Genomic DNA, 143,538 nt, shown 5'->3' with positions numbered 1-143,538 from the left:
AGGGACTGTATGAAGTTCCTGCATGTTCCCATTTTTAATGGACTCGAGTGCCTGTAAAGCAGAAGATGTGTTATTTTGGTTTGATTTCCTTTCTTGTCTTACAGTTTAAATCTAGAACATTGAATCATGATATGATGGCTTGAAATGTATTTTTCACAGAATGGTTTGGGTTGGAAAGAACCATAAAGACCACCCAGTCCCACCTCTTGCCATGGGCAGGGGCACCTTCCACTAGACCAGGTTGCTCCAAGCCCCGTCCAACCTGGCCTTGGACACTTCCAGGGATCCAGGGGCAGCCACAGCTTCTCTGGGCAACCTGTGCCAGGGCCTCCCCACCCTCACAGTCAATTTTTTTTTGTAATATCTAATCCAAACCTACTCTCTGTCAGCTTGAAGCCATTCCCCCTTGTTTCACTCCAGTGACAGAACAAGTACCTCTCCAGTGTCTCTCTCCATCTTTCTTCTTGGCTCCCCTCAGGTATTGGAAAGCCACAATTTGGTCACCCCAAAGCCTTCTCTATTCCAGGGTGATTTTTTTTTTAAGTGTTGCATCAAATTCCACGAAACTGGGAAAATTAGAGAGGGATAAGACCCTCATGCTGAGGGCTAAGAAATATTTTGTTTCCCTAAAAATATCTTCCCAGCTATTTAGACCCAAATCCTTCAGGATTCTCATTTGCATACTGTTTCACTATCTGTTCTAAGACATTGATAGTCTCACTCTAACAACCAGGTACTGTAGTGTGGTGGGGGAAAACCATGACAGTAGTTTTGTTATTTTTGTTACTAGTGCTGTTATTAAGGAGTTTCTAGAGTATTAAACAGCTTTCTTCCCAGTGCAGGCCTCACTGGGAGAGGATAAGTCAGACTGACCTGAGGGACCCTTGTTATTTCTAGGTACATAGTGCATGTTCCCTCTTTAGGCTGCCAGCTCAGCATCCTTCATCATCATCCCTTTCCAGTCTTTTTGTTCTGCTTTGAAACATCTGTAATACAAAATCCAGTTCCCATCTGACCCCAAGCACCTCTGGAGTAATATGTAATTCAAGGGGAGTTACAGGCTGTGAAACAGGTCTGCTGCTGCACACTGGAATAGTAACAGTGACACTGGCAATGCAAGGCTGAGATTTTTTAGGTGCTACCTGTAAAACTGGCATGACAAGGTGGTATTTTTCACGACTGGAATTTGATGGCTTGAACATACCAGTGTGATAACACTGTTGTGAAAATTGTGCTTGCTGCAGAGCATTTGTTCAGCTCCCAAACTGGCTGGAACTATGAATAAACCCCTGTGTTTGCCCCTGGTAAACAGCAATTTATGCCCTTTGTCACAGACAACCCAAGCTGCCACAGAGAAAGGCAAAATACTTTTTGTTCCCTCCTTGTGTGGACTAAATTAGGGGGTCTGCTTTGTTCTCTGTCTACTCTTCAAAACAGAGGTGTTGTCCCAGGGGCTGTAACTTCACAAAGTAATCTCATCCTGAGGAAAGTTGTCCTGCACATACCCTGCAAGGCTAAAAGGACTAAAATTGTATCTTAGCCACTGGAGTAATCAGGTAGGACTTTAAACATGTTCCCAAAGATGGATCTTGTCCTGGAACACCATTTGTCAGGAATAATTGTGCTGCCAGCTATGGAAACACTTGTATGCTCTGATCCCATGGTCACTAAGGGTAAATGCAATAAGTTATCTTCTGGAGGAGTCAATTTAGATTTGCTTTACATGTTAGTGTATTTCAGAAGATTATCACATCAATGACAATTCACTTTGCTGCATGGCTTGTTTTGCTTCTGTTGGCTCCAAAAAAGCCATTGGGATACTGTCTCCTTCACCAACTCCTTAAAGGCAATACTGTGTAATTCAAAAACCAAAAATGCATGGGAACCAGCAGTATATGAGTCATCACATGCTCAGGGCTTGTATTCACTGTAGATAAGTGTGTTTGTCCCAAATCTCTCCACCTCCTCAATTTGCAGAACTGGGACAGAAAATCTCATTTGAAAACAAAAACTTGTGATATTTGGTTTTGTTGTTTTACTTGGGTTTATTAGCAAGTTTTAGGTTCAGACCAAGCAGGTCTATCTCATCAAGTTTTAGAGCAAGGATAAGTGTGGAAGAGGCTTATGCACGGGACAAATCTGAGCTCACTGAAATTGGGAAAGTATCACAGCAAAGAGGGATTGTCCTCAGAGGCTTTGGGATGGTGCTCTGGATTTTCAGACCTCCAGGGAAAGTTGGCAGTTCCCCTCCCAAACCTCACAGCCATTTACCAGACCAGTAAACGAGGAGGCAGAAGGGGAACACAAAATGCTGCTCTAGTTGAAAGTATGGAAAGCCAAAAGGGGGACAGGGAGAGAAATCTCCAGTTTGTTTCTATTTCCCTTTCCCTGCTGAAGTCTGTATTTTTTTTGGACAACTCTCAGTGAGTCTTGGCATCCAACATCTATAGCTCCAGGGCATATCTACAAGGCAGGCTGGACCAGGGTCAGGGCAACCAGGACTCCCAGCTCCTTCCCAGCCAGCTGGGAGCTGGGATGAGCAAAGATCCCCAGATCACACTTTTCTCCCAATCTTTCCTCATTCCTAGAAACCAAGAGTATTGCTCCCACCCGAAAGGTGGCCAGCAAAGCAGCATCTCTTTCATTCACCAGCTACTGGGGACTAAGGGAACATATTTACACTTTCAGGATTTCTCTTTTTTGGAAGCTGAAGGGAATGAAATAGCTTTGGGAAAGGGGTTTCTAAATCCAGGATGTCAGTGTTGCAATGAGGAGGATGTGAGTTTTGTTCAGCTCTTCACCTGACTCTGTTTTCCTGTTTGGAAGCCTCAAAGTCTTCTGGTTTTGTTCTTTTCTCTGGACAGGAGCAGATTTTGGTGTCCTTTTTGTGCATTATCTTAGCTCCAGGGGTGTAAAAAAGAGCAGCATTTCTGTAATGTCGGTGATGATTTCTTTAAGTGTTGGTTGTTGTCTGTCTGGACCAGCCACCGGGATGGGAACAATGGCAGGTTCTGTGGTGTGATATTCAACACACAGGCTGTAAAGAAGCTGCTATCTCAGAAGTGGTCAGACACAAAGTCTGCTTTGTGACCTTCCTTCTTCCTCTCCTCTTCACAAATTGGGTAACACAATGAAATTCAACTTGGGCCTTGCACTATATCCATTTCTGATGGGTTTTCCATTTCCAAATTTCCCCTGAAAAAATAACAAAGAGAATGTAGGAGTGTTATGGGATCTGACACAAAGAAAATCTGAAAAACTGCACTCAGATGAAGGACAGAAGAATAGGTAAAAGCAAAACTTTTCTCTATTTGACAGCTGAAAATGCAGAGAATTAAAAAAACCAAACCCCATGTATCAACTGTGAGGCACTGCCAGCATGCCCTTCCCAAAATCCATATGAGTGAGGAGCTGTCCTGGGGAACAGCAAGGCAATGTTTTCAAAGTTTCTTTTTTCTTTCTCCTCTCAGCAAATCCGGGACTCCAACCTGAATGATTGTTGCATGCTAAATAATATTAGCATTTAAATAGCCCAGCATTGTAGTTAACAACTGGGTGAGAGTAATGGGAGGATGGCAGTGCTGGGTTCACACCTCTGGCCACCGCCTCCTGCCCTCAGCTGCCTTGGGAGGGGGCAGCCCTTCTCCCCCTTTGTTTAAGATATTTGCAGGGATAATGAAGCTCTAGCAGCAGCTATAAAAAGCTAAAATCCTAGGCCTGTTTTTTAGGTTGTGCCTACAACTGTGTATAAACCCATGGCTTGCTCAAAATATTACCCTGCTCAAGTAACTCTCAATAAGCTGCTTGAAACGCATTCAAAAATTCTCTTTTTATTTCGTTTAATCAGCTTGACAGACTTTTGCCCATAAGGAGACTGCCCAGAATATGTGTATACTCAGGTGTCCTCATTGTCACAGTTGATATGTTGAAATGTTGCCATGGAGGAAGGCTATTAATGAGAGGAAATTAAATTAGATCACCTCCGTGTGCATTTATCTGCACACAGCACAGCTTCAGTCTCGAGGAGAGGGAGTTCTTGTGGGAAAGCAATTAATAGATGCAGGTGCACAGAAAAAAATGCATTTCTTACAGATCTCTGAAAGATGCAGATGATGTTGGGGTTTGTGTCACTCTTTCACATGCTAATCACCAAATTTCCCAGATACCAGGTGATTTATTTGGCCAAATTTCATAATTAGCCAAATGTATTCTTTTTCCAGAGTTCCTTTCAAAAGGTAACAGAGATGCAGTTGTATGAGGTAGGGGATGTAAATCATTTGCAGCTCGTGTAGAAAGCTGTGAGAGACACCATAGTCTTGTCTGAAGCATCCCACAGGAGAATGTGGGATAAAAAGGAGATGTTCCAATGCCAGAAAATCCTGGAGTCTTGTGCAGCTCAGAGTGATGAGGGGCAATCTATGTAAAATGAATGTGTGTGATTAGCTGGGGGAGAGAAGGCAGCATTTAAAAGAAAATGGATCTTCTGAAGCCAGGACAGGAGGCCATGGGAAGAAGGGCCTTTGTGTCAACAGGAACTTTCTGCCCCAGATCCATGGAGATGGAGATGATGAGATGGATAAAGCCTAAACCAGATCCTCAGTAATGTTAGATTTGTTGGGTTGTTTGGTTTGTTTTTTTTTTCCTTCTGTTACATGTCTAGCAGTGTCTCAGCTCATAATACAGTAGTGGCTGACCCTGTGTGCAGAGTCTGGAGCCACGTCCTGGCCACCAGTAGGTGAGAGCAGTGTGGGACAGTAACTGAGCACGTGGACATGCAGTCGGAATTTTTAGACAATAATCCCTGACAGAGAGATTAAAATGTCAAAGATTGTGGCAGTCTTTTCTTTAATTGCGTATTTTTTGGTTACTGGGCCCTGCTCAGGCTCCAGTTTCAGGTGACCTGAGGCTGGTCAGGTGTAGGGGGGGCTCCCATGGCACTGCCCCGGTGGGCACTGGGATAACCAGCACCACATCCCACCTCCCCAGCTGTGGGAAGAGGGGGCTGTGGGGTGTCCAGACCACAAACCAGATTGGGAACTGGCCCCAGTAAAACTAACGTGGCATTAGTAGGAGTTCTAATGTTTTTTTGCCCTCAGACTGTAATTGTGCCGAGGGCTGGGCTTTCCCTGCCCAGACTTGCTGATGAGGTCTCTGTGTTGCCTCCCGTGGTTTTACTGGAGCTGGGTTTTGTGCCATCTTGAAGGAGTTAAATTTGCCCCTGGAGGGATCCAGAGCCAAGGTAGGTGGGCAGGATCCTCCCCTCCAGTGCAGGATCCCAGCCTGTGGATTTCCCTCCTTTTCATTCAGTTAATGAGGAAGGGAGAGTAATTATCAGCCTTTGGAATCTCTGACCAATCAATTCAGACTCCGTGATAATTATTATTTTGCTTGATGGGGTGACAGATGAAATGTTTTATAACTGTCCTTAGTTTAAAAACTAGAAAATTGAGTTTCAAGGTCACCAGAACTACAGTCAGGTACAACACGAGGTATTATCTATAGGGAGTAAAAATCCACATTATGAACCATTTCTCAGTAGGAAATGGCACAGACTCTTTATTCTGGAAGTAAACTCATTAGATTATGACAAAATTATAATTAATATCAAATACATAAATTACACTATCAATGTTTTATCAATAAACAAATTTACTAGATTTAAATAATTGTGTCACCTTAATGTGATTTTTAAATAGATCTTCTAAGTTTCTTGAGAGATGTACTTAAATTAACTCGGATTAAAAAAAATATACAGTATATTTTCTGAGGTTTTGTCCCAAAGGGGAATGAGTTTATGATAACTTTTCCTTTTTATTCTCTGCTCAGCCACAATCCAGACAAAATCTGAACAATAAATTTTGCTCCTGGGCTGAAATCCTGTATGACAGGTCACAGCCCAGGGCAAAATTTCAGAGATGAGCCACATAAGCCCTGAAAATAGGAGCTGATAATGATAACAATCACTGACAAAACTTTAACCATGCCTGTGCTAGTGTGTGTCACTATAATACAATTTTGTATGTTAAACAACAGATGTCAAACAGAAGAAAGGAAAGAGGCCTTTGCTTTTCTTCTGTTGTGGACCTTGTTCTTCCAAAGCAGCCATTTTTTCAGTTGCCATGACAGTGTTAATAGGAGTTTATCATTTTCCCATGCCTGCTGCATACTAATGAGGGATCAATTCATGAATGTTATCTGTAAGGCTGGGAAGGGTCCAGCACCACAGCCCCTGGTGCTTTCAGTGCTCGGAGAGGCACCTCCAGCCACAGCCCTGGGCCGAGTTTTATAAGGAGCAGAGTTTTGCTGGTCACCTTTAATCCCTGGCTCTGTGGGGATATGCAGCAGACAGAGCTAATGACTGAGTGTAGCCACCAAAAAGCTGGATTCGCTATTTCCTGATTTATCCCAGGGAAAGGCAGCTGTGAAATAGTCACAGAGATAAGGGAGTCTCAGCTGCACAGCCTGGGGAAAGCAGAGATTTCTGTGAATTTGGCTTAACTTTGAGATCTGGAAACTTTTTATTTGGAGTATTTTGTTTTAAGCAGGGAGTGAAAAGGCAAATCACACCTTGTGCAGGAAGCACGAGGGTCTCAAAGGCATTTTGGTGGGGTATTGTTTGTGGTGGGATTGATCCTGCCCCCACCAACCACTTTCCTCAACTCCAGTGTGAAAATAGATGAAGCAACTGAGATTAGGAACTGATTGAAGAGCTGGTGGGGGCATGATTAATGTGATGCTAAACAGTTTTACTCTAAAAGTTAAGGAAAGTTTTGCTTACAGCCCAGTCCAAAATGGAAAAATTCAGCCCCAGATGTAGTGACTTTTCCTCCTAATTAGTTCATCAACTGCACTGGGAAATATGTTTTTGAATTGATGACTGTTGATGTTTATGCCAGGATTTATTGTTGGTATCAAATTGAGATCAAAACAAGATATTATTTGAGCTGTATAAGACTTTCAGAGACATTGTATATCATCACACTGATAATGCCGTGGATTTCTAGATGTAAATTTTTCAGCCATTTTCTTTGTGGGTTTGTGTGTTTGCTTTGCTGCTGTAAAAGCCCGAAGAAAGGAGGGGAAAGAATTTTCCCCTTTTCTCCACATGGATATTTTTTTAAAAAGAAATCTGAAAGCATTTTGGTCTTTATTCTTTTTCTTTTTGAGTGTGTGTGTTATTTGCAGTTGTTCTTTTATCATTATCTTCAGGAAGCAGCATTACCATGCTGCAGATAAGAGGCACATCCAGATGTGCATATCAAAGGATGAACAACTACTTATTAAGAAAAACTTCTTTTACGCCGAGCAAGGTTCAAAGGAACAGTAAAGTCTATGGCATAAGTGACAAAACTGTCTGGCAATTCTGTGCATTGTCAACCTAATGCACAGAACCGGGGGAGAAAACAATTTCAGGCAGAAGAAATGCTTGCGAAATGCCGGTTAGAAAGACAAAAAGACACTCAACTTAAAGGGCAAACGCCCTTCTAGGAGGTGACAACACCACCCACTCCTTTAATTCTTGTGCATTAAAAAAAAATAGGTTAAAGTCGTTAAAATATTATATTTTTTTTCCCCCTGTAACCTATTTTTAACAAAAGGCTCCCAGAGGAAGGCAGGTTAAGGCAGACTCGTGTGTTCCATTCACGTAATGCTTGCAGTGACTGTGTGGCAACATATTCATGTATTACCCATATCTTCATAAAATATTCTGCTCTCTCTTTAAAACTAAGGGCAAAGCATGTTTAGCTGGCTGTGTCACTGCCAGTTCTGTAATCCTGTCATAATTCAGAGTTTGGATCTGGACTTGGAGTGATCTTCAGCAGGGCGAGCCCTTCTCTAGCCATGACCAGTGTCATCAATGCCTGGGGCATTCCCAGCTCTGTCCTGCTCAACAAGGACAGCAGAAACAAGCTGATGCTAAGTGGTTTTACTGGTAAAATGGCTACAAGCACAATTTTTCCCTTTTTTTTGCGCCAGACGGTGCAACCTCCTTTTTTTGGGGATGCCTATCCCAAAACATTAGGGGGACAGGAGGAGATTTAATGCAGTAAATGCTGTTCTTTCTGATTCAGTTGCAGGGTTTGACCACTAATAATGTGCTTTATCTATTACCTGGAGCAAAAGTACCAACTCTGTCTCTGTTGGGTGCTCAGAGTCATGGGTTTAGATCTGCAGAAGGGCGTGAAAATCAGCTTTTTTCCCCTCTATTTCTCTGTACTCTCCTGCTAAAATTTGGGAAGACATCTACAAGGAAGGGCTGTATTTTCTCAGGTGGAATCACTACTTTCTGACAGCCCTCCAGTGTCAGTGAAATAGCTGGACATGAACATCTGAAATTATATGGTCATTTTAGGAGCTGCTGCATGTAAAAGTGCTGCTGAGGTTCAGCAGGTACTCAGGACTCATCCTGCAAGTGATGGGTGAAATTCAGTAGCAAGCAGCAATATTTTTTCCTTGTTCTTTGAAAGGCCTTTTGACAGATTGATTATTCCTAATCAATCTTTTCCTGTGAGTAAATAGAAATAAAATCATATTCAGGTTCACATCCTGGCAACAACACAAAATATGATAGTTTAGCAGCTGCCATAATCATTGCAAGTTTCTGAGGTCTTTTCATTTTTAGCTCTGTTGAAAATATGAGATTGCATAATGCACTACTATGGTTTATATAACAGCCTCACATGGCTTCATGTTATAATTTCACATCAGTTTTACCTCAGAGTTTCTAACAGGTCAAGTAACCTTCTGATTTCATTTAAAGTTTCCATTATTCTCTCCTGAAAAGGAAAATCTAGCTCTTGTTTGGACAGCTTTGGTAACTCCAAAGGAAAAATTGGGCATTATAGTGAATACAAAAGATTCACTTTCCATGCATTAGGCTTTTGAATTGCTTTCTTAATGCAAAGTTGGACAGGAGAGTATAGGCAGGGAAAAAAGATCATTTTGTGTCCATGGTCAGATGTCAATATTGACAAAAATAAATGGAATGTAACAATAGATCCTTGCAAAGATGAAGGTCATATGACTAAAATGTCTAACCAGACACTATGGCTGTATCTTATTGCTGTTTGTGATAAATCACTGGGCTTTTCCCCTCCCTTTCCCCCCAGTTGAAAACATGCATAAAGAGAGTAAATCTGGGATTTCAGCCCATTTTAGGTAATAATACTGAAGGTGAATCAGAACTGAAGCACTTAGACAAAATAAAACTACAATAAAAATAGAATAAAATAAAAAAAGAAAGCAAGAAATAAACTTAAGGAGGTCAGGACTGTTGGTCTCATTGTGGTCTGTGCACATCACTCCCCATTTCGTGTTTTTAAATTTATTTCTTCCAGACTTAGATGATGCAAACTGCTCCCTCCCTCCACCCGGGGCACTGGGCTGAATTCCAGTTTGTAAATTGGGTTAATTAGTGATAGTCTGTAAACTCGTTGTGGCTTAAACTGAGAGTTTTCTTCTCAGATTTTCTTGCCCGAGTCAATCCCTTTACGAAATCAGCCTTTGAGATCCTTCCAGGTTTTTATTTTGCCCAGTTAATATCACTGCTTTAAATGTAAAAAGCAAAGCAATAAGCCGGATGCTGTTCAGCATTCGAGCCTGTTCCCCTAGAGCTTCTTCCCAACGTGAGGCAGCAAAACACAGCCCTGCACAGCCCTGTCAGCTCACATGTCTGTGCCACCTCGTAGTGGCACTGGGGGGAGAGACCAAGGGCTAAACCTCGAGCAAAACCTGCTTTGGTTCGTAGAAATAATGGAAAACTCCACTTGTATTTGAGACCTCTGGCTCGGTGACCCCTGAGAGTTTTGAAGTGTCATCATTTTTAGTCTCTGAGTAGTTTCTCACATCATTGCTGTTCCTACCTCTTACTTTCTTATTATCTGGAGGTCCATAACAGGGGCATTGCTGGTTGTCTGGTAGCTCTTGTGAGACTGAGAAATAAATTCTTCCATGCCCAGTGTTCCCTGTTCAGAAATATGGACAGACACTCACTGTAAACCAATTAAAAAAAAAAAAATCAAAAAACCACTTCAAGTACTTTAATTTGCAGCTGATTTATAGACCTGATGAAAACTGTTTTCTTGACATGAAATATTTTTTTTAAAACAAATGACTCATTTTTTTTTTATTATTATTACCACTACAGTCTGAAAAGTTCCTTATGTCTTGTCTTGCATGTGGAAAAATCGACCCTTAACTTCCCTCCAGAAGACAAAGCAGTGGACAAAGGTTTCCCAACCATGGCATTGTCCTCCCCGAGTGCTGAACAGCCCCACCAAGTTTGTTTCAATTACGCTGCCATTTCCTAACTCAATCCAAAATATTTCTTCAAAAGGCTCATCTGGTTTAGGGTCATGATCATAGGTGGAAGGTCAGTTAGTCATTTGCAGAGACATTCACTTCTCACTCAAATAATCTTTCATAAATCTTAAAGGAATGCAACAGTTTATGCCAGGAGAAGCAGGGGAGGAGCAAGAGAGGGGAAGAGATACTTACACAAAATCCATTTCTTCAAACTCAATCTAAGCATGAGTTTTTCCTCTTTGTACCTGTGAAAAATGAGGTTGTTTCCTCACCTCTGAAGGAAAAGGAGCTGCATTGCTCCTGAGTCCAAGAGGCTTCTGTCCAGCCAGAGTGCAGGATCTGCCAGGAGATTTAGGTCAAGGTGCCCATATTCCCTGCTTATTTATGTTATATGCACATAATAATGCTGGGTTTAGCCACTCTGTGTGCCAGCACAGCTGTTGTGGGGATGTGGAGGAAAAAGACTGGGAAAAATCCACCTGAAATTTCAGCAAAAACAACGTGTCAGGATCACTTTATTTTCTGATTTGCTCAGTTTGGGGTGTGGAGGTTGTGCCTGGCCCAGGCCATGTGAAGGGACCTCTGGATAAAAGCTGAGGGCTCCAAATGGCCCTGGCAGACAGGGAACCAGGTGTCCTGAGAGACCATCTCCACCTGGCTACAAGGGGATGCTCTGAACTGCCATCTCCTGTCCACCTGGATCTCAAAAGGCACCTTGGCAGTGCTGCCAGTGACTGTGCTGGGGGAACTGGCTGCCTGGCCTCATCCCTGGTGGGATAATTTCAACTGCTGACAATTTTAATGCAATGCCAACAGGCTTTTGCAGAGGTTTGGGCAAACTCATTTCTCTGATTCGGAATTTAAATAGTAACAACGTGGAAAATTCTTATTTTAAATGCGGTCGGTCTGGCTCCTAGACTGCAGTAAGTAGCCTGGGGCTTATCTGATCCTGGTCTAAATATGAGCCTGTCCCAGAAAGCCAAAAGTGCTGCCACTGAATGGCAAAAGAGAAGTACATTAAACAGACAGTGAAAAAAACTAATTATCAGATGCAGAGAGTAGAGGAAGAATTCCCGGTGTACTGTTAGTTGTGCTGGAAAATGTACAGAAATTGTCTCAGTGCTTCAATTTTCTTGTGTAAAAAAAGAAAAAAAAAAGATAAGAAAGGTCTAGTTATACTTGTTCCACAGGAGTGTTTTCCCTCACTTAGAACAGTTTGTGAAGCTGTTAGAAAAGATGTCAAGTGGCAATATATCTGCATTGGTTTTGTTTCTTAAAAAAAAAATATTACTGACTTCAAAAATCTATAGATTTATCCAGTGAAAGCAGAACTTTTAGTGCCTCTAATAAAAAATATATGGGCTGATTCTCCCCTCATGATTATTGGTAGAGCACAACAAAAGAGTTCTGAACATGGGTTTGATGATGAGGTGTGAAATGTTTCAGTGATTTGTTTTGTGTTTGTTCCTTTCATTTCTAGATCACTCATGACAAACAGCAATGTATCAGCAGGACGAGACAATTTACCACTGCATGAGCTAAAAGGGGGAAAAAGTTCCATACATTTTATATCCCTTTTGTAGTCACTATAGTGCACTAAAGATGACCGTGGGTCACAATGCTTGTGCTCAGCAGAGTTTATGTGTTAATAACTTCTTCGGATGATCTCACCCTATTTATTTTAGGGTCCTTAAATAAGGATGACTTTTGTCTGGAATTTCTTTCCCAACAACCTCTTTCCTCACGTGATTCAAAAAATTACTTTCTTATTAAAATATAAAACCCCAAACCCCTCAGCTGAAGCTTTTCCCCCTTCTCAGCTGAATGGATTTTTCCTTTGTTTGTACATGACAATTTGGGGGGGGAGAGTTTTGTGCTTAAACTGCTCATGTGACTGTGTCACATGCGTATCAGCTACAAAAGGAGCTTTGGCATGTTATGTATAAATCTCCATTAAGAGAGAAAATAGGAAAGTTTTACGTGACTGGTATCTCATTCACAATAATTAACTCATTAACCATCTCAAACCACTGTACAGTCAGGTCAGAACAACCAGGTGAAAGAAGCACTTTGGTCACGTTGTGGTACCTACAGGGATAGTCAGTATTAGTATTCACAGTCTCTAGTTGTGTTATAAAGTATGATGATATAAAGGAAGTCTTTATAAATTATGAATTTTAACTTTAGAGCATTTTGTCCCGATTTATTCAGGAAAGGAGACCTGTGTGATAACGTGGTGTCTGGCTCTCTCTGTAGACATTTCTCCTCGAGCAACTCTAGAGTTTGTTGCCTGGTCTGACCTGAGTTTGATGGGGAGGCAGAAGTCTCAAAGACTGTGATGCATTTCATGAAAAGAGCTGGATATCAGAGAAGGACATTTGTATTTCCAGACTGCAGGAATGTGTCAGCTGATGTGATCTAGTTCTTAGGGAACCTCTAATTAGGTGCTATCCTACCTCCTCTAACGCCAGCACAGAAAATACCTCAGGCTGTGTCTTCCTGGCTCACACTTTATTTTCCAGTAGAGCCCCAGAGGAGACCCAGAGCTTGGTGGGGAGGTGAGGCCACTGCTGACCTCCCCAAACACCAAAGCCCTTGTCTCCACTTAGTTATCTCACTGTCAAATCCCCACTGCTGGGTCTAAAGCGACACCTTCATGTAGGTGAAGACAAATCCTTGAAGGCCCTGGTTCAGGAAAGCTCTGAAACATGAACAGGTTCAGAGATGTCTAAATCCCAGGATCTCAGGGGTGGTTTTCTTCACACATTAGACCACAATCATGTTTCCAGTGTAAATCATTAATTTAAAAGTTGCCTTCCCCAAACATTCTCTTTTATATCAACAGCCACTCTTACTGTAAGATCTCCCCCAGCAAGCAAATCCCTTACAGTGGACACCACCACAAGGACATGGGGACAACCAAGATATTTTACTATAAGGTGTTTTTTTTTAAATCTGAAACAGACATTGTAGTTTGTTCCCAGCCCTCCATCTGCCAAAGACCCACAATCCCTTTTCATCTCCTACCACATAAAACTCAAAAACAAGCTGCTGACACAGCCTGGATATCTTTATATCATCCGTTAGCATTTTATGTTCATTTTGAGTTAAAACTCTGCTGAAGGCAGGTTCCACTCTCTGAGAGAGTGTCACCACATCCCTGGCAATGCACAGGTAACTTGCTTTTCAGAAACCCAGTGTAACTCTACTGTAGGATGGTGACTACTCAAGCAAGATTCCTGTTTTAATATTGTGGGAACCCTCTGAAATGTCCTGTGCTCAGTGAGGGCTGAAGAAGTGCTCTGGTGACTTAGACGTATCAGGTTTATTCCCTCAGCCAAGCATGTGTTCTCAGAGCAGGGAGAGTGGTGAGAGAGGTCTGAGGGATGTTGCTCTTCAGATGAAGAGAGAAAAGGACTGTCCAGGTGCCCTGATTTGCTTCTCTTCCCTTTTTGGCAGACGCTGGAGCTGAGGGGTTGCTGTCATTAAGCTGTAAAAGCAGGAGTCTGCATGAGAAGGAAATGGGCACATAAAGCCATCCCCTACAAAAGGTGACATCCCTGAGATTATTCTGCCTTTAAGAGGCTTTTTAATTTGTCCATGGGTGAAAGGAAATGTGGCTTTTGTGCAGAGGTTCTGATAAATCTTTTTATGACAAGAGGCACTGGACAAGTTGTGGGGGCAGGTTCTCTGCAGGTGTGAAAAGGGTCTGTGGCCAACTGAGCCACACAGAGCTGTCAGCTGAGGGTATATCTCTGCTGGACAGACAAGCAAAGCATGGCTTAGCCTCCAGATGGTTTTGACAATACATTTTTGGAGTTCTTTTCTTCGGTATCACAGCCTATCTGAGAGATACACTTCTCTTTTCATGACACAGTAATAATGTTGGAGCAAGGTGGAATCAGGAGGTGAAGGTGAAAAATAAGGAGTAGGTGTTATCCCAAGAAATCTCTGTCAGTGTCTGCACAATTTCCACTTGGGATGAGTTTGCTCCAACACTTGGGACCGTAATTCATTGCCAGGGGCATGACGGGGGTGGTTGTGCATCATCCCCAGAGGGAACTGTAATGTTCCCTAAAAACCTGGGGGTCCATGTCCACCCTACTAGTGTTTGAAAGTGGAGTTAAAGCATGTTGCTTTGGGGGGGGAAGGGAATCCAACAGGCCAGTCCAGGCTGTGCATAACCACCCCAGCATTTCCACATGTTGGCAAGCACTAGTAAGCTGTGAATTTGCAAGGTCACTCTGAGTTGTAAATTGATCTAGACCTGCTTCTGCATCTTCTGAATCCCCTGGCTACATTATTTTGGTCCTTCATCTTCATTGAATGGAATCTTTTCCTTTTGGGCTGGTATGAAACTCCTGCTTGCACTTAGTTCCATCAGCAAGCAGCAGCTTGGTTTGGTATTCTGGGCAGTTTATAAAGGAAGTCTCACTGAAATTGCTGTTTAGAGTCGTAACTGAAAGGCACTTCCTTTCATGCCTCACTTTAAATGCAGTTCTGATGGTTGCTAATCATAAATGCAACCTGGTCCCTGCACTTGAAAAAGCTGGGAAAGCACATAAGCGATTCTAGTATTTTCTTCTTCCATGAAAAATGCCCAATGTCCTGTATTTGCATGGTTGTTAATGTGATTTCACTCTGGCCTGCTAAGCTCTTTTCAGTCTACTGTAGGTCTAATTGTACAATTTTTCCACAGACAAACCCCAGCTTTTCCCCTTTCCCTGGCACAGAACCGCTCCTGCTGTGACCCTGCAGCCGGGCTCGGTGTCCCAGTGGGGTGCAGGGGGGGCACTTCCAGCCCCACTTCCTTCTCCAGGCAGGGAGGGGGGGGGTCCCCAGGGCTTCCCCTGCTCCCCCCGGGCAGTGCCTCCCTGGCTTTGCCAGCTTCCAGCCACACCTGCTCAAGGCCACTAAAGCCTTTTATGAGAAAAACGCCTTAATACCTTCCAGTAAAAATCATTGCCGAGGCTCCCACCCCCTGTGCTCCCTTTTCCGTTCCCTCTGCAGCTCCCAACCCAATTCCCTGCTGGCATGAGCAATCTCATCCCTGGGCTTGATACATTTGGTATAAACATTTCCTGAAGCTCATAAACACCTTTGTCATTTATCAGTGCAGTGAGAGATGTTTATTGCCCAAATAGAAAACTCTGATGGGATTAGTGCTCCTGGAGACTGATCCCATGTGGTGACGCTCCTCAAAGAAGGGCTAAATTTGGGGCCAGGTTTTTATTTTGAATATGAGGGGGCCCCCACTTTTAATTACTTATAGTGATGATTGCAGCTTCCAGCATGAACTGGTGAGCACTGTCTGAGCAAAGCTCATTTTACAGCAGTTCTGGTATGGACCAAATTGAAGGAGGTAAAAGGAAAGGGTTGGGGCAGTGGGGGAGGAAGAGGAGATCTATAACTGGCATGTTAATAAAACTCCAGTTTGTCACTTCAGCAGCACACCCTGAGTGTAATAACTAAGCTTCCTTTCTATACCCCCTATGAGTTCCTTTGTATTGACAGATGCCATTTGTTCATTTACGACGTGATAATAAAAACCTTCAGCTTTACTGAATGTTGTTCTTTTCCTCCCCTGACACTGGGGCACCAAATGGTTTGTACTGCACTCAGCAGGCACTTTTCATTAAAGATCATGCCATGAAAATGAACTGTATTTGAAAACCATTTAGTAGCAAAAGTTCTGGGATTGAATAGGCTGCACATAAACCTTCTCTGGTGAGGCAGCAGCTTCCTGGGTGCCTCACACATGGATGCTGGAATAATGGGGGGTCTTTGTGTCCAGGCAGCATTTGAGAGTCCAACTGCTCAGATTCCTGTAGTAGTGATTGTATATTGGTATCAGTTTCCTGCGGATTTTTTTTTTTTTAAATCTTTAGCTGACTTTAAATGCCTCAAAAATCTTTCTTTGGGCTTATCTGTACTTTAAACTTGTGATTTCAAAGGTTTCCAGAGGTTTTCACACACACACAAATTAAGCCTAAAGTGTAAATTTGAATGGTTGAAACCTAACATTTGAATTGAAAATTTGAATGGCTGAAACCTAACATTTGAATTGATAATTAAGCCTTTATTCAGGAATGCTTGTAAACATCAGCTCAAACTATATTTTTGAGTACTAGTCAAAATTCAGGCTGGCAGCACCTGCAAATGTGACTTGATTTGCAAAGTCAGAGAATTCTTCGAATTCCCATCGACCTAATCAAAATACAAATGCACAGCTTAGGGCTTGATTCACCTTTGAAAATTAGGGACATACATTTGTAATTATTTGTCAAAAATATAACACTCTAAAACAAGTAAGAAATTCGCAGCAGATAAGAAAAGCAATGAACATAATTTGTTCAACACATTCTATTAATTCATTTTTATCCTGGGGAATAAATAGTATTTTTCTCTCACTATGGAGAGGAATTAGTTGTAATTTAGTAGCCAGATGCAGGTTTTGCTAGGAGTAGTAAATTTAAGTTTATGAAAACTAGTAATGCATAGAAATAATTTGCATGAATTATTTATAATTATTATTGAAATAATAAAAAATTATTATTGGAGCAAAAATAATTAGCTTCATAATGAAATAATAACAGAAAAACAAAGCACAGCCACACACTTTCTAAATACTATCAGAGTGCTCTCAGTATTCTACCCAAGGCAAAAATCTAGAAACACATCATCACCTTTGGCAATGCTGCAATATGACAGTGTTAGTCTCTTTTTTTATTGTTATTACGATTTTAATCCCTCATATTTCACTGTATTTGGCAAAATATCTGCAAAAAAGTGTTTGCTAACGCCCCCCCAAAAAGGTAATAATAACTCTTATCATCCTTCCCTGATCATCCAGGAGACTTTTATCACCAACATTATCACTTGTTGCCAAACAAGTAGGGAGATGTTAGCCCGGAGGATGGAATAGTTTAATCATGGGGAAACAATTTGCAGTGCACAGATCTCAGCTGGTTCCCTTTCATCTGCTCTCAGTTACTCAGCGACTCCTGAAAATCTGTTTTGTAGCTGTAATAAAATTCATTCTATGGTCTCGCACGCACACACCAAATGGTTTCGCCTAATTCCAAAGTGTTACAATCAGCTGGAACAAAGAGAGAATTCATAAGTTTGGAGGGAGGGTATTTTGGTTTTGTTTTTTTTTTTAATCACATAAATAATATTTGTCTGTAAAAAAAAAAATCAAAGGGTGAGGACCCTTCCTGTTTCATCTCTTATGAAAAAAACACCAGAAAGTGGTCAAGTCAGACAAATTGTTGAAAATATAAATCAACTTCAAATTTAAAGTGGCGTTAAAATTTTAATATTCAAAACTCCAACTGTCATAGTAACACAACATTTTTAAATTCTGTATCTCCATATTAAATATGTAAAATTTTTAATCACTGAAATTTTTAATAGTCACATTCCTAGAACTGCATGAAAAGAAGGAATTTCTGGTATTAGCACAGGTAAAAGCCTTTGTGAAATCTCTTCCCGATCTGAAGTCTGTGGGATTCTCCACAATTATTTGAAGTCTGTATTTTTGTCCTTATGCTCTTGGAGCAAATCCAGTGCCAAGAGATCTTTTGACTTAAAGGGACAAGACATTCTTTTAAAACATTTGGACTTCAGATTGAACTTCTTTGTTTGAAGCACGTGAGTAACTTCCTTGCTCAAGTGCTTTGCTGAATTGGGAATAACCCCAGGATGTCACACTGACTTCAGATGACACAAAACTGCTTTTGTGGCATTAGAAATGAAGTTTCCCTTGGACTTTATTTGTTTGCAGTCCTGTAGTCAGCATATTCAGTTATATTCATTAAATGCAGTGTTGTACTCTATTTCTCTGTCTTCTGGTGTGATACTGAGATAAAAATGTCAAAAAACCATTTTTATTTCATTTTTATTCCCTGTCATGTGTCATTTAAATTTCAATCTGTAATTCCACAGCCTGTGCATGAACTTCAGGCTTGGTATACGGCTTGCAACACATGGAGTTTTACTAAGTACACTGGAAGTGTAGATAGAAGTGCAGAGAACAGGAGGAAATGAAGGATGTGCTCATGGATTCTGTAGCAGGAGGTAGATTTGGGGTTGGTTTCAGTGCTGAATTAAAAGGCTTTTTTTTTATTGTTTTATTTACAGAGAGAATAGATTTGGGTTGTTTATCTTTTCATTTTTTAATGAAAACCTATGAAATCTGGCTGGTTACAATCAGCTTCCAAACTGGATTCAGGAGATTATAGCTGCAGGGTCCGGATTTATCTCTAGATTTACAACATCCATCTGATCATATAATCCATATTACATGTGTTCTCACTTTGACCATTAAAAAGCAACAGTTATATTTATTCAATAGCCCCTTTTCCTTAGTATGCCCACAAACAAGCAATTACTTATTGGCATGTTTTTGCTAGAATACAAATAATTTCAACTTAGTTGGAGCTGTCTATCAACTTCCAATTTGCTACCTGAGCAGGGCTGTTTCTTAAACTTTGATTAGACCAGCAATATCTTTTGTAATATCTCTTAAGAAAGTGCCCTGTGACACTCTTTAAACCCCTGTACATCCGAATATAAGAAGTGGAAATACATGTCTAATGTTTTTTCATATTATCTTATCTCTTCCTCCTGCACAGAAATGATTTTTGCCGGGTGACTGATAAAATCTCTGTCTGAGCACAAAGCTGGGGTTAATTCAAAGTGTTCCTCGCTCTTCTCAGGCTCAGCTGCTCCTCAGCACAACCTGGGCCGTTATTGTGGTCATGCAGCAGCCAAAAAGAGAAAGTGCTCAGTTCGCCCTGAAAAAGGAACTGGTGGAAACCTATCTACAGTAAATCACAGAGAGAGCAGTGCAGGCAGGGCTGGGGCACCGAGGAAAGCAAAGGGAACCTTCCAATTCCGGCGAGCAAAAGCAAAGCAGTTGGGTTGGGTCAGGGTGTCTCTCCAGAGTGGGCCTTTGAGTTACATCAGTCCCTGAGAGAGATTTATTGTTCACTTCTTTACAAAGGGGACATGATTCAAAGATTCAAATGCTCAACTTCCAGCCAGCGAGTGATGGTGTAGAAATTCATCCCAACGTGTGGGGTAAGAGAGAAGTTAAGGGGTCAGGTTGGTGATGGCCAAGGGCTGGTTGGTTTCTAGGAGCATTGTTTTCTGTCAGCTAAAGCACTGTGGTTGTCTGTACCCCCCCATCCCACAGCTCTGGTGCCTTTACTCACTTTACTGGCACTTCTGAAACCCCTCACCTCGACCCTCCCGATGGGTGTGAGGGGTTGGGCAGTTCACAGCTGACACGGGGCAGCTCCAGGCTGTATTGAACTCTCCACTGCATTGAACACAAATGGCTGAACAGGAGGGGATAATCCAGCCACCAGTTTCCAGGAGCTGTTGTTGGAATTCATGGTTTGTTCTGTGTCCATGATTTGCTCACCGTGGCACAGGAGTCAGCACAGGTTCTCTACGGGGCATGAAAGGGGCCCGTGTGGCCTCTTGTGGACTTCTGGCAACATCTTGTCCATCAGATTTAACATCTCCATGTGCTTTACACATCTCACTACACACCACCATCAATGAAAATCCCACAATTTCAGTTGTGCAGAGGGAGTGTGTTGGCCGAGGACACTGACAGCCCATGTTCATGTCCTCCCTCAACCAAACTTCCTGGGCAACCTTGAGCAACCTCCCTGCTCTCTCTTTGCCTCAGTTTCACCCTTTATGCAGGAAAATGTGCAGATGAAAATGTTTCCCAATGGCAGCGTGATGTTGTGACATATCATATTCAGATGCTCTGTAATGGGGACCATATAAATTCCACTGCTACTTTATCTGATCCAGCAGTCATGAGTCTGCCTGTCTGAAAGTTGCTGCTCTCGATAAGAAAACATTCCAGCTCTTGAAATTCCTTTTGGAGAAAAGAGTAAGGAAGGTCTCAGTCATGTTCTGGTGAGCAGGTGCCCGGGCAGTAGCAGATTGATGGTCACTGGCCCAGTGCTGGCACTTTGTGGGGTGAGAGTCTCTGTCCATGTGCATCATGGTCCCTGGAGGAGGGGACAGTCATTTGACAGGCACCTTCTGCCACCTTTCTGCAATGCCAAGGCAGCCCCTGGAGCCCAAACCACTGGTCACCTCTTTTCAACAAACCAGACAGAAGTTACTTTCTCAGGAGTTTGGTTTGTGGTGTTTTTTCTAAAGCAAAATAATGGAAATTAGTTATTCTAATCTCATTTGAAAATTAAATTCCAGTGTGTTTAAATAGGTACAAAAGCTCTTGATTTTACCCACTGCAATACCCTCTGAATATCTTTGTTCTCTGTGGGGTGACAGCTGACTGAACTCTGATACGGTGCTGTATTATTTATCTTGTGGTGTCAAACCAGCCAAAAGCACTCCAGAACACACATTTATTACTCCACATGCAAACAAAAAAAAAAAAAGAGGTTTCCAGGTTACAAATACCAATGGCAACACTGGAAGGGTCTCAACCAGGCAGACGGGGTGACAGTGTCCATGCAAATCCCTGGAGAAATGCCATTAGTGCTCCTTCTGAGAACTCAGACACTGTACACACGAGCTTCTGATCCCATGGCACCAAAGTCAGAAAGACTTGTAGTTTTTGTTCCCAAATTCTCCCCTTTCCCCTCTACCTTTTCATTTCATTTCACTCTGTACAGTCAGTCCTACAGGGTTAATTTAAATAACGTGTTTATTACTCCAGCAGTTCACAAGAACCATGACTTGTCTAGTTCTGTTTATAGAGCATGTAATCATTAGAATAAAATAACAACAAAGATCAAATCACCGTCTGTATTTAAAACTGACCTCAAGTCTTTCCCGTGACAGAAATACTGCTGTGAACACCTTCGAAGACTTGGGCACCTAAACTACAGCCTTTTCCATTTTTAACAATATCCATCGTTATCTTTTGTTATGGTGGGGTTTACTGTGTACTTTTATTTATATTTTGTTGCTATGGTAGTTGCTTCTGGTTCTGAAAGGTGGGGATGTATTGTCAGTCGACCTGAATCAGATTAATTGAGCTCATTCTGATATAAAAATCTCAAATCAATACAGTGTTCACCTTGTAAAATGCACTTTTTTGGTTGTTGTTTAATGCCTCCTGAGATCAGATGCATTAAAATCCACATAGAACTAACTTTTCTTTCTCTTCTCACCCCCACACTTCCCCATATGTGGTTTTGATTTTCCCCCCAGGGTACCTATGGGAGGTCTGGAAAACTCTTGGGAGCTTTCAAAGAATGTTAATATGTATAACACTGCATTTTTAGATTTAAATACTACATGTAAAGATCTTTCTTCTTGAGGATAAACAAGTAAAGCTGCTAGTTAAAAACTGTTTGCAAGAAAAAGTTCTCTCCTTCCATAAAAAAAGCTTAATAACATTTAATTGTGTTTCATAGCATTTGGCACCCATAGTATTAAGCATTTACAGTTCCTTGTAAAATGTCTGGGCAACACTGACTTTTAACTCTCCTGAGTTATTCTCTTTTTTTTTCTCCCCTTGATAACAAATTTCTACCTAATGTTCCACTACAGCATTTGCTATTCAATCCTTGAGCATTTTGTTTGCCTGAGAGTAGAATCTGGTCCGTGGTATCTGAGCTGATCTTAACAAACCTCATCTCTCTGCTTGATACTCACTGTGAGCACCGAGATTGCAATCACAACTGGGGGCAGAGCTTTTTTGCTGTAAGTAATTCTACAGATAACAAGAATAAACATTTATAAGATCAAACTCTCCAGCTCAAGCACAAAGACCCAGCACCTTTGGGTAGATGGCAATTTTGTGGTGACAATCAACATGCATTAAGTTATTGGTTATAGCTGCACTCCCTCATTTTATCCTCACTTGAAAAGTTGGCTACTCAGTGCTTCAGATAAAGACTGTGAAATTTGATCACTGGAACTAAAATGGATGGCTTAGCTGCCTAATCTCCTCCATCCCGTTATCATCAGCTCCCAATCCCCTCCCCACACCATCTTCAAAATTGGGAAACAGCCCCAGACTTATGGGAATATGTGCTGGGTTAAAGTAAACAATTCTCACAGACTGTGTGGCCTCAGCCACAGGTGGACCTAGTGGTGAGTCCCAACCAGGGAACATTAACTTTTGGGAAGATTATGGCACCTTTGTCTGTCAGATCAGCTTGTTAAAGTTGATAACTGATTGTCTTGATAGTAACAGCATCTGAAAACATCTGATAATATATTGCTAACTTGTATAATCTGTCTTTATCCCAGCAAATTGCCTCTGAAGGCTAAATCCTCACAGACAAGGTGTGCATTTACAGGGGGAGTTTAACCTCTGCCAGGAGAATCAGACCTCTCTCCTCACCCACCAGTGCAGCACATGGACAGGGTAAGGAAAGGTGTTCACAGCAGCACTTTGACTGCACTCCTGTGTTGGAGATCAGGCTGGGTTTGGGGCTGTGTTTGGGGTTTGGATGCTTTTTCCCAAAAGGGACTATTTCTCCACAAATGCAAATTAATTACTTTTTTTTTTTTTACAGGATTGATTACTGATCCCTTCCCTGTGGATACAGAGACTCAAGGGGAGGAACAATCCCAGATGTGTTTCCTTTGTGCTGGATTTCTGAACTTCACCAGAGGGGATTCTGTGCCCATAACCTGGTACACTTCATGCTTCTTCCAAAGAAAACTTCCCAGCTTTTCTAAATGCACACAGGATTGCTGCCTTGCCAGGGCATATGTTTGATTAATGGAACTTCCCTTATCAGAATCACTGAGTGAGAAGAAAAAATAATAAGTTTACTACTGACATCACATGTCCCTTTGATATCTATAGACCTTACTGAGTTTCACAAAGGGGAGAACAGTAATCTACATTTTCCTGATAACAGTAGTAAAGTACAACTAAAATCCTGGTTTAATATGAGGTGTTTATTCCATACTGCAGGAGCATATAGGCACTTAAATGATATTCCAGATTTCAGTTGTATTAGGAGCCGAAAATAATTTTAGCAAATAAAAAGTGCTTTCTTTTCCAAATTGCTACAATCTCTAGGTGAGAAAAGATAACAAAGTGGGACAGAAAGCAAATGGATTGGGTTAATAATCTGAACCTCTGGAATTTTCAGCAATATAGATTTATCATTAGGTTTTAACTGGACAACTTATTGGGCATATTGACAATATACCCCCTCTACATTCTCTACTAATTCATTTCCAAAAGATATGAGCTGCTGCTAATTAAGGCAGTTGGGATAAAGGAAATGATGGGCTATTTTAATATATCATTATTATACCTTATTTCTTCTATCTAATTTCAAATCAACTGTCCTCTATCCAAAAAGAGAAGCATTTCAGACCCTGCATTCCCCATCCCCCTTACACAACCAAGGACATATTTAAAACTTAAGGGCAAATGTTCCATAAAACACTGCCCAACCCTTTGCAAATTCCCTGCATAACTCTCGAATGCATCCTCTAACTTTAGTCCACCCCTACTCCAAAGTTGTAATTTGCCCTCCAGTCCTTTTCTTTCTGTGTCTCTCTTTTTTTACAATCTTTGAGATGGCAATTATCTAAAGAGATGCACTTAGAGTTTTGCTTCAATTACAGATCCCTCCTCTCCGGCTCTCTGCTCTGCTGGTTTATGCTAATTTAATTGATGCATGAAGCATCAATTCTTTAATTGTTCCCTCCTTATCTGAGATTTGTCTCATGCTTTTCACCCATGAGTGTGGTGATCCACATCCCACATAGTCCCAAAGGCAGAACTGATGTTTTGTTAAAGAAAATCCCTTGGGGCACAATCACCAAAGCTAAAGAAAAAAAATAGCAGTATTAGTGCTGACCATTAATAGTCTCTTTCTCTCCATAGAGCCGACAAAGCTTCACAAAGAGAAGTAAAAATTATCTCCATTTTCGAGGTAAATGAACTGAGGCAAAGAGCAGAAAGTTACACCTGATAGATCTGGACAAAGATTTGATGTGGAGCAGTAGAGGTTTGGAGGATTTGATGTTTGAGGACACTATGCCCTGTTTTTCCTTAGATGGTGATATAAAAGGGTGATATAGCTGATCTAGTAGGGTTGGTATGACTTTCCTTTCTCCTGCACATCCTTCAGTTCGGTGGACTTTGTCTTCAGTACATTCAGGGGATATTTTGAATGAAATGTTTCACCTTCTGTGAACCTCAACACTTCTGTCTTCAGTTTAACTCTGTCAATGCATCCCATCCCAGAATGCCAAGATATCCCTTTTGTCTTTCCATGAAAACATAGATTTAAGTAACATGCTGGGAGAGAAATATTAGGTTGAGATATCAGATATTAAGGTACCAAATGCTCTGAAACAGTGACTGGAATAAGCAGCAAGAGATCCCCTTCAGAACTTGAAGGAAGCAAAGAGTGCCTGTCTCCATGCCAGCAGTCCTGGCTGAAAAATTATGTTGGGCCTAATGTCTGCAAAGACAAAATTGAATATGACACTTTCTTACTCCTCAGACCCCAAATTTCTGCTGCTGTATATTAAGCATCCCCCTCGTGAAGTTAAAGTAGCTCATAGAAGTGTTAAGTAAAAAGTCAAAACTTACATGGGAACTGTTACACTTTCTCTGTGTGGCCATAATGAGGTTATTTATGGTACATGTAGGAAAGATTAAAGGTTTTCATAATAAAGGAAAGCAAGAGCTCGAGAACGGGGTGCCTCCTAACAGCAGTGACTCTCAAGATGGGATAAATCACCCAAGTAACCATTAAAACTTCAAGAAGATTGCTTGTAAACCTCCAAGCAATGCCAATAAAGCATATTCCTTGCCACAGAACAGTCCATATGGTGGAGCTCAGCAGTTTTTCAAAACTGAGGGCTACTCACCATTTAACCCTCCTGTCTTTTTCCTCCGAGGGCACAGTGCCAGTGAACCACTATGGAATCGATGTGATCTTTAAATGTGGGAGGGACACGGAGAGCAGGCCCAGGAGAAGGGAACTCACCACTCAGAGCATCTCCAGAGATGGGCTGGATTTCTGTGCTTAACAGCTCAGTGCCATTTTTCATTGTGCTGCTTCTTGGGGGTCTCCCATCATAACACAGTCCTAGAGACACATTTTTATGAGCTTCAGGAAGTTAGGAAACTATGCCATGGCCCTTCAAGGTTCTGGGTCATTTGCATTTTAAAAAGTCAAGTCTGCCTGTTCCTTCCACTCTGAAAGGCCAAGCGAAAAGTGTAATAAATAACAGTGTGAGCTTGTGTGTGGCACAGCAACAGTGTGGGACACAGCCAGGGATCCTTCCACGAGCTCTATACCAGAGAAAAAAAAACCAAAACAAAGATATTGTTCCTTTTTTTCTTTCTTCTTTTTTTTTTTTTTTTTTGCCTAGTTGGTTGTTTTGTGTTGGTATTATTTTTCTATTTCAGGAAAACCAAATCTACATTTCCAGACATGACCCTGCTTGCTCAGGCTGTACAAAGGTAAGTCCTGAGGAAAGTGATGCAGGAGTTAATCTGGGCCAGCACTGGCCTTAGAATAATTCCCAGAGATGGATCATGCCTGGGCCAAATTCTACAAGAGGATTTCTCTCATGTTTCATTTCTTTTTCAAGCCTTATTCAAGAGAAGTTACCAGATCTGATCCTTGTGTTAATTCTCAAGCTTGATTTGACAGAGTGGAACAAGTTTATGAAGAGCCTTAATTCTGCAGTCTCCCCGTGGCCATGTTCAGAGAGGTCCTGGGGAAATCCAGGTACACACTCATTTCCCATAACAGCTTGATTCTCACTGGGGGGGGTTCTGCTGTTGTTACACAACAAATCAAAAATATTATAATAAAGATGAAGAAAATCTACCTGTACCTAAATCATTCTTATCTAAGCAAATGTTCAGATTTTTGAAAATATTTTTTTTCCCCAGCTAATGTTATAAGAAAATAGTTCTGGGACAGAGAAGGTGTAAATCTAAATCCCTAATAAATACATTAACTTTGGTCCCTTGTAAAAATCAATGGGAGCAGGACATCAGTACATTCTATTAGTTTTCATGAGTAATTCCAAAGCTGTGCTGGAGGAATTGTCTTATTCAGTTGAAATTAGTGGATATCTTTGTCCAAGAATTTTGGGGCATATATGAACTGGGATTTAAGAACAGGGATGGATCCAAAGCTCCTGTCCATACTAACTAGGCTGTCACAGTCCCCAGTACAATCTCTGGATATCTCAGTGCCTGTTAAACAGGCAACCTGCAGACCTGACTTTAAAGTAATGAGTATTCAAGAACCCCGAATGAAAGAATGAAGGAAAAGTTGAGAGGTTTAGAAAAACACCTCTAAAAATGAAGTGAGAACATCATAGGTTGATCAAACCAGAAAAAGTGTGTGGCAAATATGATGCAAGTCCACAAAAATCACATTTTTATTTATTTCCATTCCCTTGCTCCTCAGAAGTGTGTATGTTGCCAGCACAGTGTCTGTATCTGGCTTTTTTTTTTCAAGTGCCCTCCTGAATGAACCATCCAGAATCATCCAGCAATCCCCCCAGAAATGCCCATGAGATTTGAAGTGCGCCTGGAAATCTTTCAAAGGACCCCAAAGATAACTGCGCTGGGTCTTCTATTGCATTTCCATTTTATGGCATCTTTTTATATTCTGTAGTTGGCTTTTCTGAATAAAAATGAGGCAGCCTCTTAAGAGGCCTTTTTATTATTTGCATTTGGCAAAAAACAGCCTTAATGAGCTGTTAAGAGTCATTCCCCAGCCCTATTGTTGGCGATGCATGGGAGCCTGTAAAGTGCTGAAAAGCCAAAAGACAATTTATGATCCCTGATGCTGTCCCTTCCTGAGACAATTCCACAGAAAGGAAGATATCTGGGGAGTAGGAAGTCCCACTATGTAAATGCCTGAGTAACTTTTACTGGAGTCATAACTGTGGAATTTGCTGTTTTCATTTCAGAACTGTTCCCACTCCACCTTCCCTGTACCAGCAGAGATGTGCCTGTGCTGCCTGTTCCTTCTGATCTGTAGTGCCACAGAATAAGAAGATGACTCAACGAAAACTCCCCATTCATTCATTCCCGGGGTTGAACAAACAGCACCAAATTCCAAGCCGACACTAATCAGCTTATGAAACTCCTATTTTTTTTTATTTTTTTTTTTTTTTCTTAATATCTGGAGGCCGTGGTCCTTTTGTCAGCACTGGTCACATCAGCCTGGTCCACCCAGATTCGGAACTCAAATTTACTGACACCCGGGAACATGGGATAAGAGGGTTATTCAGCACAGTGGGGAAAAAGCCAACCAAAGAGTTTCCCGAGGTTCTGCAGCAGAGGGATGTGAGGTTCTTGGCATTGCTTTCGCTTTGGAAATGGGCAGCAGGCAGTGAATGTCGGAGGTGTTTGTCAGTGACTGACGGTGCCGAGGAGACAATCAAATATTTGTGACAAAGGCAAAGACCTTGGGTGTTATCGTTGACACCCAGACGGCTCAAGAAAAGAGCAAATCTTGCATTCGTTGTATCCTCCCTTACTGTAAATGACAAAATGACATCTTTTACCGGGCTCATGTGTATTGATTGGCTTCAGCCCTTACCAACTTAAATATTGTAAATGGGTGAAGGGTGGGTTTGTCTGACAGTAATTAAGTGATTCTCTGGCTTTCTGAGCACAGAGATGACCCAATGAGGCCTTACACCAGCACAATTGTTTCTATTTTGAGAGCTGTAATCACTTCTACTATTAATAAAAAACAAGGAAGGCATTAATATAATGAAAGATTTAGAAGCCTCTTTTAAGATGTCATTTTTCATACAGGAGATATTCTCTTTTAACCGTATTTTCCATTCTGGACATTTAATCCAAGCACAACTCAGGTGCTTGATGAGCATCCTGTATGGTCACCCAGCACTTGGAATTGAAGTATATTTAAGAGAGTAAAGCCTAGCACTGGTTGACTCATTCTTTCCCTTCCTTTGGTCATCTGAGGGTGTTGGACATATCCAGCAGGGATGGAGGGAGCAGTCTCTAATTTTAGGTACCACTCTGGCACAAATAGACCTGGGCAGTGAGAATCCAGACTATAGTTACACTTGGCTTTTCCTGTGGTTTCAAAAGCACACCATGGGCTTCAGCTGGATTTAGATGTGTCATTTACAAGCTATTTTGTACTAAATAATCAAATGTGCAATTGGATTGTCTTTCTTTTATTGATATATGTAATAGTTACATATGTTATGCTGTAGCAGAATAGTGCCCAAAAATAAAGCAACTCCATCTCACTTAAAATGCCAGGGCAGGTTCTACTTTTCAGTCTCCCAGGAAGCATGAGAAAGCATCTGATCCTGCAGTGATTTTTCCATTGGTCTCTATTTTTTTCAGGCGCAATCAAATTTTTCTGTTTGAGTTTGTTGCTTGAAACCCCCTGAAATATCAGGATCTGACTCTGACCTTGTATCCTGAAACGAGTGGAGTGATTAATTTAGATTTTTCCTTCTTCCATTAACAGCAATATAACTGCTATATAATTTTTTCTTCCATTGGGGAAATATTGCCTTGCTGTTTTGTTCCAGCCCGAGTCCTTTGTCTGGAATGTAATCATCAGCAATTACCCATGTGCTGAGCATTTTGTCACAGTTACTTACTGCTCACAGCCATACACAGTAAACAGTCAGATGTGGGGCTGTGAGAAGTGTGACAATAAAGTGATGCAAACCCACAGCAGCTGGATTCTAGGCTCCTCACTTGGCTCCCGAGTCTTTAAAAATGTTCTTCCCTTCTGTAATTTTATTTGCATAAAAACACAGCACAATAATTTGACGACTGCTCACCCTCACGCTGTGCATAGGAACAAAGCAGCTTAATACTGAACTAAGAAATCAATTATATTTAATTTTTTTTTTCTGAAATCACACATTTTTTCACTTCTTGCCTAGGCTGTGATTTACAAAAGTGACTTACAGTGCAGCTGGGTTATGCAGTAAAATGAGTAACTTGTAGTGGTTAAAAGAAAAGGATTATTCTTCTGTTAACTCAGGGAACAAAGCTTCCCAATAAATGTCGTGTTCTGCCATGCACTGAGCGCTTTTGTCCAGTCATAGCACAACTCATACTGTTCCCAGTGCTCATCCCCTGCAGTATTCTTTAATGCTTAACTCAGTGACCTCACAAAAATAATTGGTGTGAAGAAAATTTACTTAGCCCTCTGCCTTTATTTGCAGACTGAATGGCTTGGAGAATTGTGCATATTGTTTATGGAAATGAAGAGGGAGAAGAGAAAAGAAAACAGAACGTTTCTCCCCAGCTAAAGATGGGCCCATGCACAGAAGAAACACAGGGGCTTAGCATGGTGTCCCTGCCTGCAGGATGGACACTTAATGAAAGATGCTGATCGACCAATACAACTGCAAATCAGTTCAGTGACTGTGAAAATCCAGCCCAGCTGCTGCGATTTCAAACGGTAAATGTTTCCAATGTTATTCTGAAGTTAAAATTTCAGGTTTAACCCTGAGCTTGGACTAGTAATCATCTCCCAGATGGGAGCTGTAATGATTTATGAGCAGCTTTCTGTTGATTTACAAGAGAATGAATAAGGGTGATTTCCACTTCTCTGAAAAAATTTGTATAAAAAGTCCCTGTTTGAAACTTTGGGGGGTTTTTGGTATAACCTGGGTTCCAACCCCATGCTCCTGTTTGCAGCTCTATCTTCAGGGTCCTTAGTGCTGACACGGTCCCACTCCCAAGCCTGGCAGCTCCTTCAGAGGGTGCTGAGGAACAGACACTGCTTATTTGTCTGCCTATATATTTATATGTATATATATGTAAATTCCTCGTGGAAAAAAAACGAACCCCTTAGTTTAAAGCAGGGTGATGGACGTACCAGAACAGTTTTGCTTGATGTGCATGTGATATAACCAGAGCACAAAAGCAGCTTACAAACAGCTTGCAGAGATTAGCTAACAAGAACTAAGCTATTCTTTTCAGAAGGTGTTATTAGCATATTTTTCATCAATACTATACTTAACAGCTACTGCATAGCAGGAAGTGGTATTTAACCTCTTGTTCCAATGTAACGAGATTACTTTGGATGGTTATGTTACATTCCATTCATAAAGGCCCTCCTGTGTCCAGTTAATTAGATTCACTGTTTGGCAGCTTTAACTGGAAGAAAACGCAATGAAATGTATTTGGAATATTGGAATTTTAATCTTGGTTTGTCTTTCTTTAAGGTTGCACTGAGAGGGATACAAAACTTGATGCTGACAGATAAATGGCATCATTAGAATATTCTACCAGGTGCTGGTTAATATGGGGTTTCCATCAGTTAAATCCCTAAAGTTTAAAGGAAAACTAATTCTTGGTAATATGAAGTAGATGAACATCACCTGATGTTTTGAGGCACAAGCAGGTGAAACTATTTTTTCCTTGATTTGGCTATAAAACTCTGAGCTGTAACTCTGCCATAAGCCTTTGGGTTTTCAGTGAATTTAGGCTTGGTTTGGAAAATGGCAGGAGCTTTTGGATCTGAATGTACAGGTGAATCTTATGGGATATTGTATTTCTATTTTGAACCACTCCTATAGTCCTAAGAGTTTGCTTTTTTTCCCCTTTTCCTGAAGAGCTTTTGTGAGTGCAAGATGGGTGCCAGGAGTGTTATTTAAGAGATCCTACTTTAATTAACAAAAAATAATATGAAAGAAAAAATCCAGAACTGCTAGAAAGACTCTGAATGAAAACTCTGAAACACTGGGAATTTACTTGAAAAGTTCCATTTCAACAAATTCATTATTTTTCCACTTTCAAGGATGATCAATTCAGACTCGATTGTAATTTTTCCCTCTCTTTTCTGTAGTTTTGTCTTCCCATTCCCCCCTCCACTGCCACAATAGGAAACGAGAAAATACTGTAAAAAAAAAAAAAAAAGGCAAAACACTTAAAAAAATATATTATTCAAATAACTTCGGAAAAGCAGCTTCAAAGTTCATTTATTTATTTTGCTTTGAAGACATCACGTATTTACTCATGACAGAGTTACAGCCAAATCCCATGGAATCATTTCTGCAAATACAGAACATGGAACACCTGAGCTGGATTTTCTGCATCTCTTGGAGTTACCAGTGGATGTCTGTGGGGAATTCTGCTGTGTGAGGATCTGAGGTGTCTCCAGCACGACTTCCCACGCAGTTCCTCCGGGTGTTTGTGTTCAGGTGATGCCCGTCCCAGCCCCTGCGGTGGGAGCTGTCCAGCAAGGGCTGAGCCCACTGCTCGAGCAGCTTCACCACCAGCAACAGCCAGGGATGCTCTGAAAGCCCCCAAAATGCTGCTTTGCTGGTTTACACTTGGCAAAACCCCAAGGGATTGTTTGTTTTCATCTGCTGTAAATTGTCCAGAGTCACATCAGCGTCCCAGAGCAGGAGTTGATGAGGGAACGGGGCAGGATGAGTTTCCCTCTCTCCACAAGCACAAATGCAGGCGTGGACATCTCTGGTGTTTGTTCTGGCCAAACCTTCTGCAGCCCAAGGTACCCAAGTTTTGGCTGAAGAGTGGTGCCTCTCACACCCCAAGTCCTTGCTGAAAAGGAGGAGTTCACCTGCACAGGCCACCACAGGAATTCTGCTCTGTTTTGCTGTAAAACCCTGTGAAATTCTACCACAGCATTTTAGAGGCTTCACTGCATCACCCCTGTGAAAAGAACATCTGAAGAAGCCTCTCAGTCTACTTCTGCAGGCTTTTCTCAAGCATCTTTCCCCCCCAGAAACTCTCTTGGATTTCAGGACCCCTTCCATCTCACCTCCCACTGGTAAGCATTAAACTCAAGACCAAAACACATCTGCTCCACTTTTTCTGTAAAAAGATAAGGGATAATTATATATGAGGGATCAATTTTTTGTTTGTAATTCAGCAAAATAAAAAGTCATGTACCAAAATTTAAACGCACATGTTCTCCTGGGATTACTTATATGCTTAAAGTTGGGCACATGTTTGTTGAATCAGGACCTAAAATGATACTGCTCATATAAATTGTACTTTAAAGCTCATTCTAGAGCATCATGGTAAAATAAATCTTTATCTTTGCTACTTAGTACTAATGAAAAACAATATTATTGCTACTTTTCCTATATCAATTCACTCAAAGAGGAATGTTGTACAATTGCAGAGAGCAGCTACCCATGCTTCGTGATCAACCTGATAATTAATAGGAATAGAGAAAAAGCCCTGTATTTCTGAGTGCTGATCAGGCAGCAAAGGCACTCCAAACATCTGAAGAAAAAACAGTTTGTTAATTGCTGTCTAGACAGTTTATTGCTGCAATAAGATCAAAACACAGAATACTGAGGTTTGTGGTATGAATCATGCAGACTAAACAATTGTTTTATTGCATTTACAGAGCACTTGATTTATAATGCAGTCAGCTTGGTAATAAAATTCCTCCATTGTATATCCTGAATAATTTCACCTCTTTTCACATCTCTCTGGTTTAATTCTATATCAAGATGTCTTAAAAATGTCTGGATGGAGAGGGGATTACTGTCTTGTGTATATAAAGTTACTTATCTCAGGTCTCTGTTGTATCATCACCAGGCATCCAGCGCTGATCCAACATTCTGCTGAGCCTGGATCAGCTGTTGGTCCTGTGAATACACTGAGGAACAGATTTATTGGGCTGCAGCCTGCAGTGAGTGCACCAGAGGGACAGTAAGGTGACCCACTGCGAGAGGTTTCATCCCCCTTCACGTTCAGCCAAAAGGGATCAATCAGGCAAGTGACATTTGGGTTTTTTTTAAATTTAATTACTCTACAGAACTTATCTTTTTTTTTTTTTTTACTGAGAAGAAAGATTCATCTCTCTGCTCCTGTGGGCATTTCTGAGAGTGAAGGGGAACTTTTCTGGGAACCAAGAAACTTTTGGGATGATGGGAATTCTTCTTTATTAAGCGTTGAGCTGGGTGAAGGGAATAGTTGATGAATCCGAGTCTGTGCAACTTTCCCTGGGAGCGTACAATGATGTTGCCTGTGTCTTTATATGGTATCTTTGTATTGTTTTAATTTCCTAGTTTTGATGAGTTATAATCATCCCAATATCTGTGAAGAGCAAAGAAATAATAGATCAGATTATAGCTCTGGAGCAAAATCAAACCAGAGACCTAAATCTGGAGAATCCTAATTCCATATATTATTGCCATTCTCCTCCCATTGAGTACAGTGGGAATGTAGTCATTGACTTCACTGGGTCATGACTGCATCTACAAATTTTGGGAACTGTTTCTTGATAAATCTGACAGTGCTGGGGTAAAGCAGGATGATATTTCTCACTTTATAAATGTCTGTTTACATAAGATTTTGAAGTAAAAGCTGTTTGGGTAAGTTTAGATGAGTATCTTTGATTCAGTATTGGGGGGAAACAACCCTCTGCAGAGTAATTTCCCAATTAACATCTGTGCTGTCTCTGTAATATCTTAACTTGGATACTGTCACTGTAGTTGTATTTCAAACTAAACTCTTTAAAAGCATTTCTGCCAGGCCTCACTGGTAAAATACGTCTGAAGTGGAGAGGTCTCTTTGCATAAAATCATACTTGGCTTCACCAGTAAAAGTTGATATTCCTGATGGTCAAATGTAATTACTTCTAAAATATCACTAGGTCTGTATCAGGACTGTTCCACCCAAGAAGCTGCTGCATGGACTCTTCATTATCTCCTGGTACAAACTGCACTCCAGAGAAACGACAGAAAACACTCTGGTATAAATTTTTACACCTTCATGGTGTGTGGAAATCAGTCCTGGCTCTCCAAAACCTCCCAGTATCACACTGTGTGCCAGCCTGCCTTGTAACTCCTCTTGCAGCTCTGCAGGAAGACCAGAGTGGCTTCATTCCACCCTGCATTTGGCCCCCCAGCTTCCACCCAGGGCAGAACTGACCTTCCTGAACATCCTCAGCACATGAAGAGTGAAATTTGGAGGGGAGAGATGGTCCCTGAGAAGTGCAGAGGCAGGAGAGCATTGCAGAGGAAGAGCCCTGAAGGAAGGAGCCAGCATGGATAAAGGTTAGATCCTGGGTACCACCCCAGCCAGTGTCTTGTGACTGATCCCACAGGTTTTGTGTTTCTAGAAAGCAGACTCCTCAGTCTCCAGAGTCTCCTCATCTTGGATGAGGAGGCTGTTGAAGGCTGATGCACTTTTGAAAAAAGACCCAGAGGCTCTTGGAGACCCAAACTCGGACTCACGACCCAGTGAAGGAGAGAAAGACATTCAGGTAAACTCTACATCCCCCAGAATACCCCTCCACAGAGCTCTTCTCTTTCTCCTCTAAATGACAGAGACACAAATACAACCAGAGAACAAGAAAGTGCCTTTTGAAATAGCTGGTTTATTCTAAAAAGTACTGATATCCTTAGACAAAAACAAATATTAAAAGCCACCATGACAGGGCAGGGCAAGACAGGCAAACAGGCTTCTGGCAGCATAAATCAATGCCTTGTGAACAGAGAGGTGCTGGAAAGAACACCTGAAATGTAAACAGAATTCAGTAACCCTGCAAGCAACCCAGGAACTGGTTGGTCACTTAGACCTAGAGATTTTCATTAATAAAATCGTAAAGTAAATCTATAACATCGATGTCGATAATGCAGAACCACAGTTTTACAGTTTTGAAAGTCCAGATAAAATTATTGGTTGCTTTCTAACAAAACCAAGAATCTGTTGCTGCCTAAGAGGATTTAACACTAAATTCACTGGTGGAAATAGCAGCAAAATACTCTTTTCAGAGTCCAACTTCTATGCAGGTGTTTTTTAAAGCCAAGTATTTAAAGAGTATAAGAGTATAAAGAATAAGTACTTCTAGAAAGGCGCTTTGGTTTTGTGTGTCAGGACAGTGGCCCACATTGCTCCAGCTACCAGGGCTTTTTGACACAAATTCAGGCAATATTCTCCTCAGGGTGTTCAGTGCTTCATGAGCAGCACGATGTCAGTCACCAGCACGTCAAGCAGAACTGGTGGCACCATCCCTGCATGTGTTGATGGGATGCTCTGGAGTCCACCCTCTGCTGCAGAGGACCTGGGCAGCTCCTGCCACCCCACTGGGAGTGGCCAAAAGGCCCTGACAAGAGCCTATTCTCATGAAGAACTTTAGGAGAAAAATATGAGAATTTGTTTTGCCCACTTTTCAGCCTGATTTTGTCTCACCGATCCCTGATGGCCTCGAGTGTGTTATCGCAGAGAAGGGCTTGACCCACCTGCTTGGAGTGTGGACCCAGGCACAGATGATTTGTCCTCTGGCCCAAAACTGTCCTCAGGACAAAAGAGCCAAGGAACTTATGGTGGGGAAAGGCAGAGTGAGAGAAGGATTATGCCTAGAGAAAGGCACCAAAATGCTGTAGATGCTGTGAACAACCATGTAGGTGCTGAAAGGCATTAGAGACCGAAGCCCCAGGGAGTTACAGCCAGTGTGTGACAGCCAGTGCTGCTCTGGCAAAGCACCTTCTCTCCCATCAGCCCAACACAAGCTGTTCCAAGCACAGATTCAGGGGCAACCAGCCCTTCGTGCTTTCTTTTACATGGCTTTAAATGCTGTGAGAAGTATTTCTGTCGTTTATTGCTGCTCAATAAAGTTTTATCTCGTGCAAGTCATGATTTATTTACTCCATGTTGCAGAACAGACGTGTGTGCTCTCCCACATCAGCACCCCTTTACCAGATTCATAAAATGTGTTAACAATTCATTTAAAATTCATATACAAGCTGAGTACAGTTCCTTCCCAGAGCTGCAGCAAGTAATAGAAAGCAGCACGTGCCCTGACATATGGCAGGCTGTCAACGTGTGCTCTGAAGGTCTCCTCAGCTGTAAGTGCTCCAGTGTGCTTTGGAACTGCTCTCGTGTCCAGCCACTCAAACAGCATCTTTACATTTCCCACTTATCACAGAGCTTCTGCTAATTTTCCTCCTCAGCTACCAGGAAAATACAGATGGTGAGAAGAGTTGGTTGCGAGAATGACTGGTCAAGAGTTTATCTCCAGCCTTTCCGTTTATGAACTGCCTGTTTAACAGGGGCCCTTCACCTGCCCTGAAAAGATGCAGCTTTTTGCTGGTCTATGTGAGTCACACAAGCAGAAAGGTGAGGTGAGAATCAAAATGTGCCCTTCTGGGGAAATCATCTTTGCCAATCCTTTGGAAAGGTACAGCCATTGTGTGGCTTCAGTGACCTTTCACTAACGGCTGTGAAATATCTCTGGTTATTCTCTCTACCCAGTTTTACTGCACAGTATCTGCTCACAGTGTACCTTCTCACAGCCCTGCTATTTTCATTTTCCAGCACCAGAGGACCCTGGCTCTGAACCTGACCCACAAACATCTCACCTCCAGGCTCCTCTCAGCAAGATGCCCCACTTTGAACTTTGGCCAGGCAAAGAAGACTTATGGGAACAGGACCTCAGACTCCATTATCCTCAGGTATCTCCCAATATTTGCATAATTCCTAAGGAGATGTGAGGGGTCTGTGATATCTCTGCAACGTCCTTGTTCCCTTCTATTCCTATTTTAACAGGGTCATGCACTGGGAAAGACAGTCTGATGTTTGTGAATTCCAGAGGAAAAATTATTGACAATTTTGTGCTGACCTAAATAGTTACAATAAGATTTTGGGATGTGGACAGGACCCAAGCGTGTGCTTCAGGCCCTAAGTGTCCTTCAAAAGAGCACCAGCTGGGTGGCTCTGGCAGAGTCCTTGCTGCATTCCTCACAATGTTGCTACACACATTTGTGCAATATTTGGCTTATTTGTGCAACATAATTAATGAAACATGTCTCATTGGCACCAGCATCCTGAGGGACCCAAAAGCAAATGGGGGCCTTTGAAGTCTTAAAGAATCTTAAAAGCAGAAAATATTTACCACAAGTTTATTAAACCAGGCTTTACTGGTAATAAATTAGCAGCCTGTAGACATGCCCTTATCTTGAGGAGCTGACATGAATCCACTAGAAAAATACAGTGACAATTTACAGCGTCCACAGCACCTTTCAAGCTTTCACTCACAAGCTGCTGATGCACTTTGCCACCAAAACCCCCAAGTTTGGTGAGATCTCCCTTCCTGAGTCAGCTCCTCTGCATAAAACAACAATGAGTCAAGGGAGTCCTGTCCATGTGCAATTCTCAGAAATCCATGGAAGTCTTATAACACCATCATGTCATTCCTTTTCCCGTAGCTACTGATCCATGACTGGAAGTATTTTAGAAACACTGACCCAGAGTCTCAGTAATTGAGCTGGGGGTGGCTGATATGTCCTTTCTGCCCCTACACCTGCAGTTTGGGTTATGTGATCTTACGGTGCATTTCAAAACCACAAACCACTGGGGGGGTGTTTACAGATTTGCACATCCCTTACACTGCCCCATTGTATGGTAAATTATACTGGAGCCTCTCCTGAGCTCTTGAACAAAAGCCCATTGTTTGAGGGTGTTATATACCCCACCTGCTCTGCCCAGACTTACACTTGTATCATGAAAGTGTAGGCGAGTTCACATGAGAAATGTTTTCTAGTGTTTCTGTTTGGGTTTTTAATGGCATTTGTGCAGGTGCACAGCTTAAAAAAGGGCTTTTTTTCTCAGTCTACAGAGCTGGTCTAAAATTCAGCTGGAGCAAGAGCCGTTCACAGCAACATTTGACTTTTAACAATGATCTCAAAATTTTGTGTTGCATCGGCAAGTATTGCTCAGTTTTATTTAAAAAGGGTGTCTTTGAGCATCCTCCCATTAAAGAGGTTGTACAGGTGGGGGTCAGTTTGTACAGTTCAGCAAGACCTAAATCAAGTCCAATGCAAATGCACTTAGGGATGTGTGCAGATATTAATAAGTTCATCCTCTCAGTGTAAATGCTGCCTTCAGTTAATAAATGGTTATGTTTTATTGCAGGATCAAGCCTTACGTGTCAGGCAGTAAATTCCTCATCCTCAGGTTCTTGGACATAACCTGATAACTACTCAAAAGGTCCAAAGCCTCTGGACTGAATGTGGCATCTGTGGCATCAGGGCAGAAAGGGCTCAGAGCGTTCTTGCCCCATCACACCTTTCCCAGTCTCCATCCCTTAATTTTGCTGGATCAGCTCCTGGAACTGGGTGACAGACTGATTTCACAACGAGGTGAGCCAGCACAGGAAGGACTGTGGTGCACGGAAGAAGCAAGTGGAGGGAATTCTGCATTATTGGAAACCACAATTGCCTCCAAACTCGCAGTAACACGAATCTGCAGATCAGGTCAGTCATAGCCCCAACATGCAGCTGATGACTGTTCCCATGGGAGAATCACTTCCCAGCAGGGTTGTGCAAGGAGCTGATACTCTGTCTTCCTAAATCCTGGAGGGTTGAAGCTTATTTGTATATCAAACAAGGCCCAGTTGGAGTCTACCATGAAGGATTGTCCCTCTAATATAACTCAGCTGTGCATGTATTTCACTGCAAAGAAAATATAGCTAAGACTTCCACCAGGTTCCCTCATCAGTGGCCACAGCATTAGTGATAAATGTTCATTTGACTTATGTGTGTTAAAAGAGGTGCATTGGGCAGGATTCTGAATAAATGCAAATTTATTCAGAATCATCTGAAATATTTGGAGTTACAGGCACAAGTGGGATCTGAGTCAAGCCACTTGTCCTAGTTTCTGTCATCCAAACACTAGCCCTTTATAAATCATTAATTTCCAGACTGTTTATTATCCAGGGGAAGTAACAAAACAGTAGTATCACATAACACATCCTAAGAATGCCTTGTTCATTTTAAGAGCAAATAAAACTAAATAGCACCAAGTTGTTAGTGATGCAGCCTACAAGACCAACACAAAAAAGGGACCTTAATCAGGCTGAGGCCACAAAATAAACAGGGGAATGGGTGAAAAAAGAAGGGAAAAAAAGAGATTGGACGAGACTGACCACACATAAACATCTTCACATAGATATTCCTTGTTTACTGTCACATGGAAATTGCCTCTGCTCATTACATGGCGGGGCTTTGGGAGTGGGGATGGTTTCCACAGCTGCTGGAGCTGTTCCCCTCAGCTGCCTTTCTCACAGGAATAGTTTAACACCTATTCCCAGGCAGAGAACAGAGCAGAGCCACCGTTTCAAAAAATAATCATCAAAATTAATTACTCCGTCAAGAAAGCAAACTTTTTGTGTTTTGTTAGCACGGCCCCTCCTCTAATGGGTTTGTCATCTGTCCCCCAGGAGCCCCTTGTGACAAGGCAGCGACATTAATTCCCAGCTGAAGGTGAGGAAGAGCAGGAGTGAGTGATGCTTCTCTGTGCTACAACTTCACTGAAGTTCACCTTTCTGAGCAGCTCCAGGGGTGCAGAGCAGATCCTGCTACGGGGAGAGGCTGTCACAGCACACAGACACTGCCCAGGCACAGAGATCCACTCGTGCAGCTTGTTCCAAAATATCCCTGCAGACTTGTAGGTTGGAATATGAGATATAAAAGGTGGAAATTCTAATTTATTTTGTAGCCTATCAATAGGTAGTGTTGACAGCTAAGCAATGCAGTTGTCCTGGCAGGTTTGCTACTACAGCAGAGCCAGAACCTGGGCTGCTTCAGTGAACCTCACCAGCATGAATTTTTATCAATTTAGCTTAAATGCCTTCCACCTTTCCCTAGTAAAAAGTCCTTTGCTGGCCAATATTACAGAGTTTATATTGAGCTGGGTGTTTTGCTGGTCTCACTTGTCACTAAAGTATTGTAATTCTAAAAGTGATGTTAGCAAAACTGTAATCCAGGCCTCACACGTTATTTTGGTCCATATGTTATTTATTTGAATCTCCTCAGGTTCCAAAATACTATGTATTTACATCTGCCCTTTAAAGTTATTGTTAGCTACAAAATATTAGAAACATAGTTTCATCTATAAAATGTATAATTAAATTAATCTTTCCCATATTTTCTTTTACATTGCACAGGAAACATTTTAGTCTGATGAATACCATGGACATATAATTAGTACTTTATACCATAAACTAGATTATAACATAAACTGTCCACCCTGGCTCCAAAAATCCTTCAGATTTTAATTCAATTGCTGCTCTTTATCAGGATGAAAGCATTTGAATTCAATTATCGGTATGATTATTCAGTGTGGATTTATATAGGTTAGATGTGGTGGTAGTTTTAAACAGAAGTTTAGTGGAAGTCTCAAATTAGGCATTTGCATCTATATTTAGGCATCTACTAGATTTCAGATGCTGAACATCTGATTTTTCTAGCTGAGTTTTGCCCAAGTTAGGGTTTAATGGGAATCAAGACTGCATGATGAAAGTAAAGGGAAACTAATTTTGGGGTATTTTTGAATTTTGATGGGAATTGGGCACCTGATATGCTTAGGCTTTTGAAAGCCCTTCTACATGCCTAACTGTACCTTTCAGTGGCTAAATACCTTTCAAAATCTGGCAGGACACTGGATAAGTGTTTACCAGTAAAGCCAATAAAATCTGCTCGTTCTTTTTTGATTTGTCCTTTCTGTTGCCTGAGAAATCTTTGAGATATTTTTGGCACCGAGACATCCCTTGAGGTAGATCTGCCCTTTTTTTTAATTTTAGCTGAAGATAAGTTGGATGTGGTTGCAATTTAAAGACATTTTAAAAATGGGAACCTGGAATTAGCCACGATCATCTATATTTAGGCCTCTCCCAGATTTAAAGCCTGGTCTGGGGCTTGATCTCCTGCGGATCCCAGGGCTCCACAGGGAGCAGGGCCAGGCCATTTATTCTCCTATTACAGAGCCAGCCCTGTGTTTATACCAGCTTGTTTAGCTTACTCTTAATGCACATCCTAAGATGTACCTCTAATACACATCCTAAGACATGTTTATGAAAATTCTTTATAAGCAAAATATTTTACTTCCATTGAGTAAGTTCAGATATAGAACAGCCTCAGAGCTACGGGCTGGTCCAACAATCTTCCTCTCTCCCTGTGCATCTTTTATTTAAAAATTCAGCCTTCAGCCCACCCACATCACCACAGCAAGACCCAATAACTGTAACATGTGGATTCTTGGTCAATTTTGGGCTGGTTTTGCTAACATGTTTGAAGAAGTAATTATTAGTCTACATTGCTTAGAGCTGGTATTTGGACTCGTATTTGGGTTTAATTCTTTAGATGTTTCTTCAGAGCATAGAGTATATCCCTTTATGAAGCACATATTCCCGAGGTGGGATCCTCCACTGCCAGCTAATTGGGAAATCTGTTCCATCCAAGGGACTAAAATCAATGGCAGCATTGAACTGGCTGAGCATCAACACCTTGAACTTAAAAAGATCTTGGACATTTATAGAGCCCACTGACTCCCTTTGTGGGTGCTCAGCACTTCTGAAAACCAGGCAAGAAGCTTTTAAAGATTAAACAATAGCCCAACTTCAGCAGGAAGTAAAATCATTTAAAATTTGCAGAGAGACACATAAAAAGGGGGGACATGACATGCAAGAGATATTTTATTATATTAGACAGTAAATTCACAGGAAATGCTTTCTCAGTGAAGTGATTTACTGAGCTGTGGGATTCATGGCCACTGAGACAAAGAGTTTAAAAGTTTCATGCACAGACTGGATGAGAGATCTTTGTTTAACTGTTATTGCTCATGGCACTCCTGCAAAGGTTGTTTAACCACAGGTTTTGGGGTCTAATCTATCCTCTGATTTTCAAACTGAGACAAAACCTATTGTGGTGGGTGATTATCTTGCTGGTCTTTCACACTATCTTCCCTGAGCATCAATCAAATGATGTCTAGTATCAAAACTAGTTATGGAATGAGATAGGCACCTTCCCCTCCCCCGGTTTAGTCATTTCTGTTGTCCTAAAACCAAGTTTTGGAGTTCAGACACTGCATGGAAGGTACAGTGCAAATGCCCCTCTGAGAGATTCTGCCTCTCCACAGTAAAGGTGATGAACTCTAAAGCACAGCAATAATCAGCTGCCCAGATAAAAGTTTTCTTCCCTGGATGCTGTGATTTGTCCCCAGAGTCTTATCCCACACGGACCTGATCCCACATGCCCTAATCTCACACTCATTAGAATTCAGGTGGGTACTGAACTCAGCCTTCTCCTGCATTATTTATGTTTATTCTTTCCTGGGGAAAAAAAAAAAAAGTATTTTACATGCTTTTTAAACTCATAAACATAATTAATCAAAGGCAATTTGGCAAATCTGTTTTATGGCTGGAGGCCCACTGTGGATCTGCCCACTTAGTTAAACTCAGTCTTGCTGAGGCATCTTTCCACCTCGAGGAATCTGTCACTTGGAGCCCATCAATCACGGGGACGTCCCGTCCTTCCCCAGCCCCAGAATGTTGCACTTTATTCACCCATTCCCTCACTTCCTGCCATCTATGTCCCTCAGCATTTCTTTTCCTTATTTTTAATACCTGTTCCAAGCTGTATCCCCACAATCCATTTACCCGCTGTGATGATCAGACTAAAAGCAGAAAGAGGCTGAAGCTCATATTCCCAGCAGGCTGAAAGCTGATTTCCTGCCTGTTTTATTCATGCATCATTGATAGTGCCAGGAAAACTGAAAATATGCATTGGGTTTGGATGAATAAATTTCACATAAGAGTGAGATAAACACCACATTTTTCCTCATAGGTATTCAGAGGGAAAAAAAGCAACAAAACACACACACCAGATTTTAACTTCAATTACCACAAAAGCTCCAAAATTACCTTAAAGTTGTCAGAGACTGTAATACATAAATAGATATATATGTACACACAGAGGCTATATATAAATACTGGAAATATCAATATGCTGGAAATATATATATATAGGATATATATACTGAAAATGTTCTGTTTACTTTCTGAGGGTTGTGACCTTAGGATGAACCCACACCGAGACCCCCCATTTTCAGGCTTTTCTTTATTATCACATATTTTAAGATTACTTTACAGATCTGCAAAAGAAAGACTTCTCTTACAACCATTTGTTTCTCTAGGAACTTCAGGTCTAAATGAAACCTCAAATATCGTGGGAGTTAGTAACCCAAAACCAAAGAGTTTGTATCAAGAAACTGCTTGATATGAACAGTGAGTGCTCTGAATAGTCGTCATTCATTTTCAGAACTGCCATCAGCTGGCTGTGTAACAGTAGATCCCCAAAATCATGGAAGTTTGCAAAAATATCCCCTCACACTGGTGAATTAAAACATTTTTTCCTCGTTTTTTGTGCACACATGGATGGTTCGTCCTTCATATTCACAGATAAGACATAATTACATGTAAGGTTTGATTTACTTGTAAGGATTGATTGCCAGAGTTCCAGGAGCATTTGGACAACACTGTCAGGTGGGACTGTTGGGGTGTCTTGTGTAGGGCCAGGAGTTGGACTTGATGATCCCTTGTGGGTCCCTTCCAGCTCAGGAAATTTTGTGATTCTATGAAATAAATTAAATTTGAAATTTTCTATGAAATCAAATTAAATTTATTCAAGTTATTCTTGAATAAATATTGAAAGCATGAGGTAGAAGAGAGCTGCTGAACCACCAGTGTTATGGGGCCAGAGCCTCAGCTGTTACCCATCACACCACTGCTGCTGAAAACATCCACCCCTCCCACCAGAGCTCCTGGTGTGCCTGAGGAACAAGCCAAAGGCTTGAAGGATGCATGGGGGAGAAGATGCTGTGCAATAATGGAAGAGCTGGACATCCCACTCCTTAGGATTTATTAAGGCTAAAAAGGTAAATTTATGTATTCCTTTGTCCTTCCCCTCTTGTACTGCAGTAATGTTCCCTGGCTAGGCTGGGAGCTGGTAAATCAGCACCTTCAGGGTGCAAATCCATTGCAGAGCCATGGCAGAAATAGGAGGGGAGGCTGCAACACCCCCTTGGGACACTCAAACCTGGTGTTTGTGCTGTGACATGGTCAAGCCTTGCCTTGTAACATGAAATTTCAAGTCCTTCTTAAGTCTTTATTTGGTGTAGGTGCTCCTGATTAACTCTCTGGAGATGCCTAAATATTGGAAAAGCTGCTTAACCTTCAGGGACGCCCCCAGTGCTTCACTGCAAAGCAGGGGAGCAGAGCCTTTTAAAAAGTTATGCCCATCCTATGCAATCCATGACTTGAGGTAAATCCAGCCTAGCCCAGCAAACTGTATCCTGGGTTACTCAGAGTATTTCTTGCCAGGCTGTTTGTGCATGGCTGCCCCAGGCTATTGCAGCAAAATTCCTTGTGCTGAAGCAACTCCATTCATACAGGCAGGGTCTGGAATAACCCCCAGCGAGGCCACGCTCAGCTCAGAGCTGCAGATGTAAACCCTGAGTGGTCTGAATTCAGTTTGCTTTATGTACCACCCTGTTAATGCTATTAAAACCAGAGAGAAACAAAGCTGGAGGGAGAAATTCCCATGGTTTATATTTACACCATGCATCCAACAGACTTCCCCCCTTCTCCGGAAGAGTTACAGAACGCATTAATTGAGCTTCAGGGTGGCTGATAATTACATAATTGCAGACTAATTTCCCCTTTCCTAGAGGTGAAGTTACACTGGTGGCAAAAAAACCCCTGCACAGTCTTCTCAAAAGCAGAAATGCTCCTGCATACAGGAGACCTGATCCTGCCCTGCCCAGGGTTGGTGGGAGTCTGTTGAAAGAGGGAGATGTGGGTGGTGCAGGTATCGGGGATGGCAGGAGGCTGCAGCCCATGGCTGAGGGGTCCAGCCCCATGGAGAGACTCCCTCCTCACTGGATGGACCTACAAGCACTTTTTGTGGCTGTGGTCTGAGGAAATGAGCCAGCTGAACCAGCAACTTTTTTTTTTACTGGGTTATTTTTCAGCCAGTGCAGCATAAAAGGAACAAAAGAGAGGTGGGAGCACAGGCAGGTTCAGCCATGATGCTGTTTAGTGCTGATACTCAAATGGCATTGAACTAAACTGGGAAGCTTTGGCTCTGTGAACACAAAAACCCCTTCTAAAGACTTGTTGCCACCACTCTTCCTCTGCCCATCTCCGGCTGGAGTCAGGGAGGGCAGCAAACAGGTATTTTGGCTCATCTCAAACTGTAACCTCACCCTGAAAGCAAAGACCAGGTCTCCTAACAGCGAGACACTTGGGCTTTGACATGTTCTGGTTTTAACAGCCCTGAGCACACTGAGTGCCCAGCACAAACAGCAGGGGGGAAGGAGGGTGATGGGCTGCTCCCTGATCATTTTTGGTGGTGATACCATTTCTGAGAGTGGCACTAGGACCCAAAATTCAAGCCCTTCAGCCCTGATTTCACCATTACTCATGAGTTCAGACAACCACTCTCTTACAGCCTGTCTGGGAGAACCAGGACTGGGTGTTTTCTATGGGGTGGGTGAGGCTGTGCCACCTCAGCACCCAGTTCTTTCATTACATCATCTGCAGGTACCACCCTGCACCTTGATCAGGTCTTTCAGCCCTCAGGCAATAATTTTATGCTGTCTTTGACATGGCTCTAGGGATGATAAATACATGTGCATTTCTTAGGATTACCTCAGGTGGTCTCTGAAGGCCCAAGTGCTTCCTAATCTTTTGCTTTTTCCCAAAAAAAATATAAAAAGATTTCTCAGCCATCTTAAAACCTGTAGCTTCAGACTCAAATTGCAACTTGAAAAGGTTTGTAAGAAACAAGTCTGCAAATGTATTTAGTGTATGAAAAATGATTTTCTAAAAAACATACAAGATGTTCTATTTCACCTAATTCTCTGTATTGATTTCTGTGGCATCATCTTCTTCCTTCCCTTTTTCATCTTTTAATGCATTTCTATTTCTTCTGAACACACAAAAAAAACCCCTGTTTCTTTTACAAAACAGAACAAAGAAGTTTTCCTTCCCAATCAGTAATTTCGTTTTCTTTTGTAATTGTAAAAAGAAACTCCTGAAAAATCAATATACTGTTGCGAAGTTGTGCACAACCGGGAATGGAGAAAGCTTAGTAAATAAAGGAAATTGCAATTTTTTCCTCTCTTTGGTCACCCTTTGGTACACTCAAGGTGACTGTCAATCTATTTGGTGCTTTTCCCCCTTGCCCCCCCCCCCCCCCCCCCCGAAAATTTTAAAGCTAATCTCGGAGATGAAAAGAAAAGTTTGCAAAGAATTGTTCTTGGAGCCAAAATTCCTGATGCCCTAAATTACAGCAACCCCCACCCCGAAGTGGCTGGCTCCTTAAAGTAATCTGACTCCTCTCAATTAACCAGCACCGAGATAAAGATTGCTCATGCTAAAGATGTCACATAACACCAGGCTTAGAAATTGGAAAACCTCAGCTAAAGGAAAGATACCTGTTGGGCTGCATCAATAGTTTCAACATATATCAATATTTGGATACGATTTACTCTCTTAATGTGCAAAATCGAGTGAATTTATGCACCTAAACCTGACAAAGAAGGGCTTCTTGTGGAATAACCTCTTTAATTAAAATGTATAAGGGACCATTTACTTGGGGAATCTTTGTGAGAGCTTGGAACTGTGAGGCTTTTTGTAAGGCACAATGTCATCTGCAAAATATACACAGGGAGTTTGGAAGCTCAGATGTGAGCTGCTTGCAGATCCAAGGGGGGCAGAAAAAGATGTTTTGCCAACTTGATTTGCACCTGCAATTAAACAGACACACAGGCCAGGCTAATTTACACTGAAACTTAATTGCAAGCATAAATCTCGTGTATACAAATGACATATAAATAAAACCTCTCCTAGATACCCAGGATCTGCTACACAAAGGAGCCAAGAGTCCCATATCTCCTGTTTTTCGTGGTTATAGGTCTCTCTTTGGGCCACAGAATTACTTTAATGCATTTGTCTTTTTGCCTAAAAATACCTAACGGTGGGATGTCAAAAAAATAAATCAGGATCCAATTTGTCCTGGCACACCTTTAAACAGGGATGTTGTTAACAATTAATCAGCAAAAGAGTGTGAGGAAACACAAGCATGTGGGTTACAATTTATTAACTGTAATCCAGTATCCTGTAAAGGTGCTTTGCTGCTCTTAAGTTTTTGTGGAGGGAGCCAGGACTGAGTGTTACAAGGAATAAGTCAAGGGATTATAGATTTGCTGAGGCCATTTTTTTATCTTCTAAACAGTATTTCAAGTGTGGAAGGCACTTTGAGACTCCAGGGCTGAGCAGTGTCCAACTGCACCAGTGCTTTTTACATGAGTGGCAAGTTCTTGATGAAGTCTAAAGGAGAAAGCCAAGAAAGGGAACACCCAAAAAAAGAACAAAAAACAACCCAAATTGGGTGTTTCCCCTAAAAGTATCTTCACATAACAACTTATTTCCATATAAACTTGAATGTTTGGGGGCTTTTGAGCAGCCTGGAAAATTAGATCAAATGAGGGTAAGATGCAGAATGACCTAAAGTCATTTCATGCCTGGACCAGAATGGAGCACCCTCTCAATACTGTTGATACCTTCATGGAGGCTTACACTGAAATAGGACTGGATGCTCTGAGGGTTGGATTTTAATTTCATTTTGTCACATGGCTGGTCAGTTAAGAGGCAGCATGCTAGATTTTTGTTTCTCTTCCACAAAATATGTTCACTAGTTTTTTCCCACTTGGGTTATGAGCCTGCTGTTATTCTGATAAGCCTGTTTATGGTGTGACCTACTTAAGCAGAGCTCTGATGGCTGGAGGCTCTGGGTAGTGCAAAGACTATAAAGGCCACAAACAGGAAAAGATATCATATGAAAAAAAAGTTTTCAGGCTTTTGTCCTTTACATGCTGCAAGGTGTCAAGCACTGAACCAGCGCCGAGACCATTGTTCAACCAACTGCTCTTTTCAAATGGAAATGCCTGCAAAAGCCATGTCAGCAAAAGGAATTCTTTGCTTAAACTGTGGCTCCTAGCTTACATCCCACAATAAAACCTGAGGCCTATTAGTCCATATTAGGACTTGTTACTAGGTTTTAAAGCTCCTTTCGGGCACAGTTTCAGCCTAATCTGGCTGTATCACTACCAAGGTTACGTTGCCTTTGACTTGCATCAGAAGTCTGGTTAATTGATTTCACTACTGCAACTGGCTGTTACAAAATATGTTTCTGGAGAGACACGGGCCTGGCTACGTCCACACAGGAAACAGGATCAAGGATTTCCAAAGGTCTGTTGATTTTTCAGCTTTCATGCTCTGAAGATATATTTCCTTTGAAGTGTCTCAAATAGGGTAGTATCCAATTATATTTGTAATCCCAATCTAATTCAATCAGGGACTCCAATTATAGCTGATCTGTCTCTTAATCTAGTTAAAGTCTGTAGAGTAGACAGTACCTTAGCTAACATAACTACATTAAAATTTAAGCTGTTGATCCAGGGACAACCAAGTTACAGCCAGAACTAGCTGAAAAGTGGGAGGTTTGCAATGGAAATGGGCTAATCCTCATTTAACGTCCAAAGCCTGTACCAGCTCTTGCAGCCAAATCTCTGGCAAGTTTCTGATTATAAAGGGCCTTAAAAAGTACTTTTATGGTGAGCCAAACACAGCTGTTTTAGCCCTGACTAGTTGTTTTCTTCCTCCCGAACACCTCATCCCAGCTCTCCCCACAGCAGGCTCGGGAGAACTCAGTGCCACTTCCACAAGGGCATCACGTTGAAACTCTTTGGAGCAAGTGGTCTGGCAGCTGCTTGGCATCTTCCCTGCTTATGTGTGGCCTTGGCACAGCTGGCAGACACCCAGCTGTTGCACAAATCCACCCTCACCTGTGCACTCTCCCTGAAAAAGCTTTACCCTAAGAAGTTCCATGAGTGCACAGAGGGAGGTGACCTGAGACACATGGGTGATGCACCGTGGCTGTGGTGCATCATTTACACTGCCAAAAGGAATAATCAGACGGTGTTAAAGAGCTGGTAGGTATAAAAGCAGGCAGACTGTAAAACAGATAGGTATTGGGGAACCTTACAGATGGCCACAGAGTCGTGCTGCTTCAGAGAGACTTTAGAAAACACATCACTTTAGTTAACTAATGTCAAACCACCAGGTTCTGCACCAGTTTGATCAGCCAGAGTGAATGGGGGTTACACTAAAATAACTGAGCTTCGTAGGCAGGAATGTTGTACAGTTGTGGGTTTTTGGTTTGGTTATTTGGAGTTTTTTAATTTCTCCCAGAACTGACTGGCTGGAGTGACCTTGGCCAACAAACCAGCAAAGAGGTCCTATTGTGTTTAATCATACTTGGGGGCAGCTATTAAATTTAATTAGTTCTGTCCCAACTGCCAGTTGCTCAGTTTCAATGTATTTACCCACCAACTCCAGGCTCCCCCTTCCAGTTTTAAGGGATGTACTTAAGCTGCCCTGATGAAGACTAAAGTCTGTTTGAACCATTTTGGGAGACAATGTATGAACTCAACAATAGTTTCCTTTGTTTGAAGAGAAAATTGAGTAGCAATACTGTCTCTTGCTGAAAGTGGTGTCTGACAGCAGGGACACCTTGCAGAAAATGTCTGTTTTCCCCAGTTTGCCCTGAACTTTAAAATCTGACTTACTTAGAAAGGCAAGTGCATTCTCTTAAATACAGTAACAGGGTACACAGAGATAGAGCACCCAGAAGGAATAAATACCCTGGGATTTACAGCATTACACCTGTAATTTGAATGTTTGGAGATGAATCTTATTGTGTAAAACAAATTCAAATGCAACTTTTCAGTTGTCCAATCTAAGCAGATATATCAAATTATATCAGAAGTGTAATCTTAACTTCAGTGGGCTCATTCTGCTGTGGCACTTCAACGCCTCTGTGAAAATTCAGACAAAAATCCCTTTAATCGTTCACATTTTTGTCCTTCTTTCTTTCAGGCTCTTATTTGGACAATTTTGTGTTGACTTCTAATCAAGCTTTTAAGTGTGAATGTTTTGGTTTCATTTTTTTCCTATTGACTTCCAACCATAACAGTTGAAGACAGGGGACTTGGGGATTTTTCAGTTGTCAATAATTTTTATTTTTTTACTAAAAGCTGAGTTATGAAAGACCAGATGGCATCTCCAAAACCTGCTAATGCTCTGAATCTCCACTAACAACTGGTTGTCAGTCTTTCACAAAGTCTAGCATGAACCAAATTCACCCACATGGAAACTGGCCACACTTAGGACTGGGATGTAACTGATAAAAGTAATTGAAAAAATTGCTGTAGCAGAAGAAATGGAATTAGGTCTGCCACATTAGAAAAAAAAAATCTTATTAATCATAGTCATAAAAGCAGAAAATGAAAGCTAATTTTACTAAGCAAAAACCCCCTGCTAAGTGGTTTTGACATCTGAAAATAATTCAGTTTCGATCTTGGTGCTTCACTGACAGGAACAAGGAAATTCATAATTCTCTCCCCAAGTTGCTGTTTCAAGCCACTCCACATAGACACTCAAAGATTTTCTTTGCAAGCACCAGGAACACAGACCTTTAGGGACCAAACTCAGTCCTTTGCTAGGACAGGCAATATCTTCCATGTGCCTTTCATGACCTGCTTTTTAGGATAAGACAGTGAAACAGTGTAACAACAAACGGATTATGGAGCAACACCACTTGCAATTCAGTCGTGGTTATCTGAGATGATGAGGATACAGGGGGAGGTTGTGCTCATTTGTTACCTTCTAAGTCCTATTTAACATTGCCATCTAATTCAATATTTCACTGTCACAGTCAGATATTGTTGGGTATTCACCGAAAAAAAAAAAAAGCCTCATAATCCAAACCCATCAGCCTAGTTCCTACCCATGAAGGGGATTTACCATTCCGAGCCCCTCACACCACTGCTGGCCCTATATTCCCCCTGTAAAAGGGGATAATAATTAGACATCTCCAAAGGCTTCATCACAGCTTAGTGCTAAAAAAAAGGGTTTGTGTACCTTGTCTGGAAGGAAAGGATCTCACAGAATTCCTGTTACTATCTGTGATGTGTCTTTGGGCCATGAAATTCAATGAAGACAGCATGACAAAGACAAGTTACACCTACCTCTGATCTCAGGTTTATTCAGAAGCAAGTAAGTGTTTGAAATTGAACAAATATTGCAGAGGAGGGGAAATGCCATTCACGGAACACACCGGTAATCCAGTCCTTAGAATGGTTTGTATTCTTGGGGAGAGCTGGATCTCTCATTCTCCAGATTGCATCTGAGGCCTAATACAAGATATTACACGGGCACACTTCGCATGCTGTGAGAAACAGAGCTGATAATGTTTACTCTTGCGTTGAAGAAACGCTTGGGCATTTTAACAAACACCCAGAGATTTGTTTGTTTGCCTGCCCAGCCCACATGCCTCTCATTCCTCCTGGCGGGAGCCAGTTGGTGGTTCTTTCAAAAAGTTACAATTCCTGTGTTATTGTGGGAGAGCTGAGGTTTGAAAGGAAGTTGCTTCCTGCATCTTTGGTCAGATGTATCTTTTGGATGTAACAGCCCAGAACCCTTGGGAATCAGCTGTCCATTAGGGATACCATAATGAAGGTGGTAATTCTGTGGTGTTTGTAAACCCTTTGAATTGGCAGCCCAACTACCAGAGACTGAGTTTAAAGAGGGAGGGTAACAGGTTTTTTACTCATTATATTTCCACCTTGTCTCTCTCTCCTTCACCTTTCCATACTGTAACGGTTCTGTGAAAATCCTGCCTCCTCGAAACTCCTCCTTCAGTCTCATCATCAGTGTGTAAATATTATTCTTAAAACATAATAATGCAAAATAATGCAATCCCTTCCCAGCAATCCGAGCTAATGGAGCTGGGGGGAACAGTGAGGCAATTGCAGAGTCACAACCCCTAAACCAAAAGGACTTGCTGCTATCACAGAGTTCCAAACGAGTATAAACAGCTGCTCACAATTAACATTAGAACACTTCTGTGATGCTGTTACATGGACACTGTTTAATGACAGGAGTAAAACATGAAGCTCTGTTGATAACTTTGTTGCAGCTCTTCGTTACTGGATTACTTAATATTTTTGCTGTTAAATATTGAGGACAGAGTGACAAAAGAGAATGCAGTATCTATCTGTCATGTTTTAAATATTCTAAAAATATTAAAAATTACTAAAATTATTAAAATAATTTTTCTTTAAATATGCCTTTAGGATGTTTAAAAGAGCTGGTGTCAAAGATTTTAGCACAGTAACTAAAAAAAAAAATAAAAATAAAGAAAATACAAAATACAACCCCCAAACCTGGAAGCAAATTCAGGAGAGTTTCTAACTTTAACCTGAAGCTTACTAAAGAACAGGTGTACCCTGTAATTATATTGGCCTGCAAATACATATCTAAAGTAGGACCATTGCTCTGATGAGTTGTGTTTGCATTAACAATTCCCACATGGAAGGTACTTCAGCAATATTGTGGCTACACTAATTGCAGCTGGACTAAAAGCATCACTAGGTCAAGAAGGGAGGTGTTCCCTGAGTAGTCAGGTCAGGAAACCTGTTCCTGAGGGTTTGTGCTCCATCGTTCTCCCGCTCCTCGGTGTTTCCCCTTCTCGGTCCCATGTCTGGAGGGACAGTGGTTGATGGGCCAGCAGTACCTCTGTGCTCTCTGCTTTGCTGGCTGCCATGTGGGGAAGGTTTGAACTACAACTCTTTCTTCCAATGAGCACATTAATTTGGATCTTTCTTCTTTCTCCAGATGCTGATTGTCACACAATTTGCGTTAACTCATGTCTTCAAAGCTACTCCCCCATGATCGGGTTTGACTGAAGTGGTCAGCAGCTTCAAAAAAGGAAGATGGATGGATGGACCAAGGAAAAATATATTTTCTTATAAAGGAGGAAGAAATAAATCTCTTCATTTTCACAGCTATAAAGGTATAAAAACCTGTTTAAAGAGAGTGTCTCCTGATTTTAGATTCAGTTATAGTCTGGAGGAGCCAAAGCACTTGCCAACACGCAATTTAACGTACTTACTAACCACTTCTGAATTTGAATGTCTGGGTCCCTGCATTCAATCTTGATTAACTGGCCCAATAATGAATGTTAATTACCCTGATTTACATTGCTTACAGAGCTAAGGTCAACTTCACATCAGCAAACTTGGAGTTTCCTAAACGTGTTCCAACAGGGAACATTCAAGTTGTCTTCAACGCAGTGGAGATAAGCCCTGAGAGCCTACACTGGGAGATTTGTCCTGCAACGAGCTGCAGTAAGGAACAGGAGGAAGAATACAGAAGCCAAGTGAACTGCTGGGCCTCAAAGTATACTAAGATTTTTTTCCTGTGTTCCAAGTTATAAAGGTGTACATAATACAAAGTGCAACTTAAGAAAGGGCATTTTTATTTATATAACTGTAGATAATACATAGTGCAACTTAGGAAAGGGCATTTTTAGTTACGTTTATATACTGAATATAGAAAAAAATTACTATTTACTGAGTTTTAAACTTGTGTGTTCTTCCCAGCAATAAACTGGGCTGATCAGAGTAGGACAGTGCAGGATTTAAAACAATATTCTTTACCTTGGTGGGAGTTAGTAAGTGTGTGCATAGAGACACCTACACGTATCTATATACAATATATATAAATCTCCCAAGAAACACACTTATCAGGTTTTTCCACAGTCATGGCCATTTTTCAGTGACATTCCTGAGGACAGGAATTTCCCGGGCTGGGTAGAGCTGTGGTTCCTGCCGCTGGCAGCAGCTTCTTGTGGCAATGAGTTCCACGTGCTCCTAATGCAGGGTGTTAAAAAAGATCCCCGTTATCACCCCGAGGTGGGGTGGCTGCTCTTGGAAACACGCCTATCAGGAATGATGCCTCGGCTCTGTTGGTGGTAGAAGATTGTTCCTCTGGACATTTCTTAAAAAAATAAATAAATGTCAAGCCTGAAAAGGAAGCCTGCTAGTTTTCAAATCCAGGAGCTGTAATCATGCTAATCCATATGATCGTGCTAAAGCCAAGCAACTTGCCTTTTGCATATGATGTAATCATCCAGTGTAGCCTATTTATAACCTCCATGGGCTGGGAACACCTTCCCAGAAAAATATAATCAGCACAGCTTTCCTTTGCTCACATTCCCCCTCTTCCTCCCTGTATTTTTCAGTTGGTTATGCTCTTTCTCCTACTTTCGATGTTATCCCAGCCTTAAATACAGCGACTTTTTAATTTTTATTTTAAACTAATGCTTTTCATGTATTGTATTTTTTCAGTGTGTTAGAGCTGTGCTGAGTGGAATCCCAGTCCTCTGAAATCAATACCAAAACTTCCATTGATTTCATATAATATATTCCTTTAAATTCAGTACAAGTGCTCCCCAGGAGTTGTCTATTTTAAATATGGATCTACTGTATTGGGCTGTCAGTCTCTCAGCTTGATACATAAACCAGCGTGTTTCAATAAATGTGTTGGTGTGGGTTGGTGCCTTTATGTGTAATAACTGAAAATCTGTTGGTTATACTGAGCATATCAAGTGTAAAAGGAGAAAATTCATCAATGTGAATATCTATCTGTGGATCAATTGGTATCAATCTTGTTTAACAGTCTATTTCCTCAGGACACACTTTGGAAACAAAGAGCATTTCAAACTGCTGGTTAAACAAACAAATACCAAGAAGCTCTTTGGGCAACATGGGGGTGGAGTAAACATCAGAGAAAAATGGTCAGGGATCTTAAATACCTGTTAATCTCTTCTATTTTATACTAGTAAAGACAGAGTTTCTCTTGATGTAATGTGCCCATGAAAGTGCATCAAGAGTGGGGGGTTGTAAAAGCATTATTTGCTCGCAGAGGAAAGGGCGAGAAAAGTGGTCTGGAAAACAAAATTTGTCCCCTGACCTCCATGTTCAATAGCTGTCCAAGGAGGAGGGTGACACCTTCTGCTCTGCAAGATTTTTTCGAAGGTTTGTGTTATCCTTAGCTAAATAAAACCCCCTTGTGAGACACTATAAAAACAAAACGAAACCCCAAGAGGATATATAACTAATTAGATCAGGATGCACTGTTTACCCTGGTCTACAACATTAAGATCTTCTCATGCCTCTCCCATCCAGGTCCCCTCTCCCCTCAAGCACCACCAAAAAAAATAGATAATCCTGACCAGTACTCGGCATGACTGTATCGTGCACACAGGCACAAATTTTAGAACAGAAGAAGTGTTGTACAAACCCCAGGGGGTTTTACAGGGTAAAAGTGCTGGTAAAGTAACAGGTAAAATGAGCCTGTGGTGTTGAGCAATGTCCTGTGGTGATTGCGTGGCTGCCTGAGGTAGCAGTGCTTCCTCCCTCCTGCTGTCTAGTAACATTTGGGTTTTCCATTCTACATTCTACATCACCCTCCTGAACCGCCCCATAACCTTGGGTGGGTGTTTATCTTCACAGCAGCTTTGGAGCTTAGGGAACCCCCAGTTCACAAGCAGGAAACTGGGGCACAAACCCTGGTAAATTGTTTGCTGATGAATGCAATGGAACTGTGTGTTGAGTCTGACTTGACCTGAGCCTAGTTCTCCTGAACCCTTACCCAGTGTCCCGCTCCTCCAAATCAACAAAATCATCCCTTCACCAAAAACAATCTCTCTCTCCAAAGTTTTCTAGCAATTCATTTCATTTTTCATAGGTAGACCTGGGGGGTGTGTGTTGTTCCACATGAAATCAGAAAGCAGTCACATCTCCCACAAAGATTTTGCAATCTCCATATACTCAAGGATCCTCACATTTTTGCTTATGCAAGATCCATCTGACTTCAGCAGGGGTTGAAGTGACTCTGCTCTATGACACTTGGGGGCTTTACAGCACAGTAAATTCGAGCCTCAGCTGAGGCGGGTTCTGCAATCACCTCCAGCTACATGGACTGTCCCCCATGTGCCACCCAACGCCAGGGCCACCCAGCTGGGGCTCGTGGGGAGGATTTAAACGTGGTGAGTGTTCACATGGAACCCAACAGCACAAGAGGGGAGTAAAAACGAAAATGATTCCACTACGTACTAACACAGTCAACTTAGCGCAGGAAAACACTTTCCAAGTGTTGCTTTATCACTTGTTTCAACTTTTTCACACGGACCTTTTACGTGTGTAACGTTTTTACTTGCTGTTAAAAATACCCTTGGCTCGATTTTGCTGGCTTCCCAGAAAGTGAGACTTTAAAGAGTCTCTAAACAACTGAACGAACGCCAGCATAATTACGCGCCGTCTGGATCGGCTTTTAAAGCCCCTTGAGTTGCCCACCCCACTGGAGGACCCGGGGTTTGTTCGCTCCGACTATCAGCGCTCTTCCCTCTTCCACCTTATCGAGTGACAAAGGGAAGAATTACCATTGTCCCGGGCTTCTCCTTGTTTTAGGGGGGGTGGGGGGTGGCGCGAGTCTTTTAAAGCATAATGTAAAAAGCTCAGGTGAGGCAACAAAGGTATTGTCGGTCGTGAGTCTGGCCGGCCGTGCCGCCGGTTGTTTGTTTACTCTGAGAGGTGGTCGGTGCCCCCCCTAAAGCCGGGGGGGCGGCCCCGGCCCCCGCGGGACTCTCGCCTTTGTGGCCCGGCAGGGCGGGCCGGGCGCGGGGACTACATGGCCCAGCGTGCCCCGCTGCGCGGATCAATGGGGCTGATTTGAATAATCTGTGAGCCCTTGGACTCAGGCCAATCAGCCGTCAGGGACCCATGATAAATCGCAATGCATTATTGATAATCATAATTACTCTGACATGCGCATTCCGCCCAATGGGGGTAATTTCCCAACTCTAGGAATTTGTTGTGAAGAGGAAAATAATTGCTACTATTTTGCTCCCGATGCTGGTGCACCATGTCGCGACGGAAGCAGGCGAAGCCCCAGCACATCAACTCCGAGGAGCAGCCCCCAGATGCTGCAAGTGGTGAGCTCAGGGGGGGCGCGGAGCCGCCGCGGGTCCCGACTCGGCTGATGCGCGGAGGCGGCGGCGGGGCGCGGGGGGCGCTTCCCGGGGGGCTTTTTCCACCCTCGTGCTTCATCCCGCTCTCTTTTCCCCCCGCGGGCTCTGCCACGAGCCCGACTCCCAGCCTTCCCCAAGCTTTTTTGGGGCTCCGAACTCCCCACCCTGCGGAGCCCCGCGCGGTGTTGTTCCGCTGGGCTGAGCGGGGCACCTCGTTTTTTTTTTGGAGGGGGGGGGGCGGGAGGCTCGGCTTTGGGTCGCTCCGGAGCGCAGCCCTGCGCGGGGGTGCCCGAGGGGTTCTCGCTCTGCCCGGCCGGTGGCCCCCCCAATGCCCCACACGCACCCCCCGGTCCCGCAGAGCCTCCGCCGGGTCCCGCGTGGGGGGCGCGGGGGCCACCGGCCCCGCTGCCGCCGCACTGGGGGTGCAGCCTCATGGGAGGGGAACCCCAAAGATGCCCTGAGGCAGAGAGAATTTGGGGGGGTGGGCGGGGGGCAAACGGGTGGGGGGAGCAGAGGAAGAAATTGCAGACGACTTCGGAGGGGTAGGAAATGGCTCGAGTTCGGTTTCCTTGATCTATCCAGCACTTTCTCGGGAGTTATTTGAGGATTTTTGTGGGGCTTTGGGGAAAAAAAAAAAAAAAAAGAAGGGAGAAAACCCTCCACGCTCGGACTATTTTTGTTGGAGATCACAATCGCCCTGGACCTTTTGTAGCTTGACCTCCAGCCATCTTTGATTTCCGACTTCCTAAAATAACTCCGGTGAGCTAATGTGGGGTGTGCGTGAGCGCTTTGTATTTGGGCGGCGTGGGGGACTTTGCCACCGCAAATCGCAGTCCCCTATTTTGGGGAGCTCGCAGCCCTCGGCCCTGCCATGGGAGAGTAAGAAATTTTGGCTCAACGAAGCCCTCAGCTCCCGGTGGGGTGGGCGTGCAGGGAAAGGGCCGGCGTTCCCGGAGCGTGCCCGGTTCCCGCGGCGGAGCAGCATCTTCCCGCTGCGGGGGCTGACGGCTCCCTGGCTCCGGTGGGGGCTCTGCCCCCGCTATCACCGCCCTCGGGGCCGGGGACGCTCCAGCGGTGCCCGTCCTGCTCCCAGCCGGGACTGCGGCGGGGAGGAGGGCACGTCCCGTCCCGGGTGGGGAGCGGGGCTGACCCGGGTTGCGTTTGTTCACAGTTGTTGTGGTCGTTGTGCCCAAACGTTTCTGTGTGTCCCCCAAGAACTTTCTTTGGTTCACTGCCATCCTTTAGGACTGGTTTTGTTTCCATCCCTAGATCTGATCAATACCCCGGCACGTTACAGGAACTGCTTATTCCCAGCCCGCAGGAGATTCGGGCTCTTTAATTTTTTTTTTCCTCCTCCCCCCTTTCTTCTTTGAGTCGAAATGTGCAATTGTTGGGTCCAGTTAATGGTGACTTAAGAAACAGCATGCTGGCCAGAAGGCAATAAATCCCATGTTTAATGCATGACTGTTTTCCTTTGTGCATATGGTTAGGTTGGGGGATGGAGGTGATGTTTCCACATGTAAATCTCTGCCCGCTGCTGGAAAGGCACCTCCGGCCCCGCGCTGAAACAAAAGGGTTAATCACTCCTGATGCGGCCGCTGGGGCGGGGGAGGTGTGCGGGAGGGAGGGAGGATCGCTCCACACCGCGCTCTCCGGGGCAATGGCCAGCTGCTTTTTTGTTGTTGTTGTTGGAGCTTTTTTTTTTTTTTTACCCCATTCTCTTTTAACAACCAAACCCTGGCCGAAATCCCTCTGGGAGCCGCTGCACAGGCCGGGGGACCTGGTGAAACTCTGGCCGTGCCTGGGGAGGCTTCTCCTGCCGTTCATGGGGCGGCGGGAGTTTGGGGGTTTGGGGGGAGCGGAGGTGCCGTGCGCTGCCCGGCCGGGACCTTCCGGCGGCGACCGGTGAAGGTCCCGCATTGAGCCCCGTCCTGCGGGATCTCCGCTCTCAGAAATACAAACCTTGGCTGCGGCTCCGATGGCTCGGACCGCCCGCCAATATCCAAAATAGTCTTGCTTATTCCCCCCTCCAGGTGTGCCCATAAATAATAAGTGATGAAGCTCTGTAACAAAGTCGAAATTCCGCGAGGATTTGTCTGGGGCATTATCGAGGATATACACATAATCGTAATAATAAAATCAAGCCCTTATCTCCTCTTTTGCAAGTGTTCCCTTTTTTCGCAAAGCGATTTGGGACCCACCTCTGTGAACAATGCGGCGGGTTAGTGTCCCGCGAACCTGGGGATCCATTAACAGGTCAAAAAATCAGCAGGTGGTCACTGAGGAATAATGCTACATACTGAAAATTAGCATTTCCACAAAGGGCTTGAAAATACCCATTGTGCTGGATCGCTGCCATTAAAAATCGGATTCGTTCTTAAAAATACAGTATCAAACTGCAACTTCAATTTTTTTTTTCTCAATGCGAAATTAGGGATTTACTTTATTTGAATCCCCGCTTCGTGCGCTGATCTCTGCAGAAGTGGAGAGGGGTGTTGAACTAGGAAAAAACCAAGTTTTGCGGTGATTTATTTTATGTTTAATTTGGGTTGCCCGAAGGTGCTGTCGCGGGACAGGCTGGCCCGGCCCGGAGCCTCGGGGCGCAGGAGCATCCCCCGGGGTGCTGCAGCCGTGTGAAGGGGGAGAGGGTACCGGGGGGCGGAGGGGGGCGATGCCCGGCTTGTTTTTCCTTTTACGTAAGTGAAACATTATATTGGTTGTAGGGATGGAGCCCTTTCGCTGGGCTCGGCGGCATGTGACGTTTTGACAGAGCTGCTGCTCTAACCTTTGCCTCCTCCTGCTTGCTGTGGGTGGTAAGTTGATGTCAGGCTCACAATTAGGACTCTCATGCAATTGACCTTGGCAGCGGGGTTTGTGCCGTTTAGCTCGCTCTTAAACACTGTACTAGTGTTAAGTGTGGTCCGGGGCCGCCGCCTGCGCGGCTGCGGGAGGGGCGGCGGGGCCGCCGGGCAGGTAGGGCGGCCGGGGGGCTTTGGGGGGAACCGCGGCTTTGGGGGGGGCTCGGAGCGCTCTGGGGCAAACTCGCCAACGCACCACTCGTCCCGTGGGTGATGTGTGGGTCGCTGTTGGCTCAGGTGGCTGCCGGGGGGTCGCGGTGGCCCCGCCCGGGGGTGGCCGGTGCCGCGGCGGGGCCGGGCGGGAGCGCGGGCCGTGAGTGCCCTCCACCGACCGGCACCGGGACCTCCGCCGGGGCTCCGGGCAGCGCCCGCAGGTAACTCCAGCCGCTTCCCAAGGGCCGGCCCGGCGCTCGGGGGGCTCAGAGCCCCGTCCAGGCGCCGTCGGTCGGTCGGGAGCGGGGCTGCGCCCTCGGGAGCCGCCGCCTCGGAGCTTCACTTTCCCCGCGTGTTTTAACGCTTGTTTTGCTCCTCAGAAGTGTTTTATTCGCGATAGTTCGTTCTGTGTTCCGCCGAATGTGTCGCTTGAATAGGTGGGTCACCAAAAGGGTGAATCAGTAGGTAGATAATAAAACAATTAAAGTCTTGAAATCCTGATTGTAGGTGTAACGCGTTTCTGGTTCGTTCTTGGCTAGAAAAATGCAGCTGATGAATTCAGTGTAGAAAACATCAAGGCCTTTGGCATATTTCTGTAAGTAGGCAGTCGTATGTTTTACTTACTCAAGAGGGTGATTTTGTCATAGTTACAGTTAAATGAAATGCGTTAAATGTTGTTTGATAGTGAAAGAAAAAGAGAGTGAATTTTTGGGCAGTTTGCAGTTCTTGGAAGTCCCGGATTTTCAGCGGGGAACGGGAAAAAAGCATCAGGGAACCACGATGCCTGAGAGAGCAACAGGGAGAGCTGATGGCAGAGGATTTCATGTCTAGGACTGGAGTGGAGGGTCGATAATCAATTTTTCACGAGTTAATTTTAAGCGGAGACGTACGTGGTTTTGTTAACGTTAAAGCGAAAGTAGTGCATGGGTTGTAGTGTGTAGGGAAAGTAAGCTCACCAAAGGTATTAAAACTCCTGGAAAAAAAAGTGGGTGGGAAAACTTGAGCTCAGTTTCATCCCAATTCACGTGAACTACAGTTGGAAAAAACAAGTCACTAATGGCTCAGTTGAGTGGCAGACCAGCAGCACCCTTCTTGAAATCACATCAAAACAGACTTATTTCACTCTTTTGCTGGTTCTCTTAAAAAAAAATAAATTAGTCGAACTGTGTGGATTTTATCAGCCTTCCTTGTCGATGACCGCCTTGTCCTACACAATAGTGGATTTTTTCCATCCATTTGTCAGTGATTCAATCTAACCCCCCTGCTGGGTTTACTGCATTCTTCTAACTTATTGGATAACTAGATGCTGAGAGATAACATTCCTGAAATTCGGGAGTGGGGAGATAAAAAAAACACAGTAGAAGTCCTATCCCTGGGAAGCCTTTGGAGAGGGTTAAGTGAAGTGCACAAGCAATTGTTGTGGCAGGGCTCTCCTCGGTAAATCCTTGTACAGTATGTGGGCAGAGCTGCTTTCTTGGCATGGAAACCCCCTGGTTTCGGACCGTTAATTCATGTTAGTGATAACTGCTGAGGTTTTGGGGAGCTGAGGTGCTCTGATTGCAGCCCTTGGTGCCGGGGAGAGGATGTACCTAGAAATCAAGATGAGTTTTACAGAAGCTGTTGGTGTTTTTAAAGAAACAGTAAATTGCTCCTTAGTTATTCCAGCTACTACACAGTTACCCAGAGTCCTGCTTCTGAATTTATCTAAAATTCTTTATGAGATGGGGGAAGATATTATATCCACTTTTTCTAAGGTAGAAAGGAAAATAAGGCGTAACTTGCCTATTTGTCATTCAGCAAGTCATTTCAAGCTCTGAATTGAATTTATTTGGAGTCCTAAACTAGTGCCTTACTGTCAGGGGAACTGGAAACGAAAATATGTGACAGTGGCAGCAAGAGCTGGCAGGGGCAAGGCTCCCAACCTGCCTGCTGCTGCCCATCACAAGTACCTTCAGTGTACTGGAGTTTTCTTTCTCTTAGGTGGCAACTGCTGCTTGGGACCAGAAAAGTTACCAGAGCTCCTCAGAATTAGGAAAATGAGGAGCATGGGCTGTGCTGGAGGTTGGAAAAGTGGCATTGAATTTAGTGTGGTCTTATCAGTGGAAAAGTAGAAAAATAAGAAAGCACTATCAAGGGAAGGGAGATAAATGATCAGATGCTTTTAAGAAGTTAAAGTTTGAGGACTTGTCTAGACATTATCCTGGAATATCTCCTTGGGGGTGGGCAAGAATCTTTGGTATAGACATATTCTGCTCCAATGGAAAAAGGAGAACCTTGAGGTTATTTTGTAACGTGTAAACTGTATAGTTCCGCCTGGAAGATGGGACTAATAACTAAGGGATTTGGAAAATTTTTTAGTATATTCTATGAAACACCTGTGTAATGGATGGAAACAGGAGAGCAGTGAAGACCTCTAAAGGCAGTGTACAGAGTAGTTCTGGAGATTTGTTGTCTTTTTTTTCGACATAGGTACTTTCTTTCCCATTATAGCTTAAAATAATCTGTTCTTGGTTGACTCTCTTGTCCAGGTTCTGAATTATGTACTACTTGTACTTGTCTGCAGACTAGATTTCTCTGTATGCTTTTGCATAGAGTTAAATCAACGTTAGAGGCATCAATTTAATGACGGGATAGGAGATACATGCTCTTACTTGTTTCTTTCACTTACAGAAGTTTGGGCTGAAGGAGAGGGAAGAAAAAAGCATTTAAATCTCCCTGTTTAGATAGGAGGCATCCAAACGTTTTTGATCATACCAGTTCTGAGAACCCTTTTCCTCTCTGTTCAAGGACTAGAAGTGTATGTGATTTTTTTTTACAGATTTGGATTTATTGCTCTAGAGATCATAGCAGAACAGGCCTCTGATGCTTGCGATGTTTTGTAATTGATCAAATGTTTATTTTTAAAAATAAACTTCAGCGTGCACTTTCTGCCACACAGCATTAAACCGTTGAAGTTTGATGTGTTGAATAGACATACAATGCTGTTCAGCTAAGAAGTGTCAAGGTTTGCCATATCCTCCCTTAGAGAGCTTTTACACCCCCCTCAAACAGCAAATTGATGTGCTTGGACATCCTTCCCCTCCACCCTGCCATGTACAGGATATACACATGTATCAGATGTGTGGTTCGGTTACACCTCTAAAATGAAAGCCGCAAAAAGCTCCTGTGCTTGCAGAGTCTGGGGTTCACCTTGTGAAATGGCGTGGGCCGGTAATGTGGGATCAGAGAAGTGCTGGAGCCAGGAGGCTTGAGCAGGACAGATCTCAGCTCAAGTTCTCAGTGTGTGCAGGTCTGGGGTGTGCCCTGCTGGGCCTGTTGGAGGTGAAGTTACTTAGTTACTGCGCCCTTGGCACCCATCGAAATTAGACGAATTGATAGGAGTTCCAGGAGGTTTCAGCTGTGGGGGCTGGAATACAGCTGGAGCCCTTCCCGCTTCCCCTTCAGCTCTAAAGCTTTACCGCCTGAGCACTCCTGCCCCCCCTTGCCCTGAGTACTGGCCTGCCTTGAGCTGGGTGTTGAGTTTGTTGTTTGAAGGATGGCGAGACCGAGCAAAAACATCCTGTTTTGCTTTAGAGTTTCTGTTAACCTCTATTCCAGTTCTGATGTTTCCCCGAATGATTTTCTTTTTCTGTCCGCGTGCAAACTCTGCTCAGTCCGTTCTGGGGGGTGCTGGTGGTGGAAGGGCAGGAGCGGACATGGAGCCCAGCTTGGCTCTTCCTGCCCCTTCCCAAAAGTGGGTGAGTTGCAGATGCAGCGAAACGGGGTCTGAAACGGGGGTCTGAAAACGGGGTCTTGGTGTGTTTTGCAAGCAAGACTTGTTACTTGGATTATTTGTTTTAATAATCACCAGCATCAATATAGGCTCATACCTGTGTGGGGGGTTCTGTCAGTTAATCGTGTCTTCTTTACTACTGTGTCTTTTTAGAGGTGGGGTGTTTTTTTTTGAAGGTTTTAAAAGCTAATATTGGCCTTTTGTCAGCCCTTTTCAGTTGTAATTATTACTGTCATTATGGTGGAGTGCAAGTCGTTTAATACATCAGTGTACAATTAAGTATTGTTCTGAAGTTCCCCTGTTAACAATCTTGTATGAATTTTTGAGAGGTGGTTAACAAAGATTTAGAACCTGAAGTACAAACGCCAAACAGGCTTCTGTGGTGTTTTGCTCAGTGTTAGGAGGCTTTTTCTGTCTACCTTGTGTTCCTTTTAAGCTGTTTTGCAGATGCTGCCTTGCTGCACTGTCTCTTTTTACCTGTATAAAGGGATTTTGGATAAACCCTTTTCATTGAGCCTTGTGAGAGTCTTTTTAGATTATTGTTTTTATTGAAAACACAGCTGAGATGCAGATTTCTTTTTGACTGCAGAGGGTTTGTCATCAAAATAAAGAGCAGGACTTGATTCATTTGCAAACTTGATTCCAGTGTTTTGTATCTTTTAGCTTGAAATTCAGGTGAAATCGGTGATCTTAAGAATAGTGAATACTCAGCCTAAACCTAGCAATTAATAATGTGACTTTCTTTTATTTTAAGGGAGTCCACAAGACGTCCCAGGTGATAGAGATGGCGAAATGAGTTCCAAAAGGTGCCGCGTGGAGGAAACTAAAATCTGTGAGAAATGCTGTGCAGAATTCTTTGTTCTCTCTGAATTCCTTGAGCATAAGAAAAATTGCACTAAAAATCCACCTGTTCTAATCATGAATGACAGTGAGGGAACAGTACCCCCCGAGAGCTTCTCTGAAGCTTCTCTAGGGAACTTTCCAAGTGACCGAATGGATAGCAGGACACGCAAGGACATTCAGGCAAAGGGCTGCACTGGTTCTATGGAAAAGAGAGAAGGAAAAATGGATGCTGAATCAGTTGGAGGAATGTACCTTAAAATAGAACCCCCTGTCACGCCTGCGGCTCCTGGGCTAAGCTATCTACCAAAATCCAAAGTACCAAACACTAATGTGACTTTGCAGACGATACGTGGCACTAAAGTGGCTGTGAACCAGCGGACCTCCGATGCCATCTCTTCCTCAGCAGCCAGTTTCAATGCTATCCCCATGATCCTGGAGCAGCTCGTGTGTTTGCAGCAGCAGCAACTCCAGCAGATTCAGCTGACGGAGCAGATCCGCATTCAGATTGCCATGATGGCTCCCCACGCCCTGCATCCTTCTATAGCAGCTGCTACTGATCCACTAAAAGCTCTGGGCGCTCACATGTCTCAGCAGCTGTCGGCTGCTGTGGCTTTAATTGGACAGAAAGCTGGAAGCCAGAGCCTATCACTGGAATCCTTGAAGCAAGGAAAACTACCTCATTCTAACACTGGCATTGCAGCCGCCAGCTCGCTGGCTGCTGGGCTGTCCTCCTCCTTTCCCCTGAAGCCAGAGGGAAGCCGAAGCCTCCCCGGCTCCATTTCTCAGTTCCCGAATCCTTTGCTACCTCAGTCCTCCAACTCCGTCATCTTCCAGAATCCGCTTTCGGCCGTTTCTTCTGTAATAGATTCCTCAAAGAAGGGGAAGGGGAAACCTCCCAACATTAGCGTGTCTGAAAGCAAACCGAGTGCAGAAGAGCCGTTCTTCAAACACAAGTGTAAATTCTGTGGGAAGGTCTTTGGCAATGACAGTGCCCTGCAGATCCACCTCCGCTCCCACACCGGAGAAAGGCCCTACAAGTGTAACATCTGTGGGAACCGCTTCACAACCAAAGGAAACCTTAAAGTGCATTTTCAGCGTCACAAAGACAAATACCCTCACATAAAGATGAATCCTTACCCGGTTCCTGAGCACCTGGACAATGTTCCCACTAGCACTGGAATCCCATACGGGATGTCTGTGCCACTGGATGAGTCTAACCTAATTGTGGATAGCAAACCTCTCCTGACAACTCTGCCTACCTCTGCGGCCACGGGTGCACCTCAGACCATCTCCAGCCTAGCAGGCATTAAGGAGTCTCTGCCTGGTACGTTCTCAAGTGATCTGCAGTCAAGGCCGTCTCCAGAAAGTGAGGGTGGCTCCTCCTCATCAGGAGCAGTCGGCCATGAGTCGGGAACAGAGCAGAGCTTGAGCTCACCACAAGCCACCTGCAGTGTGAGCATCTTCCATGTAAGTGGGTCAAACGAGCAGGGCTCAGAGACGTCGAAGCTTCAGCAACTGGTTGAAAATATCGACAAATCTACTGCTGACCCCAACGAGTGCCTGATCTGTCACAGAGTGCTGAGCTGCCAGAGTTCACTCAAAATGCATTATCGTACTCACACCGGCGAGAGGCCGTTCAAGTGTAAGATCTGTGGCCGTGCTTTCTCCACTAAAGGGAACCTTAAAACTCACTACGGCGTCCACCGGGCCAATACTCCTTTGAAGATGCAACATTCGTGTCCTATTTGCCAGAAGAAGTTTACAAATGCAGTTGTGCTGCAGCAGCATATCCGCATGCACATGGGGGGACAGATCCCCAACACGCCAATGCCAGAGAACACCTGCGACAGCACCGATGTGGATCCTGCTGTGGCTGAGAAGAACGGAGACATCAGTCGCCAGGATGAGACCGTGGAAAGCATAGAGATGGAAGAGGACATGGATGCTCAGGATGGCCCCAGGAGTTCTTCAAAACCTCCTACTCCGTATGATGCACAATCAGAGTCGCCAGCCACGGCAGCCTCCTTCTCTGGTGTTACTGCCCTGGAGAATCAGATGAAGATTGTCAGCTCTTTGAACTTGCAGCGGCAAAGCAGTTTGAAGTCTAGTGACAATGGCTCAGCAGAAAGTGATGGCATGACAAATGATTCGTCTTCTGTGGCAGGAGATCCAGATTATCAGAATGGCAGGAGTCCTGCTGCCTCTGAGTCCGCGTCTCTCCAGGCTCTGTCCCCAACCAACAGCCAAGCTGAGAGCGTGAGGTCAAAGTCACCCGCCTTCAACAATCAGGAAGATTCAGGCACGGGAAATAAAACAGAGGGTCCTGAGAATGCTCCTGCAGAAATGGAAGGGGTTGTTGGTGCTTTGGATTTAACTTACGGCAACATTGGTCGGAAGGTCATTAAAGAAGAACCCGGGTTACACTTTGCAAATGGAGAATATGGTGAGTAATTCAAAATGCTGGTGGTACTTTGGGGTGGGGCAGTAGGACTGGAGGAAATCAGTCTCTAAAAAGGACTAGCAGGAAACAAAGCCTTCTCAGCTTTCCCCTCTTCTTTCTCCTCTGTTAGGATAAGGGCATATGCCCTGCTAAGTTTCCCTGACTAAGACTCAAAATTCAAAGACTTAAGTGCCGTTATCTCCTGCAAGGGGTAGCATAAAGGTTCTTAAAATTAATATAGACCATGCACTTAGTGTATTTCATGGGCTCACCTAATACTTCCTTATATCTCTTTAAAGATACACATTTGTGTTTTGTGGGAAAACTGCTTATCCCAAGAATGTGTCATGGAAACTCTGGAAATTGTATGTGGGCTTTTCAGGCTCTTTAGCATTAAGGTTAATGTTTATCTAAATTTGACCTGAAAGCAAGACTTTCTAGCTCATAAGCTCACCAAAAAAGAACAGGGGTGAACTGATTTGTTTTGGGGTGTCCCAGGAAGTGCAGTAGCAGCCCTGTCGTGTGTCTCTGGAGGGCTCTGCAGATGTGCTTTTCAGGCTCATGCAGCTCCACAGGCACGGCCTCTGGAGCCTTAGCCAGAATTAAGCTTTGAAGCAGAATGAGGTTGGGATAAACATTACCTTTGCTTTCTTTCCAGGTCGAAGTAGTATTCCAGCTGCTTTTGTGAGAGCCTCCCCAGCCCTGATAAAGATGGAGATGCCCAGCGATCGCCCCATCAGCACTGGCCATTTCATTGGCCCACCAGCTCTGTCCCCTGGGGTTGCCCCTCTCCTCGTGCCACGACCCAAGTTCTGCCGTCCTGCCAAACAGCACATCTGCACTACCTGTGGGAAGAACTTCTCCTCTGCCAGCGCCCTGCAGATCCATGAGCGGACCCACACTGGGGAGAAGCCATTTGCCTGCACCATCTGTGGGAGAGCCTTCACCACAAAAGGAAACCTGAAGGTAGGTCATCTCTATGGTGTTGATCTCCTTTGTTGGTGAAACTCATACTAAAGATGGAAAGACTTGCTAATATTTGACCTGCCTTTGGGGGCAACACTTCTTTTACTTCCTCACATAGTTATCTTTGACTGTTGTCTCTCCTTCCTGAGTTTCTTCACACAGTTTCTCGCTAAACACTGTGCTGAGGTTGCCTGCAGGTCTTCACTTCTGTCCTTGACTTTTGACTTTCCTTTTGGGATGGAAGGGAAGGCTTAGCCCTTACTGAGCAGATTGCTTTTTTCTTTTGCATTTGGATTTGGATGTGTCAAGACATAAACATTTCATAGACTGAATGCTACAAAATTCTGCCTGCAGAGTAAATGCATTACACTGCACTGCTTGAAACACTGTGAGATGAGGAGAGATTAAAACAGGATAATCCTGAGATAGCACAAAGTACTTGGGGATTGTGTCTAAGCACTTGCTGAAGAAGTGCTGTGAGTCTGTCCTTACTGTCAGATGAATCTATTTGCCCTGTGAGGGACTTGCAGCTCCCTCACTCTCACCGAGGCTTCTCCCTTCCTGTGAGAAACTCTTCAAGTTTTTCAATCCTCTTGTATAAATGGGAGATAAAATACTTACGGGGAGAGAAAATACTCTGCAGTTTGCAAACAGTCCCTTGCTGGAAGCACTAGCAGAATGTGGTATGGAAAATTTCAGCTTAGGCGAAATCTTCCTCATTATTTAGTGTTTCTCTTCCAAATTGCTTGGTGGTTGTTTTTCATTAACCAGCTTTTTTTTTCAGTATAGTCTGTTCACAGCAGATAGCGTGGCTTTTATTTTGGGGGAGAAAGCGGCATCTTCGCCAACTCCACTTAAAATAAATGTAAAACACAGTCCTATGAGCCCTTGAGCAGTAAACTCTAGAGATGCATGGTAATGTCAGGCAGTGGAATGACTCTATCTTACACATGCCAGGATGGAACGTTGACAAGAACAACCCACCTTAAACACTTACCTGAATGCAAATATGACTTCTTTTGGGCAACTTGCCTGTAAGCAAAGTAGAACTTGGGTATGCCATGAAAGAGCTGCAGTAATAATGATTCTTTTCACTTTTTGCCCCCCTCTGGAAGGTCCATGTGGGAACTCACATGTGGAATAACTCTGCCAGGCGGGGAAGAAGGCTTTCGATTGATAATCCCATGGCTCTGCTGGGGAATGATCCCAAGAAGATATCTGACATGTTCCCAAAGGATGTGTTCCCAGTGCCTCCCTCAGCGAGCATTGACCCCACGGTGTGGAATCAGTACGCAGCAGTGCTCAGCAATGGCATCGCCATGAAGACCAACGAGATCTCGGTGATCCAGAGCGGTGGTTTGCCCACCCTCCCGGTCACCATCGGGGGTGGCTCGGCCATAAACACTGCTACGGTCTCCAAAATAGATGGGACCCAGTCTGGGACTGGTTCTGAAACAGAGAAGGCCAGTGGTGCTGCTGCAGACAATGTGCCAAAACACCAGTTCCCTCACTTCATGGAGGAGAACAAAATTGCTGTTAGTTAAAGACTCTAGTGAAGTCGACGTACAGAAAGAACAAATATATATATACACAAACATATATTTTTAAGAGATTCCACTTCAGCCTCCTATTTTCCTATTGACGTGCAAATGATTTTATGGTTGTCTTTGTAAGAGTTGCCCAGAGTACAATCATGATATTGCTTTGCAAATAGTAAATAATAAAGATTAGGATTTCCTTCTATTTGGAAAGATGCGGGTCTTGCAAAGTAGTTCTTGCGTGTGACTTTAATGTGTACAGCCTTACAGAAGTTTCTACAACTTGAAATTCCAAAGGTTAGAATATTTACCTCTGTTTAGAGTGATACTTGGGGGTTTCGAATAGAGTGGAAGCAACCTACTGTTGATGGAAAAGGTTCTATTTACTGATGAGAAATGAAATTAATGCGGGTAAATATCCTAGAATGTCTGCTACCCTCCTAGGAAGAATTTTTCTGTTTGGATTTTTGGCTCTGTGTGGTTTCTGAATGTACTTTTTACTACAATGGCTAAAAAAAACTACAAAAAAATTTTTTTAATTACTTTTTTTTTTTTTTTTGCCTCAGAAGTTCTATGGAAAGAAAGTTGCTGTTTTTCTTTAGTCACTGCTCCTAAGTAATTAATTCTCTGTGTTGTTGACTGCTGCTTATTTAATACTACTACTAGGACAGTCCTTCAAATGTAGTGCCAAAATTCCTACTTCCAAAGATGTGCAGTTTTTCCTAGATGTTTTATTTCAATACCAAGAGCCCCAAACAAGCATGGGTAGGTATGTATATACTTTTTTTGTTTCCTCTTGAAAGGGAAGACTTGCCTTGGGAAGTCAGGTCTAAAAGCTCTGCAAGGAATCTCACGTGACTGTTGCAATTGGGCATGGGAACTGGTTTCCTTAGCAAGAGACATTTTTATTTTTATTTTGTTTTTCATTTGGGTAATTTAGGAGATCAGTCTGTGTAAACCTGTATTTAAATATGAAGTATTCATGCTTAGGTTAAATGTTTTGTGGGTTTTTGGATGGCATTCCTACTCTGGTCATTAAGTTTCTTGGTGGTCTGTGAATTTGCATTCTACCAAAATGGTAATTAATGATCCATGTGTATTGTATGAAGGTTGCTGGGATAGTCATCTGGATTCTAAGTTATCTACCTCATTTTTTCCTTTTGTAGTTGTAGTGTCTATTTTTCTATTAATGACCACTGTAATGACTGAGATTCAAGCAGATGCTTCCATGCACTATCTGAAACCAAAACCTGATGTATTAGTGGAAGCACCTGAAGAGTTACTGGACTGACCTTTCACAATTCCTCTGACGCCTGCTGGAACTGGATGTGTAATGGGATCTGAACCAGACTGGAAAGTGAGCATTTGGAATGGAAGGACTGAAGGATGGAAAGACATCTCGCTGTTGACTGCAGGAAATCTTCAAGTCCAGTCTCTGTTGTGGAAGGCCCCAGAAATGCAGATTACCAAAAGTTTGTGTAATGTTGTTGCACCTGATTCTTGCTTATGATCTCTGTATGCCGAGTTGTGCCTTTCCTGCTGGACTTGTAAGTAAGAACATACCAGTACCTGTTTACACTGTAAAATGGATATTGTTACATAGACCATGCAAAAGGCATCCCAATTGTCATGTTTCTACATTGTGAATGTATGACTTTTGAGAACTCTGTAGTTTTGAGTATCTACTGAAGCATTTCTGTTGACATTTTTGAGAATAAATTTTGGGATGGCTTTTTCACACTTCTTGCTTTAATTTTTCTGGCAAAGCTTTTGTCTCCTGAAGAGTGAGTTCAAGGGGCAGGATGCTGTCTCACTCCAGGGACTTGAAATCTGTGGCTTTAATTTGTTACTTTAAACAACAGGAACCAGGTAGGAGTGGAGGGGTCTTTAGATCCGTTCCTTAGGAACAGCTGGGGTTTGATACAGGGATTGGAACATGCCAGGGATGTTCATTTCCACACTAGAATAGAGGTGACAGGAATATGTACAACAGTTCCTGTACTGTGATCACCCTACAAAGGGAAAAGAATATTAAGTTGTCAAATTGCCAGTGCCTGAAGACACTGGCTGCACAGAAAAAGGATAAATATCTTCCCCTAAAGAGCAAAGGAAGACAGTTCTGAGAACAGCAGCCCTGATATAGTGGAAAAGTGCTGAGGTTCTGATTCTTGCAGCTTAAACTAACAAATGTATTTTGAGCTTGGGAGGTAACAGTGGAGGAAAATGGTGCAGAAACTGATATTTCCAGCACTGCAGCTGACTGCACAATATTTGGGAGTGTGAAGAAACACAGAAAGGAAACACTTGTTCTCTAGGCTCTACCACCAAGCTGAGAAAAGGTGTGAGGAGGGCAAAATAAATATAGGAGCAGAAGGAAAGATAACAGCACACAGGGGATATGCAGGAAGGTGGAAAACATTCAGTGCTTCACTAGGGCATGAAGTTGTTTAAAAGCAGCACTATAGTCCCTGGGTGCAAAATATTCTGTGCAAGAGGAGACGTGGCCCTTCTCTGCTCAGGGAAACCAAGGGATTAGAATCTGAACCCCAGTGAGGAACACAGCAAGTGGGTGGTAAGTAAAAACTACACATGCCAGTGGGGATAGTGTGCAGCTCCTGAGCTTACAACCTGCTTTGAGAGCAGTTGTTGCTCTGGGTACCTGGATGGGCTTGGTGATGGAGCTGCTGCTCTGTCCCTTCAAACAGTGGGCAGGATTTCAGGCTGGTTCCTCACACTGGTGCTGAGGATATGCTGCCTGTGCAGGATTAACTGCAGCAGGATTTCAGGCTGGTTCCTCACACTGGTGCTGAGGATGTGCTGCCTGTGCAGGATTAACTGCAGCAGCTCAAGGAGCAATGTGGTGGGAAGGAGGAGGAGGTGGGTTTAGAGGAGAGGTGGATCATGTCAAAAGACCTGCCCTAACTGGGAAATTGCTCTCCAGCATGGGGCAATCAGGGGTATTGTGAAGAAGTACCCTGGCTTCAAAAGAACCTGTGATAAAAGGCCTGCTCTTTGCTGATAGATCGACAACAAGTGGTACCATAATGCCATGAAAGTATGTTGTTAGCAGGAGGAAGAGAGCAGTTTTCTAGCAGGAAGCCAACAAAACCTGCTGTCCTGGGGCTTTGTAACTTGGTGGTATCTGTTGATGTCTCCTCATCCAAACAGCTCCTGAGGTTTGGGGTCCCTTTCTCCCTTAAATATAGACTCTGCACTTGTGCCATAAGGGCTGAGCACACGTAACTGCTTCACCTCAAAAGCTGCTAAGCTGTGGGGCTCTGCCTGCCTTTTCATGGCTGTCTATAAGAATATAATTACATAATCAGACCTCTGCTGCCTTTAACTTGGTCAGCAGGTGGGAGATGACAAACAAGGGAGGAATTTTTTAAAGCATGAGTGCTGGTTTAGAAACAAAATGTCAGGAAACTGATGGAAACCAGGACAGCAAGAGGTTTTGGCAAGCAGCTGTGTGATATCCCCGCAGCAGAGGGTTACTCAGGGGAATCAGGTTGATTCATCCAGTGCCTGCCTTGGCTGAGTGGCCAGCAGTGAGATCAAATGATGTGACTTGGCACAGAGACACTGCAGGCCTTTGCTCTCCAGGCCACCGTGTCAAGTGCTCGCTGTGCCCAAAGCTGTACCTCTGCTCAGTGATGAGGCAGCTCCTGCTGGAGCGTGGCAGGATCCCTGCCTAAGCCCCTGCCAGCAAGTTATGGATCTTATCACAAAACGTGGAGAACAGGTAGGACTGTCCCCCCCATCCCCACAGCAGAAGCAGGCTGTGCCATTGGGGTGTTTCTGCTGGAGGGAGCTTCAGGGGAGACTATTTACAAAGCAGGCAAGACTAGGAATTACCTGCTCTCCAAGTGCAAGGGCTGAGCCAACACCTTCTGAAACTCAGCATGGTAACTCCCCACACTGGCAAGTGTGTTCAGTTTACAGTAACGTTGCATCTTAACAATTAAAAAAGACAGCTGATTCTCCTATTTCCTTTGCTGATGTAAATTAGGAACAAGTTACCAGAGCTAATGCAGCTCCAGTGGTGTGAGAGCAGAGTGAGCACGGTATGTGTGCTGTCTCTGCTCATTAGCCTCTCTTCTTGCCTAAAGGACTTTCTTGTTCTTATTTGTTATTGCTTACTTTGCTCATTGTGCAGAGGATTTGCAGGCTGTTGCTTTTGTGTAAGTAGCATATTTGCTTGCATGAGCTGAGGTAAACACTGACTTACTTCAAATGCTAAATTTGAACCTCAAAGTTGTATTGCTTTAGAAAGAAAAAAAAAAAGCACATTAGCTCTAATGTATTAGCTCTGATATTCCTCTGAAAAAAAGATTTCTTTTAACCTACCCTTTCTGTTCAACTTTCCAAAAAGTCAATGGGAACTTTGAGGAGTGAAATTTGTCTGACAATCACATAGATAACAGCTCTCCTGGCTGAGCTCAGTGAGGCCAATTGCCTTTTCACAGCTGGCAGGGAGGAGATGGGAGCCTTCCTGGGCTGCTGATAAATACAACGTGGAGCAAAGGGTGAATGACCACTGAACTTGGATCAGCAGAGGGGAAAGGACCTGGCTGAGGTGCTTGTGCTGATGGGATGGCAGAGAAGGGCTGAAACAGAGGAAAAGGGGTGAGTACTGCATTGATTTTTTTTTTATTATTTTTTTTACTGTTTACTGCTGGGTTTGCAGTCTGTTTGGAAGCAGGAAGGCAGTGGCTTCTGTCTGCAAAATACCAGCTCAGGCAGAAAGCTGCCTTACCGTCTGTGTGATCCCGTGAGGTTACTGCTCAGTGCTGAGGCTTTTTGGTGATTTTTGTGTAGTGTGCTCAGCCCAGAGGGCTCTTCTCTGTGTGCCCTTCCCAGGGGCTCCCTGGTGAGGGCTCTGCAGCGTTGGGGTGTGGGTGAGCTGAACTCATGTGTGTTCGGCTTCAACTCACATTCACCACTGACCTAGAAAAGCGTCTGGCACTGCACGGCCGCAGCAGGACAGGAAACAACTCGGGGGCAGAGGAAAGAACCAGGAATTACACACTCCTGAAGCCTATTACCATATTATCTATTTCGTTATCCTGTCTTCTGTTTTCTGCACTTTAAGTTAATTGCTTATAAAAGGTGGTGTTCTTTGCAACATTTTGATTGCTGTTAATGCCACCAATACTCAAAGCTGTCTGGTTTATTGGTTTATTATGCCTGTTATAACTGGTGGTGTGCTGGACATCCAGCCAATCAATGGCAGCATCCCTCTCCTGTCAAACTTCTTTATTAGCATCTCTGTTGTCATATCTCACAGTCCAAAGATCGACTTCTCTGACTTAATTGCTTCGTGCAGAAAATGTCTCAATTCAGAATGAGAACAGGTGGATCTAATCATGGGCCTTATTTTCCAATACTTGGTTTTGGCAAAATCTAGACGTGACTAAAGGTCTGTGTAAGAGTGTCTCTCTAAAGAAAACTGAAAAAGCAAATCAAGTAAAATTCACAATGTCTAGTGCTGTTATATAAATATTTAGTCAAGCATGGAACCTAAATCACAGAATCATTTAGGCTGGAAAAGACCCCCAAGACCATCGAGTCCAGCTAGAGAATCAGTCCCAAAATCTTTTATGCACATTATCTTCCTAGACACTCACTTGGCTTTGCAGTCCTATGTGTGTGATGACAGAGGATGCTTTTAAACTGAGTTACCTGTATTGGCTTTACAGCCCTTCACAGTCCTGTAGATCCACTTGGCGAAGTTTGTTTTAGAAAAATTTGTCTCCGTGCAGTCTAGATGTTCAGAATACCAAACATAACTTTTTAGATATTTTTTTTTTTTTTGACACACTGTTTTTTTCCCCGTGAAACCAGTTTGATTACTTAGGTCCTTAAAGTTCAGCACACATTCAGGTGATGTACTGCTTTGGAGTACCTAAATTTCTGTATATATTAAAAGTACTCCACCCCTCTTAACTCATGATGTCCAGATTTGAAAAACATAAAATTTGCTCATTACTTATTCTTCTGTTCCCCAACTCAATTCTTTCAGTCATAAATGAAAAATAACCACTTTATGTAGGTTTTTTTGTTTAGGCTTTTTATAAAATTTAGAAATATAAAATGTGTAACAAGTACCAATTTATTTTCACTTTATAGCTTTACATTTTTTTATCACACTCACAGGATGCGCAACACAAAAACAGGAGCCAGATCATTTCAAGAGCTAACAAAATACAAACACAAACTACAAATGAGAGTACATTTGTCTAGAAAGCCTTTTTCTTTGTTCATTTCTTAGATTTGACAGCTGCCCTCTCTGAACAACATTTTGACTACTGTGGTTTTAAAAAGAAGGTACTGAAGTGTTGTTTTCTTGAACCACAACATATAATTATGGAAGAAAAAGATCCTACACAAAGAGTGCACTTCCTCAGATCAGCGTGAGCAGTATCTGCTCTCAAACTTCATTATGAGAATGCCAAATGTTCTCTCCATAGCAGAGCCCATGGCAGTAGGAGCTTTATTGTAGTTTCCCTTAGCAAGTGTTGATGGATTTATGGGGGGCTTCATTAAATATAGGCTTAAAGGATATCCGCTATCGCCCACTTGTCAAAAGGAGAAATAATATCAAAGCCATGCGTGCAGATCAGAGCTGCAGGTGTTAACAGTGCATGATAATCTGGGAGTGTTTAACTCCCCAATTAATTGCAGTGGTCTTGTCTGAGCCCAGACGTTTAAAAGATAAATTTAAAAGATGAATGCACCTCGTGTAGGCTGGGGGCACATGTACAATGATACCACACTGCTAATGGTTCGTGTTTCAGCGTCCCACTTTGTGTTTCTTTGCTCTGAAATGATCCTTTCCCAGTGCCGGCTCCGTGTGCGTGTGGAGCTGAGCCTTGGGAACGGGCAGCTTTTGCATGTTTGCTCTGATTTTGAGGGATTGAATGTCACAGTCCAAGCTTGTTTCAGTACTGCTGCGAGCAGGAGTGATGTTTCAGCACGCCAAACCCACCTCTCTGCTGGTCACTGGTGGGAGGGAGTCGGGAGCTTGGGAGATCCCGCAGTGTACGAGCTGTGCTGCACAGCTCCTGCAGGGCTGCAAGTCTGCAAACCCTTAGCAACCAAATCCCTGCTCCTGCCCACTGCCTTCCTTACAAATGGTGCAGCTGCAAACACAGCCCTGAAACAAAGCTCCAAATACCGTGTGCAATGGGCTACACTTTCAGACCTGGTATTTGTAGAACGTGCACTTATGAAATCAGATAATAACAGGTACAAAGAATAATGGCACAACTCCGATTGCCTGTGGAATCATAAACATTTTGTTCAACCAGTTGCACACCTTTAATCTGAGCCAACTCCTTAGATGTCAGAATTATCTATAATTTGCTACTCATGCTTAGGGAAAAAAAACTAAATGTGGTTCCAAAACTGAATTAATCTTTCAGCATATAAAATGTCAAACAGAATATCATTATTATGGCCTTCCTCTGTGTTCATCAAGGAAAAAACCCAAAGCTAGAGTCCTATTCATAAAAAGCTCAATTATTTATTTAGTAGCACAGCTATAATGGAAGAAAATTTATAGCACATTGTGCTAAATAGGTAATGAGCACAATTTGCAAGTGCATTGTCAAAACCACCCATCCATTGTTTGAATGGGAAACTGGCACGAGGACTTGCTCCTTGGAGGAATATGGGCACACCCCCAAAATACAGTTTATTTACATCTTCTTTAATCAGTGGAGCTTAGAGACCTGGATGCATTTGAGGATCAGTGAAAGCCACTGGAAGGCATCACCTGTGGGTGAGGAGCTGCTGTCATGGGCACAGAGGAGGAGACAAAGCCATGGGGACAAGGAGGTGGCAGAGCTCTGTACCACAGAGGTACAGTGGAGAACTGGAGGAGAAAGACAAAAGATAAGGCTGAAAAGGCTTCCAAAACTACCGGGAACCATGATGGTACAGGGCCATGGACATAGACATTTCTGTTTGATTTAGACACACCCTGGAGCCAGTTTTGTTCATAGGCTGTGCTTTGCCAGATTGAGCTTCACCTTGTCATTGTGAGCTTGAATGTCAGATCAGGAGAGACTGAAGATCATTCAGTGCATAAAACATAAGTCTACTGGCAAAGCAAGTGCTTGTGCTGCCTGCCCTGGGAAAAGAGGTTAAATCATCCCAATCAACAACTTGGTAGATTTATACAACCCTTCTCATTAAAAATGAGAGCTCAACCTCAATGACCAGTTTCTGGGTTTGAAATGGGATTTACAATGTGCAGAGGTGAGAACACTGACAGCATTTGATGAACTCTCCCTACAGGACAACCTCAGAGGAGGCCAAGTGTCCAGAACTGGTTGTGAGACAAATCACTTGGCGGGGATGAGTGGGAGCAGGGAGGGGTATAAAACTGCTTGCTGTGCTGTTAATTTAATCATCTGGGGGGGAAAAAAAGTCCTGGGAGAAAAAAATCAAAACATAGATAATGATTTAAAATGATGGAAAATAAATGAGCTCCTTTTAATTAGCAGTGATGCAGTATGAATTTTGCAGCTTGCAGGGCTCCTTTGTGATCCTCAAGTTACGTGCTTGCAAAATTAAAGCATCAGAACAATCCAGTGGCATCAGAAAAACCAAAATAGGTTTTATTTCACTTGATTTAACAAATCTAACTTCCCAGTTCTAGGCTAGAGGTTTTCCCTTGGGCATTCCTTCTTGACAGGCAAATGAAAATCAAAGGCTTGGAAAGCAGGAGAGCTTGTACCTGCTGTGAGTGGTGAAATCACAAGTGAAATCTTTACAGCAAAGCTAATGTTATGCCAAAAATACATGAAGGAGTGGGTTTAGCCCATTGGGTTACAGCCTAGTCTAGATCCTTCACAGTGATTTTCTAACTAAAAATCCAAAGTGTTTCAATACAAGGCAGAAAATTAGAGTGCCCGTAAGGGAGGCTTTGGAAGTTTGTTTGGCTCCTCAGGTGCTGTGTTAGTAAGTCTGCAGGTTGCAGTGCATCCCTTTGCTCTTCTTTTAGGATTCCTGGGACTGAGTCAGTCAGCTGTTTGTCCTCCCACGTTCTTGGATGTTGGAGTTGGGCCATGTGCAGAAATGACAGGGAGGAAATTTAGCTGCTCCGTGTAGGATGTCATTAATTTCTGTCTGATCACAAAGTTATCAAGGGCCAAAATGTGGTGCTTAAAAGAATGATGGATGTTTTAAAATCCAATGCCATTTTCACCTCAAAGCAAATAACAGTGGCATTTGATAAGTTTTATTTTAACCAAGGCTGAAGGCTAGGATTGGCATTTCAGCCAGGTACAGTGTCAGGCCAGTAGTTTTGTGGCAATGGTGTGAATAGTTTGGGTCAAGTACAATGTCCTGTTTAGGTTCTTCAGTTGCTCCTTTTATTAAATCAACATTTCCAGTGAATTCTATCATCCTATCTTTTCTTTCATATGAAAAAAATATTTCAGATGGTGAATATGAGAAAAAATGGAGCAAATATGTTTCATGAGCTGAAGTGTTTGTGGGAGGAGAAGGGATTTCTGGTTTTACTTCAATTGTACCCATGAGGGGATAAGAACAGTAGATTGAGAAATAAGAAATTAAAACATGGTATTACTTCATTGAAATACAGCCTAACAGTCAGTTCTACAAACAGTTTTGTAATAAGACAGCCCTAGTTAGGATGGCATTGGAAATATCTGCCTGAACAGTCTCAGTGCTGGTGCCTGAAGCTGGTGTAACTCTTCATTACATTGCTGAAATGTCCTCATTACAAAATGTTAGGATGACTCTACTTCAACTGTAAGGGAAAATTAAATGACAATTGCTGGTGTAATCCACAGTGTAACCTGAGCTAGAGCATAGTGAGAAAAGTGAAAGAAAAAAGCTGCCCAGAAACTCTGATGTGACTACTCTTCTTTGCTCCTGTTTTTTTGCATATATTATTTTGAGTTATTTTTTAAATAGTCTTCATTTTTCACTGGGAAAGTACTATTAACTATGTTTAAGATTACCTTGAGCTCATTTTAAGATATATGCAAACATCCCTCATCTTAAAGAAACCCAGTCAGTTAGGTATATGCTACTTTTTAGTATGTCAAAAAAAAAAAAAACAAAAAAAACAAAACAAAACAAAACAAAAAAAAGATGATTTTGAACTTAGTTACACTTGGGCTTACCTACTCATCCTCTGCTGTTGGTTATTGTGCTTGTGGTGTTATAGTTCTGCAGAACCTTGAGGTTATTTGTTAAATGAAGGGGTTTGCAGCCTGTAAAGGGATGAGAAATAAGCTGCCCATGCACTAGAAAGAGGTTCAGATTTTTTGGTGACTGCAGTGTGAGATGCTGAGCTGGATGTGCAGATCTGACTATTTCATACGATCGTTACCTGCACTGGGCATTTCCTCCATCTGTAGGGGTGCACCAGGGTAAATTTGGGTCATTTCAAGCAGGAAGAAGCTTCTCTGGTACGAGTGACAGCCCCCAGCGTGTTTCTGCCCTCACTGCCGAGGCTGTGCAGGTGGTGAGAGCAAACTTGGATGGGTGATGCCCACAGGGCTGGAGCCTCTGCCCAAAGCACCCGCAACAGCCACCTCCACAACTACTGCTCAGTGCAGGTAGGGCTCCAGAAAAGGTCTGCCACCCCCATTGTGATTCCCCTCAAGGCAAATCCACCTGAAGAAGCCTTGGATCCAAGCCCATGCCCTCCCAAGGCTGCAGGACTCTCGCTAGAGCTGTCTGGCTGTTCCCAGGCTGTGCTCAGCATCCAGCTCCTAATGGGATTTGATTGGAATAAATAAATAAATCGAGGAGCTCTTCCAGACAGATGTTTTCTGTAAAACCAGCCCTTTTTGCAGAGCTGATGTAGAGCACAGCCACAAAGAGAGGAAAGTGTTAGAGGGGAACGTGAGGAAGTGATTTGCAAGGGGTGGGGACTGGTACCCATGGACCTGCTGTGACACTGTGACACAGGGCCATCGCCTCACCAGTTACACAATTGGAAGCAATTTTTTCTTTGTTACTGTTGCTGACATTTTTTTCAGTCACTTGGTGGTTTTCTCCACTGACAGGGTTCTGGTGGCTGAGCAGATACCATTACCCTGTTAGACTTCCCTATTTGTGGTTTTCTAGATGTCTTTAGCATTCCACATTGTAAGAAGGATGTGTTATATGAATATTTGTCTTGACCAATTTTTTTCCTGATAGTATCACTAGGAGAGTGTAATTCATTTGAGCAGGACTGTTGCAGAACCAGTTTCTCATCTGCCCTATGAAATATGTCTCTGCCACTGGAAATTTTGTTTTTTATGTTTGGAAGAGTGAATAAGGTCAACAGCACAAAAGGTAATGGGTTGGATATGAGAGGTGTGCAGTGCCTAAAAGATTCTTTTGATTTCTTGTTTATGGCAAAGAAGAACATGAAGATATGGAGATGGCAGGAGGAAGAGTGCCTAAAAGATTCTTTTGATTTCTTGTTTATGGCAAAGAAGAACATGAAGATATGGAGATGGCAGGAGGAAGATGGGGGGGAGGTAGAAGAGCTGAAGTGAGATGAATGGATGGAGAAAGTGAAACAGGTGTCAAAGGCATGTAGGGCAGAGTTTTGCTGGGGCAGGAATGTGAAGCAACCATGAAGAAAAGATCATGTTGGCATCCAGGACCCTGTCTGATAAAATACAAAGCACATGTTTCAGCTTCTGTACTCCAGGTTTTTTTTGAATCTGACTTGTATATTTAGATTTAATAAAGATTTAGTCACCACGAATGTAAAGAGATGCTTAAAGTCATAAATAGGCTGGAGCAATTTGTGCCTAGATTGGCAGAGGAAATCTTAATTGGGATCCAGAAATAAGTGTTGCCAGGAGTGGGTGAAGGTCACTGAGCAAGAAGGGTGTGAGGAGCAGTAGCACCATAAAGCACAGTCCTGTAACACGAGTGGAGGGATGAGATCAAGCTTGGAGGGGGATCAAGCTTGGAGCCCGTGCTGGCTGCGCAAGGCTGAGGACACACGGGATGTGGAGCGGGCCCTTCCCCTGGGATGAAGGCGAGGAGGCCTCAGGTGCGGAGCTGCCGGGCACAGCTGGGCAGCGGGGCCGGTGCGGGAGAGCCGGGTCCTGAGAGATGGTGAGAAACGGAGATGGGGTGCGAGGAGATGGGGCAGGATGAGGCGAAGCGCCCCAGGTGTGGGGTTGGGGCAGAGCAGGTGCCGGCCGAGGGGAGGGGTGGGGAAGGGAAGGGAGGGCAGGGCAGGGCTGGGCTGAGCTGGGCAGGATTGCCCGGACCAGGGCGGAGCGGACCCGAGTCCGCGGGGCCGAATAGGACCGGGCGCTCCGGGACAGGCGGGCGGAGGGACAGTCGCGACCCGCAGCCCGGTACCCCCGGAGGAGACACCCGGCCCCGGTGCCCGGCGCGGAGGGCGGGGCGGGCGCGGCACCTGCGTGCTGGGAGCGGCGGCGCCGGGCGGCCCCTCGGCGCTGCCGCCAGACGGCGGCGGGCCCGGCTCGGCGCTGCTGGGAGCGCATCCCGCCCGCTCCGCTCCGCCCCGGCACCGCGGCCATGACCGACAACATCCCGCTGCAGCCCGTCCGCCAGAAGAAGCGCATGGACAGCAAGCACCGCGGCGGGTGAGCCGAGCCGGGGGCACCGGGGCGTTGGTGCTGCGGGGGCGGGCGGCGCGACCCCCGGGGCGGCGGCGGCGGCGGCGGGGCCGCGCTCGGGAGCCTTTGCGGGATGCGCGGGGCGGGCGGGGCGCGGGGGCGGCCGCGCTGCGAGCCCGGGGAGGAGGAGGAGGAGGAGGAAGGGGAGGCAGGCAGCAGGCAGGCGGGTGCTGACAGGTTGCTCCTGACGCCATTCCCTGGCACGCCCGGGCGCAGAGCAGGATCCTGCGGGGCGGCGCTGGCCGGGGCTGCGGGGAGCGGGGACAGCCCCCGGCAGCCCCTCGCGGGGGGACAGGGCGGCCCGGCCGGCCCGCGGCGCACCCGCAGCCCCGCACAGCCCGCGGACAAAGCCCTGCCCGGGTGGCAGCCGGGGGTCGCGGCCAAGGGGGGCACCCGCCCTGCCCGAGTCCTGCTTGTCATCCATCCCCGCTGCGCGCATGGCTCGAGGCTGGAGAATCCCTCGGCCTTGGACCATAAATGGTGTGTGTGGCTCCGTAACAAAGGCCCTGCCTAGAAGCTCTGATTAATTGTATCAGTCACAGCGATACAATATCCTTGGTGTGCGATGTTGCAATATCCTGAGTGTGGGATGCGTTCCTGAAGGAGATACACGTATATATTTGTACTGGTATTCCCCTGCAGAAAGTTAAATAAAAAAAACGGTCTTTTAATACTATTTCGTTATGAAATTGCACCACTATGCAGACAGGTTGGCTTGCACACAGTGGGATGTACAGTATCCAAGTTACCTGGCTGTCAATTATTGTGGCATTTCATTTGTCCCTAGATAATTTGTTTGTTTTTTTTTTAAACGAGGTGATTGGTATTAGCAAAATAAACCAAAATGTCTAAGGAAATCCTCACTGTTAGAACAAGGGGAAATATTTACATTTTCCGTGTTTGTTATGGTTTTGGTTGGTAGTTTCCATTCAGATTCCTGTAATTGAAATTGTCGTATGTAGTTTATTCAGTATTAGGATTATTCCTTGATATCAGCATTGTTTCTGTAACTGATGTAGCAGTGCCAGTTGAGCTGGAGGAGTCTGTGATGCAGCAAGTAATTCCCTAGTGCCTGTGTCACATGCATCACCGAGCAAGTACCACAAGGTGCAGCCACCATGGCATTACATTTGGTGATGTGATTGAAGGGATCAGGGAGAGGTGAAGGCCTGAGAAATTTCTCAAAGCTTCTTGAATGATTTCTTTACCAGAATTTCTCTAATCTCCACCAAGACCCTCTTGGGTGTCACGATGTGGTTAGTACTGTCTAACAGAGATTACCCTCATCTAACCTAAGCTATGGTTTGTTGGACTCTACCTGATTAGCAATCACAGAAATGGTTGCCAGTGTTAGTGAAGAATTCTGGCAGCATGTGAAGGAAGATTGCCTAGGATTTTTTTCCATAGCAGTTGAAATAACTTGGATTTGGGGGGGTTCTGTTTGGTGTGGTAACTGTTGGGGATGGGACTTGTCATATGTGAGGAACCCTTGTTTTACTGATGAGTAGCCTGTGACCTGTGAGTAGTTTGGTCAAATGATAGTGTGGATAAGAAAGCATTGAAGTCAAGCAAATCCAAACAAGTACTATACACCAAAGAAGAGATCAGCCAGCAGCAGGGTCCCTGGTGACACATCCAGAACAGAGTCCTGGGAATTCTAAGCCATAATCATGACCCCCTTTTTTCTGTTCCCTCTGAAGAAAAACACAAACAAAAGCCATCCAAGTTATGTTCCTTGTTACATATGAAAACTCAGGGATAAGCAAATCTTGAAAGGCTTCACCTTAGCAAAACCTTAACTGATTTCTGCTGTGGAGGTTTTCCTTCCACCAGTGGGCCAACTTCTCAGGCAGGGATTTTTGTCACTGTGGTCTTCTGGAATGGGGAGCAAATTTCTGGGCACATACTGAATGACTTTGTAGACATCTTCGCTTCTGTTAACGTAGTAATGAGAAATGCCCAATTTTCCTGTAGAGCAGGTGTCATCCAGCAAGGCTTTCATTACCCTCAGTCTTTCACATACTTTGAAGAGAAGCCAGGGAGGAACTCGCTCAGTAGCCTTGCAGAGATAAGTGATGGCTCACAAGGCTGAGGTTTGTGTCACAGAGAAGCCATGTGCTTAATGAACCGAGTGGGAGCAGTGGTTATCTGCTCCTGAGCTTGACTTCAATGTGCCTCTTCCTTGCTTCTAATAAAGGCTAAGCTCCAAATTCTGCAGCTGCGTGCCTTAGATTCAGCCATGTTCTCCCAAATGCTTTGCAGCACTCTGGAAGCCACTATGAGCTATGTGCCAGGAGGGAAGGATGGCATTAATTGCAGGGGGACTGTTGGTGGGATGGCAAATGATCCTGAGCTTCCCAGGGGCCGAGTTCTGCCGGGAAGGGAGCTACAAGTTCCTGAAGAACCCCAGGTGCCCCGTTCAGCGCATGACACAAGTTTTTCCCTAAATAGCTCATGGTGTCAGTCCACAATCCTGCAAGGCTTTTTTTGAAACCAGCAAACTGCTGTGCTCTTGCTGCTGCTACGATGTAAAAGGCCTTGATCCAGAAATGTGGAGGGGAGGATGGGGAATGAGACAGGGAAGGAGGAGCTCTACAGTAACGCTCCACAAGGCCATTCCGTCACTCGTACCTGTGTACTCTGGCTCTATTTAAAATGGCAAATTCCATTTCAAAGTCAACAGAGAGAGATGGGAGCTCCTGCCCTCCATCTGCCTGCGTGTGGGTGTGCCTTGGCACGTGCAGAGCTGGGCTGCTTTCCCACAGCCGAGCTGTTTTGCTGGATGGCAGGGGTGAGCTGCAGCAATAGCAGCTCTCCTGGCCCCTTCCTGAGCCACTGCAGCTGTGCCAGTGCATGGTCTGAGATGGAAATGTTCAGAATGTTTCATGTGGAGGTGCATAAAAAGGCTAGGCAGTTGTGCATGGCTCTGGCTTTCTTTATCCATGAAAAATTCATTATATGCTTTGGAAATAATGTCATGTGGGGAGGTTGGTTTGTATGTTAAGGGTGCCAAGGACTTATTAGCACAGCCTGTGGGGGTCACAGAAACATCATCTGAGAAACGTGCCTGTTTTAGAAGTGACTAAATATGTCAATGAACTTCAGCACTAATTTGACAAATACTACCCCTATATTAGACAAATGTGGCACTTTTTTTTCATTAGGTTTGTTTTGCATGAAAAATGCTTATGAAAGCATTTTTGACTTGATCTTCAAATACTTCTCCATCAAACATACTGCTTTTATAAATAAAACCTGCTTCTTGGTAATGGCTGTTCATCTGGCATCTGACATTCAGTCTGTCATATTGCTGCTTCCTACATCATCACTAAGGATGCATTTTTGTAAGCAAATACAATCCCAAGTACAGAGCAGACCTGTTCTTTAGCACCTCCCATTCATTTAGATCCCCGTGCAGATTAAGGAACACATCATTTGTAGGACTCAAAGTTTCAGATACAGTTCACATCTAACAAAATGCTTTTCAGTGGTTGTGACTTTATTTGGAGATTTGTGAGCTTGTTTCTTCTTCAATTTTGCCAAGTTATGATTTAAAATGTGAATTGCACAGTGCTGTATAAGCTGCCCTGTGTAAGCTGTCTTCATGTATTTTTCATGTTCTTTCTGGAAGGTGATAATTTTTAAAAGTTCATGGTTTACCCTGACTTGGTAGTTTATTATACTTCAGGGGTTATTGCAGTAACTGTTAGTCAATGCTTCAGTTGCAAAATGGAGAAGGAGAAATGTTTAGGAATGTGTATTCATTCCTAAGCTTTTTTAGAAAACTGCTCAGAATTCTGTAACTTTGTGATTCCTGTTCCTGGAAAATGTGTATTAATTTTGTCAGCATTTCTAAGCAGTGATGTAAACTTTCAGATGTTTTTCCAGACAGTCTTTCTCTTTCAAAGATGTTGTCTTCTGATTTCTTGATGACAAGTGTTTTATTATTCCTAATAATGCCAATAGTTCTCTGCCAGAAACTTCCTCCTCTGGCACTGCCCTTGCCCTGAGCAGAAAACTTTGGAGTAATGTGATGGCCTGAGCATCTGGGTCTCTAAGCTTGATACTTAAAAACAGGAGTAGTATCCAAAGAGGCAGTAGATCACAGAACTACACATAGCATGTAAAATTCTTTCAGGGAGGAACAAGCAAACTCAAAAAAGGACTTTTGATTTAATGAGCACGAGGCTAATCCTGAAAACATTTTTGTATGTGCTCAGAGTACTTTGATTGTAGTATCCAACTAAATGGGTTTGTCAGAATGGTGGGGGTTTTTTTGAGGTTAAGATTATTCAATTTTAAGAGGAGAAAGGGAAGAGTGTCTGAAATGTTCCTTGTTAGGTTCACCCCCCATCTTTCTGCTTCTTCTTTCCCTTCTGCTCTCAGTATGAACTGTGTTTTGTTCCCCCCATCATGTGGGTCTCCCATGTTGGATATTAAGCAGTAAATGTGCTTGTGGAGATTGGTGTTTGCTCGCATTGCAGCATCATCAGGTGTGAGACAGAAAGGGCTCAGGCAGTGGGACTGTCCTGCCAGCATATGAACCTGCCCTAAGTCTGTGAAAACACAATCTGCCACTGCAGCAGCTTCTTTTTTTGCAAAATGCTTTCTAAGGCTCACAGATGTCATATAGAGGATCTTAAAGCAGAAGTGAGGAGCTTATTAATGTGTTCTTCCCCAGTGAAGTTTAAGACATCATTGAGAAGTTAAAAAAAATGTAAAAATTATGGCAAGTGAATATCTTTGGAAGGAGTGATAAACATCTGCCTGTAAGAATGAGTGCATGGTTCTGTGCTTGAGAAATATCTGTGTTTTGACCAAAAGTTCATTTTCCATCTTATTTCAGCAAGCCACGGGCTGGCACTTGAGGAATGAGTGTGTGAGATAACATTCCTGCTGGTACAGGGTTTGGGTGATGGGTTTCTGCCCTGAGACCACCTAGCAAAACACAGGAGGGAAAAACAAGGTCATAGAATGGGTGAGAGTTAAATGCCAGCGCTGGGGTTTACCAGGTGCCTTCCTAAGAAAAATTCTTTGAATGACTGTGGGGTAAAAGTCAACATTTGCCAAGATTGTCAGGCACTGGTGCCCGAGTTCCTGGCTGAGGCTGCAGCTCTGGAGGAGGCTCCCAGCCCATGACGTGATGGGATTCCTGAGCGCTGATGAACCTCCCCAGTCAGTGTTGCAACGTGTGACTCTGGGAGTGCTGGTTGTAGTATTGTGTTCGTTGGTTGGACTTCTTTTTTTTTTTAATGAAATGCTTTACATAAAAATCTCGTGCTGAAAGGCAGTGTGGGAGAGTTCATAGTAAAAATGCTGGATATTCTTTACCTGAGTGTTGATAATACTGATATTTGCCTTCAAAACTTGCTGGGCAGGAAGTTTTTCTTTTGTTTGTTCTAATTAGGTTTTCAGTTTGCTTTCCCTGTAATTCAGGAGGTTGCAAAAACTGTGACTTGAGCCAGGCAACAGTTTCAGAAATGTGTTATTTTTACATAGCAGATTCTCCCATGCCCTTTCTTGCTTTTACTTGGAGCTGCATTATTTTCAGGTTGTTTCTTAAACCTTATCGTAACACAGCATTTGTAAATTAAAATTCTTACAGCAAAGAGGATCTTTGTGGTGCGAATGATGCGAGAGGTACTTTTATTGCAGAAATCAAATTTTGGGTAATTTCACTTTTGTGCAGTTGCCTTCTGCTTCCCTACCTTTGTAAGTGCTCTCAGTTTTGGGGGATGCTGTTTTATTTAGAACCGCACCAGTGGTTTTTTATTTAGAACCACACCAGAATTTTGCAGTGCTAGATGTTAGCATTCACAGAGTAGAGAATTTCTAGTAATTTCAAAACCAAAAGACTAAAAACAATGTAATGGTATGTAAACAGCTGGTCAGAGCACACTCTTCTTGAGGTAAAATATTTTGATTACTTTGCAGGGGGTTGGTTTGCCTTTTACATCAGTGAAGAAAACACACTGATAAGTCATTGAACTTATTAAAAGTCTGAAAGTCTGCTTTGGAGATTTAGGTATTGGTTTGAAGATGTGCTCAGGTATTTGGAAAGTTCTTTGGAGCATGCGGGTGAATTTTATTTTGTAAAAAAATATTGCCAGGACAAGTAAAAATTATATTAAATTGACAGTAGTCCCCTCTTTTAGCCTTACTTAACCTATTGCAAATATTATGATATAGGTGCATGGGTATTTTTGCTGTTGAGTACAATCCCTATAAGAGGCCCAACCTAAAAAATAAACAAAGGTAGCTGGTTTCAGATGTCTGATTACAAGGACTGACTGATTCTGTAAATGCAAAGCACATTGTGATGAAATGGGGTGTGTGGACACCAGATTTGCTCCCTTGGGCAAAGCCTCTTTTTTGGAGCCTTTTCTTCATTGTGAAAGAAGGAAGACCACCTTTTTTCCCCCCTCTTTTCTTTCTCTTTTCTTTTCTATGGAGCATATCTGTTTCCTGCTGTGATCCAAATACCACCATTTCCACTGTTTTCCGTTAAAATACATTTGGGATGCCACTGAATATTTGTCTTAGGTCTTCATCTGCAAACACAAAGGAAAACTGTAGTTAAAAGGTATCAAGCTAATAAAATACACTTCTGTAGTAGAGTTTATGAATTTGAGTGTTTAACACCAACTTTGCTGTTTGTCTCATGTTGGTAACAAGCTGCCTTTCAGATGTGGGCTTGTACACAAATGTGTGGGGAAAAAAGACCTGTTAGTTGGTTTCTCTTAACAAGCAAAAATAGTTTGTAGAGTTGACAAAAATTGAGATTTTCAGGGGCAAACATAACTTTTTGAATGCTACTACCTTGGGAATAGTCAAATATGAAAGTCTATTGGCTTAGAAACATTACAAATTCAGAATAACAGGTAATATCCTTGTACAGAGGAAAGCAGAGATGACAGTGGTGCTGCAAGTCTGTAGGATGTCAGATACCTCTTGTATATACCTGAACATTAAAACATCTCCAATTATTTTATTCCACTAATTTGATTTAGGTGTTCCCTGCTATCAGGGTTTGAACTGTTGGCCTTGCCCACTGTGTTTGTTTCTCTGATTTTCCTGCATTCTCCTAATTTTCTCCTTTTCAGCAAATGCAGTGGTGTTGGTAGAACTGAGCTGTACCCTGTCAGTGCTACCTGGTGTGAGTGAAAGCAGTAGGATCATTATTGAAACTGGGAGACCTTACACATCCTCTGGTTCTGGAATGGAGGGTTTGACTTAACCTGGAGGTGTAGGAGACTGTTGGGAACCATCCAAAACTTGTGATTTCGTGTTCCTTCAGTGCCAACATGGGAGTGCTGTGTAATGTTCTGCTGTCTTGTCAGCATTTTGTTCTCAAAGCTTTTTTGAGCAAGAAAACCACTTTTCCTGTGTTTGGGTGGCATTTCTACACTTAGGGCTCAGGTTGTGCTTGAGTACAGACTAGAGAAAATCCACCTTGCCAGGGCTCATCTGTCACTCTTCATGAAATAGAATAATGACTAAGTAATTTGATTATGCAAAAATTCTTTTGTCTAGTATTAAAAGCTCATGAGAAATTATCTTGCGAGCCAGCCTTGGGAAGTTAGTCTGTGTCTGCTCACGTAGCATGGGATCACATGGTGACACCTCTTCTTTATTTCTGAAAGCAAAGTTGATTTTTACTCCCCTTCTGTACTGAGGGAACTGACTTAACTGATTATTTGCATCCAGCAGGGCATAAAACATTTTAAAAAACGATTCTTTGTAGGAAACCACCTTCTGTGTGGCGAGTTGTGCACTCTGATCATGGTGCTGCATGTATCTTTTTGCAAGACAGGGACTTCAAGAGCTGAACGCTTTGTGTACTTCCTTAAATAGTTATTTCTTTGTTAGCTGTACATTTAAGTGAACTTCTGTGACAGAATGCTTGATTCAAGAACAGATCTTTGTGGTGCTTTCTGGAAGGATGTTTGTGAGAGCTCTGAAGCTTTTGGTTATCAATCCAGCTGATGCTGACTTTCCCAAATGTCAATGAAATTCAATAGGGCTGTTTTTAAAGGAACAAGGAGGGTTGGGAAGAGATTGGTTTTCAGAAAGCAGCAGTGACAACAGGAAAATAACCCTTTTGGGGTTTGGGAGGGTACAATGCTGTGATTTTGAACAGAGAGGCTTTTTCAAGGTACAAGGGGGATTTCTGATACATCTTTGCATCTTCTGTGGAGGGATTGATGTTCTGTTTGATTCCTTGTCTGGAGTAAGGATTTGTAACATCACTAAAATTCACGTGAGCAGGGATTTCTTGCTGGCCCTTGTGCCAGGCTGAAGGTCTTGTGAGGCACCTGGAGCTGGTGGCAGGTGGGCTCCCACCCGTGGAAAGAAAAGGTCTGGGGTAAATGTGTGTGACTCAGAGAAGTGTGTTAAAAATGAAGGAATGAATTAATTAATGGTTCCTTCTACAGGTGTTGTGAGTGCTTAAGATGCTGCGGGAGGAGAGACCCGAGGCCTCGCACTGTTTGGCTTGGCCATCCCGAGAAGAGAGACCAGAGATACCCTCGCAACGTGATCAACAATCAGAAATACAACTTTTTTACATTTCTCCCTGGGGTAAGTGTGAATAAAGTTGCTTTTCATCGTCCCACCCTAATGCTTTCCCCACTTGCAGTGGTTTTACAGTAGACAGGTGCAGAACCTGGAGCTGGAGAAAATCATGTTTGGGTTGGGTTTGGTAGGCTTCCTGTAAAGGCTGCCTTAGGGCAGACACAGATCTGTCCTGAGTGGCCAGGACTACTTCAAGACTGCCCCAAATTGGTGTTTAGTCACTGGAAGAGCATGCAAAAATGTTTCTGGTGGTTAGGTCAATATGCATAACATCTGAACTCCATTAATCTCCTCCATCCTCTTCTTTTCTCGTTTTTTTTAGGTGTTGTTTAACCAGTTCAAATACTTCTTCAACCTTTATTTCTTGCTTTTGGCCTGCTCTCAGTTCGTCGTTGAGATGAGGCTTGGTGCACTTTACACGTACTGGGTTCCTCTGGTAGGTCATTGAAGGTTTATTTATTCAAGCAAGTTGAAGAAAAAAAGTTTTAAAGCCCATCCTGGGGTTTCTACATGTGTCTACATGTTTAAACACTGCAGAAACATTCTACCTTGCATTTCATTACTGTATTAATGAATTAGATCATGCATTTAAACCCAGATGTATGTGCTAGAAACCTTCAGTTTCCAACATCACCTCGCCCCCTTCTAAAAATGAAGAAGTTCCTTATTGACAGAGATAATCAATGCACAGTTGCAGTTTTCAACAATAAAGGTTGAATAAAGTTCATTTTCTGTGATGGATTAGGAGAGTTTTAACTGTTTAGTGAGTCTGAGCTCAATAATGTCTAGTAAAAATAGGACTTTTTGATACTAACCCCATAAATAATTCATTTGTGTTAATTTAGTTATGTTTTATACAGTGAAGGGTGTGATGTGGGCATTCTCCTCCTGACAAATGGAAATGAAATGACTACTCATATCCACAGAAAAGTAGGACTGAAACCCTAATCAGGCAAACATGTAATTATACCATGAGTAGTGCACATTAATATCTTTAGAGTGCTTATTTGTGCAGGTTGAGTGTGTGTGTACATACACAGGAAGGCACATGCATTCTCTTTTTATGTATCTGTGTATATAAATTCTGTATAGATTTCTATATAAATAAGGATATAAAATAAAGAAAGGTGAGCTAACTTTGATGGCTCTGAGGTGGCAGGAGTACTGAGTTTTGAGGGATCCTGTCTTCCAGTGGACTCCTGTGTAACCCCTCTCAGTTACCTGTGAATTGAGATGAAATATGTTATTTACATTCTTCAGATAAACTTTACAAAAATTTGCTTGGGGGGAGAATCACGGTAAAAACTGAAAAACAACCGTGTTTTTTTAAGCAATGAGGTTATTTTAAGCAACTCTTGTTAGTTTGGTGTTGGGAGTCCTGCACAGCAGCACATACCACCGTAAGGATTTAGGAAGATAAGACGGAATAAGGAAATGCAGATTGTTGGCATTGGCACTGACAAGTATCGCTCTTATTAGAGGCAGATGTGATTTTTCCCTGACCTTTCCATCCATTGTGTGTCCCCCCTCCGTGCTCCTCGCAGGGGTTTGTGCTGGCTGTGACGGTGATCCGGGAGGCGGCGGAGGAGATCCGATGTTACATGCGGGACAAGGAAGTGAACTCGCAGATCTACAGCAAGCTCACAGCCAGAGGTCAGCCCGGCGGCTCCAGCACCCCCTGCATCCTGCTGGCACTCAATCCAACACTGCTGGCAGGCAGAGCCAGGGCTCAGGGAGTGGGGATGGGGTTGTGGGCGTGTGGTGGCCTCTGCAGAGCCCTCGGGGGTCCGGGTGGCTTCTCCTGGATGGCTCCTCACCCTGCTGTGCTGGAGGCTGGGGTTTGCTGAGGGGTTTATGGGATCATAGAATGGCCTGGGTTGGAAGGGACCTTAAAGATCATCTCATTCCACCCCCTGCCATGGGCAGGGACACCTTCCACTAGCCCAGGTTGCTCCAAGCCCTGTCCAACCTGGCCTTGGACACTTCCAGGGATCCAGGGGCAGCCACAGCTTCTCTGGGCAACCTGTGCCAGGGCCTCCCCACCCTCACAGGGAACAATTTCTTCCTAATATCCAACCTAACCCTGTTCTCTGTCAGTGTGAAGCCATTCAGTGTGAAGCCATTCCCCCTTGTCCTGTCCCTCCAGGCCCTTGTAAATTGTCTCTCTCCATCTTTCCTGCTGGCACTGTAAGGCCACAATTAGGTCACCCTACAGCCTTCTCTGCTCCAGCCTGAACAATCCCAGTTGTCTCAGCCTTTCCTTATAGGAGAGGTGCTCCATATGTTTCCTAGAGACATGCCCAGCTAATGCAAGGGGTGTGTGTGTGTGTGATAATTGCTCAGGTAACTTCAGAGGATCATCCTGACGCTTCAGCTGCACAGGAGGTGCAGCTTTGGTGGGCTGAGAGTTCACTGCAGCACCAGGCGGGGGTCACTTCAGAGCAGCTGATGGGATATTTTGAAACCCCAATTGCTCCTAACTCCAGTGTAGGCTAAAACATCTTTCCTGATTATTGTCCTTTCTTGGTGGCTTGGAGTCACCAAAGAAAATGAAACTGGAGGTGGATGTTTCCAGAAGGGAAATGTGTTTTCCTTCCTGCAAAGCTGTGACGTAAGAGCTCTGTAATGTTGTGTGGATGAAGGGAGGGAGGGGCAAATACAGCAAACAGCATAGCAGGAAGAAAACAATAGAGCTGTAGTACATGAGACATGTTGTTTGGGGATTTTTAGGGTTTTTTTGTTTTACTCAGTAAGAGAGAAAGATGTAAGAAGGATTTTCTATAAGCTTTCAATTCATATTTTTTGAGGGAAACCACAAATGTGTGCTTAAAAAAAGGGTCCAAATAGGCAGATCATTTACAAAAGTACTTTATTAGAAAAAATAAATCTAAGTCTGTGAAATTGTCAGGAGATGGTTATGCAGAGGTAGAGTCAACAAATGGGGGTGAAGGGTGGGGACTCTTTCAGCACAGGTACCCCAAATCCTAGTGAAGTGCAGGTACTCTGTGTACTGAAGAATCTTGAGTGCACGTGTTAAATTTAAGGTACTGACATGTTTTATCTCTTACTGAACATAATAGTGGTTGAGTTTCATAGCTCTTTTTCTGGGTTATACCAGACAGGGGCTCAGATCATGTAAGTCCTTTGATAAAAAGGACTGTGTGATATGTGTGTGTTTCTGTCAGCAGCAGCTGATGTAGTTCCTCAGTATTGACAATATCAGCTCTTGTATTTTTTTTATACGTCATCTTTAACCTCTTCCTCCAACTGTGAGGAGTTTGGAGCCCTCATTTTGGAGCCCAAGCTGCAGCTCAGCTGAGTCTGATCCCTGGCTCTGGCCATTGTTTACAGCTGTGCAGTACCTAACAAAGACATTTAAATTCTCATTTGAAAAATCCAGTGCTGCCTCACTATGGAGTTACTCCTAATACCATGACAAAGATAGTGAGGCCAGGGTTTTGTTTTAAAAAGGGAATGAACTGAAATTAAGCAATTTTTTTTTTTTCCAGTTTCTTTGTTATAAAAGTTTATATTCCTGAGTTAAGGTGCAGTGAATTAGGTATAGTAAAAATATGCTTGCTTTCAGCAATTGCACTCTTAAGAATAAGGATGCTTTTTATATGCAATCACTTAAGGCTGTATATATTTCACATGCCAGGAGTTATGAGGCAACTCTAACCTAGGGAGTTTGAGTTTCTGAATATTAAATCCCTTTTTAATAACGTGTTCTTACTACAACACTTAAAATGCTTGGCAACCAACAAAAGCCTCATCCAAGAGGGGTATACTACATCTATTTAAAGATATAAAAGAGTTGCCTTCTGGATTCTATTCAGTGATCTATAAGGGGCCTGACCTCTCCTTTAGTTCTTTTCATATTGCTATTACGTTTCCCATGAATGATTTCCCTCCCCCCAGTCCTTTAACTTTTCTGATTTTGTGAAAGAAACCAGGGAGGATTGGCAGCTGGACACTAGCTGAAAATCTTAAGCCACTTTATTTAACATGAATTTGGTGCAGAAACAGGAATGAGATTATCTGACGCTACAGTTTAGAGTAGAAAAAACATAGAAAATGATTTATGATTGTCTCATGGGGAGAAAAGTAGTTTTCTGTCTCTCACTGGATCTCAGTACTAAATTTTTCAGAGACCCTGACCATCTCCTTTTCCACTGATTAAAGCCTTAGCACCTCTGAGAATTACCTGGGAGCAGGGAAGGACTTTGTGAGCCCGCCATGGCTGGGGGTGGAAATTTTGGGTTTGGTTTATCACATCCTGTAGCACAGTCAGAGAAAGGGGGCAAATATTGGAGGGAGCCCTTTATCAGTTCAGAAGTAGAAGCAGCAAATATCAAAGTAAGTCGAGAACAGCTGATGTGAATGATTAATTTGCAGCATAGCTGACAAAACTGCAGGTAGGACTTGACTTGGGCTGTTTGCAGGCTGGTTTTTTTTTTATTGCTGTTGACTAACACAGGTCATGCTTCAGGATGTTGGCCCAGCCCTGTACTGAGAGGGGCAGTGCAGAAGGTACTGATGCACAAAAACCCTCTGAACTGTTGCTATATAATTTTTTTTTAAAAAACTTCACACTAGTTTCACCTCTAAAGCCAGAGTTTTGGGGGGGGGGGGGGGGTATTAGTGAGGCTCTACACTTGGAGATTGGCTATAATGGATCTAATGGAGCACTGTGGCTTTCTCCAGGAGATTTTTATTTCTCCAGAGTATTTGCACTAAGCTGCAGTTAAGATGACTGGAGAATAAATTTTCCCATCTCCAACCTTGGCCTCCCCCTGCAACTCCATGGGTGTAAATACATACTTAGGTCTGAGCAAACTCAGGGAGACTTAAGCACGTGCTTATACACAGTTTTGAACAGGGAAGTAATTTGGGTGCTTTCCCAAGCCAGGATCCTCTTGTCCCTTTGTGTGCAGTTCCTTGTGCAGATCCATGGCTGGAGCACGGCCGGGCACAGCTCCTGCACAACCACCAGCCTGGTGTGTCCCCCCCCAGGAGGGATCTTAAAATTTTTTTGAACCAAAAGTCACATTTTGGATTTGCAGCTTTGCTGCTGTACGTGAAACTTTTTATCCTGCACTCTTGTTGTTAAGCTTTTTAAGATTGACTAAGCTGCTTGCCTCGTAGAGAAAAAGGAGGAATCCTCTTTGGATCACATTTATTTTGAATGTAATTGCTGAATTCTCTAATCTTTTAGAGTAGACAGTAGTGTATTTTCTGTGTTCCTTTATTTTACATCACAACAAAAAACTCCACCCTAAACCTCTTTTATGTTTTTACCAATACAATCCATTTATGTTCCAAAATGATCAAACCAGCAGACTTCTGGAAAGCATTTTTTTTTGTGGAAAGCTCTCCATTTAAAGGACAGTTGTTTGGATTGTAATAAAAAATAATCAAATTTCAGTGCCCTATTCATAAACCCACAAGCCTCCTTGTGTTCAGAAGGCTGTGTGCTGACTTTCTGCTTGACAGAAGGTTAGAACTGTGCTTGCAAATTCTTGGTTTGTTTTTCTTCTCCTGCAGCCCCCCCTCCCTGGGTAACACTGCATAATAGAGAGAAACTCCACAGAGAAGTGGGAAGAGACCTCCTACTGAGGGGTGCTACTTAAGATACAGATCATTGGCATTTACCAGCCATATAAAAACAATATTTTCCCAAACCCTCTGAGTCCTGCTCCACAGCATAAAGCTGCAAAAGGCAAAAGTTTCCCGCAGCACATCCAAACAACCCATTTTTTTCCAGATGTATTTAACTTGCTTTAATAAATGTCTTGCTTCATCTTTAGTTCCAAATTAAGTGTTTTGATCTGTACCTCAGTGAAGCTCTGCAGATCTATTGTGAGATCCTAAGTACTCACATGGTACAAAAAAGGCATCTCTCCTGGCCAATATATTACTTTAAATAATCTGCTTTACGGTACATCCATTATGCTGCAGATTTGGTGATAATTTCAAAGACCATAGCTTAAGTTGGAACAAACTGTTTGCATTTTATTGTGTTTATTATTTTGTCTTTCAAAAAATAAATCAGGGTACAGCAAAGAATTAAACAAATACCAGTCACAATGAGGATTTTTTTATAAGAGATCAAGACTAGTTCCTCTTAAAAAATGCATTAAATACTGACTTGTATTCTGATTAACTTCAGAAAATATAAAATGAAAGTGATATATAAATGCTAAACAAACCTGTTTGTATTTAGAGGAAGCACTTCTAGTTACATTTATAAAAACAGTAATTTATAATTACAAGAATACTTTAATAGCAGAGCAATACTGGGAAATGAAATAATTGTGTTATTAGCTAGTTTTAGACATGCATGAGAAAACATCTGATGGTTAGGTGGCAGTTTCCCCACAGAAAGAAAAAGGAATTACAGAATTCCCAAGATCAAAATAAAACTAATTCAAGTAAGTTGCTTTATGGGAGTCCTGAGTCAAAGGAAACATCTGGTCCTGCTCCTTCTTAGCAGGACGTGTGGTGCAACTGCAGAGATGTCACCCACGAGGAGCCAAGGATGGCTGGAAAAGCAGAATTAGCTACCTAAAAAGGGCATCTCATTTATACAGGAGTTATAAAAATGTGTGTTGGTTAGAAAGGTCCCCTCTGTGTTTTACCTTCAAACAGCTGAGGTTGGGAGGGTTATTGAACAAGACAAATCTGCTCCAGCTGCTTTGGGTTTGCTCATATTGGAAAAATTTTAAAGCAGATGATGCTGTTTTCAGAATAATGATCTAAAAAGCCTTTCATGTGCATAATGATAGGAAATCATCACATTTTACCTTTGTCCAGGCATTAATTTTTCTTTTGCAGCACGATTTTTTTTTTACCTCATTAGGGAAAGCATTGCAAAAAACAAGTTTCCATTCCTGAACCTTCCAGGGAGTGCTGCTTCTACTGCAAATCCTTGTGATCTTTAAGAGAATACAGAAAATGTGTTTAAACAAATCCACCTTTGAGAGCATACCTAAAATATGGTTAAACAAATCCACCTCTCCTTCCAAGAGCTTTCTTGTGCAGTGGTTTAGGAATGGCTGTGCCCGTGTGGGGACAGCACAGGGAGGGTTTTTTTCCCCCTTCCTTTGCACGGGAGAATATTCAAAAGCACTTTTTGTTGTTTTGTGAATAACCGTATTAAAGGGGGAGGAAGAGATGTTATCTGTCAGACCCTTTTAGTGTCATAGTACCTAACTTTGTATAGCCCATACAGAAGACTGCCAGGGATGCTTTTTTTGATCCTCTTGGAGTGCGGCTTTTCTTTTCAAGCCTCAGCGTAATGGACTCTTAATCCCCGGTTTGCTTCCTGCCCCGGCAGAGATGTCTTGAGCCCAGCATTCGTTTTGTTTACCTTTTTTTTTTTTTTTTGGTCTTTTTTTTTTAAACTTAAAAAAAAAAATCTCACGAGGCAAACCCCAGAATCCACGAAAGACCTCTGAGATATTTGTGAAATGGGCCATGACTGCTTATAATTTGTAGGAATAATTACAGCATGTAAGGAAGTCTGCGTTTATTAGCAGCAGTGCTGAAGCATGTTGTTAAGCACACAGTGTGTCACCAGAGCAGCAGGCTACCCGGAGCCCAGAAAGGCTTTCATTGTTAATTTGGAGCAGAAACACTGAAGCATATCCTGAGAAGGATGCTAATGAAGGGACTGCCAGTAGTAAAATCCCACTGACCTTTGTGCTTTGTGCTAATTTCTATTCCCCCTTTCTCCCTTCCCCCTTCCCTGTTCCCCCTGAGCTGCTATCTGGCCATTTAGCCCATGAATTTTGAGGTACAGTAGGAGTGTTGTCCGTGCTGGGGTGAGCTCCACGTGCCTCCCCCACTCCCACTCAATCACAGCAGATTAAAGAGGCTTTTGTTGAAATATAACAGACAGACACATAGAGGCAGGGTTCAAATTAACTGATTATAAATCACTACTTAGTCTGAGAAGCCAAATCTAGAGCTGGCTAATGATTTGAAATTACTAGCCAATTGTTAAATTAATCCCCTGTTTTAAAGCAACCGGGAAATGTTTGACAGCTGCACAGAAATAAATATTTACGTGTTTTCTGTGGGACCTGTTCTCTGCAGGGCTCGTTCTGGCTGATCCATGGAGAGGCAGAGGGGAGGTGGTAGTGCTGAGCCAGAGACTGGAGCTGCAGCAGGGGAGGAAATGAGCCTGTTTTTTAGATGGACCCATTGTACTTACAGCTTCCAGGTCTTGGCTTGAGAGTGGAGCTTTAAATTTTCGACCACCTCAGAAAAAGGAATTGATGATTCCCTACTGTAATTTTCCTGTTCTTGCTCTGCTCTCTGCCTGACACTGAAAATATTTTTCAATTCATGAGTTAAACAGTACAAAAAAAGAGTTGAAGGAGTTGTTTCAGACTTGTCACTTGGCTTTCTGCATCCAAGACTGAGGTCTGGAGCTGGTAGACTAGAGGCTTTCAGCCCTTTTGGCAGATTGAGATCCCCTCACTTTACTCAGTGGGCTTGGGAAGTCTTTAGAGGGCAGCTCTGGCCAATTCTTGTGATGGAAACATTACCCTTTTCCCTCAAAACAGTGCAGTGGAAGGAAGGGAGGGAAGGAGCATCACACAGCACCCAGAAACCCTGTCCTGCTGCTGCTCTAACACACTGATATCTTTCCTTTGCAGGGACTGTGAAGGTGAAGAGCTCTAATATTCAAGTCGGTGACCTCATCATTGTTGAAAAGGTTTGCCTTTTATATATACATATATCTTTTCTGCCTAAAATACTTATTTCGCAAGACCGTGGAAAAATATGTATTTTTAATTCATATTTATTTTACAAATCGAAATAGAACGTCAAGTGTTGAACAGTAGTTAAAATATTTCATCACTTTTCAGGGTTCCCCTGCCCCACCAATAACACCACCATCTTTGCAAATCTGTAGACCTGCACCTATAACCTGATTTTTCTACTTATACTACAGCAAGATAAAAGGGCCTCTCTGTCCTTTCTCTGTTGGATACAGGTTAAAAAGCTGTTAAAAACCCAACATTCAGATGTTGCTTTGGGTGTAAACACAGTATTGGCAGGCACAGTGATCCATTTGTAGATACTGGTATAATTCCACCTTTATACAAGTTCATATGTGGGCTTTTTTATCCACTGATTTTATGTTTTTCCCACACACTCTCTGTGCAAGCAACTATGACCTTTAAAACCATTAGTACGAAAATACTCAGTACAAAAAGAGAAAATTGGTGGCTCTAGATTCCAGATACAACCTTTCTTCTAGCATGGGACTTCTTGAAAGGAAACCAGCATTAGTTTAAGATTTCTTCATACTTCTAGAATTACTCACCAGCCCTTTTGTAAACCAAGCCCTTGGGGTCTGGGCAGTGGGAGCTGGCACCAGTTATTATTCTGCACTTGGAATTCTGAAGGGAAGCGAGTTTAGGATTCAAAGCAAAATGAATCCCAAGCTTCAGCTTGACAAAGGAATCCCCTTTCTCCCCCATCTCCCCTTTGCTGGTCACGGTGGGGCCGTGCAAGGAGCTGCACGCGCGTGCAGGGCTGGGTGCACAATAATGGCCTTTCTTCTCCTCCCAGAACCAGCGGGTCCCTGCTGACATGATCTTCCTGAGGACGTCAGAGAAGAATGGTAAAACATCTGGAACCAATTGTCAAAATAGCCATTAACCTTTCACTGGTTGTTTAGAGAAAATTATCTTTTGGAAATGTGAAAGAGATAGATAATAGTAAAATTTTAGAGAGACAGACAATTCAAGCAGTTTTATGGACCACCATTTCTGGGCATGTTTATACTCTGGTTTTTGTTTGCTAATCAAAGAGCATGGGGAGTTGAATCCGGGGTAGATGTATCTGGTTGCATAAGAGTTTGCATTTTAGATGTAAATCATTTTAGTTGCTGTTCAGGTTTGTTTTGTCAAGTGTGGGATAAGGAAATGTTTGATCAGAAGGATTAGAAAGTATAAAGACTAATGAGAACATTTTAAATGTCTTAAAAATACAGTGTCTCACTGTATTCTGGACTAGTGGAAGGCAATGAATGTGTGATGCAGGAACATCATCCTTACATTATTAACAAATGTTACTTGGAATCAGATACTGTTTCCAAAGAAAGAAGGACATGAATATCTTAGATATGGAGCCAGTTCATGAGTTATCTAGAGACGTAGCTAAGACAGAGCTGGAAGGAGCACTGACTGCTGTTGAAAACCCACAGGGTCCTGCTTCCTGCGCACCGACCAGCTGGATGGGGAGACGGACTGGAAGCTGCGCCTGCCTGTCACCTGCACCCAGAGGCTGCCGACTGCTTCTGTAAGCTCCTGCTGCAAACCTCTCCTTGGTAAACCTGGGCATGTTTTACCTGAAAAGCGTTCGGGTGCCTCAGTCCACGGGCACCCAAGGGCATCATTCTGCTCGGGGCGTGTGACAGATTAGCTTTGGCAACCAAAAGTGCAAGTGCAAAGCAGCTCGTCCTGAGCTCCAGGTGAAGCGTCAGGTAAGGGGAGGCTGGGTGCCCCTGTGCCACAGGGCTCTCACCACAAACTCTGCAGGAAGGCTCTGGGGTCAGCAGCTTCAGGTGGCTCATGGTAGGATGCTCCTGTTTTCTTTTTCCTTTCCAGAGACCGTTGTTGCCACTCAGTCCAGGACAGGTCTTGTTGCCCTCTGAAATGACTTCAGAGGCTGCTCAGTTTTCATTGCCCACCCTTATGAAAGGGGAGGTGTCACCATGGAAGCTCTACTGTATGATCTAAAATAAGCATAAAACCTCCACCAAACATGATTATTTCCCAAAATCTCTAGTTAAAGCAGTTTAGTGCTGTTTGTTGGTGGGGTTTTTTTGTTTGTTTGTTTTTAAGAAAACAAGTAAAAGAAGGGGGAAATCACAGTATCTGCTTTATTGATGTTCTATCTGTAAAAAGTGCAAGAAGTTTATTCTGTACAAAGCCTTTGAAGCAAGGCATTCTTTCCTTGAAGTGAACAGTTCATACCTGTGTAGGAGTCAGCAGTGAAAAACCTGTGCAGAATTGGCTTTATCTTCTTGCCACCCCAGAACTGTCCTAGTGACACTAAATATTGAGTGACAGGGTGTGCCATGGTTGTCTCAGAAGACCAAACCTTCATTGCTATGAGGTAAGAAGTGTCTTAGGCTGCCTTGATTATTCAGGCTGAAATTTCTTTTATGGGGCACAGAGATCTGAGTAAGTCTCAGGAGTCTCTCGGGTATCCTTCCAAGAAATACTCCTCAGTGGAGCTGGTACACCAACTGTATGTTCTCTCAGACACTTGGGCTGCAGTAAGTGACAAGATTTAGTGATTGCCTTAACGTGATAAGTAACTCTTGCTCAAGTATTCTGGTAGAAACACTTGTACATTATTAAAATGTGGTTGTCTGTCTGCCAAAACGTGTCTGTTTTATAGGACCTGCTGCAAATCCGATCCTATGTGTACGCAGAGGAGCCCAATATTGACATCCACAACTTTGTGGGGACCTTCACAAGGGTGAGTCTTCCTGATATATCCTTGAAATCAAACCTGTAGTGTTTGCTGTGCAAACTGCTGAATGCTACCAGAGTGCCAGGGTTTTTCAGGAGAAATAGTGGAGTTGTCTTGCCATTTCTTTCTATTTTTCCTTTTCTTTCTTCGTAAAATCCATGAAACAAAAATTGAAACTTTGACTTGGAGACAATGCCACAGGCTCTTTGGGATTAAGGACTTTGCCTGAAGGTATGAGACATGAACACGTGGACAAGATTGGTACTTAGATATTCATGGTGGCTGTTCAGAAGAAAATCTGGACCACCATGGACTCTGTAGGATTAAAATCCTTTAATTGTGGGGAAAAAAAGGGGATCTTAGCTTAAATATGAGTTGGTTGGGGTTTTGCCTTCAATTGAATGCAGTGTATGTGAACTCAGTTATATCAGGGAGCAACAGCACTGAGCCACTGAGAAATGTCACCATTAAAAACATATCTCTTCTGACTTGCTGGGAAGGTGCATTGTTGGGGCAAAAGGTCGATTTGTTGTTGTTTTTTTTTTCTCCTCTCAGTGGGATAATGACAATTTTGAGAGATTCATCCAATACCCTTGGGGGAGATTTCAGAGGGCGAATGGGTTTGTAACAAATAGGAGACAGGTAGAGCCTTTTAAAAGTTGTTGCCCAAACAGGTTCTCAGTGAGGTCTTACAGCAGCAGGAGAAATGCCACATAAGCCCAGGGAGGAAACATTTCTCTGGAGAACTGCTGACAAATCCCTTGCTCATTTTTGATTCCCAGAGACCTCTACCAGGCAGAAGTGTCTTAATAGATCCCCACTGAAATAAAGTGGTCATGTTTTTAACCCAGAGATTTACCAGGGTTTATGAAAGTCCTCCATCCTGTCAAGAATCCCTCTACCAACTCTTCCAACATCCCTCTGCAAACACCTCTGTGTGACTCTGCTCGTTTACATTACTGACAATTTTGTTTCTTTTCATCCCATTGCAGGAGGACAGTGACCCTCCAGTAAATGAAAGTTTGAGCATAGAAAACACCCTGTGGGCCAGCACAGTGATTGCATCAGGTAAGATGGAGACACGTGTGAAATTGTTTTGAAGGCAATATGTTAACAATTTTTAAAGGTATTTTTGTAATGGAATAATAATCTCTGTCAGTTGGAGAAATTAGCAGTTGGAATGAGGTTTCCCACTTGTCCTAACACCTCTGGGGACCTGAGCTGACATCTAATTGCCTCTTGGACATTCCTAGATGAGAAGGAATTGGAGTGGCCTTTGGGGCACTTCTTTAGCATGTAGGGCCAGAATAGCACTTAATTGCTCTCCACATTGACATCCTAATCTGTAACAGAAATGGTGTCAAATAGATTCTGGTAACAGAAGCTAAGATGAAAGATTTCCAGGTAAGTGCTTCCATTGAGTTCGTCCTATATACTTTTAAAAAGGAAAAAAATAAAGTCTTTGACAGATTTTGAGTTATATCCACGATAAGCTCCCAAGGCCTGAGATTAATCAATGCCCTCTTGTAGAGGCTTGTCAAAGTAAAAACCTTGTTCCTCTCTTGTCCACTGTGTTTGTGAAGCTTGCGGGGCTGTAGCTGAAGGAGAGTGGAATCCTGAGGTCCAGTTTTGGAATTGAAGTTGTCAAATGGAGAGACTTGACAGTGAATTTACAAATATAATTTCAAAGGGTTTATGCAGTTGAGTCTGTTTTAAGTGGCCATAAACCAACCAGAAACTCTTTTTAACCTGTATCAGTGAGCCTTCAAGCCTTTTCTAGTCCTGGCAGGTGTTTCCTCTCGTTTTGACTCACTTATCAACATAATACTCAGTTTTGTTTCTCCTGTGGCAATAATAAATAGCACGTTGTAGGTTATTTCTGTTAGGAAAAAAATGTGGGTATTATTTTTCTTCTTCTGTGAGTGAAAGCTGCTGAGTCGTGGTGCCATCTCACTGGGGCAGCCCTTGCTTGAAAGACTGAGCAGAGCTATGTGGCTTCTCCATCTGCTGTAGTAGGGATGGGTCTGACTCTGACTGTTTGAGGTGGATTTGGAGTAGCTGTGCCATCTGCTGATTTGAATTCTGATGATCTTACCACCACCTGCCATCTGGCTCCAGGGATTTGTTGTTGTTTTTGGAGGTATTTTTTTAAAGGAATGTTTCTCAGCATATTTTTAGAAACCACCTCTTTTGAATCGGTCTTATTTAAAAATAATTCACTCACAGCCTATTAAAACTTTGATTATTAATGAGAGCAGGGGAATAGTAGAGTATGAAGTAGAAATGTGTTTGCAGTAGTGGTGTATTTGAGTTGCTTTTCTCCATTTTTTACGGAGTAAAATTTTATGGTAAAAAAAGATTAGACCTTGACAATTGCAGCTTTTAAACTCTTGATGGTACACAACTTTTTCTTTATGGCTTTTTGTAAAGTCTTAAGAAGAAAACCTGGAGAAACCCAATAATTTATGGTACTAAACTGTATTATGTTTCTGAAAGAAGAAGATAGAGAACTTTGTTGCTCTCAGCTCTTTAGCAGCTGTAGGACAGAGCATTAAAATACACTGATGGCCTCCCAGCAGCTCCATCTGTTACAGTAAGGTAGGAGTTGGTATGATTCACTTTATGGTAGGAGCAGTAATTAGACAACTTGAAGTAAATTTAGATTTTAAAATAAGGTAATTCTGTCTTTGAAAGCTGTTGTAATTCATTGGGTTTACTCTGATTGTATCAACTTTTACCAATAAATAACCTTAGCCCAGAGCACTGATTGAATTTTGACACACAGTGAAGGACCTGGTGTAAGGCAACACCAAAGTGGGATTCCAAGTGGTGGGAGGAAATCCAAGATGTCCTCCATCCCTACCAACTTTTATTTATAGTATGGAGAGACAACTGACAAAAGGGGTTCAGGGAAGGCTGAGAGAGAGCAAAGCTGACTGCTCTTTCCACGTACATGAGCTGATGCAGTGTGGTTGAAGTCTTACTGACTTGGAGGGTGTTTTCTGTTCCAGTCTGTGTTTTCCTAAGTGTCATATTGATACCAGCTTTTTAAATTTCTGGTTGCTACTGAAATTAACCTGCTAAAAATCCTTTCCACCTGACATCCAGCAAGTGTTTTTATAGAGAAAGCATTTGTTTGTTTAGGTACTGTGGTGGGAGTTGTCCTCTACACTGGAAGGGAGCTGCGCAGTGTGATGAATACTTCAAACCCAAGAAGTAAGGTATGGTGAAGAAACAGTCTTATAATAAATAAAAGGGTCAGAAATTGATCATTTTTTTTAAGGCAAATCCTTCCAAATGCTATATGTACACACTATAAGGACAACCTCCTGGGAATAATTGATGTTTTCCAACCTGTGATTCAAGATAGTTGCCATAACAGAACCTATTTCGCCTTATTTTTTTGATCCTATTTTATGTGTGTCTTCTCACTTTTTTAAGGTTGGCTAAACCATTGTTTTATATGTTTATAATGAGACAGTCTCAGAATAGAAAAGCTCATTTTTCTGCATTATTCTATTATAGCAAAGCTAAGACACAGTGCAGGGATGTTTATAGAGTGTCCTCTCACGCCTCTTCATGCACTGCTTGGCTTCTAAAGGATGGAAATCTTATTTAATAAGCTGGCAAGAGTATTGCTTATAAATTTAAATGTGTTTGTAGTGTTTTAAAAGAGAAGCTGACTAGTGGGGAATGTCTCTCTGGATATGGCGGTTCATTTCCTTTGTGAATATTACATTGAGCTCACATCTTCATTTGTGTGCTTGAAATGTCTCTCTCTCACTTTTTTAGATTGGTCTTTTTGATTTGGAAGTGAACTGTCTTACCAAGATCCTGTTTGGGGCTCTCGTGGTGGTCTCCCTGGTCATGGTGGCCCTCCAGCACTTTGCTGGCCGTTGGTATCTTCAGATCATAAGATTTCTCCTCCTGTTCTCAAACATCATTCCCATTAGGTAAGGCAGCAATTGTTAGCGCTTCCCAGCAAAATACTGCTTGCTTTGTGTCCCCCTCCATGCTTCTACCATGAACAAGCACGTAAACTCTTATCTACTCCTCATTTTACAGCTAAGCAAATCTAGAAATAGAAATCAAGTTACTGTTCAAACATAAGAATTGCTTTGTTGTTTCTGCTGACTTTGTTCAAACTTATTAACCCATTCACTGACTCGGGCTGTGGATTAGTCATTTAAGGGCCCTTCTCTGTGTTTGGACTACCTGGTTACTTTGATAAGAACAGAGCAAAAAAACGGAAAAGGAGGGTTATTTATACAGCCTGTAGTGTAATGGAACACAATTGTCTTTTAGAGGGGAATGAAACTTTAATATTGAATTGTACTGGATTAGGAAGTGGATTAGTAAATTACGTTGGGTGCAGGACTGGGATTCATTTCAGTTCCATTTTTAATCTGCTCTCTGTGGATCAATCACACTGTCCTTACTCTGTGTCTGTCTTCCCCTCAAATCATATCTGTTCTTCTCATTGTAATTTTATCATCTGTCTTTGAATTACAGTGTAATTACCTTTGCCACCTGACCACTCGCTTTGAATATACTTTTCCTGAAACACCCTCTTTAGCAGCTCAAAGTCAGGGTGGACTGTGTGTCCTTTCATTGCACTGTGGCAGTTCACAAGGATTTTTTCTGAAGTTTAACTGGTGATATCTTTTTTTTTTATTATTCTTTTCCCCCTCCCTCCTGCACAGTTTACGTGTGAACCTGGACATGGGGAAAATTGTCTACAGCTGGGTGATCCGCAGAGATTCCAAAATCCCCGGCACTGTGGTTCGATCCAGCACTATTCCTGAGCAATTGGGCAGGATATCCTATTTGCTTACAGACAAAACAGGTATCTGTAGAAAGTCATGGAATGTTGTTGTTGGGATTTTGTTACATTTTTGGCCAGGCAGAGAGTATAATGTAAGTTTTTTTTGGACTGGAAGAAATATGCATTTCCTGTCACTTTGACGTTATGATTTAATCAGTTTTTGAAAAAAAGTTCTGCATTTTTTTTTTTTTGTTCTGAAGGCACTATAGGTAAGGTAGGACAGGAATGTTACACTACTTCAAAGAACACTTAAAGCATGCTATTAAAACAAAAGCTGAGGGTAAAAATAAAATTAAAATCAACTTTTTAGAACTAGTTTTCAAAGCCAGATAAAGATAGCTTACACAGGTAGGCAGAAACATATCATTAGCCTGTTTGCTGCTGTCTTTACACTTTTGAAGTTGGGCTTGATTCTGGAAGCTGTAATGAAAAGCTTGGTCTGACATAAAATCCTGGTCCCATTGAAGTTGTTTCCAGGTTTTTTTTGTTCCAATGGGATCAGAATTATGCTTGCAGCTCCTGCTGGCACTGACTGTGGGGTGAATCTCTTTCTTATTTATGCACCACTGCTTCCCAGGAGAATCAGCCTTCAGGTTGACAAATAGGCAAATATTGTCTTTTTTGCCAGCCCCGACCTGTGCTGAGAGTCTGGTGCAGTGACTGGTTCAGCTTCTGACTTAGTTTATCTTGAATTTGAGGCACAAGGACAAGAAGGAGTGCTGGAAAAGAGGTGTGTTGGTTCCCACTCCATGTCTGGTGCTGCTTTTGTTGCAGGAACTCTGACACAGAACGAGATGGTCTTCAAGCGACTCCACCTGGGGACGGTGGCGTACGGGCTGGACTCCATGGATGAAGTGCAGAGCCACATATTCAGCATATACACCCAGGTAGAATTGAACTGCATCAATTAACTCTTCATTCACAAAAGTTTACCAGGTCACTGGGCTAATGATGAATTATAATGGCAGAGATCTGTTAATGACTGTTACGTTTTGGAAAAGTCTGAAGGTCGTTGGATGCTCAATGCATAAATAACATCATGATTGCTTGCTGCATCTGTAGGTACTCCATGTCCTCAGTGTTTAAATGCCCCAGCACATGCAAGTGTAAGAGGGTTTATGTGCTTGTTACTGAAGTCTGAGTGTAAAATAACAGACATTTATTTAGATATCTAGGCATCTCTCTCTCTTTCCTTCCTTGTTCTTAGCATCTCGTTCTTCTCTAGGTGTTGAGACCCTTAAATGACTGAACTGCACTAAAAAAAAAAAGAAATCCAGCAAAAAACCCCCAAACTTCAGTTCTGTTTGTCCTCAATGCTGTACTCAGTCTCTAGAGAAAACTTGACTACTAGTTAATTATTTGCCAAAGTATTCAATATTTGTCAAGAACATTTGGGTGACTGATTATTCCAGTATGTGACTAGTGACTGAATGCACTTCAGCTGAGGGTTTGCTGTTTGATTTTGGCAGCAGTGCTGATGAGCAGCAATATTAAATTTGAAGATCTTGTATCCTAATCACTAGTGTGGAAAATAACACGTGGAATTACCCTGGTAAAGAATATGTCTCATAAAACTTGTATAATTACCAAGTGAGATTCCTTATAATGAGGAGCATTTGCTGGCAATGATTCATTTTGAACTGTAGTTCTTATTCTTTGCTCTTATTTTTACCACGTTGTGGCCTTTGACCTGGAAGTGAAACTTTTGTCCTCTTGACACTAAAGGTTAACAGAGCAGGAAACTGGATCACTGTGTGTCCCTTCTTCAACCAGGATAATTTAGTAATTGTGCAATTATCTGAAGACTCCCATTCTGATACTAAAAATAGTATTAAAAATTAAATTAATGTAATTAAGATTTTCTAGCTCCATACGAGTCATCTGTTTTCTGTTTTCACCAATTGTATTCTCTTGCACGTTGAAACCCAAGTGAGTGTAAATTTTCCAAGCCACACCAGTCTTTTGTGGAACAAAAAGTGGTTTCACTGAGTCTTCTGCCTTTGCTCAATCACCATTTGGTGTCTGGTGGCTCTGCAACAGAAGGTTTGTTTTCCTGGTGTACTGTTCCAAAAACTTAGGTAAAACTTTGGGGGCATTTTACTGTACCAGTAGCAGTGATAAAGGAGCTGGATTGGCCTGGGGTGTTTCCAGTGATAGCCTGAGTTAAGGTCTGTGTCGAGTGTGCCTCATTTCTGGGGACAGTGTGCACAGCTGCCTCATATATGGTCTTCACTGAAGTAAAGACTTCATTTAATTTGTTTTTTTTCCTCACAGTAATTCTCCTTTCTTTGTTTATAAGCAATCCCAGGACCCCCCTGCAGTGAAGGGCCTCACCTTGGCCACGAAGGTGCGCAAGACGATGAGCAGCCGCGTGCACGAGGCGGTGAAGGCCATCGCCCTGTGCCACAACGTCACCCCCGTGTACGAGTCCAACGGGGTCACGGACCAGGCGGAGGCTGAGAGACACTACGAGGACTCCTGCAGGGTGTACCAGGCCTCCAGTCCTGATGAGGTCAGTACCCACTGGGGTGGATAAAAGTATCAATGTGATACTTTTGTGTGACTGTGCTTGTTGCTGGGAAAAAACCACGGATATTTGGAGGCAGCGCTCCAGTTTAGTGGAGGGGATAATATTTTAATGTGTTTGTTGCTCTGATAACCCATGGATACACCATAAGTGCCCTCTCAGCTGTTCTGTCTCTCTGCCTGAAGCTACAGATCCACATGGTGACTGGGATCTGTTGCATCATCACAGAATTTTTGCTCCTGTTTCTGCAGCTTTTGTCCAGGGTATATTTTGCACTTCAACACCATGAGTCCCTTTGACTGTGTTTGGTGAATTATGGGCAGTTTTATCTTGTTTGGGGAGGAAACTTGTGAGAGGAGGTTAGAACACTCACAGAGTTCAGCTTGTCCCTGCTTTGTGAGGTGTTTGAACTTCCAGACCAAGTGAAAAGTTGTAAATCACACTGGGCAGCGCTGCTGACCCAGGACACATCCCTTCCCATGCAGATGGACAGGCCCAGTGCTCAAGAGTGAAGTGCACAAGTTTGTTTTGGAGCAAAGCTGTGCCCTGCCAGGTCTCTGCCAGCCCCCAGCACAGCCAGGGCTATGCAGGGTGGTACAAGGGGGAAAAACTTTACAGCTCTCCAAACAATCACTGGGAACTTTAACTGGACACTTGAGAGATCAGGTTCAATACAGGACCTTCAATTGAAGTGTTTGCAAAAGTCTGCAAAATTTGGAAAATTTAATTATAGTGTTGTTTCCTTCTGTGACAAAGACAGGAGGAATAAAATACGGTTTTGCTATTGGTTACACTTCTTGGATATATCTTTTGGTGCAACCAAGATTAATCACTTTGTTTTCTGTTAATTTGTATAACTACACTTGCTCTGTGCTATGGAAAGAGACTGAAGTTTGACACTTCCCCTGAGAATCCCACTGATGCTATGAGAACATATCACCCCTCTGACTACATTTGAAGGGTTCTTCCATTTATTGCCCCAAATAAACCAACTTTGCCTCTGATAATAAGCTTTTCACCTCTGACATCAGAAGAGAAGCTGGCTCTCCTCATTGTTAGAGGAGGAGAAATGCTTTGCATGGAAATACATTTATTTGTTAGAAGCCCAGCTGTGTGAGGATTTTGGGATTGTATGAATTACTGAAAGACTGGCACACAGAGTTAGTTTCCATGTTTCATATGCATTCAAACTCTTCCCTATAGTGTTTTTCTTCCAAAGCAAGGTAATTAATTCATTTCATACAGTGTGTTTTTCTCTTCACTGTACAAAAGCTGCATCTCTGCTCTTTCCCCCTCCTCCGTGGATGTGCCCACAGTGCCAACCAGCATTTCCTCCTCCCTGAGCAGGGTGTGGGTGTCCTCTCATCCTCTCCCACACACAGTCTAGGGTAGAGGTTTGTTTACCTGCTTTTCTCCTCTGTAGTGTGTTGCTCTCCCCTGTAAAAGCAGCTTACAGAAAGCAACTGCCTTTGGATTGAAATGAGTTCTGAATGATTTCCAGATGGTAATTTTTGTGATCTGCATTTAAGTTGGGGGTTTTTTTCCCCCTAAAGCATTTACTGGCTATTTTTGCACAGATTCTCTGTTTGTTTACATATATACTGTGGTATATAGTGAAGTCAGTGATTTTTCTTTTCCTTTTTCTCCTTACACTGTTCTGTCTTTAAAATATTTATGCAGCAATTTGTCTGAAATGCCCAGGGGATATTGTTTGTTTGTTTTACTACAGCATGATAACTAATCCTTCCAAGATTATTGTTTAAATTCTTTTTTCCTTTCTTGTGATATCTTAAGTAGAGAATTACAGTGGGTTAAGAAATCAGATATGCTTTGCTGCACTGAGGAAATATTGTCTGTAGGTCTTAGATACACAAATATTGTTTAGCCATGCTCTGTGTGTCATACTAGATGGTACAAAATGCAGGATCAACACAAATGGAGTCCTTCAGAAGGGAGCAATGCTGTTAAATAACATTCCCTGTGGGGGAATGGCTTTGGACTCCTGTTAAAGCCAGCCTTTGAAATCTTATATCAATAAAATATTGCCATGGCAGGGAAGGTCAGTTTATGAAATGAGTACAAAAACTTGTATTCTCTTTACTTTAACAGCAAGGGTAATTTCTACCAGTTGGCACAGGATTCATTTCCTGTAACAGAAAGCAGGATTTCCTAAATTTGTTTCCTGTGCACGCTGCCATTTAGAAGTCTTGAAGTATCTTTATTCAGATATCGGTTACAGCCTTGGGGCTCTGCGAGCCAGTTGTCAGTTGTGGCCATACAGTAACTAACAGGGGAAATGAAATAGATATAATCTGATCAGAGATAAGAGTGCCTGAGATTCCTGGGCAAACAGTCTTTAACCCTGACAACCCTCCACAGCTGCCAGGACATGAAAGGGTGCACGGATCAATTGGTCTCTGCCTGCTGTCTGCCTGCCCAGGCAGCCCTAAATGGGGCTCTGCAGAGCAACTCATGGCACGCAAGGATCAATTTGTCTCTTTAGAATGAAATTTATTAGTCGATATCCACTTCAGTGGTGGCTTGGGTAATTTAATTGTCGGAAAGAGCAAAGTTTGGGGATGGTGTGCTGAGCTGCTGGAGCTGCTCTGCTTTGTAATGCTCAGATCAGTATCGGGCTTGGCCTGGATGGAGCTGGAAAATCCAGGCGTGTGGTCACTTTATTGATTTCCCTCCTCAGTGAGCATGTTTGGTGGAGGTGTTTGAGGGCCTTCAAGCCTCTTTTAAATCTCAGTCTAAGCTGTTAACGTATTTTTGCATGTTGGATGTTTCTCATCTTTTCACTGTGGCTTGAGAGCACCTCTAGTTATCTGTTTGTACAACACAGAATAAACCTCCTCTGTCTCACATGGAGCCAGGACATGCTCCCTGTCCCAGGTGCCTGGACTCTGCCAGAAGAGCTGTCGGTGCTTCTGTTGCCATTGTTTTTTCCACTGGTGCCACTGCACTTCCTAAAGGCCAGGCCCATTGTATTCCCTGTTGAGTGGAGACAGTAATGTCAGTGCTTTTAGTACATCTGATGGGAACACTTCAAAATGACATCACCGTCTCTCTCAGTAGTTATTCATTAAGTACTGTAGAGGCTGGGAAGTGGCACGTTCATGGAGTCAACCCCCGGCCCCGTGGTTCACCTGGAGGTGAGACAGGACCCACGCCTGCTCAGGAGCAGCATGGAAAAAGGGGATTTCTTTTATTCTTCTTCCCTTCCCATTGAGGTACCGTTTCAGGGCCATCCCCAGTTCCTGGTGCTCTGCAGTCAATTAGTTTGAAGTGTGTCCCGTGCATGATGTAGCATCTCTGACTGCTCATCCATTTGGTCCTCTGTACAAGACTTTTCTTTCTGGAGGTTTAAAGCTTCCTGATGTGGGATTTAAATGAGATGCTGACAGGGAAGGAGGGAGGAGGTGTCTGTAAAAAGGAGGTGCAGAACTGGGAGCAGAGATTTGTCTCTCCAGGCATTTGCAGCTTACCCACATGGACAAATCAACAGCCAGTGCTGGTCAGGCTGAACATCACATAACACTGTGTTGTGAGCAATTCTCAATAATTATTTATTAACCAAAGTATTAGAAACCCAAGCTCCATCTCTGCTCTGGGAGGCTGTTAGGAGGATTATCTAACTGCACACTTTAATGCACTGAGGATGGCTTGAAGAGACTTTTTCAAAGATAAGCTTGAAAGAGCCTTTGATTTGTAATCTTTGAGTAAGCCTGCAAAAACTTGCTAATATTAAACCAAATATTGATTCAAATTGACTTAAAGGTCTTTCAAGGCAAAGCCAACTCAACCACTTTTTGAGTTTTATTTTAATCTGACAATTTAAGACTACTTTATGAAACCAAAAGTTTATTCTAAGTTTTCTTTTATGCCTAATTTTGAATTAAAGGGATCTGAGTTCACAAAAGATTCTCCAATTAGACCCAACTGGGTCAATTCTTTTAACAAGATCTAGACCAAATATAAGAATTTACAGGTTCCATTTTTATTTGTATCTCACGTTTGTGATTTCCCAAAATAAATTTCATTTTTTTCCAAGGCATTTGTGGTCACTTAAAGGCAGAACCTGAAAGGCATAAGGTATAATTAATCTTCAAGTCAGTGGCAACCATGTCCCCAGTGCTCTCCTGCCTTTGAAAATGTCACTGTAAAACACTTCCAGTATTTCATGTCTGTTTGGAGAAAGTATCCCTTGATCCTTTCTGGAGGCCAGTGATATATGGGCTCGTGTCAGCTGCTGCTCCCATCTGTTACTGCCCAGACAGCTTCTAGAGTTAAGTCTCAGCAAGCTCAGTCTTAGATGGATGTGTCAGCTGAGGTGGGGATTCTGGGAGGATTGTCAGGGAAGCAAAATAAAGGCTTTGGTCTTCTGTCCTGACTCAGCTGCAGTCTAGTGAAAGCTAGGAAAGAATTCAGTGCTCTAGGTCCTTAAATACTGGAAGCTGCAATCAAAATGATACCCACCTAAGTTCAGTTAAATGACTTCTGGTGTGTGCCTTGAAAAATCTGAGGTTGATTTAGAGTTTTTTTTGTTTGTTTTGTTTTTCAGTATTTTTAATGTTTAGGGAGAAGGGCTCTGCTAAGAAGTGTCTGAGCCTGCCTTCAGCTGCCTTGCTGATCACTACAGAGCTTGAAAGGTGTCGATGAACTGTTACTACTGAACAGATAGATAATAACAGAGCTCATTTTGTTTGCTTGCTTTTTGAATATGAATTTTTAATGGGCTGCATTAGTGTTTCTAGCTTTGATATTTTAAATCCAGGGTGAATTCATTGGTTTGAATTCCTGATTTCATAAACAGCAAGCTGGGACATAGCACTTTCAAAAAGGAAGTGTTTTTAAAGAGATTTACCAAATGTGCCCAAGGAGGTTTGGGTACCACAGGGCTGGGCAGAGGGTCCCTGTGCCTGCCCTTGTTCCTTTGGAACAGAATCCCAAAATCATTTAGGTTGGAAAAGACCTCCCAGACCATGGAGTCCAACCTGTGCCCGATCCCCACCTTGTCAGCCAGCCCAGAGCACTGAGTGCCATGTCCAGTCATTCCTTGGACACCTCCAGGGATGGGGACTCCAGCACCTCCCTGGGCAGCCCCTTCCAATGCCTGACCACCCTTTCCATGAAGAAATTCCTCCTCGTGTCCAATTGAACATGGCAGTCGAAGGGTGATCACCTCTTGCTGAGGGTCTAGGACAGCCTGGCAGCTGAACCAGACAGGAGCTGGGCTGCCCAAACCACGAAAATACTGTTAGTAAGCCTCTAAATCATGGAAAACCACTAGGAAGAGGCATAGAGGAGCACCTTTATTTATCAACAGATCTATTTGATAGCACCATTAATGACTAATGAATTCTCTGCACCCCCCCCACTATCCCTTCCCCTCATGGTGGGCTCTGGGTGCCCTCACCGTGTCCTCCTCCCCTCAGGTGGCCCTGGTACAGTGGACCGAAAGCGTGGGCTTGACGCTGGTGGGCAGAGACCAGTCCTCCGTGCAGCTGAGGACCCCGGGCGGCCACATCCTGAACTTCACCATCCTCCAGATCTTCCCCTTCACCTACGAGAGCAAGCGCATGGGCATCATCGTCCGGGTGAGCTCCGTGTCCTGCGGGATCTCCTGTCAGTCACAGAATCACAGGATGGGTCAGGCTGGAAGGGACCACAGGGGGGCATCTGGTCCAACCTCCCTGCTCAAACAGGGTTATCCCAGAGCAAATGGCATGGGATTGTGTTCAGATGGTGCTGGAATATCTCCGGTGAGGGAGGCTCCGCACTGTCACTGGGCAAAACATGAAGGGAAACCCATCAAACATCTATGTCCGTGCCACTGTCGTGCTGGCAGAGCTGAGAGGGTTGTTGTGGGATGGACTGGGGCTGTGAATGGACCCTGGTCACAAGTGCCTTCCCCCCTCAGGGTCAGCCAGGAGCCAAGCAGGATCACGGGTCCAGCTTACACTGCATCTCCAGAGCATTGTGGGGTACAACAAGGAATGATGGAGAAGGCAGCAGGTGGGAAGGAGGGAGGGGATTCTCAACTGATGCCACAACAACTTTAAGATATTGTTAGTGGTTTTGTGAATCTGCTCCCCAGATCCCTGCCAGCCACGAAAAGTCCTCTGAGAGCCTGTGGAAGTACAGCACCACGGGAGGAAGCACTTGGAGCTGCAGGGAGCTGTGGAGATGATTTTTAGTGTGAGCTGTTGGACAGAGCCCACAGCCAGGCTGAGCACACAGTGTCACGAGCAGGGCTTGGAAATAGCTGAGTTAAGGTGAAAGGGAGCAGTTGTGCAAGTACCTCGATCAGCAGCAGGCACTGCACACGCTGAATACGTGCCCAGCTGAAATCATACACGACTGTGGCTTTAGATAAAATCTAGTGTAAGATCAGAGCCTCAGAGAAAAAAAATACTTTAAAAAGAAAGAACAACGACAAAGTGTGCCTAAAAAGAGTTGTCACCATTATCATTGCTAGTTTTTAATATTGACTCTCTAGCACTATGTTAGTAAGATAAACCCCACTGTGGTAAGGCACTGCTGTTTGCCTGTGGAGCAAACAAGTTGAAGCAGTCTGAATATTTCTTTTGGAGATAATTAAAACATCCTTGTTATTTTTTTTACTGAGAGTACAGACAGATAATTGGTACCAGGAATCTAAAACATGAATATGAAACCTATAATCCAGGGCAAGACTGGATTTTTTGGTATCACTCCGTGGGCTCTGCAGCTTTCTTATTTAGGGTGGGGAGAATAGTGTGGGAGTGGTTTTTTATTTTTTTTTTTTTTTTTATTTTATTTTTTCCCTCCCCTATTCACTTTGCAGTAAAACTGGGTTACACTGTGTTTATTTGGAGTATCTGGAAACAGGTTGTAAAAATTTCCTCTGCCTGAAATTTTCTCATCTAAGTGGAAGACAGTCCTCTTTTTTTTTTTTGCCTTTTGGATTTGAAGCTTATTCCTTTTAAATTATCTATTGTCCACCATCTCCCCCATTAGGAAGAAATTCTCCAGTTTGTATTTCTGTATTTAGGATATTTCTGCTGGCAAAACCAGCAAAACTTCCACTTGTGGTCAGTGGGAGCAACATCAGGCCCAGATCCTGATTGTAAATACTTTTAAAGAAGCATTGGTCTCTCTCTGTTGTGCTTGTTAATTGAGTGTTTTTATTTTGTAGCTATTCAGCTGCTCTAAGCCGCTAAAATCAGCTCCCTCTCTACCCTGTGCAGAGTCAGGGTTGAATAGCAGATATTGGCTGCCTGGGTACTACTTTGCCATGTTCCTGTGTATTCCAAAATAAGATTTTCAATCAGGGTTTTCACTTTCATTTAAAAAAAAATAATTTATAAGTAGTTATCAAGTAAAATTTACTTTGTTTAAACTTATATGTGTGGATGTTTAGGTGCTCATTTGGTTTTGATCCACAACTTTCAAAGTGTTTACCTCTTCAGTGTATCTTCTAAAACTCTGCTACTTGTTTACAAAACAAAAATAAGGGGAAGGAAAGTAGCTGAACTATCCAGAAGAAAAAACACAGAGTGATGAGGCAGGAAGGGAAATGAAGCTGCACTCACCATTGTAGTGAGTGGAATCCAAATGGTAAAGTTTTCTGCTCAGCTCTGCAGGTATTGCTCGTTCTTATAAGCTGCAGGTTTTTTGGCTGTTGAGAGCTCCTCTGATCACATTGCCAGGCTTCCTGTACAACCTGGGGATGGAGTTTCAGCAAGTGATTCCTGTGCCCAGCCCAGCAATGCTGTTCCTGCAGTCCCTGGCAGGCACCCGTCTCCCCTGTGCATCCCGTCTGCTCTGGCTCCTATGAAAAGATCCCCTTCAACATATAACTTTTAGGAAATAGAGTAATAGTTAATATTGAAAGCAAGTAGCAGATGTTGCCTGGTTTGGGGTATTTTTATAATATCTGCTTGTTTCCTTGTGATCAACTGTCATTTCTGTACCTGATTATTTCAGTTCTAAGAAGTCCTGTTTAACTCAAGCAGCTTCTTCACCATTCTGTGCACTGACTTATCTTCCTCTTTGAAGAAGGCCTGTTTGTTTGACCACAATATTTTCCATTCTTCTTTTTCTTTGCATTTTTTTCCCCTTACCCCTGTGGAATGATCTTTGTTGTACAGCAAAGATAGTGCTATTGTCATATCTGGAATTGAAAGAAGCCTTTGAACTGTGGCCAGAGTCAGACCACGGTGGAAAAAGATGCTTCTCCAAAACAATATAACTGGCAAAACTCTGAGCAGATTTATAGTGTGATCTTGCCATAATATGAGAACGCACTAACCTCCTACTGAACTCAGGGAGAGGAAATGACTAATGCAAGGAGATAGCTGATACAGTATTTATATTGGACAAAAAATCTAAACTATCCTAAGCCAGTTCTGCAGCACGGGAAGTGGAGTCTTTATTCAGTTTCCTACAGAGATGTTGTTAGACACTCTTTAATCAAATAATTTCATAGATAAACCTTTACCATTGGCTACTGCCAAAAGCGTTGTGTTTTATTTAAGCAGATTCTACTTGTTTTGGTAGAGTGACACCTTTTCCTCTGGGGATGTGGGATGTGTGTCTGTCGGTATATGAAGGCTGGATGTTTCAGGACCTTGAAAACCATGGTTAGGATTAATTATAAGAATCTTCCTTGTGACTATCTCTGTGAGCTTGGCAAAAATGGTCAGTAAAGAAGTTTCATTATCCTTGGCTACTTCTTAATTTGCCCAGCAAAGATACTTCCTTTCTTTGCAGGTTTAGTTTCCACATCGGGTGCTGCTTTTATTTTTTCCCTGTGGATATAAACTCTATTTTGCCACAGGACATGAGGCTTTTATTTGCTGACTCAAACTATTTGTGTATGAGCACCTCCACCACTAGTTTCTGTAATGATGGAACAAACTGACCCATCTATTAGTGAGAGATTGAAGTGTCTGCTATTCTTTCCTTTCCTTTCTTTTTTTTCTGAAGTACTTTGCCCCCTTCATTCACAGCTGTCTATTGCAGACCTTTCTGGGCTTTTTGGTTTTGCTGTGTTCACTTTGTTGTCTTCCTATCGCTGGTGGCTATCTTGGTTTACAGAGCAGTTTGTTCCTTACTCATTGTTTTGTCTCCTTTGAGGAAATTGCCAGCGTTTCCATTAGCTTGTAATACTAATGCCTGTGGCCTCTTAGGTATCTGCCTGGTTAGAAGGGATTTTTTAATCTGTGGTAATGTAAATATGCATTGCTTGCAGCCTATAAATTGCTTGTATCAGATAAGGCAGGCAGCAACCTGACCTTTCTGTGGCAAGCAGAAGCTTTAATTTTGCTTGTACCATGTAATATAACAGAGGGGGTAAATTAGAGTGATTTTTGCTCTGTTAAGCTTCATGCATCTGTTTTATTGTTTCAGGTGAGCATGAAATACATTTTCAAGGTGAGGGCTAGAGGTTATTCTGAGGGCACACACAGTCAGGATTGAGAGGTGTCTGTGTGGAGATGCCGTGTGGCTGATTAAAAAACTGATCCTCCTTGTCTAAACGTTAATTCCTGCTGCAAGTAACTGAGTTGGAATTGAATAAGCATCTCCTTTTAGCCCCTAGACAAGATGCTGAGCCAGGTGGACCTCCAGCCTGACCCAGCACAGACATTTCTGTGACTGTTGTGCTAAGAACTCATCATTAACTTGCTGAGGCCCCTCCAAATCTGCCAGTACTGGCCCAGCTTAGACTGTTCTGTTTCTTATCTGCAGGATGAATCTACAGGAGAGATCACCTTCTATATGAAGGGGGCAGATGTGGTGATGGCTGGAATTGTGCAGTACAACGACTGGCTGGAAGAGGAGGTACAGGGCTGTCCCTCCTGTGCTTGGGGGGTTCCTCATGAGGGGGTTTTTCTCCTTCCAGAAAAACACCTGACAAAGCCTGCTAAAATATCTGTAAGCCAGAAGGTCACTGATCTTGGCAATTCATTGGATTAACCTTCAGCCAATTATATATGTAATAACAAGGAAGTCAAGTGGCAAGTTCAGCATATTTAGTGCAGAATAAGTCCTGTAAATAAAATGGGTTTAGCTCAAAAACTGATTGACACTCACTGAATTTATCTTGGACTTGATTCTGTGTTTGGATCTATTTTAGACTGAAAGGTCTAATTTCAAAACTACATTTGGCATCTTGGTACTGGGACATGTTTGTCGGGTTAGTAGTAATGGTAGCACAAAGTTCATAGAATCACAGAATGGTTTGGGTTGGAAGAGACCTTAAAACCCATGTCATTCCAACCCCCTGCCTTGGGCAGGGACACCTTCCACTAGACCAGGTTGCTCCAAACCCCATCCAACCTGACCTTGAGCACTTCCAGGGATGGGGCATCCTAACGGTAGCTTCAATTGCTGATTTTCTGGTGTTCACAGAAATAATAATTATTTTAAAAGAGTTGATGGCCAAAGATGTGAAGTCTGCAAATCACAGGCTTTTGTCCTTTTACTTAAGAGACAGACAATTAAATCAATGGGATTGTTTTTGCCACCCTGGTATAGCAGAGAGGACATTTTTCTTTCTGATCACTGGCATAGGTTACAAACCATTGCAGATCTCCTTTTTTTTTCTCGGGTTTATCATGCACTTTATCAGACATTATAGACTCACTCGAGTTGCTCAAATGGGATGGTTATTTTCTTAACCTGCTATCTTACATTGGCATCTCCACATTGCTGTGCATAAATCATCTTACTGGAGGTGGAGTTTCTGGTTTACAATGTGATCCTTCTTTCCAGTGTGGTAACATGGCTCGGGAAGGCCTGAGGGTTCTTGTTGTAGCCAAGAAGTCTCTGACAGAAGAGCAGTATCAGGACTTTGAAGTAAGTTTTTATTTGTTTTTTTTTTTCCCCTGTGTTTTTAAACAATCACTGAAGTGATTCTCACAGAGCTCTCGTGATAATGCTGCCTCTCATCTCCCTCCTGCTTCTGCTAGAATTGTCATTCGTCAATGTCTTGATGTTCTTTTAATCAAAGTTGCTTTTTAAGTGATATGTATAAAACTTGGATCCCAGCCAGGACCCTCCAAAGCAGTTCCTGAATCCTGCCTTCTAATCTCTTGTGGTTATAAATTCTGCAATCGTTAATAATTTGTTAGACAAGTAGTGTTTGTATTGGGAAATGTGTTGGCTTTTAATTTCCATTTTTGTATTCTGACATCCAGGGGAACTACTAACAGCCTGAATATAACCCATTCAGGCTTCATGGAAACACAGGCTTCATGCATGGGTTTGCTAGATGGGTCTCTACACACAGCACTTGACTTGCTTACTCCAGGCAGGAGAATGTAAAGGAGAACTGTTTATTTAAATGCAGAGATGTGATAGTGGAAATGCTTAGGATTCTCAGTTGCCATCATTTGTAGATGTGTTAGTTGCAGAACCTTGGTTAGACCTGTGGTGTGAGGGACTTGCTTCCAGGATTTCTGCAGGTGCCACTCCAGCAGCTGCTGTGCCTTTGTGTGCTCAAGGCCATGCTGTGCACCTGAAGGAACACGGGGACAAAATGGTAACAACGCCCTGAAGTATTTCCCACCTTATGCTGTAACACACACCTCGTGTTCACCAGCCCTCATAGGTGGCATCTCTGCATCATAGAATGGCCTGGGTTGGAAGGGACTTCAAAGACCATCTCATTCCAATACCCTGGCATGGGCAGGGACACCTCTCCCTAGACCAGGCTGAATGCCTGTTATCAGAGGGAGGTTCAGTGGTTGACCCTCATGCTGGTTAGCCCAGTTTGCCACAAAAGCAGAGGCTGACTGTGGCTGTGCCTGCTCTGCCCTCAGGCCCGGTACATCCAGGCGAAGCTGAGCGTGCACGACCGATCCCTGAAGGTGGCCACGGTCATCGAGAGCCTGGAGATGGAGATGGAGCTGCTGTGTCTCACCGGGGTGGAGGATCAGCTGCAGGCCGATGTCAGACCCACGCTGGAGACGCTGAGAAATGCTGGCATTAAGGTCTGCCTAACCCAGTGTTCCTGCTAGCAGGAATGCTTAGACCCTCTGGAGGACATGGCACTGTCCTACAGATGGTAAATAAAGAGAGTCTGGGGGCCCTGTCAAGGTGAACACTTCACCAGATGCTCTTTGTGATGGGGCTGGGTGATATGTTTTAAACATCACTTTGGGAACAGAACATGCTGGAAGTAGTAAATGTTGCCTGAACACATGAAAGTGTGCCACCTCTTGTGCTTTTCTTCCCCTAACGTGCGCTGGCTCCTCCTGCACAGACAGGGAATGTGAAGGCAGGAGGGTGGGGAACTACAGGAGACTTTTGGGCAATTCCTTCTTTCAAGTAGTTGCATGAAAAAAGGCAGGTTTGGATGTGTTTGGTCTGTGGTGCTGGGGTTGGAGCTGTGAATATCCACATTCTCAGTAGCCACTAGAGGGGAGTCTGAGCCAAGAGAATCAAGGATTGGATTTTTTTTTCCCAGCTTTCTGAGCTCTGGCATCTCAGACACCTGGAGCCTGAGCTATGCTCAGTGGTGAGGGAGCTGCTGTGCTGCCTATCTAGTTTCTCTCTCTGAAAACTTATCAGTCAGATCCCAGACTACAAGAGGGGAAAAAAAAGGATTAAACATTCAGATTTGGGCAAGAAAAGTAGGTTCTGATTGGGGTTTCTCTGCTTTAAGTAGCAAAGTGAGCAAAAAATCTCAAGCCATGCTGTGAATCGAAAGCAGGGCTGTGTGTTTGGGATTTAGGTAGGAAGTGGAATTCAAGGCTTGGGACAGACTTACAAAAGTGCTTTCTGTTTGGAGCCATCCCTGTAAACAGCAGGGACTTCAGCAGAGGAGTGAGACCAGAGGAATTGGACAGAGTTCCTTAGTGATGTTGTGGGTTTATGCCCCCACAGTGTAGTCCTGGACCGTCATTCCAAGTGTTTTCCTTTCCTCACTGTGGCTGCTGGGGTGTGGAACATGTGTCATCACACCGTGAGCACAGCACTGCTGAGCACTCCTTGCACTGGAATGTTCATCAGGGCCTTGCACGCGAGAAATAAATCAAGAGTGAGGGGGGTCTTGCAATTCATGACAGGGACCATCTTGTTAAGATCAGATCTCTTTCCAACCTCAAATTATAATAAGCAAGTCTTTGTGTGTTTTTTATTTTGTTTTTTTTTCCTTGAAGTTTTTTTTCTCATTAAATATTATTGAGCAGTGTCTTGAAAAGTTAAAAACTAGTTGAAAAAAACCAAAACAAACTGATACATTTACACTGTTGAAGGAATTCCCAGCCAGATTATAACACGGTATTGCTGCTGACATTGCATTCTAATTCCCCCCCCCCCTTGACCAGCACAAAATAAAAGGAGCAGTGTATATTTAAAAAAAAAAAACAAACCAAAACTAAAAAAACCCCAAACCTCAAGTAACTTAGTGTGTTCCAGCCATACACATCAGCAGTGAGCTAATCCCAGTTGCATCATCCATATTTCAGGCAGGGCCAGGAGAGGTCTTTCTGCAGCAGGGCCCGCTCAAGAAATGGCTGGGGAGGGACACGTTAACACACACATACACATTTTTTAGCTTGTATTTTGTAGGTTTATCAGCAGAATCTTGAAATATTGCAGGTGGGAAAAATGTTATATGTAGTTGGTAACTTCCTTTGCAGTTCAGCCTCTTTAAAAGCTTTGCTTTCTTTCGTGTGTGAGAATTTTCTTGTGTGTTTTAAGATAGAGTTTTTTTTAGGAGAATAATTTGTATGTGTATTTTAACAGTCCTTTCATATGCCTGAACTGGCAAGTGGTACTTGTAGATGTCCTGCAGACGTGGTTGTTCAGTTTGTATCTAATGCATTAAATATTTGGGTTTTAGGTGTGGATGCTGACAGGGGATAAGTTAGAGACAGCCACGTGTACAGCCAAGAACGCACATTTGGTGACACGGACACAGGACATCCATATATTCAGACTAGTGAGTAACACCCATGTACCCCTCTCACAAGACTTGTTTGGGGCCCGAATTCGGGACAGGAGGAATGCTGAGATCACAACTGTTTTCCAGCAGGATGTTTTTATTCTTTTGACCCGGCTTTCTATCCCCCGAGTTTTTGTTTCTCTGACGGTGTGCTCTGACTCCCTCGGTGTGCTGCCTGTCCTGTCCATGTTACTTTTGCTCCCTCCGAGACTTTTTGGCTTTTTTTCACCCCAATGAGGCAAACCTTCCCCAGTTCCCATCCTTTTCCCCAGGTGACCAACCGTGGGGAAGCCCACCTGGAGCTGAACGCCTTCCGCAGGAAACACGACTGCGCCCTCGTGATCTCGGGGGACTCCCTGGAGGTAGGCTCCGAACCAGGAACAGCCCCAGAGCTCTGTGGCTGGAGGAAACCTTCCTGCACAGCCATCAGTGACGCCTCTGGTCTCTAAATTAGGTGTGTCTGAAGTACTACGAGTACGAGTTCATGGAGCTGGCCTGCCAGTGCCCCGCCGTCGTGTGCTGCCGCTGCGCCCCGACACAGAAGGCCCAGATCGTGCGGCTGCTCCAGGAGAGGACTGGAAAACTCACCTGTGCAGTAGGTAAGGGACTGGTTTGGGAGCACTGGCCACGTAGGATGGTGTCTGCTATCTTTTGGTGCGGCCTCACCTTGAATATTGTGGCAGTTTCGGGCACTGCAATATAAGGAAGATATGAAGCCATTAGAGAGCGTCCAGAGGAGCACAACGAAGATGGGAAGGGCCTTGGGGCCTTATGAGGAGCGACTGAGGGCACTTGGTGTGTTCAGCTGGAGAAGAGGAGACTGAGGGGAGACCTCATTGCAGTTCTGACTTCCTTGGGAGGGGAAGAGAAGGGGCAGGCACTGATCTCTGCTCTGGTGGGGACCAGGGACAGGACCCCAGGGAATGGCATGGAGTTGTCAGGGGAGATTTAGGGTGGATATTAGAAAAAGGATCTTCCCCCAGAGGGTGGTTGGGCACTGAACAGGCTCCCCGGGGCAGTAGGCACAGCCCCAAGGCTGCCAGAGCTCAAGGAGCATTTGGATGATCCTCTCAGGCACGTGGTGTGACTCTTGGGGATGGTCCTGTGCAGGGCTGAGGGATCATGAAGGGACTGGACTCAATGGTCATTGTGGATCCCTTCCGACTCAGCATATTCTGTGATTCTTTTGAGTGAACAGTCCCATGTCATCTCATATCACCTGGAAATGCTGGTTTAGGGAGCAGTGTTTTTGTGGGATGATTGCGAAGATGAAGTTTTTCATATGGAAACTTCAATGACCGACTACTCGTGAATATTTCTTGTGGTATCTTTGTAAAACAGAGCTTGAATTTGACCAGGTAAAGTGCCACTGTTAATCTGTGAGCTTTATTTCAGCACTGTAGGTACATCTACAAGTTAGATTAATTGATCAGTGACCTGTGGGTCTGTTAAAACAATTAAGAACTGAAATTCCTGATTTTATTTAAAGTCCTGCTTTTGTGGATAGGGTTCAATGTTTCTTTTAATAATATGGTCTGGTACGGATGCCTTTGGTGGGATTGCAAGTTGCCCTTGTTGCTTAACTCCCAATGTTGTTTGTACTCTGTCCTGCAGGTGATGGAGGGAATGATGTTAGCATGATTCAGGAGGCTGACTGTGGGGTTGGAGTTGAAGGAAAGGTGAGATTACCTCATGTTTAATAAGAATTCCTATGGCTGGTTTGCAAGTAACTCTTAAATGAATCCTCAGAAATCTGTGCAAGAAAGTACACAAGCTCCCACAAGAATAATCGTCAGAACAATAGCCTTACCATGAAAAATAATTTGACTGTAAAGGAGACTACTGTGTAAGGGAGTTCAAATTCATTATTTGGTTCTTGGCAGAATCCCTGCATTTGGGCCACCATGGTTACTTTTTGGGTTTTTAATCATGCCTAGATACTCCAAATGCTGTAGTTATAATTACACTGATAGCATATACCCTACACATACAATTAAAACATGTTCAGGATACAAACTCTGGGTTAGAACTCTGGCTCCTGCACGTGGAGCTGCCTGGAGCGACGGGAGAGGATTTGGCGGCAGTGACAGACTCTGCAGCGAGCCAAAACATTCACACTGAGTGAACTTTTGAGACTGAAAATTTGTGTTCAGAACTAACTCGATATCAGTGTCACGTTAACATACATGTTGTGAGTCATAATCCAGAGGGTTGCTTAAAATTGGAGGCCAAGGTTCAAATGGGAATTCTCATAGTTTTGCTTTTCGCTTAAAAACCACGGTGGAAGGCAGAAGTGCTGAGGTAATACTCTCCCTCACCTAATGTATTGCAAATATTCTTGGAAATTCTGTCAATAACTAAATAATAATACAGTATTGCTGTGTTTCCAGTAATGAAATGATCTCACTGTGCTTTTACTTGCTGTTGTTCACAGGAAGGAAAGCAGGCATCACTCGCAGCCGATTTCTCTATCACTCAGTTTAAACATCTGGGTCGTTTGCTGATGGTGCACGGAAGGAACAGCTACAAGAGGTCTGCAGCCCTCAGTCAGTTTGTGATCCACAGGAGTCTGTGCATCAGCACAATGCAGGTGAATGGACTGCCATGAGGGTTTTTCCAAAGAAGGGATGAAAAAAGCCAAATCCTAAAGTAAAGGTCCGGTGTGTTTCGTTTTGGATGGACCTATTTGTCCTGAAAATTTTCATGAGTTGGAACTTAGATTGTTGCTTTGGTATGAAAACACATGAGAAAGTTCCTAGTGTTGGACAAATATCAGCAACTTCTCCAAAACTGGACAAACAATATTCTACCTTAGAAAACACTGGTGTGTGCAGAGTGTCATCGCTGTTGTTTGGTAGTGCTTGGAAATGCTCAAAATCAGAAGCAGGGAAATGCTCTCAAGGCTTCTGCTGAGTAAGTGCATTTGTTTTCCAGGTGTGTTTTAGCTTTGGTCTCTCACTGTTTGAAGGTCTTAGTTTTGATTTGGAATTCACACCTGTGCAGAGCCTCACTGCAACAAAAATGCGATTGCCAGTTGGCAGGGAGAGTTGAAAGAGATTTTAAAGAGTTTATAAGCCAAATTCTGTTCTTAGCTGTGGTAACTTGAGTGAAAGGTACAGTTAAGGACAGAAGTTACTCTTTGGAAGGTGCTGTTTCCACACCATAGTGCACTGATACATTCCTTAAAAATTCTAACATTCCTTAAAAATTCTAACATTCCTTAAAAATTCTAACATTCCTTAAAAATTCTAATTATTTTTTTGAGTGAATTACTTGATATGTTGGAGAAAGCTGGTTCTGCCCTCTTCCCTTTTTAGGATAAATGCATTGGAGAGGGATGCACAGAGACAGAAAGTTCAAACTCAGAGGACAGTCTAGCTAAAAAAAAAAAGGAACAGAAAACAAACCTGTAACTTCTGCCAAAAAAAAAATAAAAATCTTGAATTCTTTGGAGTTTTGTATTAATGAGTGTTCACCCTTTTTTACATTGGGAAAGTATCATCCAGGCATAAATAAGGATGCACCTGTCCTTCACAGCATCTGGATGGCTTTGGTTGAACCAGTGGACTTAGGAGGAAACTCTTTATGTTCTTTTCTGTGGAATAACATTACAAAAAGGTTTCTATAACAGCTCTCCAGTGTTTGCTGTTCAATATAACTTCCATCCAAGATTTGCCTAGGAATAAAAAGATTTGACATTACATTAGTCTGTCTTCCTTTCAGGAATTTGGAGAACCCACTGCAAGTATGTTCCAGTTTGAACAGAGAGTATTTTTAAGCTGTTACTTTTACTGCAATATCTTAGTACTTAAAAATCTCATTTCTTTTCTAGGCTGTTTTCTCATCAGTATTTTACTTTGCTTCAGTTCCTCTCTACCAAGGCTTCCTCATCATTGGGTAAGAGTTCACTTTTTTACTAATAGCAAGGAAACCTGTGCACAATGAGTAGATTTGGGCTAATTAACATTGTCCCTCTTCACTCTGTGTTTCACTGCACCACTCCAGGAGATGGATGTGATCCTTGTCCCCTCTCTGCTCCTCTGCTCTGAGAAAATGCAGTGCAGACATTTGTAGAAACCTTTCCAAAAGGTGGTTTGTCACATTTGGAACACGTGAAGCAACCCATTCTCCAGGATCTGTTCCCTGGATCCAAGTAAAATGCAGAGGAACAATTTATGGTGTGGTGCCTGCACAGCAGTGAGAGCTAGGGTCCAGCTCCTGACAGTGTCAGAAAGAGGGACAACCCAACCTCTTCAGCAGGAGGAGACAGTTTCTGTCTAAAATATGGGGTTGCAGGTGTAATCCCAGTATGACTTTTTATACTTCTGAGTACTTAATTAAAAAAAAAAAAGGCAAATTCATCATGTTTGGCTTCTGAGGCAAACAGAATCAAACCTGAACAGAGCAGGTTTTGGGGTGGGGACAGGTCTGTCCTTGGCTCCATTAATAACCCAGTAACACCAGTTGCATCACTTGAAGCAATTACCTGTGTGTGTGTGTGTGTTCCTGATCAAAAGTCACTCAAAAAACCAATCCTGCAGCTTTGCCCTACATGCAAAACTCTGGTGTGTTCCCTTTGCAAGTTTTTATAATGTCTACATAATTTGGCACCTAAAGACTGGCATTTTTGTTTGCTCATCTACACCTGAGATAATTTACTTGTCTTCTACCTTCTTCCCAGGTACTCCACAATTTACACAATGTTTCCAGTGTTTTCTCTTGTTCTGGACAAGGATGTTAAATCTGAAGTTGCAATGTTGTACCCAGAGCTCTACAAAGATCTACTTAAGGTGGGGGAGACTCTTGTTTGTCTGTTTTGGCTTAAGGCAAGGTCCCCATCTTGATTTGAAACTCTCTAAATGTGTAAAGTCAAATATATTGTCAAGAAGTCCAGAACTTCATCGGGCATTTTCAAGCAAAATTGTTCTAAAGGCAAATATGAATTAATAGATAGAACCAGATTTCCTGGCAGATACTTATTGAATGCTACATGAAATGCAATTTATTAAAAACGGCTGGGGAAGTAGAAGTTCCATTCTGTGAGAAATTCTAAGGATTTAATATTACCACTTTCTTCCAAAATAAAGGGAAAAGAGAAATTGTCAGGGATTTGGAGCTATCCTGAAGCCAGAAAAAGGAATGAGGGGAAGGGATATGCTCATTTGATTGAGGGGGGGGGTTTCTATAGAGGTTCCTTCATAGAAATTTACCTTGAGGATGATCTAAAGGCACTTAAAGCTTTGCTTGCTGTGCCATTTTTGTAGCTTTAGCATCAAAGTCATGTCCTTCTCCTTAGACAAAGAAAAGTTCATTTGATGTTTACCATAGAAATATCAGGCAGGTAAACCTTGTCTTAGGTTCCTTTTTATTTTTTATTCTTCCTCCCTGGAAAATGTTCTGAATAACTGGGGTATGCAGCCTGGGAACATCTTTCTTAATTGAAGGAAAGGGTGGACTGAGTCTTCAACATATCCTTTCCCTCAAGGATTTCTGTTAAACAGATACTCTCAGAAGCAAAGCCTGTTTTTCCAGCAGCCTCAATAAGTCTCCATCTGGTTTCACTTGTATGTTGTCTCTTATGTCATAAACCACTAATTCTTCAGCCATCCTTAGGCCTGGTCTAAACATAGGAGTTTTTTGTACTGGTATAGCTGTGTTGGCTGGAGATGCTTTTTTTAAAACCTATCTGCCTTCAATATGATGGTGATTTGTGTGTGTCTAGAAAAATAATATCAATATATTCACATATATGTCTGTACACACATCTTATATTTCACAGTACAGTGACTAAACTCCTGAGACATCTTTGCACTGAATTAACTGTGTGTGCAGTGAGGATGGGGCTGTGCTGTGTGAGCAGTTGAGCTTCCATAGTCCCAGGTCTCCTTCGTGCACCCACAAAAATGAGAATAGAGAGTAACTCAAGGCTGGTTGATTTGTTTTATTTATTTATTTTTCCCCCAAATCATCTTCAGATTCTGTTTTATTAATTTCTGAGTTGATCTGTAAGTGACTGTTCATAAAAGAAAACCCCAATGGAACTTTGTCTTCTTTTCCCCCCCAGGGACGACCATTGTCATACAAAACGTTTTTAATATGGGTCTTAATAAGCATCTATCAAGGTAAGAAATTAACTTCTGCTTGTGCCTTGAGATGTTTTAATGTGTCTGAATATCTAATTTTTGGTATTGCAGGAAGTTAAGTGAGGCATGAAGTGAATTTCACAAATATCCTTGTGATAATGATTTTTTTTTTTTGTCTCAGAAAGTGTCAGTAGCGTTACTAAAGGACGAAATTGTCTAAAATCTAATATTGGCAGCAGTTTGTCAATCCTGTTCTAGACAGAGATGTAGAAGTTCAAACCATCATTGGAACCACCATCCTTTGCAATTTTGTGCAAGTTCCTTTCAGTGCTGTCATTGCTTCAGCAGTAAAGTAGAGCTTATGGCTCTCCCCTTCTTTTGAAAAAACTCAATTCCATAGATTTTGTCAAATCTAGAGATTTTGCAGGTTATTGACAACATGCAAAATACAGCATTTGTAGCTTCTGATTTTACTCAAAACCTGTTTAATGGAAGTGGCAATAGTTCTGGTTGCTTCACAGTCATCTGTACTGAAGGGTTATAGTAGAGCTCAGGATCTTGATCATATCCCATACACTCTAGTTAGGCTGCTAAAGCAGTTAAGTAAATGCCTTAATTAAAGTGCATGCATTTTCCAAAAGTGAGTGTAGTAATGGGGGTATATGTCTAAGAAGGTCTTTTCTTTAGTTTTGTCTTTTTTTTCGTAAAGTAACCTCAAACTCAAATACTTTCTAAAAGTGTCGATCAGGGAATTGTGGAAAACATGTCAATAACATGGAGCTAAAAGCTAAAATGGCAATATTTCTTGTTTTCCAAAACTCCTTTCTCAACAGGAGTCAGGACAATGGGTCAAAATCAGCAGATAATTGTTATGGATTTAATTGATATTGTCCTCCTCAGCAGGGAGTGAATCCAAGAATATAAAATCTCTGTTGGCTTTATTTTCTGAAATCTGTCACAGTGCAGTCCCTCACCAGGGATCATGGTCTCCTGGTGCTGAATAACAGTGGCAAAGCTACGGCATTGATAGAACAGTCACAAGTGGTGGACAGCTAAAGCCAGAGGGTGATGCATGGAGGGAAAGATTCCTCCTTGAGCTAAGACCACTATCTGGTTACAGTGTTTGGTTAAAGTGACTTCACTTGTGAAGTGCTTGATAACCAGAAAACAGCAGGCCAAACAATTGAGCTGGTTGCTAGCAGAGATGAGCCTGACCAAAAACTTGAGCAGTCCTAAATTTTGGAAAGTTCACAGCTGGATTTGAACTTTGTGGCTCGAGCTCTAGTCACTTGCAGGTTTTCCCTTCCCCGTGTGATGGATGTTGGTGTGGATTACTCATGCTGCTAACATGAGTTATTTGTGCAGGTGGCCATGCAGGGCTGTGAGTGTTCCAGAATGGGAGCACGAACAATGCCTCATTAACAGAGCTTTCATGTGTGCTCCTTTTGGGGGGGAAGTGTAAAGGGGAGAGATCTTGGTCCGAGCAGCCCAAAGAGAGGCTCACTTGTATCCAGTGAGCTTTTCAGCACCTAGCTTACATCTTGGCACTGAGGCAATGCAGTAGGTTTTAGAAGAATTTGATATATTTTAGCTTCTGAGTAGTGACCAACTGCTTTTCTGGGAGGATAGAGTTTCCTGATGTTAGAGATCTCCAGCTGCCAAAGCAGAGTGTATTAATTTCCTATCTACATATGTCTATGAATATGAGAGACTGACATAAAAGTTTTGGTACCTCTGCTGTAACTTTTCCCTGTCTTCTCATCAGTTCTTTCTCCTAAATAGTAACTGATTTGTTGTCATTACATTCATCAGGTTTCATGAAAAACACTCTCAAGATATGGTTATGTTTCAGCGTTTCCAAGACCTAACAGTGGGGTTTAGAGCTTAGCCTGGTGTTCGACTCAAATCCTGAAATGTTCCCTTCCCTTGCAGGTAGCATCATCATGTATGGAGCACTGCTCCTCTTTGAATCCGAGTTTGTCCACATTGTTGCCATTTCCTTCACGTCCTTGATTCTCACCGAGTTACTGATGGTGGCCCTGACGATCCAGACGTGGCACTGGCTCATGATAGTGGCTGAGCTGCTCAGTCTCTCCTGCTACATAGCTTCCCTGGTCTTCTTACACGAGTTTATTGGTAAGCTTAATGGCTTCCCTCTGCTCAGTTCATGGTCTGGGTAGGAACAGAACTGTGAAGAGCTGAATTGAGCAACAGGTTGTTGATGGAGCCAACAAATAGGTACAGTGATAGTGGTACTACAATAAGTTCTGTGTGATTTGACTACAGTAAGTTCTGTGTGATTTGAAGGCACTTGGAAGACATTGTATGGTTCCTTTCCATAGCAAAATGCTAGGGGAGGTAAAGGTGGTCAGCAGACTGCTGCCCAGCAAATCTCATCCATCCTTTGAGCTCCACCACATGTCAGCTGTCTCATGTACCAGTGATCTTTATTTCCATTGGGGAACTGAACTTGAGGTTACAGATTGAAGCCTCTGCTGTTGGATTGAAAGATTTAGTCTTTTAAACTGTGTGAAAAAGCTGCCTCCTAAAATGTACCTTCTTTAACCTGTTAATTAGGACCCTTCTCTTATGGGTTTGGTTGTTGTTGATTTTTTAGTTGTCTGAAACAGAGCTGATCCTTTTCCCTGGCTAGAGGAAAAAAGGTGAGGAATTCCAGATTCTCCCAATAACTGTCTAGTTGCAAATATAGACCCACAGAGCTTGTTCCACTGTTCCTTCAGGAACCACAAGATGTCACTACTTCTTCCGTAAAGCTCTTCCCTAACTCTGAAGGCAGCCAGCGTAACTTCCCAATGGGCTGGATTTGCCTCTCTTGGATTTGGTTATACCACCTCCATTTTGAACAAGGCTTTGGCTATTTTTGCAGAGATTCTGAGGTATTCCGAGTCAAGAGGTGTGTTTGCTGGGCTACCAGCCAAGTAGCAGAGGGCAGCTCCCAGACAAGGAGTCCTTAGCACTACCAGGAGATGGATGGGCCTGTTTCAGGTGGAGTATGTGAGGGCAGTTACCTGTGAGGAGTCACATCCCTTTCTGCCCTTCGCACCCTCTGCACTTCATGTTTCTGCATCTTTTGTGGAAAACAAGGGCAGGAGAGTGAGGAACCAGGTATCATATGAGCTTTGAACTTGAGTGTGGAGGTGAGGCATTTTTGAGAAAAATCAGAATGGCCTGGGTTGGAAGGGATATTAAAGATTATCTAGTTCCAACCCTCTGCCACAGGCAGAAATAAGTGTTGGTAGATCCTTTTCTGCACCTCTTCCCAGAATGAACTTCCCGTCTTGGCTGACTTTGTGCTCTTTTCCTTACACAGATGTTTACTTCATTGCGACTTTGTCATTCTTGTGGAAGGTCACCGTCATCACTCTGGTGAGCTGCCTTCCCCTCTACGTCCTCAAGTACCTGAGGAGAAGGTTTTCTCCCCCAAGCTACTCGAAGCTTACATCCTAGGGCTGCTCTCCCTGCACACCAGAGACAGACATTGCCCATGGCTGAGAGACAAAACCCTGTAGTTGTTCCTATAACGAGTCCATCCGATATTTGCATCTGGATCGTGTGGTAATCTCTGTTACCTGCTGCTTTATTGAAAAAGACTCCACAACTGCCGTGAACAGAAACCTGACAATAAAAGGGAGTGTTCTGAGAGTGGAGGCACTTGTTAGTTCATCCAGTTCTTGTCACTTTTGTTCCACTTAACTGGGGTCAAATGCATGTAACTGAGATGGCGATGGGTTTCTCTTGCATGGTTAAAAAGTCTGTGAAAGCTGCTAACTGACCTTGGGATTTACATTTGACAATTTTGAAGTGACTTTTTTCAAGTCTCTGTGCTGTTCTTTGCATTGTGTTATGTTGTTTTATATTGTTTGTCTTTTTGATTTAAGTAGTTACATTCTTTTTACATCTTGGAAATCCCTTAATGTAGGTGATGCACTGTACTGCTGACAGCTGATCCCTGATTTATGGCATGCTGTTTCCAGAACGGGGCTCCAGCATGTCGGATCTACACACACATGAGAATCTGAGCCTGGTTGAGATTTTCCTTCAGTTGAAATGTGGTCACCCCAGTGATTTTGGAGGTATCCAGCCATTGATAAATGATAGTCCAAGATGAGGAAACTCAGTTTTGTTTAGCTTTTGTGCTTCCTGTTAAAAGGAGCTGGTGACATAATAGCTTTACTCTGTATTTATTTGTGTAGGGGAAAATTATCTAAACTAAAGCAAATCCTCTTTGGAACAGAAATTTGCAGTTGATCATACTTGAAATGTGTCGACAACGTGAGAAGAGACTCGTACTGTTCTGCAGACAATGTGGCAGACGTGTCTTGAATCCTTGGAGACTGAAAGGAGAGGTCACAGAGCTGCTACTCCTCACAGCTACACGAAATCTGTTTCCTGTTAGGGTGAAACTCTGAGGATGAGCTGCAAATAAGCTGAGCCACTCCTAGGTGGGTGTTGTTAATGACATACTCCCTGCAGAGAGGCAGTTTTTGGAACCTTGCACTTGCTTTGCTCTGGAAACCAAACTTGAATCACAGGAGTGGGTTCATACAAAGGCGTTGGGCTCGTGTGCAGAGCAAATTCACGTATTTTTAATTTTCAGAAATTAAACTCAGTGAGTTCTGGTGTTATGATTAACTTTGGCCCACATTATAATATCATGAGGAGAGCAACACATGCTTGGGCTTCTCAGGAGAAGGACGGAGAGTTACAAGAACCTTTTAGGGTTGTGTTTATGCATCAGACATGGATGAGCTTTTAGTGGCAGCCATCCTCATCTAAAGGCTGTTTAGTCTGGGCTAAATTAGTTGCTTGCTGTCTTGTTCCCACATCATAAAAACCATGGTTGGAGCTGGCACTGCTTGGCGCCGTTGGGAGTCGGTTGCACAGGAGAGGCAGAGCCCAGAGCTGAGCTCCCTTCTCCAATCTCAAGGCACAGCCCAGAGGCCTCACTTCTCCAATCACAAGGAAACCCTTCCAGGTCAGGGCCACTGTGTTGCTGTGAGGTGCAGAAGCTCCCTGGTCATCTCTGTGCCATGTTGAACCTCTTTAAAGGGCTGCCAGCTTCTGCTGCCATTGCTACAGGCATTCACTGTCTCAAGCTGCACAGTGCTGCATTAAAAGGTCTGATGTGAAAATTGGTGGAAAATGGGAATGTTGTTCTAAAAGAGTCTGTGTTGGCCCATAGTGGTGTGTCTCGAATTTTCAGATCTAAGATAGCTGTGGCTTGTGTGGTTGATGTGTGGCAGTTGCTCCAGGGAATGTTTTGCACAGCCTGACCTGCCTTCCTTGCTCTTAACTCCTATGAGTAAATATCAAAGGGCAGGGGAAGCAAGTTCCAGAAGTTTTAGAAAAAATTGGATGTGTTTCATAATGCATGTGGCTTGGGGTGAGAGGAAGGTGCAAGTCTGTATGAGCTTGTTGTTTCATGTGGGGGAAACCCTCTTGATTTAGAAAAGTAGGTTTCAAAATCCTTCAGGAATAGGGACAGAGAACACTTTTTAACACACTATTTTTTCTTGTGTGCCAGTCTTCCAGTTAGGCTCTGGACTGAAGTCCTTATAGATAGCAACTTCAGAAACACCTTGCTGGCTAAGAAAAGCTAATTCTTGGTATTCACCTTTTCATAATATTTTGAAAATTTGCCCTTTTCCCTTCTCCTCTAATATCTTTATCTTAAAAGTAGTAATAATATACATTTCTACTTATTTGATTCTCAAGTTCATGTTGGGAAAAGCCCTAGAAGTCCAGCATTCCCAGTGATTTGTGTTGTGGAGGAAAAGCAGTGCCTGAACAGCCCGTCTAGGGGGAGTTGGGCCTTAACAGCCTTTTGTGAATTATCCCACTTTGCCAAAAAGATCCTTAACGTTTTCTTTATTGTGACTTGCTACAGCTCCTGGGTAATGTCACCCCTGCCGCTGTTCTGGAGTCCCCAGGCAGCATTTCACAGAATCACAAAATCACAGAATGGTTTGGGTTGGGAGGGACCTTAAAGCTCATACAGTCCCACCCCTTGCCATGGGCAGGGACACCTTCCACTAGCCCAGGTTGCTCCAAGCCCCATCCAACCTGGCCTTGGACACTTCCAGGGATCCAGGGGCAGCCACAGCTTCTCTGGGCAACCTGTGCCAGGGCCTCCCCACCCTCACAGGGAGGAATTTCTTCCTAACATTCAGTCTAATTTAAGTGGGTTTAAGTACAAGAACCAAGAATTTCTTTTGGCCTAATGTGTGACTGAGCAGTCCAGTCCCTGTGGCTGTTGGTGAACACCCTCAGCACCCGTCGGTGTCGAGCCCTGTCCCTTCTCACGTGTGTTAGTGGTCAAACATCCTGCAGCAACAACAGTGCCATGCTACTGTGTGTAAATATTTGAGATGTGTATATGGTAGAATTCACTGTTTCCTGAAGTCAATACAGTTTACACTGAGTGGACCATATTTGCAAACTATTAGCTCACACCAAGAAAGGGAGTGATTTGTGATTTCATTTGTATTTATTGAATCATAACTTTAATAACACACATTTGGTGGAATTGATAATGATCCATAGCTGTGCTTTGGGGTGCAGATTATGTTCCTTTGCAGCTCGTGTTTTTGCACAAGGTTGTAAATCCAGGAAGTAATTGCTGTCTGGATACACACTGAATTTTTAAAAGCAATCAGAAAACTAAAACTGCCATCTAAGAAACAGCAGGAAAGAGGAATGCTTCTATATTTCAAGTTTAGCACTTTATGTTTGCAATCTATTTCTCCTAAGTTATTTAAAAATGTTTTTAAAAGCAAAGTTTAATACGTATGTTCATATTTACTGTACATTGGAATAAATGGATTATCTTCTGGAAATTTAATCTTTTCCTCTAGTAGGCTCATAATTTGTACTTTCTGAGAGTGAAGCATTGTTTTCTTCTTCTGTATAGTATCTGGTTTGTAGCCTTGGTGTTCTTACTATTCCATTATTTGTCTGATTTATGTAGCAGTTCATATCTAACTCTTGTGCTTTGGGACTGTGCTCCAGGTGATGCTGTAGGGTTGGGTGTGTGCCCCACCTTGTGCTCCTGCTTCCCATGGCTCCAGGTGATGCTGTAGGGTTGGGTGTGTGTTCCCCACTGTGTGCTCCTGCTTCCCATGGCTCCAGGTGATGCTGTAGGGTTGGGTGTGTGTCCCACCTTGTGCTCCTGCTTCCCTGCTGTAGGGAAGCCAGTGCTCTGTGCTGAGCTGCCGTGGTGGTAAATTAATGTGTAGGTTTTCTGACACAAATTGTTTTCTTCTTGCCTTTCTGCAATAATTCCACATGTCACAACCCTCTTCATCCCTTTTTTCTCCCCTTTCTCTCTGCATTTCTTTTCTCCATAGAGCTGGTCCTGTTCATCTGTGCAAACATTCATTTCACTCAGCTCAAGGCACAATGGAAACACAACGTTCTTTATTCAACAGCAGCAGCTTAAATCTGTGCAGGGTCTTATCAGAAGTGGGCTGAGGAGCGATGAGTGACATCCCTGGTGTCCCCCTGGGGTTGAGAACTGTGTGCTGAGGGCTGTAGCTGTGGCTGGGCCAAATTGAGCAGCACCAAGGGTGTTTCTCTGTGGTCTCCTGAGCTTCACAGTGAAACGTCAGGACAGCCTCCCTCGTCCTCTGTAGTTGCTGGGGGGAGTTTTGCTGTAGTTGAGCTGGGTTTGTCAGGGAGCCCCAGAGAGCCAGGTGTGTGAATCCCTAAAGCTGCTCTTTTGGCTTTAGCTGTTGAAGAAAGCTGCTGCAGCCTCTGATGCATCATAAATCCCTGGTTTGCAAAGTAGTGCCCTGAACCAGGGATGGGGGCTCACTGTCCTGAGGTCTGTGCAGGGAACTGTTCCCATGGGATTGGGTTGATCTCCACAATTGCTGGGGCCAGTCCAGTGCCCACTTCAGCATGAGCTGGATGGGCTCTTTTATTTATTATTAGTTATTTATAAGTATTATACTTATTATATACTTATTTCATAAGTATTAAACTATGATTTGCATGAGATCCTGGGTTTCACAGCTTTGCCAATATGGTCCATTACTACTGCCTACGACAACTTGTGTACTTATATGCCTTTGAGAACATTTTTAATTGTTAAAATTGTTTAAAAAAATCAATGTTAAGTTAATTTAATTTTTAATGGGGAAATGGATTCTGGTGTCAAAATGGTATTTACTGTGATGCCGATGTTTTGTACCTGTCATCTAGTTAAACAACGTGTAAATACTCTTGAGTCAAGAGAAATATGAATGCCAATTATTTATTGTTCTGTGGAGTTATATGTTGCAGATGTGTAAGAACTTAAAAGGGAATGTTGTAAAACAAGGTGGAAAAATAAATTTTATGCAACTTCTTTACTTCATCCATGTATGATGCACCTGGTTAGCCGTGGCATGATCAGTCCCAGATGTGTGCAGATGGAATTGTCAGGATGTAGGGCAAGCTGCATTGTGGCCCTTTAATTTGTTTGTGTGGGAAATGCATATCCAAGACATGAGCAGTGTTTTGTGCTGATCAGTGTAGAGCTGCTTCCTTAAATTCAGATTTCTAAGAGTCTTAAGAGGGTCGTTCCTGCTGGTACCCACTGCTGTGAGTTAGGAGAAAGTCTTTCATTTGAAACATAGATATTTGCAGCCCTTGGAACAGCAATGATGCAATAGGAACAGCTATTTTTGGAATGTTCTCATCACTTGAACATTTGATTAAGTGACTGGCTCGACACAAGAGCAGTCCCAGGGCCAGGGCTGGCTGCCCCAACACGGGGTCAGAAATGGGGGAGAGGCAGGAGTTTAACATGGAATATTGTCCACTGGGGAAGTGTCCATAATGTTGATTACGAACACAGTACAACAGTTTTCTACCAAAAATGTGATAGATCCATAAACACTTAAAAAAAAAAAAGAAAATTAAAAATGGAATTGGGTAAAGTAAATCTCTAACTTGGGAGACTATTTAATGAAAGCAGTGATAAACTCTCCCTCAGATCATTAAACATCTATAAAAGTGTTTATTTTAGATTCCATTGGACACAGATGCCCTTTTTCATGATTAACTTTTTTTTGAATAAAATAGTTAATGCAAATATTAAATAAACAATTTTCGTGATGTTTGCACACATCAAATGAATGGTGTAGACTCCAGAAATTACAGGAACAGACTTTGCTCCCAAGTGTTACCAATTTCCCACTCTAAATGGGTTACATAAGCCCTAGTTAGTGGTTCTTTTAATTTATGGATGGTTTCTTTTTAATGGTGAAATGTGTAATTAAAAAAAGCTAGAAATAGTTTTTCTAAACTCACTCTGGAAGGGGAAGGAGAATTTCAGCAATTTTTTTTTTTTTTCACCCAAACATTGCATAATAGTAGAAATGTCAAAGATTTCCATGGGGTTTCATTTCATTCTTCATGTGGCTGTGGTCATACAAGAAGTTTGAACGCTGCAGGGGTTGGCAGATTTTTGGAAGAGCACGCATCCTGGGATAAGTTTTCAGCCTAGGCTTTACCAGAGGATGCCAGTGCTCTTGTTTTTCAAATTGTGGTTGTATTCTACACAAGTGTGTCTTTTTTTTTTTTCCTCCCCTTTTTTCTCCTGAAAAAAAGAAGAAGGAATAGGTGCTGGCTGTAATTGGGTGTCTGACTCTGGCCCTGTGCCTGACGTGTTGTATGGAGCTGTACAGAGGTTTTCCTGTACCATAAACTATTTGGAGAGAAGAAAACTTGGTCGACCTGCTCTGTCTTCACCTCCTGATGGCCCAAGTCATGGCAGCTGCAAACCTACACTGCCCCTTCTCCCCTGCATTCCTGTGGTGTTAAATATTGTTGTGATAAACGTTCACTAGAGAAAGGGAACTGCTCCTGTTCCCCTTTCACAGGTAGGAGATGGGGGCAGAGAGAACCTGTGGTCTGGGCTGTCCCCACAGTCCATGGCAGAGCATGGAATGCAGAACAAGATTCACGTTTTCATGATTAGACTTTCTCTGCACCATAAGTATTGGAGTCAATCGTATAGGAAAGTTACTTATTGCACAGAGTATTCAGATGTCTGGTTTTAAATTAAGAATGTGATTGCAGGTTTCAAAAAACCCTGTCCTTATGATTTGGAGTATTGATAAACCCCAGTGCAAGAAATTCACTGGATTCTTCCACCTGCAGATCCACATTCCATCTGTGCTAAATGTTCTGCAACTGCCTGTGGGAGTGGAGAGTTTGAGTGTGAGCAGCAGTTGGCTGCAGAAAAGGCACCACTGCAACTGCACAGGTAATCCAGGGAAAAACTTTGAGTGTGGCACCAGTTCCCAGCAGCACCGAGTCCTGGTCCAGCACCTGCTTAAGACCAGTTTCAAAGCTGGTGCTGTGGCTCCCTTGGGGCGTGAGCTGCATTTTCTGGCCTTGAAGCTCTCTGGGTGCTGTGGGGCTCTGTAGGTTACGTGGTGGATCTCTGAATTTTAGCAGCTTGTAATTAAAGTTATGGATGATCAGCATCTTGCAGATCTGGCCTTCAGAAGAATGTCCCTCCCTCTGCTGTTCTTCCTCCGTTCGTGGCCTAAGACCCAACTGTTATTGAGTGAGTGGGTTACAAAAAAGGGGTTTTAAAATCATTGCATTCCCACTTTAAAGCCTCCCGCTCTTGGCTTGCTGGAATTGTCCACGTAAGGAAGAATATTGTCTGCTGTTCAGATTCCCTCTCAGAAAGAAGTAGTAACAAGAACAATCTGTGCAAAAGAATTTAGCACATTAAAGATGGGGGTAATAGTCATTCTCATTTGTCCTTTTATGTGAAACAGATTTTATTTTAAATGTACACTCTGAGTAGCTTAACCATATCCAGAAACTTGTTTAGCAGGGTAAAAGTAGAATTACCCACAGAATAAATTAAGAGCATGAGAAGAGGTGAGTCGATTGTACCGAGTGATTGTGCTTAGTCAGCTCAGCAGTACCCCCTGAGCACACCTGGGTGGGCACTGGGGAGCAGGTATGTCCTGTGCTCGTGTTTTCAGCAGATTTGCTCATGTGTTTCACATCTGCTCTGCAAAAGCTGTGCTGAGGCGTTACATTTCTGTGCCGTGGGCACGGATCTGTCCTGGGCTGCATCTGCTGGGTTTAGGACGTGTCACATGTACAAGGGCAGATTTCACCAACCTGTGGCTTGTCCAAAAGTGAAGCCACTCGCTATTGATCAGGATTCTTATTTAAATTGAGAACAACCCACTTGTCGGTGACACTTTTACATAAAATGCCGTGTATTGGTCTCACTGAAGCACGTTCCCTGCTCCACAGCAATGGTGTAACTGCTGTGAGAAGAAACAGCACTCGGAAATGCTGTGGGAAAGGCAAGGGATGGTGCCCACAGAGGCAGGATCCCTCTGCACCTCTGTAAATTTGAGATTAAGGTTTGGAATAAAGGGCCCACTTGTAAGGATCAGCATTCCCTCTGTCAGACAGTATCTGCCCTCCAGTATCTGCAGTGGGTTCCAGTGAATCACCAGCACAGGCAGAGCCATCCCTGTCACTGCACAGGAAGGTTCCCCATGTGAATTGTCTCTCTTGAGTGGGCCAGGGTGACAGTTTGGGACAGGGACCTTGAATGGGCTGTGCTTACAATGTTTTTATTGCCTTTGGCTTCAATCTTGTTCCAACAGTTAAAAGACAGGCCCCATTGAGGAGAGCTGGAAACTAATGCTGGCTCCTCTCCTTACCTCTATTTGTCTGTGTCTATGGTAAGTAAAATCCCTGGAGAAGAGAAGGACTGGTTTAAAGCAGGATCTACACTATCATTGTCTGCTGTGAGCTTCTCCAAAGAAGCATTTATCAATTATTGTTTGCAGTGTGGCACAGGAAGTTGGACCTTCTCTACCCTGATAGCTGGGCTGTAAAATGAAAAAAACCCCACAGATTCTAAAAGACCAAGGATGTTATCAACCCCTCATCTATCTCACTTCCTCCAGGTATGTCTCTTTCAATCTTTGGTATCCATTTGTTTATTTGTCAAGAGGCATTGCTGCCTCTTATCTAGATCCAGACAAATTAACCAAAGTGACTTTACATTTTAGGCTGAAAGTAGTGCCAGAATTTCTCAGGTGACCACCGGTAAACTAAAGTTTGATTTGAAGCTACCCAGTTTTTCCTCTAGGAAGTCTCAAGCCTCCTGCTGATCAGATTTTGATATCTGATCTTTCCTAGAAACAATCCAGAAAACAAATTATCTAAGTGAAATCTTTATTTTCAACACTAACCCATAAGGAGAAAATCTTTCCCCAGCCAGATGGAACATAAGCATTGTGTTGGTATCTCAGTGGAAGACCCATGGCTGCTGTAAATGAACAGGTCACACTCACTCACCCCCTCACACAACCATTGGGTTTTTTTCAAATCCGAGTTGAATTCTTGCGAGTCCTCATTACTGAAGTGTGGAACTAATTCTTACAGGTGCCATGTTCACCATAAATTGCCTTCAGCAGAAAGAAACCTCTTGTATTTCACCTGTGAATGACAACCACTTCCTCCAGCAGCCGAGGTGTCTTTGTGATCTTTCACCGTCAGGATTCTGGGCCGGGCAGTGATTTACACGGCTCCCACTCTTCTCTCTTTCAGCTCCTGTTGCCATTCCAGCCCTGAAGAACATAATGCCACAAAGCCTTCAGTAAAACCAGAGCCTGGAGGAAATATCAGGTGTTAACATCCAATAAAAAGCTGACACGCTTGAATGAGCCGGGATTGCAGGGTATGGCCCAAGCAAGGACTGACCTAATGCAGGGCTTTTATGGTGGTGGCAGGTAAGGACTAATTATAGACCCTGGACTCCATCATGAACTGACTTGTCAAGTCAACTTAGAGACTGAAGTACCTACGGTTCCATGGTGGGGCTCTCTGCCCCTTTGTATAACTGAATGCAGTTACTCCTAAAGAAACTTAGTGAGTAAATCTGAGGTGCTGAAAGAAATACTGCAATAGAAATTACACTGTAGGGAAGGGTTTATATGTGTTGGGGTAAATTAATGACCAGGTTTGGGGCTTTTAGAAAATAAAAAAACACAACAAACTTTGTGCACAAATTTACTTTAAAATATATTCTCTTTCAAACACCAGCTATTTTAACAACAGTGTAAATCAGATTTTACAGACCACATATTTCAAGTATGAAGTTCATTAAATGTGTGAAATTCTAGATTAGCTTCCGGGTGTGGCCAGAGCCCCAGTAATGAATTATAAATTCTGTTCAGGATATAATATCAGATTCCCTTACCCTGGCGCTAATATTAAAGGACTAAAACCACCTTTTCAAAACAGTCATAACCTTTCTTTATTATCTTTATTTAATTTAGCCATCATATGATATAATGAATGACTGCATCAGTGTTTCCGTCCTGAACCTAATGCACAGGTGTCTAACTTGATTAATTTGTGGGTTTATTATTAATAAACCAACTTATGTCTTAATGTAACTGAAATTAATGCTATCAATTCATACACACGTTTTTGCCAGTGCCCTGATAGTGGGTGGTAGACTAGATTCAAGAATCTACTATTCCCTCTGAGTTTGTGTGGAAAAAAAAAAAACCCTTGGCTGTTTTCTCCAGCTGAGCCAAGAGTCAACAGGTGTGGGCATTTGAGTGCAGGTAGTCTGTGAGTGGGGTGGGTTTCACAGTCATCTTGGTCTGGGTTTGCTCAGTCCTGGACTAACATTCAACTGTGATGTGCTTTCCCTTTCCAAAATCTTTGCAAACATCCCCCAGTCCCCTTGGAGAGGCACTTACTGCTCTGTGGGATTTGGAGGAAGGTCCATGTTGAGAACTGTGAGGCCACTGGTGTGTGAACATGTACTTGGGGGGGTA

The 143,538-nt window shown here is 43.1% G+C and overlaps 2 protein-coding genes and 1 long non-coding RNA gene across 6 annotated transcripts; all 3 read left to right on the top strand.

Moving 5' to 3' along the window:
• The first annotated feature begins 56,819 nt into the window (after positions 1–56,819).
• SALL4 (spalt like transcription factor 4) lies at positions 56,820–71,346 on the top strand. Of its 4 annotated transcripts, none has more exons than XM_027751913.2 (4): positions 56,820–57,000; positions 64,574–67,105; positions 67,761–68,068; positions 69,184–71,346. In XM_027751913.2, exons 1-4 carry the CDS (start codon positions 56,931–56,933, stop codon positions 69,610–69,612), a joined length of 3,339 nt encoding a protein of 1,112 aa, XP_027607714.1. In that variant the 5' UTR covers positions 56,820–56,930; the 3' UTR covers positions 69,613–71,346. The 4 variants fall into 4 exon arrangements, with proteins under 4 accessions (XP_027607714.1, XP_039238536.1, XP_039238537.1 ...); XM_039382602.1 differs by lacking the exon at positions 56,820–57,000 and adding an exon at positions 57,739–57,795; XM_039382603.1 differs by lacking the exon at positions 56,820–57,000 and adding an exon at positions 59,823–59,849.
• A 10,707-nt stretch (positions 71,347–82,053) lies between these two features.
• On the top strand, positions 82,054–135,063 carry ATP9A (ATPase phospholipid transporting 9A (putative)). Its single transcript, XM_027751891.2, has 28 exons — positions 82,054–82,211; positions 90,680–90,824; positions 91,141–91,254; positions 92,363–92,471; positions 99,482–99,540; positions 100,404–100,455; positions 101,041–101,135; positions 102,243–102,323; positions 103,310–103,385; positions 105,462–105,538; positions 106,110–106,270; positions 107,021–107,163; positions 107,917–108,029; positions 109,442–109,654; positions 115,108–115,269; positions 119,405–119,497; positions 120,431–120,514; positions 121,480–121,650; positions 123,507–123,605; positions 123,881–123,970; positions 124,063–124,207; positions 125,223–125,287; positions 126,043–126,198; positions 127,441–127,505; positions 128,290–128,398; positions 129,673–129,730; positions 131,624–131,827; positions 133,023–135,063. The coding sequence occupies exons 1-28, from the start codon at positions 82,144–82,146 to the stop codon at positions 133,157–133,159; spliced, it is 3,144 nt and encodes a 1,047-aa protein (XP_027607692.1). The 5' UTR covers positions 82,054–82,143; the 3' UTR covers positions 133,160–135,063.
• Positions 135,064–135,818: 755 nt separating this feature from the next.
• On the top strand, positions 135,819–138,068 carry LOC114004177. Its single transcript, XR_003546490.2, has 2 exons — positions 135,819–136,720; positions 136,780–138,068. It is a non-coding gene; the product is annotated as an uncharacterized LOC114004177 (long non-coding RNA).
• Positions 138,069–143,538: the final 5,470 nt, after the last annotated feature.

Source organism: Pipra filicauda, unplaced genomic scaffold, assembly GCF_003945595.2.
Source record: "Pipra filicauda isolate LSUMZ 115617 unplaced genomic scaffold, ASM394559v2 scaffold275_size1018216_pilon, whole genome shotgun sequence".
Classification (NCBI taxonomy): Eukaryota; Metazoa; Chordata; class Aves; order Passeriformes; family Pipridae; genus Pipra; species Pipra filicauda.
Note: the sequence above shows the minus strand (reverse complement) of the source record. Positions and strands in the feature narration are given on the sequence as shown.

What these genes read in the sequence shown, in the direction of transcription:
- SALL4 (XM_027751913.2), top strand. Translation starts at nt 56,931, where the DNA reads ATGTCGCGACGGAAGCAGGCGAAGCCCCAGCACATCAACTCCGAGGAG. An exon ending in GCCCCCAGATGCTGCAAGTG is followed by an intron (nt 57,001 to 64,573) that starts GTGAGCTCAGGG and finishes TTTTATTTTAAG; the next exon opens with GGAGTCCACAAGACGTCCCA. An exon ending in CTTTGCAAATGGAGAATATG is followed by an intron (nt 67,106 to 67,760) that starts GTGAGTAATTCA and finishes CTTTCTTTCCAG; the next exon opens with GTCGAAGTAGTATTCCAGCT.
- ATP9A (XM_027751891.2), top strand. Translation starts at nt 82,144, where the DNA reads ATGACCGACAACATCCCGCTGCAGCCCGTCCGCCAGAAGAAGCGCATG. An exon ending in TCAAACATCATTCCCATTAG is followed by an intron (nt 106,271 to 107,020) that starts GTAAGGCAGCAA and finishes CCTCCTGCACAG; the next exon opens with TTTACGTGTGAACCTGGACA. An exon ending in CTTCTTACACGAGTTTATTG is followed by an intron (nt 131,828 to 133,022) that starts GTAAGCTTAATG and finishes TTCCTTACACAG; the next exon opens with ATGTTTACTTCATTGCGACT.